The sequence below is a fragment of the Pelophylax lessonae genome (genome assembly GCF_965119305.1).
Source record: "Pelophylax lessonae genome assembly, chromosome: 7".
Classification (NCBI taxonomy): Eukaryota; Metazoa; Chordata; class Amphibia; order Anura; family Ranidae; genus Pelophylax; species Pelophylax lessonae.
Window position 1 is genome coordinate 233,319,050 of NC_138774.1, and position 121,896 is coordinate 233,440,945.

Sequence of the window (121,896 nt, forward strand, 5' to 3'; positions counted from 1 at the left end):
CCGACGGACTCAGTGTCGACTTTGGAAAATTTATCGTCCAACCAAACTCCTGCAGAGTTTGCATCGTGACAGACAGGTCCATCTCCAGACCCTGGCTGGTCGCAGACCGAACCAGAATGTCGTCCAGATACCCCAGGACAGAAATGCCCTGGGCCCTCAATAATGCCAGAACCGGTGCAAGCACCTTGGTGAAGACCCGCGGAGCCGAGGCGAGGCCAAAAGGCAACGCCACGAACTGGTAGTGATCCTCCGCAATGGCAAATCGAAGGTACCTCTGGTGACCCTCGAAAATGGGGATGTGAAGATACGCATCCTTCAAATCGATGGAGGCCATGAATTCCCCCGGAACCAGGGCAGCCACCACCGACCGCAGGGATTCCATGCGGAACTTGCGAACCCGCACAGAGCGGTTCAGAGCCTTCAAGTCCAGAATTGGACAAACCTTGCCCTCCTTTCTGGGCACGGTGAACAGATTGGAATAAAACCCCCGAAATCTGTCCCGATGAGGCACCGGAACTACCACTCCCTGAGCCCTCAGGTCCCGCACCGCCAGGTTCAGGTCCCGTAAACGCTCTGGAGACAGTTGAAGATTTGAGGGAAAAAATCTGCTCTCCGGCCGAGAGAGAAACTCGATCTTGTAACCAGATCGAACGATCTCCTGAACCCATCTGTCCCGCACGCGGGCCAACCAGGGCTGAAGAAAACCGAGCAAGCGTCCCCCCACCCCAAAACTGGGTGAGGGCGCCCCTTCAGGCCGCACTGTTATGGGCTGCGGATCCGGATTGACCGGACTTCTGTTTACCAGACCAGGGCTTCTTCTGAGAGCCTTGACCTTTGAACGGTTTGCCCTTGTAGTGCGACCGAAAGGCACGAAAGGACCCCTGAGGGGGCCGAAAATTAGCATGCTTCTTCCCAGAAGCCCCCTTAGCCTTGGGGAAATGGGGCAAGAGAGTGCTCTTACCTCCGGTGATCCCCTTAATCAACACATCCAAGGACTCCCCAAAAAGGCGAGACCCATCATAAGGTCTTACGTGAAGATTGGTCCACCGACCAACATTTCAACCAAACCAGGCGGCGAGACAACACCGCCACGCTGTGCACACGTGCAGCCAACGGGACTAGGTCCAAGTCCGCATCACACAGATACATGACACCCTGGTGGATTTGATCCACCATATCCAGGGTCGCCGGCGAGGCCGAATCGGCCACTAGGACGCGCCTAAGCATCTGCGTCCAACTTGCGACCGCCTGGGCCGCCATGAGAGAGGCAAACAGAGCCTTAAGCATAGAACCCGTAACAGAATAAGTATGACGGGCAAGAGACTCCAATCTCCTATCCGTGGCATCACGGAACACAGGGGAATCCTCTGCAGGAATCGCAGTGGATTTGTTTAAAACCGCAATTGCGTGATCCACTGGGGGTGGCACACACCACCTTTCATCAGTGGAAGGCGAGAAAGGATAACGCAGCCTGAACCTACTTAGTACAGCAAAAGGTTTGCGCAGATTGCGCCATTGTTCCTTAACAGCGCGCTGAAAATCATCATTGCAGGGAAAAACCCGCGGCGTCCTGCGTTTTCTCTGCGTCCCATAAGCCGCCAAGGCAGCGGGGGGACACACTTCATCCTGCAAACGCAGCGTTTGTTTTATGGAAGCAATCAATTCATCCATGATTGCAAGCTCTTCAGGCGAGCCAGGGGGAGAATTATCAACCCCTTCAACTTCAGCCTCCACCTCGGACCCCACTAGATCCAGGGAGGAGCGGGACCCCGATAAGGAGGCCCCCGCCATAACAGCCCCATCACCTTCACCCTCAGAATCAGAGGAAAGAGAAACTCTGGGTCTTTTAGTAGATTGAGCAGCCACCAACATCTGCACCTGAGCAGCAAGGCCAGCCACAATAGTGGCTAAATCCCCCCCTGGGGGGGAAACAGCGGTCCCCTGGCTTTCCACCAAGGCGGTAGGAAATTTGCCCTCCTGAGAATCCATTGCCCCTATTACAAATGCCGGATAATAAAGGGTTAACTGCCCCTTTACCAAGCGCGGCGAGCGCAGCCCACCGCACCACACACAAGCACAATGAGACCCCCACAGGGACAATAAAACTGACACAGGCAATGGATAAGAAGGATATAACCTGAGGAGACCCTCGCCGCTGCTGCTGCCTCGATCGGTGTTCCTGGAGAAGAGGAAGTGATGCTGCCAGGGCGCTCTATGAAAGCCTATGGGAGGCTACAAGAAAATGGCCGCCATGCATGTAGAACATGCGGCCGGAGCGAGTGTAGGCAAAATGGCACCGTTTGGCGCCGAAACCGCCGCTCCACAGTACAGTAAAGCACACATGACATCCATGTATAAAAAAACATGTCAGATCGCCGCAGCGATCGCTGTATAGTGCCCAAACATGCCACAAAACATGCCCCACAGCACACAGCTTCTCACACTGACAAGGCTGACACACACAGTGTCACACAGCTCCCCCCCCCCTTGCAGCCCACAGCATGCAGCCGAGTGATAGGGAGACAAACAGTGTGAACAGAGGCAGGTTACACAGTCCCAGACTGACACCCCCCCAGACAGACAGGTCCCCACATAGATACACTTACCTCACAATGGCGTGGGGGACCCGCACAGGCGAACAAGCCGCTGCACATGAGGCAGGGAGAGTCGCATACAAGACGCACAGAATGGGGGTTAAGAAACCGCACAGCGTCCAGTGAGGTAGCCACCTCACCAATCATCCCTGCACCGAACAGGGATGGGTCGTTCACTGTGCCAGGAGCGTTACCTGGCTGAACGCTCGATGGCAGGCTGGGAAGCCACTGACCCACGACCTGCGACCAGGGGGATCAGCCCGAGACCCAGCCCGCATGATCCTCTTCATCCGAAGAACTAACTAACGCTGACAAAAAGAACAGCTAAGTAAAGGTAGAGAGAAAACTCAAACAAAAAATCAAAAAATAAGAAAGAGTCTGGGGCACAAAGCCCTAGCACAGAGAGAGCCAGCCACTCCTGACAAGCTAGACATTGAAAACTAAGATATGGTTACAGGAAGTAGGAGGGTATTGACTGAGGGGACCACCCCTTGAGGGTGGGATATGTTAAAAGCTTTAATGTTAACATATTCTGTTGCCTAGCTACTCCTTCGGAGCAAAGTCTAATACCCCATATGTGACGAATATGAAGAGGCGGCGACTGTCGGAGGACGTAAGAGAAACTTGCTTTCCTGAGAATCCATGGCTCAAGACAAGAAAAAATTACAGTGCAAAAAAATGATGTACTGTCCCCTTAAATAGCGCTGCGGAGTGCGCAGCCCACCGCTACTGTCATAGCTATGAAGACCCCCAAAAGGAGAAAGAAAACTGAGCCAGAAGCAGTATACAGAGGAAGACTGAGAGAGATGCAGTGCAGAGCCCGCAGATCGTTGCTACCTGTGTCCTTGCTGCCTGAGAGGAAAAGGAAATGCTGCTGGAAGGGGCTGGCTGTCACACAGGCACAGACATGGGGACACACAGCAACACAGACTGCCACCCCAGACAGAGGCCCCACACAGAAAAGTACTTACCTGTACCCGATGGCATGGGGGAGCCTCTATGCACAGATAAACCTCTGTCCTCTCCTGACAGGGAGTGCCGTGAGCCAGGGACATGACGCTGCAGCAGCGCAGACGAGTCCTGTGAGGTAGCCACCTCACGGCTGCATCCCTGCAGCGAACAGGGATGGGTCGTTCATAATGCCAGGGCGAACCATAGCTGAACGCTCGATGGCGGGCTGGGGGTCCATCTGACCCTCAGTGCCCTGGAGAACCAGGGCGGCCAGTCCGAATCCCAGCACCGCAAGATCCATCTTCATCCGAAGAATAAACTAACACTAAAGCTGACAAAATAAACAGCTAGTAAAGTGAGAGAAAAAACTGAAATTTTTCAAAGAAAATCAAATAAAAGATATAGGAAGGCTGAGACTGAAGCCCCAGCACAAGGTAGCCTGACTATTCCTGAATGCTAGGCAAACTAAAACTGAGTTGGGAGTGGTGTTGCGGGGGGGGGGGGTATTGACCAGATGGTACAGCCCCCGTGGGTGTGTACATGCTAATGCCTTTTGTCTTTTAACTAAGTCTATATGCCTAGCTATTACTACGGATAGGTGGACAATACCCAATTGTGATGACTTAGAGGAGGCGGCGACTGTCGGAGGACGTAAGAGAAATACAGAATCTCAGTGCAGATTGCTAAGAATGCTGTGTCACACTTACACATCACACATGTGAAATATGTAACATACAGTATATGAATAGTTTTCTATGGTTTTAAATATCTTTATTAGAAATTTGTAATAAACACATATATTTATAAGTTCTGTGTGACCGCCTCTCCCTGGTACCAGTAAAGTTCAAGGCCGACCACTCTTTAAAGGGTTACAACCCTTGTTGGGATTTTATTTCTACAAGTAGAAGAAATTATGTTATAAGTCACAAAACAGAATATTGTGTTTATTAGTCAAAGTGTTTTGGGGGCCTTTAAATGCCCCCTTCATCAGAGTAAAAAATGCAGTAAATTTTGCAAATAGTAAAATATTCAGACATTTTATCATGTTAACAATTCTATTTTACAAAATTATTTTTTTTTAATAAATTTCATTAAAGTAGGCATCAGCTTATATGTTGAAAACAAATTATAAATATGTATCTACTAAAACTCATAGGCAGGAAGACATATTACCAGAGCTATATGCCCGATCTAGACTGGATGTAAATACATTGTACATGCTGTACTACTTGAATTATTGTAAGCTCTTGAATCTATTCTAGCATTATGTTTAAAGGAGTGCTGCCATCTTGTGGTTGAAATAAAAAGCTACAGGGAAAATGTCAATGAGCATATCATTTTACTATATACTGTACTTGCTGAAACTTGTAAATAAACTGTAATTTTAGGTTGTCAGAACTGTACCTTCTTAACCAGGAGGCAGTCACTGAAGTGCACGAGCCAGATGGAAACTTCCTTATAGTGTGCAGTAAGTCTTTTGACCTTACTGCTGCTCCCCCTCGCTGGCAATTCTTAGCTGTTAGAATAACATCTGGGGGTTGCTGTGTAAAAACAACAGCTGATGTAGGGAACAGACCTTCTGACACCGATTATAGGCACCATTCAGACACTTGGTAGATAGATACAATGTAACATTGTTACTTTGTATTTACTCTGTTTCATTCATCTGAAATTCAAAGAACGAGCTTCCGTTTACATATAATGCCACTTAAAGTTGTTGTAAGCCTTTGGCATGAAATATGAACAAAGCATATCCCTCTATAGTGTGTACTGGTCTCAATCTGGGGCCCTGTCATTTCTGTCTGCATCCTCGTTCCTCTGCTATATTCATGAGTTACTTTTGACAAGTTTAATTCACACCAAGAGAAAAAAAGGTGACAGGGGAAGGAGCTCCGGCACACAGCCTGCAATTGACAGCCTCAGCTCTGTTCCTGTTTGCTGTGTGAAGAGGGGATGCCTCTTCCCTCCAGTCAGCTCTAACTAAACTCTGCACAGTGTAACTTTAGCTCCCAGCCGCCTACTTACTGAAAGCTCAGGCAAGCTGTGTAAATTCTGCATTTTCAATGGTTGTAAAGAAGAGAAGACTGCAGTCACTTCACTGGGTATATGTAAGGGTTTATAACCACTTCAAAGAAACCTAACCGTAAAAAAAAAAAAATTCTGACAAAATGTGTTCCTGTTTATCTCTTTTCTTTATCCTTAGTTTGCCCTAATCAGTCCTGATGAACTCTTTCTTTCCCTTAAGCTAATATTTTCCTTTTGCTTTTTTGTTGTTGTTTATTTCTATTTTCCTGACCGGCTCCATAGCAGCATACATTTGGGTAGCCCGGCCCTCACTCCTATCCCATAGGACCCCATTCCCATAAATTTTCAAGCTAAGCCAGAGGCCGCCTTTCTTTTTTGTTCTCACTTACAGGACCATTTTGTAAGAGGTTTTCCTACCTGTTGGAAGTATTGGCATTGGGATTCATGCTGGGCAGCTGTGCGGACGTCGGGAGCGTCCTGTGGTGTCCATAAGTTTTCCAGGATGGGTCCGGTGGTCACCGAGTCTCCAGCTCTCAGCGGGGTGGTGTTTTGGCACATGTGCACAGAAGATCAATACCTGCCAAATAGAGGCACCAATATAATATGTCAGGCCAAGTCGGATGCCCTACTAACAGCAGGTGACCATTAACCGGTTGCCGACCGCCGCACGACTATATACTGCGGCGGTCAGCCCCGGCCAGGCAGAGTGACGTAGCGGTACGTCACTAGCCTTCGCCGCTCTGGTGCGCGCGCGCGCGCACCCGCGGTCCCGCCGATGACTCGATTGGGTTCAGAACCGATCAGTCATCAGGTCCAGGCCAATCATTTTTGGTCTGGACCTGTTGATCGGTCCTGCCCAATCAGATCTCCCTCTAAGCCTGTGAAATGTAAACACAGGCTTAGAGGAGATGTGCCCTCCCCTCCCAACGGTCTTTTTGGATCCAGCGTGAGAGGAGAGCACATCTAACTGTAAGTACAGCACCAAGCACGTACATACACAGTTAGATAGGCACATTTCACCCCCGATCGCCCCCCCAATTAACCCCTACAGCACCTGACACAACACACACTATATACAGCATATAGCATATACCTATATACCTGTATAAGTGTGATTTGTGAACAGGTGTAGCCCTTGCGACCCCCCCTTTTCCACTCAAATTACCCCCCACCCCCCCCTAATAAAGATTTAACCCACTGATCTCCCCTGACCCCCCCTGATCACCGCCGTTAACCCCTACACCCTCTGTCACATCAGCACTAATACAAACGCAATATACGGTGTTATTGTATTTTTGTATTAGTGTCATTGTGATCAGAATTAGCGCAGGCGACTAAGTTTCTGTCCCAAGAAGGTTTAGGGTCCCCGCCACCCGCCCAATAAAGATTTAAGCCCCTGACCCCCCCCTGATCACCCCTACACCCCCTGCCATAACACACACCGTATACAGTATATAGCATTTTGCTATATACCCGTATAAGTGTGATTTGTGGTCAGGTCTAGCGCTTGCGACCCCCTTTTTTCCACTTGAATTACCCGCCACCCCCCCCTAATAAAGATTTGAGCCCCTGATCTCCCCTGACCCCCCCCTGATCACCGCTAGTTAACCCCTACACCCTCTGTCACATCAGCACTAATACAAACGTAATATACTGTGTTTTTGTATTTTTGTATTAGTGTGATTGTGATCAGAATTAGCGCAGGCGACTAAGTTTGTGTCCCAAGGAGGTTTAGGGTCCCCGCCACCCGCCCAATAAAGATTTAATCCCCTGATCCCCCCCTGATCACCCCTACACCCCCTGCCACAACGCACACTGTATACAGTATATAGCATTTTCTATATACCCGTATAAGTGTGACTTGTGACCAGGTTTAGCGCTTGCCACCGTTCCTTTTATCCTTAGGATACCCGCCAGTCCCTTCCAATAAAGATTTAAACCCATGATCCCCCCCTGATCACATCCCGTTAACCCCTACACCCTCTGTCACATTAGCACTAATACACACATAATATACTGTTTTTACTGTATTTTTGTATTGGTGTCATTGTGACTTGAGGTTGCTCTAGCTAGCTAGTTTCTTTCCCAAAGGAGGTTTAGGGTCCCCGCCACCCCCCCCCAGATCCCCGGCGCATAGTTTAGAAGTAACCCCTTGATTACCACACACGCACGCACGCACATACACTTCCATTTCTAGTATAGTGTTTGAACAGATCAATATCTGATCTGATCAGAGCTATACTAGCGCCCCCATAGTTTAGGGTTCCCAAAACGCGGTGTTTGCACGATCAGCACTGATTCCGGCCAGCACCTGCGTTTAACCCTTTCACCCAGGTAAGTGTAGTAATCAATAGATTACTGTCACTTACAAAAAACACAAGACACAAAACCGCTGTGTTAGCTGAGTCAGGCCTGATCCCTGCTAGCATTAGCAGTTTTTTTGGTAGCGCTTGAAATAGTCTTCGACAACCAGGTGCTTTTATTACCTGTGAGTCGCATCACTGTACGGGTAAATTTAGTTACCAAAATGTCTAAACGTTCGTACAGTGATGAAGCTATTTACAGTATAATGACCATGTCAGGTGAGAGCGATGGGGAAGCCTCACCGGCAGAATCAGGGTCAGTATACGAACCAGATGACAGCAGCGGCTCCCTGACAGACAGCTCCGACGACAGATGGGTCCCTGTTAGACCCTGGCGTACCCGACCCCATTCTGGTGTTGTTGAAATGCAGGAATCGCAGGGTGCTCGTATGGAGCAGAGTGTGGGTACTAGTGCCGCTCATTTTTCTGGCGACCTGGCAAGCGCCAGCGGCCTAGTACAACCTGGACCTAGTACAACCAGCACTGCAGTAAGACCTGGTGACGTGGCGAGTCCCCTAAGTGCAGTTGAAGCTGGTGCGGTGGCTAGCACAAGTAGTGGCCCGCAGCCACCGCGTATTCGAAGACAGGCCCGTAGAGCCCATAGTGCCCTCCCTGATGCGCTGGCATATCCCAATTGGCAACCCACTGATTCTACAGCGCCAGTACTTCCCCCATTCACCGCCCAACCTGGAATCCACGTGGAGACAGCTGGTTTTACGCCCCTGAACTTTTTTGAGCTGTTCTTCACGGAAGATCTTTTCAGATCTATTGTGGATCAATCAAATTTATATGCTCAACAATTTATCGCCGCCAACCCAAATTCGCACCTTGCCAGACGATTCGGCTGGAATCCTATAACGGTTTCCGAATTTAAGATCTTTCTGGGCCTTTCCCTCCACATGGGCATAACTAAACAAAGTGAATTGCGGCTATATTGGTCCACTAGCCCAGCTCACCATATGCGCATGTACTCTGCCTCCATGTCCAGGGGGAGATACGAGCAAATTCTGCGATTTATGCATTTCAGCGACAATGAAATCTGTCGTCCTCGGGGAGACCCTGCATACGATCGGCTCCACAAAATTCGGCCCCTCATAGACCACTTCAATCAGCGGTTTGCAGCCTTGTTTACCCCCGAACAAGTTGTCTGCATTGACGAGTCCCTGATTAAATTTACTGGCCGTCTTGCTATCAAACAGTACCTCCCCAGCAAGCGTGCCAGATACGGGGTCAAGTTGTATAAGCTCTGTGACAGGGCCACAGGCTATACAGTTAATTTCCGTGTCTATGAGGGAAAAGATAGCACTGTGGAGCCCCCGAACTGCCCAGACTACATAGGGAGCAGCGGTAAGATTGTTTGGGACTTGGTGTCACCCTTATCCGGAAAGGGGTACCATTTGTACGTGGACAATTTTTACACAAGCGTGCCACTATTTAGTCACCTGCTTGATTTACAAATTGGCGCATGTGGCACCGTGCGACCTAATCGCCGGGGCTTCCCCCAACGGCTTGTAAATTCCCGTCTTAGTCGGGGGGCGAGAGCCTGCTTGAAAACGGACAAATTGCTTGCGGTGAAGTGGAAGGATACACGGGATGTTTATGTTCTGTCCTCCCTTCACGCAGACACGACAGTCCAAATCCCTACGGCAACTGGCGTTATGGAGAAACCCCTCTGTGTCCACGAATATAACCTTAACATGGGAGGGGTGGACCTTAACGACCAGCTTTTGGCGCCGTATTTAGTTGCCCGTAAAGCCAGACGCTGGTACAAAAAAGTGTCTGTTTACCTTTTCCAATTGGCTATGCTGAACGCCTTTGTCCTATACAGGGCGTCAGGACGAACTGGACCCTTCCGGGAATTCCAGGAAGCGGTCATCCTTGCCTACCTGTACCCAGGAGGCATGCCTGCCCAACTTCCCCTTCCAGATGCAGTGAGCCGGCTGCATGAGAGGCATTTTCCTTATGCCCTCCCGAGTACCCCTACCCAAATACGACCCCAAAGACGATGTCGTGTCTGTAGCAGGCGCGGATTTAGGCGTGACACCCGTTATTATTGTCCCAAATGTCCTGACCAACCTGGTCTCTGCATCGGGGAATGTTTTGAGCGCTACCATACACTAGTGGAGTATTAGTGTAGGGTACAGCACGACACAGTGTAGGGCACACAAACACAGGGTCTCGAAGGATGTTGGATGTCCATCAACATTTTGAGAGACCCAAGCTGGAAGAGAAGATCGCAGAAGATCGCACTCCCTCCCAAATCAAGAAATAAAGGAACAGTTAGAAAGTAAAATAAAAGGATCCAAAAACTGTTGTGGTGTCAGTAATTTTATATGTCCTTCTACTCCTTCCTACTATACTTTTTTCAATGTCCTTTGTTTGTTTTTTCATTCTTTTGTGACCTGTTTCTCTTGCAGGTAATTGTCGGCTACCACGCATTGATTTTATATATTCTGACACAAACAGCGTTTGCGCTCAGCATATATGGATACCTTTGCTGATAGCAGCTGTGGTGATTTTCTGATTTCAGCACTGCAGTTAAAATCTTATTTTGGTATACGTGGATAGCGCCGTGTATACCCATCATTAAATTCAGTGGGTGGTTGTTTGGGCGGTTAATGATGAGAATCCAAAAACTTTTGTTGTGTCAGTCATTTTATATGTCCTACTCTTCCTAATGTACTTTTTTTTAATGTACTTTGTTTGTTTTTTCATTCTTTTGTGACCTGTTTCTCTTGCAGGTACTCGTCGGCTACCACGCATTGATTTTATATATTCTGACACAAACAGTGTTTGCGCTCAGCATATATGGATACCTTTGCTGATAGCAGCTGTGGTGATTTTCTGATTTCAGCACTGCAGTTAAAATCCTATTTTGGTATACGTGGATAGTGTCGTGTATACCCATCATTAAATTCAGTGGGTGGTTGTTTGGGCGGTTAATGATGAGTAATACTACGCATTATTCCTGTGCTGATTTCTGATAGGTTCTCTTTTTTTCCGTTCAGCCCACAGGCTGCATGAAAAAAAAAAACCTATATGCCAAACAAGGACCAGCAATGTACTGGTACGTTGCTGGACTTTGAGTGGTTGTACCAGGATGATGCCTGCAGATTTTTTTTTTTAAAGGTATTTTATTGGTATTTGCATAAAATAAAAAAATAAAAACACACCAACAGTAATTCCAGACCAATGACAACGAATAACAGGCACATCAAATAATAAATGATAGCAGATACAAATCAGGAGTACATACCATCCAAACAACCATCATAATAAAACAGCAAGGAATGGAATCAACAGAAAAATAACCAACCCAAACCCACCCCCCCCCTCCCTCCCTACCCAACCCTCCGACCATATAGCACCAGAATCTAACAGTAGTACCAGCATAATAGCACATCACACAGGACTAGGCCAATGTCTGACCAACCCCCGTAACATAGGCTCTCCATGGGGACCACCCAACTACACCTCCAAGGAGCCTGAGACCGAGTTCACCCATACCAACCAAAGCTTGTTAAATTTTTTGGGGCAACCCCTAGCTAGATAGGTAAGTTTATAAAGAGGTAGAGCGCCATTGACAATAGAGACCCAAGCCTCCACAGAGGGAGGGTCAGGACTCTTCCACCGTAGCGCAATCAATTTTTTGGCATAAAAGAACAAAATTCTAGTCAGTACCCTCTGAGACTGGCCAAGGCTCTCCTCTGACAAGTTGCCCAGGAGGCACCTATCCGGAGAACAAATATTCGGAAGAGCCAATTTCTCCTCCATTAGACGACAGACCCCTTTCCAAAAGACCTGAATCATAGGGCAGGTCCACACCATATGAAAAAAGTCCCCCCTAGGGGCCCGGCATCTGGAACATGCAGCAGACGGGAGCCTACCCATACAGTGTAGTCTATGCGGAGTGTAATAAATCCTGTGCAAATAATTAAGCTGAATCACCCTATCACCTGCCGCAATAATCCCTTCAAACTGGGATTCCAGTAGTTCATCCCACACCTCCTCCTCCAACTGTGGCAAGTCCCTGCCCCACCTTTCCCTAATTTTGGCCATCCTACCGTCTCTATCCAGACTGATCAGAGCATAATATCTGGAAATAAGCTTACAGTGATCGTCAGCCAAGAGCTCCTTCTCCAGGCGGGCCACGGCCAGGTGCACCCCTCTAAGACCAAATTGTACCGCCACTGCATGCCTAAGTTGCTGGTACAGGAACCAGCAAGAAGAGGGAACCCCCAGCTCCAGCCTCAAGATTGGGAACGACTTGAACTCATGGCCTTCGAACAGTTGATGAGCATACTTCAGATCAAAGGACGCCCACCTTCGGGGATCAGATAGCTTGTACAATTCAGGGAGACCAGGGTTATACCACAGCGGAGCATTAGGCGAATTATTAAAGGAGGAACCCCCAATACGTTTGTTGCAGATCATTGTAATTTTATATGAAAGCTTCAGAATCTCCGCACCCCCCGACGGATAGGGACCCCTCCGGTATAAGGAGTTGAGAAGGGCCTCATAGGAACCCATCACCGCTGCCGCGGTCGTAACCGCAGCATTGGGGAGGTCCGGGAAGAACCAGGCATGCACATGGGTCAATTGGGCCGCCAGATAGTACGCCTGAAGGTCAGGGACCGCCAGCCCGCCAGCAGTAGCAGGGAGCGGCAGAGTCCGGAGTGATATCCTCGCCGGCTTCCCCCCCCAAATAAACGTTAGTAATAGAGACTCTATAACCCTAAAAAGAGACTTGGGTAGGTACACCGGAGCCTGCCAAAATAGATACAGAAAGCGGGGCAAGTATACCATTTTAAAAATATTGACCCTCCCCATCAAATTCAGGGGCAACTTGGTCCACGTGGACAGCGTCAGCTTAAGTCTTTGAATCAGCGGAGTAATATTATGGTCCACGTAGGAGCTGACCGGCTGTTGAACCGTCACCCCCAGATATTTAAATGAGGAGACTACCTTAAGCGGATGCGGAGTATGGATCGTAGGGACAATGGTAGGATCAAATGGAAAAATCACTGATTTGGTCCAGTTGACCCTGAACCCGGAGTATCGGCCAAAATCATTTATCACCTGTAACGCAGCTGTCAGTGAATCAGTACAATCTGCCAGATAGAGCAGCATATCATCAGCATAAAGGGAAGTTTTTTCAACCAGATCCCCTATCCTACAACCCTTTATCCTCCCATCCCCCCTTAGTAGGGATGCCAAAGGTTCAATGGCCATGGCAAACAGCAGGGGAGACAAAGGGCACCCCTGCCTAGTGCCACGGCCCACGGAAAACGAGTCAGAAACAACATTATTAACCCGAATCCGCGCCACTGGTGAGCCATATAATATCTTAACCCATCCTATAAATGTAGGGCCAAAGCCCATCCGAGCAAGGACCGCAAACAGGTAAGGCCATTCCACTGAATCAAACGCCTTATGAGTATCCAAGGACACCACCACCCTAGTGTCCACGGCCTCCGAAGGCATCTGGAGATTCGTGAAGAGTCTGCGCAAATTTATCGCCGTAGAGCGCCCGGGAATGAAGCCGGTTTGGTCCGGGTGGATAAGTTTAGAAATAACCGAGTTCACTCTACGGGACAGCACCTTGGCTAGGATCTTAACATCCACATTAATCAATGAAATAGGACGATATGACTCACAGTGTGTGGGATCCTTGCCCGGCTTTGGAATCAAGACAATAAGGGCCTCCCGGAGAGAGGGAGGGAGCTCACCCGGCTCGAAAGCCTCCCTATACATGTTCAACAGACGCGGAGTGAGGAGTTCCGAATAAGCGCGGTACCACTCAACCGGAAATCCATCAAGGCCCGGAGTTTTATTGGCAGCAAAAGAGGCAACCGCGGCCCCAATCTCTTCAGCAGAAATCGGAGCATCCAGTGCCAACCTGTCCTCCGCTTCCAATTCAGGCAGTTGTACCTGCAGCAAGTATTCGTCCAGCTCCGCCGTGGTATAGGAAACCTGAGAGGTATACAAGGACTCGAAGAAGGCCACAAAAGCCGTCTTGATATCCTCCCTAGATGTGCACAAGTGAGACTCCGCATCATACACAGCAGATATGGCCGTAACAGGGTGTTCAGAGCGGGAAAGATAAGCCAAAATTTTACTATTTTTATCCCCATATTCAAATACACGTTGTTTTTGATAGAGAAGCTTTTTCTGAGTTTTTTCAAGGAGTACCAGGTCTAGTTGTCTCGCACTGTCTCGCCAGAGGGAGTAATTAGAGGAGGAAGGGTTCCGAACATATTCTAGTTCCGCAGCCGTCACCTCCCCCTGCAGAGACTCCACCCGCCAGGCCCTATCCTCTCTCAACTGATGGATAATCCCTGCCACCGTACCCCTCATAGAAGCCTTGAAGGCATCCCAGACAATGTCCCCAGCAGCCGTCCCCGGATTAACCCGCCAGAAGTGGGCAATCTCCTTAGCCGTAGCATTAAAAAAGACCTCCTCCGTTAGCCACAAGGGGCTGAGCCGCCATGTTTGGAGGCCACGTGTCACAGAAAGACCAAATCGCAGCAACACAGGAGAATGGTCCGAAATGGCCCTAGGCAGATAGGAGACAGCCACGAGTCTGGGGAGCAAATCCGGAGACAGCAAACACATATCAATCCTAGACAGAGTTTTATGGGTGGCAGAGTAACAGGAATATTCTTTCCCAAGTGGATTCTTCCAACGCCAGCAGTCCACCAGGTTATACCTGGCTAGAGAAGCTGCTAACGATGAAGGAGGACCATCGTCTCCAGGACACCTGTCTAACCCAGGAGACAGTACAGAGTTGAGGTCCCCAGCCACTATCACTGGCCCCTCCGCCACCTGGAGGAGCTGGGACATCAAGGCGTCCCAGAAACCCATGGTAAACGGAGGGGGGACATAGACAGATACAAAGGTATACACCACCCCATTAATGAGTAACAGCAAAATTACATATCGACCATAAACATCAGTGACCACATGTTTAACCGAGCAACCCAAGGAGCGAGCAACCAAGACAGACACTCCCCTAGCATGAGTAGAAAACGTAGCATGAAAGGTGTACGCCACAAAGGCCCGTTTAAGAGCCATAGTCTTGGAGCCAGTCAAATGAGTCTCTTGCAAAAAAATTATATGCGGTTTGTATTTCTGAATATAAGTAAACACCAAAGCCCTCTTAACACGGTCATTCAGTCCCCTGACGTTCCAGGACAGGAGTGTCAGCGTCTCCTCAGCCATCCGAGCAGATGAGACAACAACAACCCCCGCCAGGGAAGGCAGCGCCCCCACGGGGACCACAGTAGGAGCTTTCCTTAAAGGCCTCCGGGAAGTCAGCCAGACAGAGAAGAAGAAAAAAAAAAGCATACTGGTATAGCACAAAAGTACATAGGTCGGATAACAGTCCCCAAAAAAGAAAGAGAACAAACCCCTCCCTCCCCCCACCCTGTTCATGACCCCAACTGTCACAAACCTACACCCCAAACCAAACCAGAGGTAGAACCGTAGGTAAAGTACATGAATACTCATAGTTCAAGTGGACCTCCGGGGCCACAACAAAGTTCACGGATATGTAGCATCCAGCTTGCAGGAGTATAGAAGCCTCAAACACAGGGGTCCATTGGTTCCAGCAGCCGAAAAAAAAAAAAAAAAAAAATTAGTAAAAATACAAGGATCAGTGCTCATTAATGTCCCAAAAACAACAAGACTGTGGAAAAGGAACCTGGGCAACAAATCTCCCGAAGCAGTAAAGCCTCCCGGCAAGGGAGGAAGCACAGCACAGTAGGTATCGCATGACATTCAGCAAGGGATTAGGCTCTACCCAACGAATCCATCCATTGGTCAGCATCAGCAGGATCCAGGAAAAAATGCACTTTGCCTCCGTGCACCACTCTTAGTTTCGCAGGATAAAGCATACTATAGGGGAGATGACGGTCCCGGAGCCTTTTCTTCACTCCCATAAAGGCCGCACGCTGTTTTTGCGTAGAAGCAGAGAAGTCAGGGAATATGGTAATAATACTGTTGTTGAATCTCAGATCAGGAAGGTCCCTGGCTCTGCGCAGGGCCGCGTCTCTATCCCTGAAGTGCAGGATACGTGCCAGTAACGGTCTGGGCCTAGCCCCGGGGACAGGGGCCCTGGAGGGGACCCGGTGCGCCCTTTCGATTGCAAAGAGCGGGGAGAAAGTGTCAGGACCCAGGGACCTACTCAGCCAGTCCATCAGGAAATCCACTGCCTGACCCCCCTCAGCCCCCTCAGGGAATCCTAAAAAGCGGAGGTTGTTACGGCGCAGGCGGTCCTCCATATCGCCCAGCTTTGCAGCCTGCGCCCTCTGCTCATGCTGTAGATCCCGGATGGCAGCGGGGAGGGGGAAGACATCATCCTCCACAGCGCTAATCCTCTGCTCCGCAGTCGTCACCCTCTGCCTAATTTTACTCACGTCTTCCTTCAGGAGTGAGAAGTCCACACGGAGGGTGTCTATCTGAGACGTCAGGGAGGCCTGGCACCCCTTAATAGCGTCCATGATCTGGCGCAACGTGGGCTCTACCGACCGTCCAGATGACTTGCCATTCGCCCCCCCCGGAAGGCCAGGGGAAGGCGACAGTGCCGGCCACTCACCCCCCTCATCCGACCACGGCAGGAGTGGGCTATTAGAGGCCTCCAGGCCCGGCGACCGCGGGTGGCCGCCATCTTGGGCCTGCTCCGGATGGTCCGAGCTGCAGCCTGCCGGGGACGGGGGCACATCCCTGCCGTATTTTACCATCTCTGCACAGGTCCGGGTGGTTCCAGGAGTAGAAGAGAGGCCGATCCAGGTAAGTATATCGGCGGATGGAGCAGGATTGCTGAAAGGATTAGTCAGTGGCAGCGGAGCTCTCTAGAAACGCTCCTCACATCCCGGAAGTCGGACACGCCCCAGGGTAAGCCGATGCCTGCAGATTTAGGCATCATCTTGGTATCGTTTTTTACAGCCAGCGGTCGGCTAACATGTAAAAGCAATCCTAGCAGGTAATTGGCCGCTAGACTGCTTTTACATGCAGTGGGAGGGGTCTCCCCCCCCCCCACCGCCGCCTTCCGCAGCCTTCCGTGGTTTTTCTCGGGCTCTCCTGTCCCACCGGTTAACCCGAGAGTGCAGCCGGTGGTTCAGTTATCTAACCATAGAGCTAATTGAAGATTAGAATGGCTCCAATCATCTCTATGGCCTAAGATGCCGGAGGCTACGAGCATTTCATGACTTCTTTTTCGCCAGAAATAAACAGGGCCATTGGGAAATTGGGAAAGTATTTTATCACACCAATTTTGGCGTGGTCAGATACATTAAGGTCAGAGGAGAGATCTAGAGTATAAAAGACCCCAATTTTTTTAAAAAAGAGTACCTGTCACTACCGATTGCTATCATAGGGGATATCTAAATTCACTGTGATAACAATAAAAATGATTTAAAAAAAAAAAATTAAAGGAAAGGTGTCAAAATAACATAAAAAAGCAAAAAAAAAAAAAAAAATTGAGCCCCCCCCCTTTCCCCCCGTGCTTGCACGCAATGGCACACGCAAGCGTTGGTCTAGTGTCATATGTAAACCGCAATTTCAGCATGCATGTGAGGTATCGCCGCGATCGCCAGATCGAGTGCAGTAATTTTTGCAGTAGACCTCCTCTGTAAGTCTAAAGTGGTAACCTGTAGAGACTTTTAAAGTTTTTAAAAATGTACGTACGTTGTTGCCGCTGCGCAGGCGTGCGCAATTTTTAAAGCATGTCATGTCAGGTGTCTATGAACTCGGCATAAGATCATCTTTTAAATTTTACCAAAAAAATTGGAATTATATAGTGTATTTGTGCAATAAATTTAAAAAAAATGTATTTTTTTCGCAAAAATTGCGTTTGGAAAATCTGTGCGCAAATACCGTGTGACAAAAAAATTTGCAACATCCCCCATTTTATTCTATAGGGCCTCTGCTTTAAAGAAATATATAATGTTTGGGGGTTCAAAGTAATTTTCTAGTAAAAAAAAAATATTTTTTCATGTAAACAAAAAGGCACAGAAAAGGCTTGGTTTTCAAGTGGTTAGAAGAGTGGGTGATGTGTGGATAAGATTGAGCATAAAATGCCGGGACAGTTCAAACACCCCCCAAATGACCCCTTTTTGAAAAGTAGACACCCAAAGCTATTTGCTGAGAGGCATGGTGAGTCCATGGAATATTTTATATTTTGCTACAAGTGTCGGGAAAATTATTATTTCTTTTTTTTTTGTTGTTTTTTTACAGAAAGTTGTCACTAAATGATATATTGCTCACACATGCCATGTGTATATGTGAAATGACACCCCAAAATACATTCTGCTGCTTCTCCTGAGTACAGGGATACCCCATGTGTGAGACTTTTTGGCAGCGTAGCTGTGTACGCGCCCCCGAAAACCAATCCACATCTTCAGGTTTTCTAATGGCGTAAATTGCTGATTTTACCCCTGACTACCTGTCACAGTTTCAGAGGCCCTGAAATTTCAAGATAGCACAAAACCCCCCCAAATGACCCCATTTTGCAAAGTAGACACTCCAAGCTATTGGCTGAGAAGCATGGTGAGTCCATGGAATAGTTTATATTTTGCCACAAGTTTCGGGAAAATAATTTTTTTTTTTTTTTTAACACAAAGTTGTCAGTAAATGATATAATGCTCACGCATGCCATGGGTATATGTGAAATGACACCCCAAAATACATTCTGCTGCTTCTCCTGAGTACAGGGATACCCCATGTGTGAGACTTTTTTGCAGTCTAGCCGAGTACAGGACCCCGAAAACCAACCTCCACTTTCAGGCTTTCCAAGGGCGTAAATTGTTGATTTCACTCCTGACTACCTATCACAGTTTCGGAGGCCCTAAAATTCCAAGATAGCACAAAACCCCCCCAAATGACCCAATTTTGCAAAGTAGACACTTGAATCTATTTGCTGAGAGGCATGGTGAGTATTTTGCAGCTCTCATTTTTTTTGGAAAATGAAGAAAAAACAGGAAAATGCATTTTTTTTCCTCTTTTTTCAATTTCCAAAACTTTGTGACAAAAAGTGAGATCTGCAAAACACTCAACATGCCTCTCTGCAAATAGCTCAGGGTGTCTACTTTCCAAAATGGGGTCATTTGGGGGGGTTTTGTGCTATCTTGGAATTTTAGGGCCTCCGAAACTGTGATAGGTAGTCAGGAGTGAAATCAACAATTTACGCCCTTGGAAAGCCTGAAAGTGGAGGTTGGTTTTCGGGGTCCTGTACTCGGCTAGACTGCAAAAAAGTCTCACACATGGGGTATCCCTGTACTCAGGAGAAGCAGCAGAATGTATTTTGGGGTGTCATTTCACATATACCCATGGCATGTGTGAGCAATATATCATTTACTGACAGCTTTGTGTAAAAAAAAAATAAATATATATATATATATTTCCCGGAACTTGTGGCAAAATATAAAATATTCCATGGACTCACCATGCCTCTCAGCAAACAGCTTGGGGTGTCTACTTTCCAAAATGGGGTCATTTGGGGGGGTTTTGTGCTATCTTGGAATTTTAGGGCCTCCGAAACTGTGATAGGTAGTCAGGAGTGAAATCAACAATTTACGCCTTTGGAAAGCCTGAAAGTGGAGGTTGGTTTTCGGGGTCCTGTACTCGGCTAGACTGCAAAAAAGTCTCACACATGGGGTATCCCTGTACTCAGGAGAAGCAGCAGAATGTATTTTGGGGTGTCATTTCACATATACACATGGCATGTGTGAGCAATATATCATTTACTGACAGCTTTGTGTAAAAAAAAAAAATATATATATATATATATATATATATATATATATATATATATATATATATATATTTCCCGGAACTTGTGGCAAAATATAAAATATTCCATGGACTCACCATGCCTCTCAGCAAACAGCTTGGGGTGTCTACTTTCCAAAATGGGGTCATTTGGGGGGGTTTTGTGCTATCTTGGAATTTTAGGGCCTCCGAAACTGTGATAGGTAGTCAGGAGTGAAATCAACAATTTACGCCTTTGGAAAGCCTGAAAGTGGAGGTTGGTTTTCGGGGTCCTGTACTCGGCTAGACTGCAAAAAAGTCTCACACATGGGGTATCCCTGTACTCAGGAGAAGCAGCAGAATGTATTTTGGGGTGTCATTTCACGTATACCCATGGCATGTGTGAGCAATATATCATTTACTGACAGCTTTGTGTAAAAAAAAAAAAATATATATATATATATATATATTTCCCGGAACTTGTGGCAAAATATAAAATATTCCATGGACTCACCATGCCTCTCAGCAAATAGCTTGGGGTGTCTACTTTCCAAAATGGGGTCATTTGGGGGGGTTTTGTGCTATCTTGGAATTTTAGGGCCTCCGAAACTGCGACAGGTAGTGCAGAGGTGACATGAACAATTTACGCCATTAGAAAACCTGAGAGTGTTGATTGGTTTTCGCGGTCCTGTACACAGCTAGGCTCCCAAAAAGTCTCACACATGGGGCATCCCCATACTCAGGAGAAGCGGCAGAATGTATTTTGGGGTGTCATTCCACATATACCCATGTCATGTGTGAGAAATTTATCTTTTAGTGACAACGTTGTGTAAAAAAAAAAAATTAAAAAAAAAAAAATGGAATTTTCCCGAAACTTGTGGCAAAATATAAAATATTCCATGGACTCACCATGCCTCTCAGCAAACAGCTTGGGGTGTCTACTTTCCAAAATGGGGTCATTTGGGGGGGTTTTGTGGTATCTTGACATTTCAGGGCCTCCTAAACCGTTATAGGTAGTGAGAAAATGCAATGAAAAATGTACGCCCTTTGAAATTCTGATGGTGGTGATTTGTTTTCCGGCTCCCGTACACAGCTACGCTCCCAAAAAGTCTCACATATGTGGTATCCCTGTACTCAGGAGAAGCAGCAGAATATATTTTGGGGTGTAATTACACATATACCCATGGCATGTGTGAGCAATATATCATTTCAATGACAACTTTGTGTAAAAAAAAAAAAAAAAATTTTTTTAGTCATTTTTCAAACACCTGTGACAGAAAAATAAAATATTCAATGAGCTCAACATGCCTCTCAGAACATTCCTTAGGATGTCTACTTTCCAAAAAGTGGTAGTTTGGGGGGGTTTTGTACTGCCCCGCCATTTTAGCACTTCATGAAATGAGATAGGCAGTCAGAAATTAAAGCTTCGTAAATTTCAGTATTTACACCATAGTTTGTAGACGCTATAACTTTTGCGCAAACCAATAAAAATACGCTCATTGATTTTTTTTTTGTCAAAGACATGTAGCTAAATATATTTTGGCCAAAAAAAATGACATAAATTGAGTATATTGGATATTTTTTAAAAGACAAAGTTGAAAATGTCATTTTTTTGCAAAATTTTCGCTCTTTTTTTATTAATATCGCAAAAAATAAAAAGCGCAGAGGTGATCAAATGCCACCAAAAGAAAGCTCTGTTTGTGGGAAAAAAAGGACGTAAATTTCGTTTAGGTACAGCATTGCATGACCGAGCAATTATCAGTTAAAGTCACGAAGTGCCAAGTTGAAAAAAGGGGTCTGGTCCTTTAGCAGCCAAATCCTCCGGGGCTTAAGTGGTTAAAGTGTGCCCAGCATGAAGGTGTGCTCTGCCGTTCCTTCTCTGGGATCCGGGTTGCCCTGCGGATACATCTATTACCCTGTGGAAGAGGTCTAGTTTACGTGAATATGTTTGGCTTGAGGTCTGCAGAAAGGACCAGACTTCGTGCAAGCTATTAGGGAGTAACTCAACGTATGTTAAAAAAAGAAATAATAATAACCAATATTAATACTTATGGAAATGACTATGCTCTGGGTGATCGATGTGCATTGGAGCATTTTATCAAAGTTTGGCGCAGTTTCCTACATTTGCCTTTCTTCTGTCCTGAGCAGATATCTGTTTCATTAATCATCTGCTGGCATCGTGCTTTAAAGTGAGAACCTGCCACGTCAGTATCCCTTTAGCAGTTGAAAGGCAGAAGGTTTTTTATTCTAATGCATTCTATGCATTAACATAAAAAGCCTTCTGTGTGCAGCAGCCCACCTCTGCCCCCCCTAATACTTACCTGAGCCCCCTCTCTATCCAGCGATGTCCACGAGTCCCTCAGCTGTCCGGGACTCTCCCTCCTGATTGGCTGAGACACAGCAGCAGTGCCATTGGCTCTGGCTTCTGTCAATAAAAGTCAGTTGGCCAATAGGAGAGAGCAGGGGTGGGGACAAACAGCAGCTCCATGTCTAAATGGACACACCAAAGTGCAGCTTAGCTCAGGTGCCCCCATAACAAGCTGCTTGCTGTGGGGGCACTCGACAGGAGGAAGGGGTGAGAAGCAGCGAAGAGGGACCTGAGGAAGAGGAGGATCTGGGCTGCTCTGTGCAAAAACCAACTGCACAGAGCAGGTAAATATAATATGCTTGTTATTTATTTTTTAACACGAGGCTATACAATCACTTTAACACCTTAAGAGTTTTTTCTCACCTAGCAAACAGGAACAACTGTTACATTGTCTTTTAGGACAGGTTAGGAAATTTCAGCACCTGTGGTATGAATTGGGAAGGTTATTTAATAAACTACTACCCAGATAGCAAGAAATTGAGCTGCAAGTTTGAAAATTAAATGCTAAGCTATCGCTAGACTTGCCAGGCTTCACAAGTTTGTTGCACAATTGCAGCAAGTCTGCATTGCATGACTCCAGATCAACTTTTTTTGCATTTACGGTGCAAGTCTTCTGCAAGTTCTTGTACAGTTAAGTTGTGCAATAGTCATCCCACCACAGGGGTCACTGTGACTTGCAGAGCTTTTGGTGTAGACTCACCACTGCAACTATGCTCTAGCCATGCATTTCCACAACTTAGAAAAGAGTCTTGTGCTTCAAGTGCTCTGCTAGTGTACAACTTGCCAGTGAAAATGTGCAGCAAGTTAACAAGACTTACAATTCAACACTGCCACAATTGTGTGGCAAGTTATCCTTGCTATATGGGTACATGGCTTGAGCCCAATTGTACATGTTATGAAAAAATGTTTTTCTTAACAATGTGGAGTTCTCCCTTAGGCCTATATTAGCTGGGACACAACACAATGTCTTCATTCAAATGCAAATCAGAGAGAACCTGAGCAAGGAACGATGGGCAGGGGCGAAGAACCACCTTATCATTGTGAACCACCAAGTAAGGTGAATGACAGGGTAACGTCGCCTATTCCGACACCTTGCAAGCAGAGGTGAAAGCCCCCAAATTGGGCCACCTTCTGGGACAGCGTAAGCAGGGGAATCTCCCAAAGATTCTCAAAAGGAGGCTTCTGGAGGACTGAGAGCACCAAATTGAGGTCCCAAGACGGCAACGGAAACCACACTGGAGGGGTTAAGTGCCTAATTCCCTGAAGAAAAGTACACATCAAGGGGTATGTGGACAAGGGCCGTTGAAAGACCGCTAAGGTCGACATCTGACCCTTGATAGTACTTTCTGCTCAACCCCCCCATTGAAGGAAGGTCAAAATCCAAGACACCGAAAAAAGAGCGAGGATGAACCCCAAGAGACTCACACCACACAATCTATGTCTTCCACGTACAATGGTAGATCCTCCTAGAAATAGATTTCCTAGCTTTTAACAACGTGGAATCACCGACTCAGAAAACCTCTATCCATCAGTACCTGGCGTTCAACAGCCAAGCTGTAAAAGCCAGCAACTATAAAGCAGGATGGAAGATTGGTCCTTGGGACAGCAAATCCTCCCTGAGAGGAAGCTTCCAAGGAACGTCGGCGACCAACCGCACCAGATCGACGTATCAAGCCTGGCGAGGCCAGTCCTGGGGCCACTAAGATGACCAGAATTTCTTCTCCCTTAATCCTGCATAGAAGTCTTGGCAGAAGCTTGAGTGGAGGGAAGGCATAAATCAGACAATACTGACCCCACAGGGCCACCAGCACATCCACGGCGTCCGCCAGAGGATGCCTTGACCGAGCTACAAACCTCTGCACCTTTCTGTTGAGCTGGTACACCAACAGATCCACCTCGGGGATGCCCCACCAAAGACACAACTTATGAAACACCTCCAGATGAAGGGTCCAACTCCTACCGACTGAGGATAATCCGTCTGCCAGTTTTCCATCCCGGTTGTGTGTACAGCGGAGAGGGCTGAAACTAACCGTTCTGCCCGCCTTAGAATGCCAGCTACCTCCAGAGGCGCCAGGACACTTCTTGTGCCCCCTTGGTGATTGACATGGCATTGTCCGATTGAATGCGCACTGGAAATCCTTGAAGACGATCCGTCCAATGTTCTAGGCACAGTCTGAGCGCGCGGAGTACCAAGACATTGATCTGTAGTCTCGACTCTTCCAGTGTCCAGACCCCCTGAATGGAAATTTTGTCGAGGACACCTCTCCAGCCGGACAGGCTGGCATCAGTGGTGATCACTGTCCAATACAAGGGGAGGAAGGATTTCCCCAGCCGAAGCGCTGAAGAATGAAGCCACCATATCAGGGACTCTTTCGTTCCCCAGCTCAGCCGGATCTGATTGTCCAGAGACTGCGGATTCTTGTCCCATTTGGCTAGACACTCTCTTGCAGGGACCTTGTATAGAACTGTGCAAACGGAATCTCCTCGAAGATAGACACCATCAGGCCCAGCACCCGCATACAAGTCCAGGGGGATTACCATCTGCTGTACAGCAGGAGATGAATTACAGCCTACAGTTTCTGGAGTTTGTCCAGAGGAAGGAGCACTCTGGCTAGGGCCGAAGCCAGAGTCAGACCCATAGTCCAGCATTGTGGATGAAACCACAGCAGACTTCTGAAAACACAGAATTCAGCCAAACCCCCCTAATCTATAGTGATTTCCAGGTTTTACACCAGAGCAGTAGGAGACTCTGCTCGCAGAAGGAGGTCATTCAAGTAGCCCAGTACCGTAATCCCCCATTGACGTAACAATGCTAGCACTGGGTCCCACACTTTCGTGAAGACCCAAGGAGCAGAAGCGAGACCAAAGGGTAATGCCACAAACTGATAATGCTCCTCTCCCACAGCAAAGCGGAGGAAGCGCTGGAGACCGACACATATTAGAATGTGAAGGTATGCCGAAGATGTATGGCTTACTTGTCGCCCCTCCTGAGGACTTTGTCTTGGCGTGGGAGGCTGACCTTGATTGTACCTTTACGCCTAATCAATGGATGGAGATCTGCACGGTGGCACTTAAGACGCCCACGTGCACGAAAATGCAAGAGACCAACTACAAGGTACTCATAAGATGGTACAGTGTGCCCTCTCTTTCTACACAAGTACTACCCTAACACCTCTAAGTTGTGCTGGAGATGTCAGGAAGCTGAGGGGACTTTGCTTCATATCTTCTGTTCTTGTCCTAGGCTGTCTGGGTTCTGGGGGGCGGTTAAGGACCTTATTGGGGAACTCACTGACCACACTCTTCCGGACACCTCAGCCTTCTTTCTCCTCCAGGTTTCTGGTAATCCGCTGCGGCGATATAAAAAGTTGATCCTTCCTCATATTCTTGGGGCAGCCAAATCATGTATTCCGATGTATTGGAAGACCTCCCACTCACCCACCATTAGTGATTGTATGGAAGAGATCAATAGAATGGAAGATTTGACTCTCACGGCCCAGCATAGACAAGTCAGATATGAGAAGATTGTTTGTCCTCTGATAGGGGGAAATCCCTGATGAGCTCACATACTTGAGCCCTAGTCCCATGCTTGAAGCCCTGGAATCTGTATACGTCCATACCCTCTACTCTACCCTGGTCTTTCCTGTGCCTTCACCCTCCCCTTTTTTTTTTTCTTCTCCCTTCTTCTCTCCTCCTTGTCTCCCTGTATCTCCTCTCTCTCATTCAAGTTTTCTCTACTCCATCTTTAATCCATCTTTAAAACTATGGTCGGGACAGTTGGAATTGCTTACGACCCGACTAGCTCGTTTATGGATGCTCAGACGCCATAAGGCCTGGCGTACACTCTATGTTATCGTGACCTGCGTGGTTTTACTGGCTTGTCCTAGACACCCAGCACCTTTCTTAACATGTTTGTAGCCATTATGTTCATATTCTGTAGTTTTAATTTATATGGCTTTCCTGGCTTGTCTTGGACCCATACTATATTTTTTCACTTTGTTTATTGCCATTGTGTTCAAGTTCCTATTTGTTGGTGTTTAAGCACTGTACGTTGATATTGTCTGCTTACTGTGTCAATGTTTTTCCGCTGTTTATGACTTTCTAAATAAAATATTTGAAAAAAACGAATGTGAAGGTAAGCGTCCTTGAGGTCGATGGATGCAAGAAAAATCTCCCTGATGCAGGGAAGCCACCACCATGTGAACGGACTCCATTCTGAACTTCTGCACCCGCACAAAGCAGTCCAGCCTTGATGTTCAGAATTGGACGCACCTTGGCTTCCTTCCTGGGGAATTTAAACAGGTTTGAGTAAAACCCCTGAAAACCTTCCAAAGTCAGAACCGGGACCTTCACCCTCTAAAGTAAAAGGTCTTGCACCACCCCAAAAAGAGCCTGTAAGCAGACCGGTTACAGTTGCACGTTGGAAGGAAGAACCTTACCGGAGGGTAAGAACGAAACTCGATCTTGTAGTCGGACAGTATGACCACGTGGACCCACTTGACTTGTACCAGGGGAGTCCACGGGTCCAGGAACCCACAGATACGGGTGAGGGCGCACCTTCATGCTGAAGGGGCCTTGTCCGCGGGTCTGGAGAAGCCCGCTCTTGACTTGCCAGACAAAGTTCGCTTGGATCCACCAGAGGAGGCCTCAAAATGCTCCGATCCCTTGTCAGTCGACTCTCTGAAAGACGAAAAAATTTCTTATGAGCCAAGAAGGGGGTCCACGTCTACGAGGAAGGTCCTTGCCCTTAGAAGCCTGTGTTAGAAATGTACTCTCCCCCCCTGTGAGACCTTTAATTATGTCATCCAGGGTAGCACCAAACAGGCAATCTCCTTGAAAGGGAAGATCAGTCAGTCCGCAGACCAGCATTTGAGCCAAAATACACGCCGAAGGACCACTGCCGAAACAGAGAACTGAGCCAATAGGGGAGCCGCATCCAAAGAGATATTACAGATAAACTGTAGCCCCTGGACCAGCTGGTCCGCCAGCTCAGCAAAGACAGGGGGGAGCTTCTCCCTCTCCAGGTCACGGCGCAAAACCTTAGCCCATTCGGTCAAGTCTACGACACCAGGGCATGATGAATATTGGCCTCAGTGCCGAACCAGCTAGGGTGTACATATTGCAGGCAAAAGCCTCCCCCTTCCTGTCAGCCCGGACCTTAAAGGCCGGGGACTCTTCAACCGAAATCATGGTTGCCTTGTTTATTCTGGAAATCAGAGGGTCCACCACCGGTGGAACAGTCCACTTTTTAAGAAGGGACTCCTGGTAGGGGTATCGCCTAGCAAAATCGCAAGGGGATGCTTTGGTTGTCCCCACTATTTGGTGACAATTCTGCCAAAATAGGAGGGGAAAGGAAGCACCTTTTCTGATCTGGATGGCTTGTGAATGCCAAATGAAACCTGCGCCTCCGCCGCAGCTTCAGCTGCATCCTCTATCTTAAAGTTCTTATGCACAGCTACAATCAATGCGTCCACCAAGGACTCCAGGACCGCAATCAGTGCATAGATGGATGGATGGGACACGGAGGGCCCCGCACCCTTAGAGAGGGGATCAGGTGGGGAGATGTGCTCCAAAGACTCCATGAGTTACCAGGGGGAAACCACAAAAAAGTGTAAAACACTGCTAAGGGACAACCCCCACCGTTCTGGCAGCCCACCAGGTTGCCAGCTACAGAGAACCAATAAATCTCTTCAGTAGAGAGGGAGAGGACCCCATCAGACTCACCACCCCCACAGAAACCAGGCACCGCAGCTACCAGGAAAATCTGCACTGCACGAACGGCGATCAGAAAATAAAAAGATTGAAGAGCCAGCCCCAGGGTATAAGGGGGGGTTTCAACCAAAAAAATCCCCGCCATTTTCAATGGCAAACCACCGGACTACACAACACGGCCGCCCTACATTAAGCAGACAGGCTACAAGAAAATGGCGGGATCCCTAGGCCCTCGGAAAACGGTACAGGCAGGAAGGGAAGGGGGGACCTTGGCAGAAGCCCCCGCCAGGTACAGCCCCCCCCCACAGCCGATCGCCAGCGGCGCAACCCCCCTGCACCCCATCGCCAGCACAGCACTCTGCCCCCATCCCAGGTGATGGACCAGGCCACCCCAAAGCCCCAACGTCAGTGAATGAGCGGGGGGGTGGATGGGGGGCAAGACCACCAGACCGATGAGGGGGGTGCCTAATGGGAAGGAGGAGAACCCAGGGGTCCGATCATCCCATCAAGGGGCCCACATCCAACCCAAAACCATCCAGGGGTAGAGGGGGGGCAGTTACTTACCATACTAGGAACCAGGCGGGCACCACTCCAGACAGAACCACCTCTCTTTCGAATTTGGGGGCTGTCAGGCAGGAGGAATGCTGCGACTCGGGGCAAGACCCGGTCGTATGCGAACTTGCGAGTCGTTTAACTTGCAGGCCAGCCCCCGTCTGGTGGGGCTATGCCGCGGCAGATCAAGTGCGGAGCTGAGGTCTGCGTGCGCTTGCTGGCCAGACTGGGGGGACCATTGGGTCTAGATTATCCAGCCGTTGCCCAGTCTGGCAGTTGATTGTAGATCTCACAGGAAAAAATCCAGGAAAAAAAGAAAAAATTGCCAGGACCAGAGATCCCAGCAAGGCAGAAAAAAACTGAGTACCGATAGCATAGAGAGGGAGTATACCCCCTGGGAGTGCCCATAGGCGTAGTCAGAAATTTTTTCTGCCTAGTGTCCTACTCCTGTAGGGGGCAGTATAACCCAATGGTTAAGAAGATCAGGAGCTGTGTCCGTCAATGAACGAAAGAGAAATAAGGTATTTAAAAGATGAATTTTAAAAAACGACATACACTATATACTACGTTATCCAAGCAGAGGGGCTGGCAGTGATTGTGAGCACTGCCTTAACAACCCCTTAACCACTTAACCCCCGGAAGATTTTACCCCCTTCCTGACCAGGACCTATTTTGCGATTCGGCACTGCGTGACTTTAACGGACAATTGCGCGGTCGTGCGACGCTGTACCTAAACAAATTTGATGTCCTTTTTTTCCCACAATCAGAGCTTTCTTTTGGTGGTATTTGATCACCTGTGCGATTTTTTGATCATGCGCTATAAACAAAAAAAGAGCGACAATTTTGCAAAAATAACAATATTTTTCTCATTTTTTATATGAAATTCCCCCCAAAAAAATGTAAAAATCAAAATTTTTTAACATTTTTGGCCAATTTGTTTTCTGCTACCTATGTTTGGTAAAAAAAAAAGCACAATAAGTGTAGTTTGATTGGTTTGCGCAAATGTTATTGTGTTTACTAACTAAGGGAAAGATTTTTGTCATTTTTGTTGTTTTTTTTTTTTTTAACGACTAATGGCGGCGATCTGCGATTTTTTTTGCGGGACTGCGACATTGCGGCAGACAGAGCGGACCCTTGACTGACATTTTTGGAGGTACCAGTGACATTACTACAGTAATCAGTGCTATACATATGCACTGTTACTGTAAAAATGACACTGGCAGGGAAGGGGTTAACTTTATTGTAGAAGGAGGGGTTAAGTGTGTCCCTAGGGGCGTGCTTCTAACTGTGCAGGGATGTGGCTGTGTGTGTAACAGCACAGATCAACGGTCCTACATAGCAGGACCGTTAGATCAGTGCTTTTACACAGGGAAGAATGACAGGCGGCTTTGTTTACATCAGCCGCCTGCCTGTCTCCCTTCACAGCGGACGATCGCGAGTGACCGGCGGACATCGGGTCCGCCGGTCACACGCACGGAGGTGTCCGTAAACGAGCCGGGGCGGGAGCGCGCCTCCGGCGGCGCACGCTCGCCCCCTATTGGCTCAAAGGCTAGTGACGTACTGGTACATCACTTTGCCTGGCCGGGGCTGACCGCCGCAGTATATGTACTTGCGGCGGTTGGCAAGCGGTTAAAGGAGTATATCTGTCTGCAGTTGCAGCCTGGGAAGCTGCCCTAATTCTTGCCTCTCTTCTAATGCAATGGAAGTTGGAATGAAAAATATTAATTCTATCCTCAAGTATATTTATGACAAGTGGGGCAATCTTGTCTGCATTGCGAGAGTCTACAGACATGATACAAGAGCTGCTCAGAGACTGCAGACATGATACAAGAGATGGTCAGAGACTGCAGACATAATACAAGAGGTGTTCAGAGACTGCAGACATGATACAAGAGAGGGTGGGAGACTGGAGACATGATACAAGAGATAGTCAGAGATTGCAGACATGATACAAGAGCTGCTTAGAGACTGCAGACACGATACAAGAGCTGCTCAGAGACTGCAGACACGATACAAGAGCTGGTCAGAGACTGCAGACATGATACAAGAGATGGACAGAGACTGCAGACATAATACAAGAGATGGACAGAGACTGTAGACATGATACAAGTGATGGTCAGAGGCTGCAGACATGATACAAGAGATAGTCAGAGATTGCAGACATAATACAAGAGATGGTCAGTGTAAGATTCTGGTACCTCTGGTACCCTTAATTTCCATTTCCTTTTAATATGCGTTCCACCTTTCTAATTAGGTGGTACGCCTACACCTTTAAGACGGATGACGTCATCGCCGAGCGCTGCTCTGAGCGGCTATTTCAACCGCCGGCGTTCTCTCTCACGTTGTTCGTTCAATGTGCCTGTGCTTATGTGCCTGTGTGTCTACATGCTTACAAGCTTGTCTCGCTGCCCGAACCTCCAGCTATTTGCTTTTACCTGGAACAGACCGGAACCTCGCTACTGATCCCTGTATCTCGCTACCGGATCACTCCCTCACTACTGGACCCCTCTACTACTAACCTTACTAGTGATAAGTACCCCACAGGGGAATCCTCCATAACCTAACTTACACTACCTACCTCTGCACATTAAGGACTGTTACTATCTATGCATACTAATTCTATCATCTGCACTGTTACATAGATTGCTAGCTCTTGAGTCTACTACCATCTATCCTTGCACTGGGTTAGCCTATCCTGTATTTGTCATCTGCTGTCCTTACCACCTGTTACCATACTCGATTACTAACCTATCTGCATTCTACCTAAATACCATCTAATACTCTCCTGAACATTTCTATCAAGTGCTTACCATCTCTGTCACTGTTCACACCTGTCCCTTCAGCACATCACCTTCATACTATCATATACATCCTATGACTCCAGGAACATCTTATTGAGTGTGTGTATATCTGTATGCTGAAGCTGACGGGCCCACAGTGATGAGTCTGGAGAGTTGGATCTGGTTATTCAACACATCTCTACATGACTACTGAGTGGAGATTCTGCAGCTGCAAATCCAGCCTACTACAAAAACGCAGGAGCGTTACAGATTGAACGAACCTAAAAAAAATGGATTCAGCAGAATTACCCACTCAAGTGACACAATTAACACAACAAGTAAATGCATTAATACTTGCTCTTACTGAAGTAAAAGAATAAAATCAAACTCTGACACAGCAGGTAACCCTTCTTTCACGGCTTACTGCTGCTCAGCCCCCTGAACCTAAAATAAACCCTCCTCCAGTGTTTACAGTTGATCAGAAAAAATTTAGTGAATTCAAAAACGCATGCCAATTGCTTTTTTTGTTAAAACCTCGTACATACCCTACTGATCAAATTAAAGTCTGTACCGTTATTTCATACTTAACAGGTGATCCACGGGCCTGGGCAGACTCTCTCTTTGAGAAAAATGATCAGCTTCTCAACTCCTATTCTTTATTCCTAGCGGAACTCGCTAGTTTATATGAAGACCCCAATAGGCAGAGTACTGCTGATATTCAATTGAGGGCTTTAAAACAAGGTAGGAGACCTGTAGAAGACTTTGTAGCAGAGTTCAAAAGATGGACCCTTGATTCAGGGTGGAATGATACATCTCTGCGAACTCAATTCAGACTCGGGTTGTCAGAAGCTGTTAAAGACGAGCTCGCCCGAGCGGATTTACCTGGCACCTTGGATGCCTTAATACAACTCAGTATCAACATCGACAGGCGACTGCGAGAAAGAAAGACTGAGAAAATGGGAATGCCATTGTCTAGTCCTTCTCGGATTTCGGCCGTTGACCCTACTCCCATGGAGGTAGGAACCATACGCCCACCTTTATCAACTACTGAACGAGCCAGAAGAAGATCCAGAAACCTCTGCATGTACTGCGCATCCCCGGATCATTTGATAAGCGTCTGTCCCCTTGTCCGCAAAAAAGAGGGTGAGTGTTCACATGTCTTGCTAGGAGGATTAACGACTTCCTTTTCTAACCCCTATCTCTTTGTTCATCTAACATTACAGTGGGACCAGACTAGGATTACCACCAAGGCTATGATCGACACAGGATCTTGTGGGAACTATATTGATACATGTTTTGTTACCTTAAATAAAATACCTATTATTTCAAAACCTAAACCTGTTTCTGTTAGTTTCATTAACGGTATTCCGCTATCTTCTGGTCCAATCACCAACCAGACACAAGCACTCCTTGTCACTGCTAACGAGTCTCATATGGAGACCACCACTTTTGATATACTACCTTCACCCCATTATCCCATTATTTTGGGACTTCCTTGGTTACACACACATCAACCAATCATAGATTGGAACCGACGGACTTTAACTTTCCCTTCTCACTATTGCGAGATTACGTGTAACCTCCCATCTTTTGGAAAGATCCTGTCTGTGGTGTCAGATGAGATTGCACCATTATGCTATCAGGATCTGTCCGAAGTATTCCTTGAGAAAAATGCTCAAGTGTTGCCTCCCCATAGGGATTATGATTGCACTATCGATCTACTCCCTAACAGCAAATTGCCTTTCGGTCATGTTTATCCTCTTTCACAGGATGAACTTTCTCATCTCAAGGAATACTTAGATGAAAATTTGAAAAAAGGGTTCATTAGACCCTCTACTTCTTCCACAGCTGCAGGACTTTTCTTTGTCCGCAATAAGGATTCAAGTCTTAGGCCTATTATCGATTATAGGCAATTAAATACGATTACGATAAAGGATCGCTATCCTTTACCGCTCATCCCTGAACTCATCGAACAAGTGCGTGGGGCTACTTACTTCTCTAAATTGGACCTAAAAGGGGCATACAACCTAATCCGAATCCGTGACGGAGATGAGTGGAAAACAGCATTCAGAACCAGATACGGATTATTCGAATATCTTGTGATGCCATTCGGGTTGTGTAATGCTCCCGCAGCTTTCCAGAGGTTCATAAACGACATCTTTAGAGACTTACTTGATGTCTGTGTTGTAGTATATCTGGACGATATACTTATCTATTCTCGATCTCTGTCTGAACATATAAAACATGTAAGACTTGTGTTATCCAGATTACTCGCACACAATCTATACGTGAAATTAAAAAAATGCCTATTTCATAAAGAAGAAATATTATTCCTAGGATACATCATATCCAAAACCGGAATTAAGATGGATATGAGCAAGATATCCTGTATTCTGGACTGGCCTATACCAACAACTCGTAAGGCATTACAGCGATTCCTTGGATTTTCAAACTTCTATAGGAAGTTCATCAAGAACTTTTCTGCTATTGTGAGACCTCTCACACAACTGACAAGTATAAAGAAACCATTCAAATGGTCAGAAGAAGCAAATCAAGCTTTCTGCTTGTTAAAATCAAGCTTTACTTCTGCTCCCATAGTACGCCATCCAGACCCATCCCTCCAATATATTCTGGAGGTAGATGCGTCAAATATGGCAGTAGGAGCAGTTCTCTCCCAACGACCAACAAATACTTCACCACTCCACCCAGTTGCTTTCTTCTCAAAATCACTAAGCAGCCCAGAGGTGAATTACCCAGTGGAAGAAAAGGAGTTGCTTGCCATAAAACTGGCACTGGAGAATTGGCGACATCTACTTGAAGGTACCCGGTTACCAATACTCATATATACAGATCACAAAAACCTTCAATACCTCCAGACTAACAAAACTCTCTCCCACCGGCAGGTACGATGGTCATTATTCTTCCTAAGATTCAACTTCCTAGTGACCTACACGCCTGCAGACAAAAATAAAAAAGCGGATGCGCTATCACGATTAACCGAAGATAACTGCGCCGAAATCCCTTCTATTCCTATAATACCCTATGAACGTATTATTGGTGTTGTTCGTTCCTTGAAGGAAGAGATTTTGCACAGTATAGGATTGGATTCACCTCCACCACAACTGAGTACTGATGCAGAAGGCTTCCTCTATTACAACGACAAACTCTACATACCCCCTACTATGCGCACCAAGATCTTGGAGTTATCACATGATGTGCCCATGGCAGGACATATGGGTATGACGAAAACCCTTAATTTGCTTACCAGGCAGTTTTGGTGGCCTGATATGAAGACGTCTGTACAAAAATTTGTTTCTTCATGTGACATCTGTGCAAGGTCCAAAATTGACACTACAAAACCATCTGGTCTACTCTGCAGTCTACCAATACCCCAGGTTCCATGGGAAGTTGTGTCCTTAGACTTTATAGTAGAACTACCACCATCTAAAGGATTTAATACCATTCTAGTGTCAGTGGACCACCTGACAAAGATGGCACATTTCATCGCTATCCGTAGACTACCTTCATCTAAACAAACAGCGGAACTACTGATGAAACATGTGTTCAAGTTACATGGAATTCCAAAGACTCTTTTATCCGTCCGTGGTTCACAGTTCATCTCCAAATTTTGGCAAGCTCTTTGTCAAATATTACGGATTGAGCGAAAGCTCACTTCACCCTACCACCCTCAGACCAACGGACAGACTGAAAGAGTCAACCAGTGTATAGAACAATATCTGCGTTGCTACACATCATACCTACAGGATGATTGGGTGGACCTTCTCCCTCTGGCGGAATTTGCTTATAACAACGCAACCCACAGTACTACTAAGCAAAGTCCGTTCTACTTGAACTATGGGTTTCATCCCACACTTCTTCCACCACGCATCCTACCATCAAGTAACCCAGTAGCCTCGGATTACCTTACCCAAATAAAAGACTCTCTGGGTTTACTTAATACCACTATCTCACACGCTCATAGTCAACAAAAAAGGTACTACGACCTTCGTAGAAGACCTTCTCCTCAGTATGCTATTGGGGACCTCGTTTGGCTATCGACAAAAAATTTAAGGTTAAAGATCCCTAGCAAAAAGCTTGGACCTTTATTTCTAGGACCCTTCCCAATTAAGAAACTTATTGGAAAAGCTGCAGTACAGCTCACCTTACCGGCAGATCTCAAGATCCATCCCATCTTCCATGTGTCGCTACTGAAACCCCATGTTCCTAACCAAGGAATAAGGCCTACCATCTTGCCTCCACCTCCAATACAAGTTGAAGGCGGAGAAGAATATGAGATTAAGGAGATTTTGGATTCTCGTATCCACAGAGGAAGACTCCAGTATCTCATAAGATGGAAGAACTATGGACCCCAAGACGACACCTGGTTGGATACCTCTGATGTTCACGCACCTAGGCTTATACGAAGGTTTCACTCGAAATACCCGGAGAAACCAGTGCTATAGGCCTTCCGGAGCCGGCCTTAAGGGGGGGGGGTACTGTAAGATTCTGGTACCTCTGGTACCCTTAATTTCCATTTCCTTTCAATATGCGTTCCACCTTTCTAATTAGGTGGTACGCATACACCTTTAAGACGGATGACGTCATCGCCGAGCGCCGCTCTGAGCGGCTATTTCAACCGCCGGCGTTCTCTCTCACGTTGTTCGTTCAATGTGCCTGTGCCTGTGCTTATGTGCCTGTGTGTCTACATGCTTACAAGCTTATCTCGCTGCCGGAACCTCCAGCTATTTGCTTTTACCTGGAACAGACCGGAACCTCGCTACTGATCCCTGTATCTCGCTACCGGATCACTCCCTCACTACTGGACCCCTCTACTACTAACCTTACTAGTGATAAGTACCCCACAGGGGAATCCTCCATAACCTAACTTACACTTCCTACCTCAGCACATTAAGGACTGTTACTATCTAGGCATACTAATTCTATCATCTGCACTGTTACATAGATTGCTAGCTCTTGAGTCTACTACCATCTATCCTTGCACTGGGTTAGCCTATCCTGTATTTGTCATCTGCTGTCCTTACCACCTGTTACCATACTTGATTACTAACCTATCTGCATTCTACCTAAATACCATCTAATACTCTCCTGAACATTTCTATCAAGTGCTTACCATCTCTGTCACTGTTCACACCTGTCCCTTCAGCACATCACCTTCATACTATCATATACATCCTATCACTCCAGGAACATCTTATTGAGTGTGTGTATATCTGTATGCTGAAGCTGACGGGCCCACAGTGATGAGTCTGGAGAGTTGGATCTGGTTATTCAACACATCTCTACATGACTACTGAGTGGAGATTATGCAGCTGCAAATCCAGCCTACTACAAAAACGCAGGAGCGTTACAGTCAGAAACTGCAGACATAATACAAGAGGTGTTCAGAAAGTGCAGACATGATACAAGAGCTGGTCAGAGACTGCAGACATGATACAAGAGCTGGTCAGAGACTGCAGACATGATACAAGAGATGGTCAGAGACTGCAGACATAATACAAGAGGTGTTCAGAAAGTGCAGACATGATACAAGAGCTGGTCAGAGACTGCAGACATGATACAAGAGAGGGTAGGAGACTAGAGACATGATACAGGAGATGGTCAGAGATAGCGGACATGATACAAGGGCGACTTACAGACTGCAGACATGATACAAGTGCTGGTCAGAGACTGCAGACATGATACAAGAGAGGGTTAGAGACTGCAGACATGATACAAGAGAGGGTCAGGACTGCAGACATGATACAAAAGATGGTCAGAGACTGCAGACATAATACAAGTTGTGTTTAGAGACTGCAGACATGATACAAGAGAGGGTCAGAGACTGCGCACATGATACAAGAGATGGTCAGAGACTGCAGACATGATACAGGAGACGGTCAGAGACTGCAGACATACTACAAAGGGATAGTTAAATACTGCAGACATAATACAGAGATGGTCAGAAGGCAAGTATTATATCTTTTATTATTTTAAAGAAAGACTAATAATACCCTTTAGTATCACTTTAACAAATCATTAATCCAAGTTGCTGCCAAAAGACTGATCGAAAACTGGTCAACAGCACTGCACAAAAAAAACAAAAAAAAACCCAAAAGGCATTCTAATCAGCAATCAGAAAGAAGTATACTGCTTGCAAATTAGTGGATGTTTCCAGAGGGGAAAGATTATAGGAAAATCTCAGGAAGGAACTAGACAGAAAAAAGGAGTGCAGCCCCCGATGTGATAGGCACTCAGTACACACAGACTGGATAGATGCAGCAGGTGGGGGATGTGCCACTTTTATACACTCACCACTCACTTACATTAAGGATGACAGGCTGGTCTCTGGTCATGTAAACCTTTGGAGCGCTCCTACCCGTCCCCCTTCCCCTCCTCGCAGCTCATTACTGAAGCAGACCTTATCCCTGTGCTCTTCCATGTAACAGATGTGTGTCACAGCGGTGCCGTGCCCGCCCATTGGGGAAGCGACAGGTGTGCAGAGCTACAAATCCAGAGCCGGGGGAGAGCGTGGGTGGGGGCGGTATGCTGATGTAATGCAGCACCCGCCTCCTGAGGCTACACCCAATTGTGGTGCAACAGGCCAGGTGCAGCCAGCCCACGGGCGCATGGTGTCAGCAGCAGGATGGGGAAGAGCCTCAACACATTGCACTGCCAGCTCCGTAATTACACTTCTGTGGGGGGAGGAGCCGGGATGACGTCATGCATAATCGTGATTCAGCTGGATTCCACATCGGTGCTGAATCGTTGAAGGCTGAATCGCGATGCATCGATGCGCCTATCATTTTCAACACCCCTAATCTAAACAGTAGCCTGCAAGGGTTTGCTTTATTTGATAGCCAAGAGTTGCGTTTTGTCTGGCCTTCTGCCTCAAAATAAAGGTCTACTGAATGAAAGAAGACTGCAGTTCAAGAATCAGTGTCTAACCCCTAAGAGGTTTGCTTCTGCAGTCCCAGCTTGGAGTCCAGAAAGAATTGAAGAGAGAGAGTCCTTAACCAAGTAGTCAGCAAAGAGCTCTACTTCTGGGGGAAAGGTTGCTTATTGATCTTTTTTATATTGTGCCACCCATACATATTTTATGGGTACCTGGTTGCTCCTCTTCTGATAGGAACATACAGTTTTGGTCTCGGACGGTTGGACCCCGGGACAAGCTCCTCAGGCCATGTTGGACAGTCACCTTCAAGCCCCTGACTGTGCCAGGAGGAATCCTTTGCTCTAGCAACAAAAGACAAGTTCTGCTAGCCAATGTTGATCTTACTTTCTTTAGGGACAGCAATTCCAATTCCAGCAGATGTGATTTTAAGAGAAGTACTTTTATTGTTCAGGGGGATGTTTATTTCCAACTCCCAGAGCAGTCTTCTGTGACATAACTCTTTTTCTACATGGTTCAAGACGTTATGCAGCATACATGTCTGCTGGTTGGGTTCTCGGCCTACTCGTTCTCTAGACAGGGATCCCTGTCAAGAATACAGAGGGTGTTCTCAGAATCCTACAAGAAATTGGCTGGCTAGTCTTTAAAAAGGTTCATGTGACTCCTATGCAAATCCTTGTGTATCTGAGAGCCTAATCCATCACGGTTAAGGAGCATACTGGTGGAAGGACGCTATACATTCCTATATTGACTTGTGCTCAATGGAAATGGGCTCCTGTCCTAAAAGGGTTTTTTCTCCAAAGTTGTTTATGCACCCAGCCATTCATGTCTCGCAAATAGGCAGATGAAGCCTTGGCTGCTGTTACAGTAATAAATCTTCTGTGAGTTATTGTCATTGGAACTCCCCTGTTGGGAAGTTGTTTTGCCAGTAGAACTACCCGGTTGGGAAATTGTTTTTAACGTTCTGGTTTTCTGGCCAGCTCTTTTATGCTCCCTTTGCCTTTTGTTCCCTGACAGCAGGCTCTTAAGTCTCCAGTAAGGCTGAACAACATCACAGTGATATCCTACATCAGAACCTGTAGGGTCAGTAAGAAGAGGTAGAGAGAACTGTGATCTGGGTGGAGTAGGATTTCTCTAGCATCTCATTTGAGTCTACATTCAGAACTTCTGGGAAGAATCTATATTCTATGGCCCAATTGGGCAATAAGTGGTTCCTCATCCAGGTTCCTCCAAGTGGATTTGATCTCTGGACAAGATGTCAGAGTTAGATCTGCTAGCATCTCCTTATGGCCGGAATACACAATAAGAATATCGTTACTGTTACAAGCTGGAAAGCTTTTCCCTAGAGACCTGGGCCAAGCCCTGGGTGTGGATGCTGTGACAGATAAGGAAAGGTCTCACAAGCAATATGCTTTCCCTCCAGTTCGATCCATAAACAGTTATTGCAGGGTCTGCCGCTAAAGACCGTGGCAACTAATCGCAGTAATTCTCCATTGGCCAAACAGGCTTTGGTTACGGCCTGTGATACCGGGTTATCGGATTGAACTCCTTTCTCTCGGATGGGATCTTCTGTCGCAGAGGAACTCCACCATTGTTCCTCTCTTCCAGTTTCTCATCCTGGAAGGAAGAGACTGATCAGGCTTGGCTGTTGTTTCTCTAAGCTAATATCTATAAATCCTACAAAAGGATTTGAATAAAGTTTGTTCAATTTGGACTACTTTGTTTTCTTTTGCTTCAGTCCTCTGGTCAGGTGCATTCTGGACTTCAACTGATCCTAAATCCATTTCATTTGATCATCCTCTAGTTGTGTTAAATTTGGCTTCTCTGGGCCACATTGAGTGTAGAGAAATTTTCTCGGGCCGCATATAAAATATATACTATAGTGAAGATATGCAAGTACTAAAATGCTGCCGTGGCCTTCCCGTGCTGCCGCGCCCCGTCACCCAGCACTAATTTAACACAACTAGAGGATGATCAAATTAAATGGAATCAGTATACAGAGGGTTACTTCTTCTGAGAGATAATAAAGGAACACTCTAACCACCATGACCACTTCAGTGATTTGAAGTGGTCATGTGGTAGGAGTCAGAAACACTGCACATGCTGGGATATTTACAGTTATGTGCTGGGGGATAGTTGCACCCCTAGCACATATGACTTAGGCAGCCAGAAAATGTCATGTCCTTATTCATACACGTATGAACAAGGACATGACATATTATGACAAAACACAACTAGTTATTAAAAAACATATTGCAACAATTTACACACACTAATGCACATACCTTTTCTTCTTATTTTGCAGACTGCTGGCAGTTACTGCTGGTGGGTAATGCTGGTGTGATTACTGCTGATGGGTACTGCTGGTCATGCAGGTACTGCTAAAGAAAGTAGTGGCTGCAGGAGAGAACAGAGCCGCTGCTTCCTGTATGGCTCCTGTCACAGGCGGAGGAGGAGTGCATTTCATATCACTTTGCCTGTGACAGAGCCAGAACTATACAGGAAGCAGAGGCTCCGTCACTGACTGCAGACACCTTAAGTCTCCCGCAGCAGCCGGGAGATCGCACGGCACTTGCAGTCTAGTGCGTGCCCATCCAATGCAGCCTGATCAGTGCCCATCCAATGCAGCCTCACCAGTGCAAGCCAATCCAATGCAGCCTCACCAGTTCAAGCCCATCCAATACAGCCTCACCAGTGCATGCCCATCCAATGCAGTCTGCAATGAAGAGAGAGGAGAGCTGCTGGATTACACAGAGCGGGGAACTCCAGCTTACCCGGCGACCGCTGTCATACAAAGTCCTGCCTCCTGGACCGGCTCCTATGATAGACTTCACCAATGTGCTGTCTATCATAGGAGCCAGTCCAGGAGGCGGGGCTTCGTAGGACAGTGGCCGTCTGGGTAATCAGGAGATCCCCGCTCTGTTTGTAATCTGGCTGCGCTTGCCTCCCCTCCAAGGCAGCCTCTGCCTACAGTTAGTTGGAAGCTGCTGTGGCGTGCCCCTGACTCCACTTCCTTCCTCCCCAGCAAAAAATAAAATAAAAAAAAATTGACAGGGGGCAGTGGGCCGCATTGCCTGCGGTTCCGGGCCGCATGTGGCCCCCGGGCTGCAGGTTGGACATGCCTGGTCTAGGGGTTCACATACTTTTTCCACCTGCACTGTGAGACACCGTTCACATTAGGTCGCTCCGACTTAGGGGGCGACCTGTGAAGTCGCGTGCAGCGCGACTTGCATGGACTTCACATAATGGAAGTCAATGCAAGTCGCCTCCAGGTCGCCCCAAAGTAGTACAGGACCCTTTTTCTAAGTCGGAGCGACTTGTGTCGTTCCTATTAGAACGGCTCCTGTACTACTCAATGGGAGCGGGAGGAACGCGACTTGTCAGGCTGAGAAGTCGCCTGACAAGTCGGATCAATGTGAATGGACACTCAATGTTTACATGGTGTGTTCAATAAAAACATGGCAACATTTCATTCTTTGTGTTATTAGTTTTGGCAGACTGTGATTGTCTATTGTTGTGACTTAAGCCCCGTACACACGTACCGATCGTCGGCCGAACGATCGGCCGTCTTTTGTCCCCGGGCTGTCGTGTCCGCTGAAAAGTGCAAAAGACTGCACACGAATTTTGTCCGCCAACAACAGCTGACTGCAGAAGTGATGTCATGTGATGGTTAACTTTTCCTGTGTTTTTTCTTTTCTGAGCATGCCCAGTCTTGCAAATCTGCTGTCTGTCGGCCAAAATCTGTACTGACTGGCGAACAATCGGCCGTTCTGGTGTCGGCATACAAAAATTTTAATGCTTGCACGACAGATTCTGTTCGACCGAAAGTGCGCTGTCGGAAGCATCATACTAACAAGCTGAAAATCGGTCGTCGGACGAATCTTTTCGGCCGACAATCTGCACGTGTGTACGGGCCTTTAGATGATGATCAGATCACATTTTATGACCAATTTGTGCAGAAATCCATATCATTCCAAAGGGTTCACATACTTTTTCTTGCAGCTGTATCTCTGCAATGGGAAACAGATGGCGTAAAAATCTGACAGGGGTTATAACCCTCCCTTCTTTACCCAAAAGAGAAAAAAAAAAAAGTTTTGCCTATAGTTCTACTTTAAACTGAATGAATTGTTTTACAAGGTGATCGTTTACAATCACTTTAACAAAATGCAGTGCAAGTCGTATTGAAGTCGAACAAAATGTAGTGCAGGCACTAGAGATCTACCGATTATCGGCAACACCGATATATAGGGGGCCGATATGCACTTTCTACGATAAATGGGAATCAGCCTTTGGATTTACCGATATTGTCTATATTTTCGTGACGTCATTGCGTGTGTTGCTCGCACACGTTCTGCCTTCTAACACCGCCTCCCACGCCTGCGTGGCCCATACATGGCGCCATTTCACCACGGGCTGCACATGTTCTCTGACTTAGGACTGCCTCCCACGCCTCAGACAGCCTCGTGTACAGCCAGCTGCAGTCTGGTCCAGTCACGGTACCAGCCATCCATCCATCCTCAACCCACAGGCCCTGGCCTCAGCCACCCAACACAGGGTGCCACCTGCCAGCCATCCAACCTACAACAACAGAACAGGCTAGGGTGAGTGAGTGACACTAAGCCAGCCACCCACATAACAGGGTGACCCCAAGCCAGCCACCCCACCACAGTGTTCCAGCAAGGCAGACATAACAGGGTGATACCAAGCCAGCCAGCCATCCACCACATCGTTCCTGCAAGCCAGCCAGCCACCACAGTGTTCCTGCAAGCCAGCCATCCATAACAGGGTGACACCAACCCAGCAAACCACCACAGTGTTCCAGCAAGCCAGCCACCCATAACAGGGTGGCACCAAGCCAGCCAGCCACCACAGTGTTCCTGCAAGCCAGCCACCCATAACAGGGTGACACCAAGCCAGCCAGCCACCACAGTGTTCCTGTAAGCCAACCACCCATAACAGGGTGACACCAACCCAGCCAGCCACCACAGTGTTCCTGCAAGTCAGCCACCCATAACAGGGTGACACCAAACCAGACAGCTAGCCACCACAGTGTTCCTGCAAGCCAGCCACCCATAACAGGGTGACACCAACCCAGCCACCCACTACAGTGTTCCTGCAAGCCAGCCACCCATAACAGGGTGACACCAACCCAGCCAGCCAGCCACCACAGTGTTACGGCAACTTGGCTAAGGCGAAACAATGGCTGACAGAAGATATTCAACAGGAGGTTCCTGCCGAAAAGACAAGTCCAGAACACTATTTTTATGAAGAGCAGCATGCAGCAAAAACAGGAAAATGTCCAAAAATAGGTAAAAAAAAAGTAGAGAATCTTCTTCATCGTCGTCGAATATATCAGGACATTTTCAGGGTTTTATTAGGGCCTCATGCGGAGGATTCAATTCCTTCTGAATCTTCAACAATGAGCCTGGATGATGAACTTTATCTCTATTTGAAAGAAGCAGTAATTGACAAAAGAAGTGATCCTCTTCAGTGGTGGAAAGAAAATGAGGCACGCTACAAAAGAAGCTTCCCATGCTAGAAGATACCTCTCTCTCTCTCTATGCTCCTCTGTCCTCCACTCCTCCTGTGCATGTTTATGAAGTGGCAGCATTGTATGAACAAAACAGAAGACCATTAACAGGTGACCATGGACATGCTGAAATGTTCTGTTTTCTGCATTATAATATTGTTCTACTTAACTGGGAGTATTGAAAAGAGTAGTGTCCACTCCACTCCAATCCACTGTCTAGCTTTTTTTCTAGCAGTTTTGCACTGACTGCTGTAGTTGCAGTGAGTGCCCTACTGCAGAGGTAGTCCACTGACTCCACTCCAATCCACTGTCTAGCTGTTGCCTAGCTTTTTTTCTAGCAGTTTTGCACTGACTGCAGTAGTTGCAGTGAGTGCCCTACTGCAAGGAGTCCAATCCAATCCAATGTCTAGCTGTTGCCTAGCTTTTTTTCTAGCAGTTTTGCACTGACTGCTGCAGTTGCAGTGAGTGCCATACTGCAGAGATAGTCCAATGACTCCAGTCCAATCAACTGTGTAGTTGTTGTCTAGCTGTTGTCTTGTCTAGCTTTTTTTTTCTAGCAGTTTTGCACTGACTGCACTGCAGTAGTGATTTATTGCAGTGAGTGAGTGCAGTACTGCAGCAGTTAAAGTGGAGTTCCACCCTATTTTTATACTTACCTCCATCTTCTCGCTCCGGGTCACCTGAAAAAGAAATGGATAATCGCATATTTTTTTTTTTTTTACTTACCTCGTAGCGAAGAAAATATACTTACCTTACTTCCTTCTTCCTCCTTCCTCGGCCGCGGCCCGTCGTCACTTCCTGGCTCTGCAATGATTCCTGGGAGCTGGACGTCATAGCTCCCAGGAATCATTGCGCCTGCACCGGCCCCGACGTCAGTTCCGGGTCGCGCGCGTCATACCCTTCTAAACAGCTTCTGGGCATGCCCAGAAGCTGTGGAGGGATGACGCGCGCGACCCGGAAGTGACGGCGGGGCCGGTGCAGTGCATCGTGGGACCAAAGAAGGAGGAAGAAGACGCCGAAGAGGACGCGCTGGCTTCAAGCTGCCCACATCTGAGATGGCAGCGCTGGACAAGACGTTTTTAAGGTAAGTATTTGTCCTAACAGGTAAGTGCAACCCGGGACAGATCAGAGGCTAGCCATTGTGGAATGCACTAGCCCTGACTGTCCCGGGGGTATTAAAAAAAAAAAAAAAAAAATCCAGGGTGGAACTCCGCTTTAATTTATCCATTAATGCACAATCAGATGATGTGAAACTGATGTCCCTGCAAGTGCAATTTTCCTATCAGTTTTCATGCAGTTAGGGTGTGAAGAATGTTAAAAATGTTATTAAATAAAGATTACCATGTTTATTAACAGTTTTTTTGTCGAAATTTGTGTTTATTTTGCAAAATTTAAAATGTGTGAAAATATCGGCCAATATCGGCCGATACCGATATGCGATCGGCAATAGATCGATATCGGTAACGAAAAACCATTATCGGTCTATCACTAGCAGGAACCTTTTTCTAAGTAGGAGCGACTTGAGTCGCACTGATTAGAACGGTTCCATTGCAGTTAATGAGGGCGCGACTTGTCTGTATCAACTTTGAACTCTCAAGTCACATGACAACTTGCGGCAGTGTGAACCGGGGGGGGGGGGGGCTTAGTGTATGTTTTACTAAACATATAGGTTTGATAAACTGATAGGGCTCTTTCACACGGGCGGTCCGATCAGATCCGCCTGTCAGTTTTTTAGGCGGATCTGATTGGATCCTCCATGCAGCTCTATGGGGCAGCGGATGTCAGCGGAGACACCTCCGCTGACACCCGTATCCGATCCTGTCCGTGAAATCTGGACGGATGGAAACCCTATTTTTCCATCCGTTCAGGTATCGGATCGGATCAGATGAGAGCGGACAGGCGGTCCGCTCTCATCCGATCCCCCATAGAGAGCAGCGGGGGCTGTGACACCTCCCTCTCCGCACTGCAAGCGGAGACGGAGCTGTCATCCGCCGGCTCAGCGGGGATCGCGGATCGATCCCCGCTGAGCAGCACGGATCCGCCTACGGAGGCGGACCGTGTGAAAGAGCCCTTACGCTAAAAATCATGTGACATGAAAAAAATCAAACTACTCAAATTGAATTCTCCAGGGTCTCTGCATTCTGAAAAATATACAATATTTGAGGCGTTTTTACTAATCTTTAGGCCTAAAATGTGCACTTGATCACGAGCAAAAAAAAAAAGGGGGGCAAAACCTGCTCTGATAGTGTAAGGGTTAAAGCCCCTTCAGGTTTTTATTAGTGTCCCTTCCCCATTTTTCCTAGCAACTGTTGTCACCGGGGCGTAAAGTGATAGGGAATACAAAGGGGCGTTATCAAAGGAACAGGAAGTGTGCGGAAATCTTCCAAAGGGGGGTGACAACTTTCTACCCTTCCTTCTCCAGAGTTTCCTCACACTTCCTTTTGTGGCTCTACAAACAGAAGTGAAGGGAAATCTCCCTGATGGGACAAGAATAATAATAAAAAAACACAACATCTGGAGTTTTACTTATTCTGCACTTATGACTGGAAAATAAAATGTCTGTCTTTAGATAAAGCTGTTAAACCAGTCACCTCATATCTCTGCCAGAAAAGTCCCATTAATGTAGAGAACATTGCTTCCTTTACGGCTGTCGCTCTTCCCTCACAGAAACCCCGCCCTACTAGAGCCAATGTTTCTCCCCTAATTTACGACTCTTCCCTTTACTGCTCTCCAGCCTCCAGACATCATGTCGCGGCGCAGTAAGTCTCTATCATAGTCTCGGTTTGTTATACTTTCGTTAAGAACTGCTGTTCACCACAATGTGTGTTTTACTCCCGCAGAACACAGAAAACCCGGGAAGGGAGCCGCGAAACCTCAGGTATTCGCATAGCTGAGAGCACGAACGGGTGCCGTGTGTGGGCAGAGCGGGGCATGCTGGGAAACGGAGTCCAAGGCGCTTTTTAAGTAAATGGGTGGGATATCAGAGGAAACTACAAACCCAGCATGCAGTGCGGCTCCATGTGGCCCTATAGAGAGCTGTGTTATGAGAATTATGGAGTGTGTGCTGCGTTTATACAGCAGGAATTCATACCATGTGTAGTGGTCTCTGTAGTTAATATATGTCTACTGTGGTTATCCAAAAGAACGCATTCAAGAAGCTTTAATCTTTATTTATACAGAACACAGTCATTTTAGTAAGGCAGCTTACATGTATACAGGACTCCCATCTAAATGAGTACCCAGAAAGTTATAACTATTATTATTATTATACAGGATTTATATAGCACCAATAGTTTATGCAGCGCTTTTCAATATCAAAGGGAGACAATACAATACAAATGAGTTAAGAGGGCCCTGCTCAGAAGAGCTTACAATCTAATATATATATTTTTTTTTGTAGTTTGGATAGAGTGGAGAGGGGTTGGAACCCCTGTAAGGTTGATATTGCAGTCTGTGCCCTCGTTAGAAAGATTCATCCTCTTTATTTGTTTTGTCTTATTAGTGAAAAAAATAAATAAAAACATTCCTAAATTTTGGGTTGTTACCAGAACAGGAATAGAGAGGAAATCTTCCAATGGGTACACTAGTTCTAGTGGCCTTGATGCCACATCAGGATTCCCTTAGTTTGGAGGGATTTCCTCTCACTTCCTGTTTTGTCCATGGGGCAGGAAGTAAGAGGAAATCTCTCCAATGGGACACAGATGGAAAAAACAAAAAAAAAACAGATGGGGATTTTAACCTGCCTTTACTCTGTCCCCCCCCCCCCCAAAAAAAAAAAACTTCTGCCTTTAGTTACATTTTATGGTCCTGTGGCATTTTTGACATGGGAAAGTTAGAGATCCCAATGTGTCTTTTTTTTTTTTTTTTTAACAACTTGACCTTTCAGAAGATTTAAGCCCCGTTCACATTGCCGCGATCCGACTTCCCGGGGCGACCTCCGAGGTCGCGGTGCGAGCAGCGCGCCGCGACCTCGGAGCGGCCGCCACGGACTTCATAACATTGAAGTCTATGACGGTCGCTCCGGGTCGCCCCAAAGAAGCTCCGGACCCACTTGTGTCGCTCCTATTAGAACGGGTCCGCAGCTTCCCTATGGAAGGGACCTGTGAGCCTCCCAGGTCACCTCACAGGTCGCCCCAGTGTGAACGGGGACAACCTTTAGTTCTCCTTTAAAGCATAGATCAACACAGAAGGAGCATCAGATCAAGATCATAAGAGTCCAAATGACTTTATTAGTTCACAATAAAACCACCAATGCATTTAGGTACACACCTACACCTTATCAGGTCTCCAAGAAAGTATATATAAAAATATAAGATACAAGAGACAATGCCTCCATGTCATTCTTAAAATAAGCGTAACCATTTTCCTTAACCTCTGAAAATAATCCATACACCTGCACTACTCAATGGCCCTGTAATGTATTATCATTAAATCCTGTTTTATTTTGTTTTTCTGTCTGCTTGTAATAGCCTCCATTTTCCCCCTGACTTCCCTTTATTTGGAACGCGCAGTGCTTGATAGTTGCAGTCATGTGCACTGCTCTATGCACACTGCACATCCCATAGTCTATCTCAAGCGGAAGCAATAGAGGGTGTTCACTAGGGATGAGCTCAGGTGTGTTTGCACACAAGTCTGAACCCGCCTGAGGTATCCTGCCAGGACCTGTAAAAGCAGGCAGCCCCACATATACAAGGTGCATATATATGTTCATCTGTGATGCTTTTAATGCCTCCTCCACCTATGATTGGCTGTCTGCTTTGACAACTTATTGGCGGCATAGCTCAGGTGGGTTCACACTTTTGTCTAACCATGCCTGAGCTCATCCCTGGTGGCTGCGTTCCTACATGGGGTCTTTTACATGTCTGGTGGCCTGTGGTGCCCTCTGAAGTGTGATTGCTTTTCAGAGGACATATGACAGGCAATGAGGAGCCATTATAATGCCTCTTCACAACCTGCTTTAACCCTATAATGCCTCACTCTTGTGCCACATTCAGTTGCGACGTGGCCCCATTCAATTTAATGGGTGAGTTTGGCAGGCAATACTGCCAGACAAACTCTGTACTCCAAGTTAAAAATTAATTTGGGGCTGTTGCTGTGGCATCCTGTGCAGCCCTGTCCAGCCTATTATGACAATGTTGGTGGGCGACCAGGGAACTGTGAAAGAGCGGCTCAGCTGCCCATTTTTACTGCCCCGGCCCCCCTGCCCATCTAAAAAAGCACATGCAGTGGGACCATGGAGAATGAACGTAACCACCCTCTAATAGGAAGTCAGATCACAGCAACAAATAAAAAAAGGGATTTGGAGGAAGCTGAGAGCGATGGGGTGGGGTGCTTTTTGAGATAATGCATACTGTAAAATAATTTTCCTTTTTTAAATAAGGGTTTAGTGTTCCTTTTAATTTTTTTATCCGAAACGAAAGCACTTACACATCAGTACATCATACCTTATTATGCTCACTGACTATTCAGCAGATTATTTTTAATAACATCCCAGGATATGAGAGGTTCACTGTCTTGTTTTTTTTCATTAGGGGAACCATCTGCAGAATCCCGGGAAAAATGTCAAGAAAGATCCTGGAATACCCAACCTAACTCACTTCAAGGAACAGGCTAAAAGAGAGGCCGAGCAGAAGAAGAAAAGGGTGAGGGTGAACACAGCTATTCCTGATATGCCAAGGCTAAGGCTTCAATGGCAGGACCAAAAGTTTACAGCTGCGGCAAGAATGTACTAGCTTCCGAGTCATGTGCTGAGAGGCCAGCATTGTGAACACAGGAGGTCGGTCCCTCAGCACAAGGCTATGCAGAGAAAGCTTTGTGTTTTCTAAATGAATGGAAAATGTTCCCTGAATGTACAATACTCGTATGATGGGATTCCTTGATATGTCCAATCAGAAAATGCTTTGCTATGCTTTCTAGCCAAGCAGCAGACCTCCAGTATTCACAGTGCATTAGGCCAGCCGTTCAGCACAGGAGAAGAAAGTGGGAGGTTACTTGAGTAGCGGAGTCTACTTTAGTGATTTTCAGTTTCCAAGGCCACTGGCAAGGTATGGTATATACAGCCCACAAACTTTCCACTTATCTGCTCACGTTTGCAAGTGGAAAATGAGGGCGTGTGTGGAGCTGCCTCAGGAGCCCTTCTCCCAGCAATCGCCCAGGGAAAGAGAGAGGAGAGGAAGTGGAAAGCCGGCTGGATAATCACAGTGTGGGGATCGCCCTGCTGTAACAGCTTTCATTTAAATTGCCTGGCACTCACCATCACACACAGCACCGCCTCCTGATGCAGCTCCTTTGATAGACAGAACACTGGTCCAATGCCGGGACATGTGACATCTATCATAGGAGCCAATCCAAGAGGTGGGACTGTGTGTGATGGCGAGCACCCGGCAATTCAAATGAAAGCTGTTACAGCGGAGCGATCCCTGCCCTGTAATTACCTGGCCGGCTTTTCTCTTCCTCTCCTCTCTCTTCCCCGGGCACAGGTGAGGCTGCATTGACGGGCACAGGTGAGGCTGCACTGATAAAGTTGTTGTTAATATTTTTTTTTTTCTGCATTAATGCAAAAATATTTAACAGTGTCATTTTATGAGATCATTTATTAGGGGTGTTTAGGGGCAGGGTAGGGGTTGGGTGGGGCAACTGGTGGCGAGTAACCCTTAAGGCCTGGCTAGTAGCTCAGGACTTGAAATTTTGAGCCCTGGTATATACATAGTTAAATTGGTCTAAGCTGGACCAATGTAACTATGTAAATATATACCATGCCTGGAATTAATCTTTAAGGTGCAGTAGCACACTGGTGAAATCATCATTCTTCTCTGTTCTTGAGGAGCAGTAGCACATTGGTGAAATTATCACTCTGCTCTGTCCTGAAAAAGAAGTAGCACACCAGTGAAATTATCAATGTCCTCTGTCCTAAAAGTGGTTATTAACCTTCAATTTTCTTTTGATAAAAATAATAAACATGCCTAAACTTACCTGCTCTGTGCAATAGTTTTGCACAGAGCAGCCCTAATCCTCCTCTTCTGGGCTTCCTCGCCACGCTCCAAGCCCCTCCTCTTCATCAGGTACTCCCATGGAAAGCCGCGTTCCTTTGGGACACCAGTGCGGGCTCGCACCCATGCGGCCCCAGCCTCTTGTCACAGGATTTGGCTCCTGCTGCTTTCAATTTGTCTAATGAGGAGAGAGACAGCGTCTGGAGCTGCAGCGCTCGTGCACATTGCTAGTTTGGGCTCGGGTAGGAAAGGGGGGGGGGCACTGCAGCACAGAACATTTTCCACCTTAAGTGCTTACCTGAGTCCCCTCTTGATTCAGCGATGTCCACGACTGTCTTAGTTGTCCGCGACTCCCCTCCTCATTGGCTAAGACACAGCCGTGGCACCATTGGCTCCTGCTGCTGACAATCAAAGTCAGTTAGTCAATGAGAGAGAGATGGCTGGGCCGAACCGCAGCTTCATGTCTGAATGGATACACAGAGCTGTGACTCGGCTTGGGTGGCCCCATAGCAAGCTGCTTGAGGGAGGGGCCAGGAAAGCCGAAGAGGGACCCGAGAAGAGGAGGATCCAGGCTGCTCTGTGCAAAACCAACTGCAAAGGGCAAGTAAGTATAGCATGTTTGTTATTTCTATTGAAAAAAAAACGAGACATTACAATCACTTTAAGGCTTTATAACCACTTTAAGGAGCAGTAGCACACCAGTGAAATCATCACTCTGCTTGGTCATTAAAGTGTTACTAAAGTCTTCTTTTTCTTCGTTAAAAAAAAGCAAAATGTCATACTTACCTGCTCTGTGCAGTAGTTTTGCACAAGCAGCCCAGATCTCCTCTTCTTGGGTCCACCTTCAGTGCTCCTGGTCGCTCCCTCCTGTTGAGTGCCCCCACAGCAAGCAGCTTATGGGGGCATCCGAGCCACAGCTCCCTGTGTGGTCCGCCCCGCCCCTTTCCTCATTGGCTCACTGACTTTGATTGACAGCAGCGGGAGCCAATGGAGTCGTACTGCTGTCTCAGTCAATGAGTAGGGGAGTCCTGGGCAGTGGACTCTCTCCTGCAACATCGCTGGATCTAGATGAACCTCCGGTAAGTATTAGGGGGGCTGCTGCACACAGAAAGCACTTAATGCATAGAATGCATAAAGATAAGTACCTTCTGCATTTACAACTACTTTAAGGAGCAGTAGCACACTGACACTTTCACTCTGCTCTGTCCTAAAAAAGCAGTAGCACACTGATGAAATTATCACTCTACTATGTCCTTAAGGAGCAGTAGCACACTGGTGAAATTATCACTCTACTCTTTTCTCAGCTTGCAATGTTAGATAGAGTAAACTGTGCCACGCTGTAGAATTTATTTGGCTTACAGTGCCCTTGCCTCTCCTAATCTGAAGGTTGCTGTGCATAGGTTTCAGTAAGGCTGATACTGCTAGAGTTTCTGGTACTCTATCTCGCTGTATGGAAAAAAAATTTAATAAATCTTTAAATAGAATAAAGTATGTTTTTATATCTCCTTAGAGCTCAGCTTTAGGTCTGTGGACATTTTTAAGGATACCATTTTGCAACTCTTGACAAAAAGCTTTGATGTGCAGGGTGCTTTGGGTCCATTAGAGTTGGATGCAGGCTGTCTGTACGTAATAAAGAAATATATTTGCTGACTAACGACTTACCTTATTTCGCAGGTGGAAGAAATGAGGGCCAAGCAAAAGGCTGCCAGGCAGAAAGAGATGGCGAAGAGGAGAAGCTTGGACAGTTTCCAGAAAGATGTGCTGAGGCGGCAACGGGAGTTCGAACAGAAGGTGGTTCTTTGGAAACCGGGGTGCTAGATCTATTATGGAGTTTCTGGTCATTGGTGACCACATGATTATAAAAGTGTGATCAAAATTACATTGATGATTTTTAAAGGGAACTGTAATGGTTGTTAGAAAATACGTTCTTTTATATTTGCGTGTATGTTTGTGGTTGCTTTAAAATTTTTCTTTTCTTTCCTTTTTTTTTTTTTTTCCCTTAATTGCTATCACAAGGGGGCTGACAAAATCTCTGTGATAGCACAAGCAGGTGACCGGTCCTCTTTATGAAGACATCAGGGGTCTGTCCTCAAATGAAGCTAATCAAGCACAGATTGTCCTTGAGTAGCCGCTGTACCACTCAGAGAATGACAGTTCTGAAACCTGAAGTGACAAAATCATTGTTGTTTTGGGGTTCTTTAGTTACATAGGAGATCACAGAATAGATGTGCCTTTGGTTTTTTTTCTGTAGCTTTGCTATCTTAGGCACAGGAGACCCCAGGAACCACCATGGGGTCTATGGGGGTGAACAGCATAGATGTACTGCATTTTTTTTTTTTGCCCTGGCATACACTTGAATTCAGATTACAGCAGAGACCTGGGTCTACCCCAGGTGAGACTTTTCTGATTCTTTATGGATCTATCCTTGACTTAGTGATGGGATTTTATTGGTAAAAAATGGGGCGGGAGTTCAGTTTCTAGGCATTTATATTTCAATTGTTTATTTTATCAGAATTCTTTTTAAATTGTTTATTTGGGATTTTTTTTTTTTTTTTTATACAACCAGGGTGGGCTTCCTGTTTGTACAGGGCATGTTATAGAGCAGGTTTAGGCAAATGTTGGCCCTCAAGCTGGTGTGAAACGATAAGTCCCATGAGGTATTGCAAGACTTTGACAGCCACACGCATGACTCCCAGAGGCAGAGGCATGATAGGACTTACACAGCAGCTGTAGGGCTGAAGTTTCCTTACCCCTGTTGTAAGGTAAAGAATTAGTGAGTATGCAGAGAGCTCAGACAGTGAGTGATGCCACATTCATACTGGTCAGGCTTAAAGCCCTTCCAAAGGTGAGGACACCTACAGTATGTGAATATTGTAAGCAAAGCAATCTGGTGCATAACTCTTTGCAGTAGTAATGTTTTTCTATTCAATTTATATGGAATATAGTGATGTTCCTGAGTCAGGTGAGCTGTTTGTTCAATGTTCAGTTGCAGAGTGATAATGTAATATTTCTGTGTGTGCAGGAAGTGGATCTAAGGAGCTTGGAGAAACATGAACAGCTGGAGAATGAGAATTCCAGGAAAGCATATTATCGTGAATTTAAAAAGGTCAGCACCGACGCTGTAATAGGTGTTTGATCTTGCAGTGCAATTCTTGCTTGTTAATGTATTGGTTGTTTAAAAAATGGACCACTCTACATTATCTAGGAGAGCAATACATGTTGACATTTTAAAGCCCCTCTTGCCAAGCTCATAATGCATATTTGCAATGGAAAAGAAGGTGGCCTTTAACGCCCACACGCTGCATGTATGCATCCATGAGCGGCACAGCTTTCTGTTCTGCTAGCGTGCTCCCTGCTCAGACATCTCTCTGTCTGTACTATTGATCAAGAGCTGGCAGGGCCGACTTCTGATAATGTGACCGCTAATCACAGTGGTCATATGATTGACTGATTCTTAATGCCTCCCCCAGACACTATTTAAGGAATGCTGGGTGGGAAGAGGTTAGTTTTTGTCATTTATCGTACTATAGCCCTTTACCCCCACATAGTATGATTTGTGACTGATTTGTGCTTGGAAAAGCTTTAAATTATCTCTTTCTCTCAGTTAAAATGCTGTTTACTGTTCTCCCACTCTACCTTTCTGCATAGCCATAGCTGAGTAACAACCATACCCTTCAGTGTCTTCACACAATTTAGTATTCCAGAGAATGGAAAAGGGTTTGTTTGACCAGTTTAGTTACCGAGTGCACTAGATCTACTTCTGTGGCCTGTTGGACCACGCCAGCCTTTTTCAAGCAGGTTTCTGTTGAACCCTAGTGTTCCTCCAGAGGTTGCTAGGGGTTCCTTGACTGACACTGACTCCAATGACCTTTCTCAGCTACAGTATCTGTAAGGAGGGAATTCCTCCCGTGGACAACAAATGTAAGAATTATTGTTCCAACTGACCATCATGTTATTTTATGATACAACTGTAGATAGTAGTAATCAGTATCAGGGATTTCTTGACAACAGAACCCTATTTGAAGGGTTCCTTCGTGAATTCAAGGTTTAGACATTCTGCACAAGTGCTGTAACAAAATTGTGACGGTAAAGCTTCCACTCCAGCACAGTCCACTAGGCCCGAAGGACAGAAAACTGAGAGAAATCCATTTTAAAGTTTGTTTTTTAAAAAAAAAAAAAACATGTTGTATTTACCTGCTCTGTGCAATAGTTTTGCACAGAGCAGTCCTTATCCTCATTTTATGGAGTCCCCCGCCAGCACTCCTGGCTCTTTCCCCCTTCTAAATGCCCCCATAGCAATGAGCTTACTATAGGGCACTTGTGTGGGCTGGATCCCGAGCTGCTCAGTGTGTGTCTATAAACAAACACAGTACAGGTCAGGCCCGCCCCCTGCACTCTGCTCACAGGAATTGATCGACCAGCAGCAGGAGACAACGGCTCTCTCTCCTGGCAGCTCTGTTGCAGATGTGCGCATTGCTGGATCGAGATCGGGCTCCGGAAAGTATTTTGGGGGCCGGGGAGGAGTGCACATGAAAAAGTTTTTTTTACCTTTAATGCAGTGATTGCATAAAGGTAAAAAAAAAATGTTTACCTTTTACAACAACTTTGAAACACAAATCATTATATGCAATGGTACAAGACTATGGTGAGAGAAGAAATATGAGACTTAAGTGTGGAATTAAAATTATAATGGAGGTTGTAAGTACCGTGTCTCTCTGAGATGTTTTTATGTATGGGTTGCGTGTGTGTGTTTGTGTGTATGGCTTTTAATCATTAATTAGGTTATAAATATTCATAGTTCTCCAGCCTAGGACTTCCCATAGTCCTAGTCTGGGCATAGTAATCAAAGCCTGATATGAGAAATTACTTTAAAGCAAACCGGTTGGCAAAAGTAATAAATCAAAGTAGTAACTGTAGTGCACAGTGGTCAGCTCATACCTAATCTGTACAGAGCCCCTACTTGTAGTGAACAGTAATTACTTTGTCCCCTTCCCCACAATAACAGTGCTGCTGCCTGTCCTGTATAGGACATGCCTATGGCCATATAAACAACACAGTGCAAAAAAACCCCAAATTATCCTTTTTTGAAAAGTAGAGACCCCTCCCAAGATGATTTAATTTTTATTTGCTGCAGATTTTTGGAAATTAAGAAACATGCTGGTATTAGGGTGATTAAAACATAGACCTTGGTAATGGTTAACTAAATACAGTGCATACAGCTCATATACAGAGTGAGGAGGTTGCTGAAGGGATTAATGTACCTGTCACATAGAGTGGAAGGATAAAGAAAAGGGGGTAGATGTGCAAGAGAAAGGAGGTAAAGGGTGTATATATATATATATATATATATATATATATATGTCACTGAAGAGATCAGTTGTGTTGGGGGGGGGGGGGGTTGTAAGGGGGTTAAAATATAAAAAACGATATGCATCTGCTGCTGTGATTGTATAGTGATCTTGAACTAATGAATGACTTGTTCATTTCCTCTTTCCGGCCCTTCCACCATCTACACTACACTGTTTACATCTGTGATTGATTTCTGTGACCAGTTGTAGTGATCCCAAAATACAGAGGCACACGGATCGGCTAAATACACTGTGTCATTGAACCGAGCCAATCGAGGACAGCTCAGTTCAGACATTAGGTCTATACCAGCTGTACTACTACATACAAGCAGTAGATGAGAGCTCCCCCCTGCCACTACGAAAAGAAGTTCTTTATCCTTTAGGACTCCAAAGTTTAAAAAGACAAAAAAACAAACAAACCAGTTTTAGTTAGAGATGAGCTGTAACAAAATGTCAGGGTATAAGATGGATCATTGCTGTACCAAATTAAGCATTCGTTCTTTTTGCAGGGGTAAGGTCATTAGGATAAATATAAAACCATCTTTATCTTCTCTACTTTTGGGTTTCCATGGTATCTTATAAAACCATATCCTCTGGTCTCTTGTCTTGTAGGTGGTTGAGGCTGCTGATGTTATCCTGGAAGTACTGGATGCCAGGGATCCTTTGGGCTGCCGATGTCCTCAGGTAGAGCAGGCTGTGGTACAGAGTGGAACACATAAGAAGCTGGTCCTGGTTCTTAATAAAATAGGTATTTGCCAGACTCGTTTATAAACCTATGAAAAGCTAACAGTACTGTAGAAGAGTTCAACGTTGGCATTGTAGTGTATAGAACACAACAGGGCATGAAAAATCTAGTGTAGGGAGAACTAGTTTGAAATAAGTCTCTTGCAGAGACGTTCACACAGATGGTAAAGTTGCCCATACATGAATTTTCTAAAAAGTTCTTCTATCCATGCTATATAGCACGGATGAAGCACCATTGTATTCCCTCTGCAGCTATTGTATTCTGACTGTCTGCACCATCGGCTGTCGGAAAAACCCGAAAAGCGGCTGCATTTGATTGGATGCAGCTACTGTTTGGCCAAAATGTTTCTGTCTTGCTCCTTTGGTTTTCTAACTATTAGTGTAAGGCCAACTTTAAAGAGACTCTTCCAACCCATGCCTGTTAAGATAAACATTTATTTACCCACTGTCAGCTGACATCACAAAGCCATTCCAGGCTCTTAAACGATCCTGACTATATGATCAGGATCTACCCTGTTGCCTGAAAGACAGTTAGCTTTAATTCTCAGCTGAGAACTTGAGCAATCTGCACTCGCCCCTTCCCAGCCCAGTGCACCAGTGAGCGCTGGAGGGGCAGAGTGGAGGGTGGTGACTGACAGTCACTGTTCTCCGCTCCAAGAACGAAGTATTCAGCGGTCATGTGATCACTCAGTTCTCAGGCTTAGAGCTGGCGGGGCACAGCTGCAGTATTGCTGCACCATGGTGGTAATTACATTTGTTTATTTTTTTGTCCAGCTTCTCACTTTACTTCTCAATACAATTTACATTTTTAGATGTGTCCTTTTAACCACTTCCGGCCCGCCCACCGCAGTTTTACGATGGTACTTTGACGTTAAATACCGGTGTTATGGCAGCAGATAGCTGCTATAACCCAGAAATTTCGTACAGGGAGGGCGGTCCTCTTTCATATAAAATTGGTCCCAGTGGCAGATTAGCTGGGGGATCACTTTTTTGCGCAACGGCAGAGGTGCCCCCTTACACCGCTTCCTGGTCATTTTCCCTGCTTATTGGAGCCATTGGTAGTGGGGGAAACGATCCAGTCCGTCCATGTCCCAGGCAGGAGTTCGAGGGATGGCCCCCACTTGACTCCTATGGCCTTGGAGGACTAGAGCGACGTCATACATCGCTTCCTCCCAACGGCCTTAAGGGCCCTTTTTTTTTTTTTTTTCATGCTGGGAAGTTTTTTTTTGCTTTTTAGTGTAGATGTGAGATCTGAGGTCTTTTTGACCCCAGATCTCACATTAAGTGTCGGTTCACACTGATCCGACCCGACTTTGGGCGACTAATGCCGTCTCCCGTGCACCGCGACTTCGGTGCGGCTTGCAACGACTTCACATAATGGAAGTTAATGCAAGTCGCTCCGACTTTGCAAAAAAAGGTGCAGGAATCTTTTTCTAAGTCGGAGCGACTTGAGTTGCTCCTATTAGAACGGTTCCATTGCACAGCATGGACCGCTACTTGTCAGGCGACCAAGTCGCCTGACAAGTCGGAACAGTGTGAACCGGCAGTAAAGAGGAACTGTCCTGCTTATTTCTATTACAAGGGATGTTTACATTAAAGGGACAGTGTAAAAATAAAAGGTAAAATAAATAAGAAAAAAAACTTTAAAGCGCCCTGTCTCTCCGAGCTCTCGCACAGAAGCGAATGCATACACAAGTCGTACCCACAAATGTGAACGGTGCTCAAACCACAAATACGAGGTATCGCCGCAATCGTTAGAGCGAGAGCAATAATTCTAGCCCTAGACCTTCTCTGTAACTCTAAAGTGGCGACCTGTAGAAATTCTTAAATCGTCGCCTATAGAGATTTTTAAGTACCAATATTTGTTGCCATTCCACAAGCGTATGCAATTTTAAAGCATTACATGTTGGGTATCTTTTTACTCCGCGTAACCTCATCTTTCACATTAAAATTGACTAACTTTGTTTTCTTATTTCTAAATTTTTTGGATATAAAATAATTTCTCTTTTGTTCATTGACGGACACAGCTCCTGATTCTTCTTAACCATTGGGTTATCCTCTCCTCTACAGGAGTAGGACACTAGGCAGGAAAAAGCTTTATTACGTCTATGGGCAGGGGGTATACACCCACACACAGCTATAGGTACTCAGTTTTTTTTCTGCCTAGGCAGGAGTAAGGACCTAGTTCCTTGTTGGGATCTCTGGTCCTGGCATTTTTTTTTTCCCTTTTTTTAAATGGATTTTCTTTTTATCTTTTTTTTTTTTTCTGTGAGAATCTACTATCCACTGCCGGACTGGGCGACGGACTGGATAATCTAGATCCAGAAGGTCCCCCCATTCTGGCCAGCAAGATCGCACAGGCCTCAGCTCCGCGCTAGGTGGCCTGTAACATAGCCCCACTGGGCGGGGGCTGGCCTGCAAGTTTAAACGTCTTAGGAGGGCGCATATGACTTGGCCTCGACCTGAGTCGTAACGTTCCTCCTGGCCAACAGCCACCCACATCCTTATTGAGCGGTGGTCTGTTAGGAACGGTGCCCACCCTTTTCCTGGTATGGTAAGTAGCTGTCCCCCCTCTAACCCTAGAGGGTTTTGAGGGTGGACGTGGGCCCCTCCTCGGGACGGTGAAGCCCCCTCCCCCCCAGCCCTCTTAATATTCGGTGGTTACTGTGGGTCTTCAGGCCTCTGTTGGGGGGGGGGGGCGGCCCCATGAGCCTGGCTGAGATGAGTGCACTTGCGGCTGGGCCTCCACACAAATTGAGGCCGCGGTTTGCAGCCTACTAGGCCATGCGGCCAGCCTGGCACCTCCCTTTGAAGGGGTGGCACTGTGGGGGCAGTTTAATTTTTGATGGCAACCATGCCGCCATTACTGTGGAGGGCACCTACCCCTTTTAGTGCTGCGGGACCATCAAGATACCCAGCCTGTACGTCCGCGCCACGGCGGGCTGCCCCCTTTTATAGGGGCTATTTCCTATTGTGTGGGCCTCTATGGAGGGGCTCGGAGGGCAACTTCCCCCCCCCCCCTTGTTTTTTGTGGGGTCCAGTATGTGGTTCATTCGGGGACCCTGGGTCAGCATCCCCCTTTCGGGATCACAGTCAGCCTTAGTATATAGCATCCACTGCCCTCCCCTGCTTCATCTATCCATCGGATCCAGAATGTGTTTCGGCATCCGCAGGCGCAAGTCACCCTACTGGGTCTACGTCCACGCACCTTGAGTGCTCAGACAGTGAGGATGTTTCCTCTGCTCCTCTAGCCATGCATAAAAAAGTGCTGGTGGATGCACTGATTGTGTCAGAGCGTGAAATTTTAAACATGGCGGAGATGCTACGTATGAGGCGCTAGTCCCTTTTTGGCACCACAGGTCCTCCACTGTGGCGGGGGTGTTCCCCCTTCCCGCCTACTTTGACAACATTGTTACATAACAGTGGGGTTATCCAAAACGCACTCTTGTGGTCCCTAAAGTGTTTTGCTACGCGGTATCCTTATAAGGATTCCCTGCCTAAAAAGTGGACATCCCACCTCTAGTGGACTCGCCGGTTTGCAGGTTAAATAAAGCTACCCTCATTTCGGTTGAGGAGTCCTTTGCCAGTTAATGGGAGAGTGGAGGCTCTGGCCCGCCATATGATTCACTAGGCTTAGGCCAGTATTTACTATTGCCCTGGTGTCGCAAACTCTGATGAGTGGGCTAAACTTTTAATGCTGGGACATGCAGGGGAACGGCCTCCCCCTGCCTTTGCGGAGCTGGCGGATCAGTTGATCTAGGGGCTACAGTTTATCTGTGATGCCTCTTTGTAAGCAGCTCCGTTTGATTTTAGGCTGTTTGTATCAGCAGTGGTCCTTCAGCGTCTGTAATGGTGCTGGTGGCTGAGCCTGACGTGCAGAGGTAGCCTCAAGGGATCTGGTACAACAGGAACACGGACGGGTCACACTGGTGGTAGACACGGGCTAGTCTGAGGTGCGGAGTCTAAGTGCTAGCTGGTTTTCACTAGAGCCCCTGGTGGTGGGGATAGACTGCGCTGCAAGCTAACACCAGGTCGCGGTCCCCAGGGTTGCCCCACCAGGAGGTGAACACGTCCAGAATCAGAAGCAGATAAGCCGACAAGGATAAGGCAGGAGAGTGGTCACAGGAACGAGCCAAGGTCAGGGCGGGCAGCAAGCAGACGAAGTAGTGGACAAGCCGGGAGGTCGATCAGGAAGTCAACAGGAAACAGCAGGTTCAGGATCAGGAAGTACAGGTAAAGCTGCAGACAAGACAGCAATGGCTCAGTGCTGCTGTGGTGTTTAAATAGGCCAGCCTTTTGCCAATTAGTGCAATTAGTCTGCACTAAGTTAACTCTTAACTGGCAGATTCATGACAGCACTTCAGTGTACACAGGGAGTGTTCCTAACAGCGTCTTATCTTGCTGACAATGCTGGTATGCGGACCAGACTTCTAAGAAGGCCTTATGTGATCTCCCCTATGTGGGGTATCGCCTGTTTCAAGCTTCCTTGGATGACATCATTAAGGGTCTCACAGGGGGGAAGAGTACTCTTCTTCCACATGCTACCGAGGGCAAGGAGCCCCGTCATAGATGTGGGCCATTCTTCTCGTCTCAAGAGGCCTTTTTCCTTCAGGACCTCCCCCCGGAAGTTCCCAAGAGGACCTGGTCTGGCAAGCCACCTATGTGGGGTATCGCCTGTTTGGAGCTTCCTTGGATGACATCATTAAGGGTCTCACAGAGGGGAAGAGTACTCTTCTTCCGCATGCTACTGAGGGCAAGGAGCCCCGTCATAGATGTGGGCCATTCTTCTCGTCTCAAGAGACCTTTTTCCTTCAGGACCTCCCCCCGGAGGTTCCCAAGAGGACCTGGTCTGGCAAGCCACGGGGGGCTCTTCCAGATCTGCAGACAAGGCTTCCTCTGCATGAAGGGGCGCCCTCACCCGTATTTGGGGTGGGGGGATCTTCGCTGATTTCCAGATCTGTGGACCTCTCTGGTACAGGTCAAGTGTGTCCCACAAAGTCATTCGGTCCTGCTACAAGATCGAGTTTCGGGTCTTTTTCTCTGGAAAGGTTCTTCTCTTCCAACCTTCACTTATCCCCAGATCGCTTACGGGCTTCTGTTGTCCAGCAGACGGTCATCCCTCCGGGCTTGCATGCGGGTGCTGGGCCCAATGGTGTCTATCTTCAAGGCAGTTCCATTTGCACAGTTCCACACACGAGATCTCTGCAAAAAGAGATTCTGGTGAAATGGGACAAGAATCCACAGTCTCTAGAGGTGACTTTGTTCTCCAGCACTTCGACAGGGAAATCGTTCTCCCCCTGTACTGGGTGGTTGTCACCATGGATGCCAGCCTGTCCGGGTGGGGAGGCGTCCTTGGCACAGCTTGTGCTCAGTGGGTCTGGACCCGGGAAGGGTCCAGACTGCCGATCAATGTACTGGAACTCTGAGTGATCAGACTTTGTCTGGATCATTGGACAATTCGTCTTCAGGGTTGTCTGGTACGAATTCAATAGGACAATGCCATAGGCCGTGGCCTATGTCAATAACCATGGAGGCACAAGACGTGTCCTGGCGGATCGGGATGAGCTGGCATTCTAAGGTGAGCAGAACCATCGTTCCAGCCCTCTCTGCTGTACACATTCCATGGATGGTGCAGAGGTTTGTGGCATGGTCTCAGGATCCTCTGGCCGATGCCGCAGACGCATTAGTGGCTCTTTGGCATCAGTATCATCTGATTTATGCCTTTTCCCCTCTCTAACTTCTGCCAAGACTTCTGTGCAGGATCGAGACAGCAAAGGATTCCGGTCTTTCTGGTGGCTCCAGACTGGCCTCTCTGGTCTGGCTGGTCGCCGATGCTCCTTGGAGACTTCCTCTCAGGGAAGATCTGCTTTCTCAATGACCAATGTTGCATCCTGCTTTACAGTCGCTGTTTTTTTTTTTGAAAATTCTTTTTATTGGTTTTGAAAACAGAACAACATACAAAACGGAGCCTCTGGGCATACCCCGGCTCGACAACAACAAAACAGAAAACGAAAGAAATAAATTAAAAACACACAGCAACAAAAAAATAGAAAAAACAACCCCAGACAGGGCTGCACCCAGCTGCTACTACATGAAGGAAGTGCACAAATCACAAGGATCCCGAGGGCAGGAACAAGCCATTCACTGCGGTGAAGTCCAGGAACCTAGGAGGATGTCGAGAGTCCACAGTCCACTGCACATGGGTGAGGCAATTGGCCACCTCAATCAGGGTCCCTGGGCGGGCCCAGCGGAGACCTCCGCATCATTAGTAGTTTCACTAGAGTCCACCCAAATGTCCCATACCTTTGAGAATTTTTGCGGGCAGCCCCTGTTAGCATAGGTCGCTTTGTAGAGCGGTATAACTGAGTTAACTAGGGACTTCCATGAGGAGAGGGTGGGTGCTACGGGCTTCCGCCAGTGGAAAATCACCAATTTCCTAGCATAGAACAACAAAAGACCTAAAAGCGTGCGGGTCGCCACTGAGTGGGCCAGATCATTAACAAGTCCCAGGATGCAACATTCCAGCTTTAGGGGTACACGGATGGTGGTCACTCGAGCAATGAAGTCCAGGATCCGAGTCAAATACGCCACCAAGGGCAAACAATGCCAAAGCATGTGCGTATAGGTGGGATCCTGTGCACCGCAGCGCCAGCAGGTCACAGGTGTGTCAGGAAAGGCCCTATGCAGCCTGGTCGGGGTCAGATGAAACCTATGGAGGATTTTAAACTGCACAAGGCGGTCCCTGGTGGCCACCAAGTGATGGAACGGGTAGTCCCAGACATCCTCCCAATCCTCCGCATCCAGGCCCGGAGCCTCGGCCACCCAAAAGGCCTGCAGAGCCTCCAGTCCAGAATGTACACTAGGGAGTAGGGTGCTATATATGGTGGAGAGGGGCTTCTTCAACGTGTCATTCCGAAGGATGGCTTCCAAATCGGCCAGCGTAAAGTCGCAGGGAGAGTCACCAACTGTTTACGGAAGGCATGGCGAAGCTGTAGGTACCTGGAAAAAGTGGGAATTGGGCAAGGAAAAGTCTGCTTTCAGTTGGTCAAATGTCGCAAGCGTTTCCCCTCTACAAATATGGGATAGATACAATATGCCCCTGGAGGCCCACACAGTGGGATCCGGAATGGAGAAAAACTCCGGCAGCTCCGGGTTCATCCACAGTGGGGAATTCGGGGAGCGGCGTCCAGGTCCCGTCCGGACATAGGGAGACTGCAGCTTTCAAGCTCTGATCACCGTCACCATCGAGACAGTGAGAGGGTACGGAGCTTTCGGTCCACGGAGCAGCAAGTTGCGCAAGGCCTCATAGGAGCCCAACAGGGCCGCCTCCAGGGCCACCGCAGCATTGGAGGTATCCGAGATCAGCCAGTTGTGTGCATGTGTCAAAAGTCCCACCACGAACTACCGGAAAAAGTCAGGGCACGCCAATCCCCCCCGAGTCCAGGGTCGCTGCAATACCGTAAGGCGAAGTCTAGGAGGGCGAGAACCCCAGAGAAAAGAAAGGATGCGAGAATGTAGCCGGCGAAAAACGGCCTTCGGTATCCAGACTGGAGAATGGCGAAGCACGTATAGGAGAGGGGGCAACAACTTCATCTTGACCAGGTTGATACGGCCAATCAGGGTCAGGGGGAGATTAGCCCAGGAGCGCAGTTTGGTCCCGAATTTCGACAGAAGGGGGGTCAAATTTAGGTCGCAAAAGTCCCGAATGTTAGGGGAAATCACTATGCCCAGATATTTAAGCCTATCGGTCCAACACAGGGGCAGGGACGGGTCCGCGTGGGCCCGGGCCCCCACGTCTATTGGGAGAATAAGCGACTTGTCCCAGTTCACTCGCAAGCCAGACAGATTGCAGAAGGCCGCCAGCAGATCCAGGGCCGAACGGAGCGACCGGCCGGGGTCCTGGAGGAACAGGATAATGTCATCAGCATAAAGTGCTAACTTTTCCTCCAAGGACCCCACCCGGATCCCCCCGACCGCCCCGGAACCGCGAACAGCCGCCGCCAGGGGCTCAACAGCCAAGGAAAACAAAGCAGGCGAGAGCGGGCACCCCTGACGAGTGCCCCGCGCGATCGAAACGGGACACGACAGCCTCCCCCCCAACTTAATTTGAGCACAGGGGTGGGCGTATAGCATGGCAACCCATTTACGGAAGACGGGACCGAAGCCAAACGTCTCCAGCACCATCATCATATAGGACCAGTCTACTGAGTCAAACACCTTTTCTAGATCAAGCGCCACTATCACTCGTGTACCCTGAGCCTCCGCCGGGACCTGCAGATGTGTATACACTCTACGTATGTTGATATCAGTGGATTTGCCTGGCATAAAACCAGTCTGATCTATATTGATCAAGTAGGGAAGGACCTTCATCAACCTGGTAGCTAGTAGCTTTGTAAGTATTTTTAGGTCATAATTCAGAAGGGAGATGGGCCTGTAGGCTGAGCACAGGGTGGGGTCTTTCCCGGGTTTGAGGATCAAGACTATGTGTGCAAGAGACATAGACTCCGGAGAGAGCCCCCGCTTCTAGGCAGGAAGCGTAGGTCTTCAAAAGCCTAGGAGCTAGTTCAGAAATGTACATTCTATACCAATCCCCCGGCAGGCCGTCAGGACCAGGGGTCTTCCCGGGGGGGAGGGAGCGAATAGCCTGCTCAACCTCCTCCAACGTGAACCCTGCCTCCAGGAGAGCGGCGTCCTCCAGAGCCAGAGTAGGCAGGGCCAATTCCCCAAGAGACCCTAAGTCCCTGCCCCCCGGCGGGGGAGGGTCCGCCCCATATACACGTTCATAGAAATTGCGGAATTCCAAGAGAATATCGGCAGGATCCCAAAGGACACTGCCATCAGCAGATTGTATAACCGGGACCACCGTTTGGAACCTAGAGTCCGCAGACAGATTGGCCAAAAGTCTGCCATTTTTGTCCCCGGACTCAAATATTCTGGCCCGTAGCGAACTCCCCTCCGCCTCAGCAGCCGATGATACATGCAAGTGTAGGGCTCTCCGAGCCTGCGCCATGGAGGAGTATGCCTCAGAGGAGGGATCCGAGGCAAACTCAGCCTCGGACTCCGTCACCGCCGCCTCCAATTCCGTCCTCACCGAGGCGCACTCTGCTGCACTCCACCCGCGCAGACTTAATAGCAGAAATATAGTCGCCACGGACCGTGGCCTTGAATGCATCCCAACACACCAAGGCGGAGGCAGTGAGGTCGTTGACCTCCCAGTATTGGGTAATCTTACCAGACATCCCCTCCATCACCCGTTGGTTCTGAAGCCCCCCACAGCCCAACCTCCAGCCGCCCCGCTCCCCCGGGTCCCCCAACCGCAATTGAATCTCAAGCGGCGAGTGATCCGAGAGACCGGAGGGCAGGTAGCTAGCCGATTGCACAAACGGCAGGACTGAGGAAGAGCAGAACGCTAAATCAATACGGGAGCCAGAGCGATGCGACGAGGACATGTGGGAATATAACCGGTCCTGCGGGTGTTTCCACCTCCACAGTTCCGTGAGCTGTAAGGTCGAGGCCCAAGTGTGCAGCTCCGAGCAGGATTGACTGTTCAGATTCAAGGTGTGCAAGTCACTATCCAGGATGTTGTTAAAATCCCCAGCCACAAAGATGCGCTGGGTCGAGAATTCGGCCAAACGATCATAGATGTGGTATACCACAGCACTAGAAAAAGGCGGGGGGACATACACATTGACAAATATAAACAATTTACCCGCAATCTCAAGGGCCAGAATAACATATTGACCCTTGGGGTCCGTGATGACCCTCTCAACACAACAGGGCAAGGCCCTATGCACCAAAATCGAGACCCCCCTTGCATAATTGGAGTAGGTGGCGTGGAAGGCCTGACACACCCAGTGCCTGCGGAGGGCCAGTATAGCACTCCCCGTCAGATGGGTCTCCTGGAGGAAGACCACCTGCGGCTTAGATGACTGGAGATATTAAAATAAAAGAGCACGTTTAAATTTACTATTGAGGCCACGCACATTCCAAGACAGTACTTTAATGCGGTCAGCCATGGCACAGAGAGGAGCAATCAGGCAGGGGGAATAGGCTCACCAGGAGGGGAGCCAGGGGCCAGGTGAGAAACCAACCACGCCACCCCTCAGTATCAGGAGTAGGGAAGCAGACAGCCCGGACTGCGACCCACAGTGAAACAGCATCACACAGTGAATTAGCACATAAAAAACGTCATAACATAGCACAAGTATGCAGCCAAAAACAAAAAAATAGATAAAAACGAAAAAAAAACAAGAACACACATAAACCCCTGTCGACCAGAGAGCAACCGTGCAGCAGGCCGGCTTCATCCCAAAAACAAGAAAAAACAGCACACTATTGACTAGGAAAAAAGCCTAGACAATAGTCATCCGGCACTAGGCCAGGAAAAAGGTGTCCGGGGGGCTAACCAGAGGCAAGGTCAGCCGACGGCCTCAGCAGTCCCGAGAACCAGTTACAGCAGTCCTGTGGCAAAAAGGGGCCATCGCCAGCCCCAGCTCCAGGGACACATGGACATGAAGGAAAACGGCAAAATAAGGAAAGAAAAAATAAAACAACCCAGGAGTATAGGAGTGGAGGAGAGTCAGAAACCATCCAGGAATGGGGGGTCTCCGTTGTTCATAGTCCAACCGAACAACTCAAAGGGGGGACAAATTGAAGAACAGGGAGTCTAGCAAGCACGAGGCCAACAGTGCCAAGGTGGAAGGCCTCATCGCAGGCTGAGCAACCAGGCATCCGCATCGTCAGGGGAATCAAAAAACTTGACAGATCCGGCATGTTGCACACGGAGTCGGCTGGGATAGAGCATGGAATATTTAATTTCCTTCTCCCGGAGCCTCCGCCGCACATCATTGAAGGTCTTCCTCTTTTTCTGCAGCTCCGCAGGGAAGTCAGGGTAGAGACCAAGGTGGACCAAGGTGTTTTCATACGGCAATGTGTCATGCTTGCGGGCTTCACTTAGTATGCGGTCCCTGTCACGGTAGTTTAGGAACCGGACCAAGAAGGGGCGGGGGGGGGGATTATGCGGCCCGTGGGGACTCTATGGGCCCGCTCAACAACATAGGTGGGCGCCAGGTCGGTGAGCTTAAGGAGGGTCTTGAAAAACAGTTCAGCAAATTCAGCAGGCCTATCCCCCTCAGCCCCCTGAGGCAGGCCCAGCACCCGCACATTATTCCGCCTCTGGCGGTTCTCAGCATCATCCGCTTTCGCTAACAGCATCTGAACCGTGTGTTGCAGGGAGGACAGGGAAGCAGAATGCTGGACAGTGAGGTCCTCAGCCGAGGAGATACGCTGCTCAGTGTCCGTGAGTCTCCCCCGGATCTTATCGAAGTCCGCCCGGATAAAATTACACTCCTCCGCCAAATGGTCAATCCTGGCCAGTAAGGAGGTCTTGCTCTGCTCAATAGCAGATAAGATCGTAGCTGTGTCACTTGCCTGGCCCGGGATGGATGTAGATGGAACTGCAGCCGAGTCCGCCGGGAGCTCCATGCTGGTGAGCAGAGCGCGCAGGCCTTCCAAGATGGCGTCCGGAGGCACCGCCGGCGGGGGAGCCGGCTTCTGCTTCGCAGCGGCGGCCGCAGATTTGGACTTTCCAGGCATTTCAGATGCAGCCCACAGACATCCCGACCCTCCTCCAGTCCGGTACGGGCAGGAGAAAACGGAGTTCAGGATGTGGAATTAGAAGGATTAATCAGGGTCCCCGGAGCTCCAGGCAGGCACGTCTGGTCCGCTTCACATCCGGTCACGCCCCCCACAGTCGCTGGTTTTTAACAGCTTGCCTGTTGAAAGCCAGGTGCTGAAGGATAGAGGTTTGTCTGAATCGGTGATTCCTACCCTGTTAAAGGTTAGAAAATCTTTCTCTAGGAAGATCTTCCATTGTATTTGGAAGACGTACGTTGCGTAGTATGAGTCTTTTGGGGTTCTCCCTCGCTCTTTCGGTGGCTTGGATCTTGGCTTTCCTCCAACGGGGGGTTGAGCAGCATCTGGCCTTGAGTACCAGCAAGGGCCAGGTTTCGGCCTTGGCGGTTTTCTTTCAATGTCCATTGGCCACACTTTTCTTAGTGCGTAACTACATCCAGGGATCTCGACACTTGGTTCCTCCACTGCGGTCTCCATTACCGCAGTGGGTCCTCAAATTAGTGTTGGTTATCCAGTAATCTCCCTTCGAAAACATCGGGAGGTTCCCCTGCTTACGTTGTCCCAGGTGGTGGCCTTTTTGGTGGCCATTACTGCTGCGTGCAGGGTGTCGGAGCTGGCAGTGTCTTGTCGTTTACCTTACCTGTTGGTTTACAGAGCTAAGCTGGTTCTTCGTCCCTGTCCGTTGTTCCTTCCAAAGGTCATCTCTGATTTCTATTTGAATGAAGACATTGTGTTGCCTACCCTTTGTCTCGAGCCTAAACATCCTAAGGAAATTGTTCTGCATTCCCTGGATGTGGTTCGGACAATCAGGGTATACCTGGCAGCTACGGAGTCTTTTAGGAAGTCAGACTTAATTTTGTACTCATGGTTGGACCTCGAAAAGGGTTGGCTGTTTCTGCTGCGACCTTTTCCAGGTGGATCAGACAGACAGTGATTCAGAGGTAAAAGTAATTACCACGCTTAATGTCCAAACAGCAGCTGCACAACACTTGAACTAGTGCAAATAAAAAACCATGTAAAAAAAATGTGCAGCGCTAAACATGAATAACGTATATTAAATTTGATAAACTTAAATGAAATGACGAAGATAAACTGAGTAAATAGTGAAAAGTATATAAATGTGATACACAATGGATGAAAAATGTCCAAAGAATGTTCTTATTGCCACAGTGACCATAAAACCATAATTCTTTAAATTTTGTGCTGCAAATGGTGAATATAGACATAAATTGTTGTAACACAATCCACCACCAATCGTATGAAGAAGCTTACTAGAGTGAGTGGACCCAGTTTGGCATACGCTTATTGGATCGACTCACGTGTTGGTGTGTGTACACCTGGTGTGCCGAGGACGATTTTGAAAGGCAGCTGACATCAGTGTCAATCCCGGTTCCTTATATCTAATGGAGTGTGTAGAATGGATATAGGTTCTCCCACAATAGATCAAAAATGTTACGATAAGGAAACAAAAATGCTCCACATAGTGTAAAACCATAAGGCAACGGTATTATTTATTAAAAAGTTCAGAACGCTTACAGTCAGGTAGAATAAAAGTGCTTCCCCTAATTTATCTGTCTACAGCTTCAGTCTGCAGTAGCATGGATGGGAATCGATCGGACGCGTTTCGTCTAATGAGACAGTGATTCAGGCCTATTCAATTAGGGGTCAGATTCCTCCGTTCCCTGATGTCCCACCCCTCATGTTTAACCACCTCCCACCCGCCCACTGCACATATACAGCCGGGTGGGAGTCGCTTCCTTCTGATCGGACGTTCCGGAACGTCCTTCAGAAGGAGCGAGATCCCGCCGCCGCGGGCACGCACCGCGGCGCGATCTCGATGTGCCTGTGTCCCTCGGACACAGAGCAACAAGTTGCGGCAGGAGGGCCCTGTGATTGGCCCTCCTGATCACATGACGGCTGTGTCCAATCACAGCCGTCATGTAATGTAAATACAGCCGTTGTAACGGCTTTGATCTCCTCTTCTCCTCACACAGATCCTGTCAGTGAGGAGAAGATGATGATCTGTGCTGCAGCCAGGGGGATCAGGGAGTTTTTCTAATTACTCACTGATCACAGGGGGGGTCTGTGCTGGTAATCAGAACATTGATTACCAGTGCAGCCCTGGGGGGGCGGGTGCCACTAGAGCCACCAGGGATGCCCACCCATGACCACCAGGGATGCCCACCATGGCCACCAGGGATGGCAATCGGGGCTCAGAGAGCCTGCCAATGGTGCCCTCCCTATCAGTGCTGCCCACCAATGCCACCCACCAGTGCCCATTATTGCCCACCAGTGCTGCCTATCGGTGCCCATCAGCGCTGCCTATCAGTGCCCACCAATGCTGCATATCAGTGCTACCTATCAGTGCCACCTATCAATGCCCATCAGTGCCTGTCAGTGCGGCGTCATCAGTGCAGGAAAAAACGTATCTATTTACAAAATTTTATAACCTAAACAAAAAATTTTTTTTTTTTTTTTTTTCTCAAACTTTTCGGTCTTTTTTTATTTGTGCCCAAAAAAAGAAAAAACCTTGCGGTGATCCAATACCACCAAAAGAAAGCTCTATTTGTGGGGAAAAAATTACACATATTTGGTTTAGGTACAGTGTTGCATGACCACGCAATTGTCATTCAAAATGCAACAGCGCTAAAAGCTGAAAATTGGTCTGGGAAGGAAGGGGGTTTAAGTGCCCAATATTGAGGTAGTTAACACTGCTTTGGGACGTCTCAATGGTTAGGAAGAATCAGGAGCTGTGTCCGTCAATGAACGAAAGAGAAAATGGGATTTTTGACGTACTGTAAAATCCATTTCTCTGATGTTCATTGACGGGCACAGCACCCGCCCCTCTGTGGAGTTGGCTTTCTTCTGACACTGCTTGCAACAAAACTGAGTGCCTATAGCTGAGAATGGGTGTATATCCCCTGGGACTGCCCATAGGCATAAAGTTTTTTCCTGCCTAGTGTCTCACTCCTTTAGAGGGCAGTATAACCCAATCGTTAAGAAGAATCAGGAGCAGTGTCTGTCAATTAACATCAGAGAAATGGATTTTACAGTAAGTCAAAAATCCCATATTTTTCTAGTATTCACTAAAGTTGTATTCTTGGTACAGAGCCAATGGCCACAGTTTTACATGATGCATCTTAGCCTCTTTTCAGCCAGTCTGCTCACGTCAGCTCAATAATGACAACTTGCAGCACATGCTCAGTTTTGGGCAGTGATGTTTATGAATAAAGTAAAATTTTAATTTAATTGGTAAATGGAATATAGTCTCTAGAATGTAAAGTCTTGGGTATGTACATGTAACAAATGCTTTTATCTTTGTCACAGATTTGGTTTCCAAATCCATAGTGGAGAAATGGCTGAAGTATTTGAGGAATGAGTTCCCTACTGTGGCTTTTAAGGCTTCTACACAGCAGCAAAATAAGAACTTGGTAATAATAGTTTGTGTTTTGAGTTTTTAAATTGTTCTCAATTTTTAAGCTAGCACTCGAGGGAGCTATTAACAATAAAATATAGAACTTTTTTTTAGAGATCCTAAAACCTATATAAAAAAAAAATAAACAAACATACCTACCTGCTGCAGCATTGGTCCAGCTGTCCCCCGCTGTCTTTAAGCCTGAGAACTAAGTGATCCTGTGATCGCTGATTGCTCAGTTCTCAAGTCCGCTCTGAGCACAGAGTGGTGACCACCGCTCTGGTGCTTTGCCTCTCCAGCACTCACTTGAGTGCCAGACAGGAGAAGGGGCAGAAGTGGTTGGCTCAGGCACTCAGTTGCACACTAAAAGGCTGAGCCTATTGCCTGTAAGGAATCTGGATGGATCCTGACATTGTCAGTATACATGCAGATTAGTATACATCCATCTCTGTAACGTTAGCCATCAGCAGGCTTTTTGGATAGAATAAGGGAGAGTTTTAGCCCTCATCAGTGTTTTTGTTGTTTTACCATCCAAGTCCCATTGGGGTATTTTTCTTCACTTTCTGTTCCATTGTCAAAACCCCTCCAAAGTGAGAGGATCCTGATAGGTCACCAGGGTCACCGGAACTAGTATCCCCATTGGAAGATTTCCTCTTAGTGTTTTGATGTCAACCCAAAATGTAGGATTTTGTTTTAGTTCTAAGGCACACAGTGTGTTTTTACAGATGCTTTTAGGAGCGTCAGGCTTTTTTTTTTTTTGCAGCTTAAAAACGCCCCTCTATGTTGTTCTATGGCTTCATGCACACACAGGCTTTTAGGAGCTGTAAGTGGCATTGGTGTTTTTAGGCTGTAAAAAAAACCCAGGGCCAGCGTGTTCTGAAGCAGCAGTGTTGAGCTGTAAAATCTCCTGACACTGTGTTAAAGGCTGCATACAGTGTTAGGCCGCGGCATACGTTTTTAAGCTGTAGTAGTTGGAAAATATAAGAGGGCAGAAAAAGGTTGCCTAACGCTGCTAAACGTGTCTAAAACATGCATGAACGCCAATAAAAAAACTTTTCCAAAAGCACATTTTTACAGCTGATTTTTCCTGGCGTCAGAACGGGCTTTGCAGCTCGTTTTTTCAAATGCCCTGTTGTGTGCATGAGACCTTACTTTTACTCTTGGTGATGACAATGAACAGGAGAATAATGGGTGAGATAATGGGGGCACAGACAACAAAAAAACTGACAGCTGTTCTAATCCCTCTCCACTTTATCCAAAACTTAAAAAAAAAGTGCCTTTAGTTACGTTTTAAGGAAAAATGTCTTAAGCGATGTACAGTATGTATTTGATTTTTTTCGTGTGTCTTCTGTAATGTAACGTGTAACACTTTTGTCTCTGCAGCAACAAAGCAGGGTGCCGGTCACCCAGGCATCTGAGGATCTCCTGAGCTCTGGTGCCTGTGTTGGTGCTGACTGCCTAATGAAACTTCTTGGAAACTACTGCAGAAACCTGGACATTAAGACTGCCATAACAGTAGGAGTTGTAGGTAAAATATCTTATAAGCCACTAACCTGAAAGAAGAATTCCTCTATAAGGCCCCATACAATGGTATATCAAAACAGGAAATTTCTATTGCCTATTGTTTGTGACTTGATTTGCATGGTCTTACAGCTTGTTGCTTTTGACCTTGATCTGGGTATTCATCTAAAACTTGTAAAAAGAAACCACTAACCTTTTTAAACAAGTATCAACATTTTAATTTAAGTTAAAATTATTCACAAATCAAGTGGATTTGTTTACATATTTTATCTCCAACAAAGGAGTGCCTTCAAGCCGTCATTGATGGTAAAGGGGGGAAATACACGGTATTAAGAACTGGGGTATGTAAACTTTTGATCAGGGTCATTTCGGTAGTTTCTGTTGTCATGATTTAAATAGATTAAACACGGTTGATTCATAATAATTGGCTTCAGCCAAACACTAACCATGAGTTAAGAAAAGTTTTTGTGTTATCATATTCTCTGAAAAATGACAAAGAAATCATAAATTCTGCCAGGGTATGTAAACTTATGAGCACAATTGTAAGTCCTTGACTTTTTGTGTTTAAAGTACCATGCCCTCTACCTCAGAATCTTTAGTTAGCAGCTAAAGCATAAAGGGATTCAAAGGCTCATTTTATTTTATTTTTTTTTTTTATAAAAAACATGTTATACTTGCCACCTCTGTGCAATGTATTTTGCACAGAGCAGCCAAAATCCTCCCATCCACCAAATACCCCCATAGCAAGCCACTTGTCATGGAGATAGTGTTATATCAATCTGCTTGTAGGTGGTTTTAAAGTGTATGTATACCCTAGTGCTGGGTTCACACGGGCCAAATATCGGCCTGTTCTTGCTGAACATTTAGTCAGTGTGTACAGTTGTCTTACCAACAGAAGACGGTCTAATGACTGGCTTTTGTTGAAGGGATATGCTTGAAAACCAGCATCTGATCAGCCAATGGCTGCAAAAGCTGATCAGTGGTGGAGCAGTCCCCCTGTCAGAACACAAAGGCACAGCGGGGGAGATTTCTCCACCAACATCACTTGTGTTGGTACCGCAATGTCATTTTTCTTTTTTTTTTTTTTTTTTTTTTTTTCACTCAGCCCACTGAGTTGAACGAAAAAAAAACTTTAAGTGCGTACTAGGTTACATAGTAGGTGAGTTTGACTAAAGACAATAGTCCATCTAGTTCAACCTGTGTAGGTGTATGTGGCCCTAATCCTCTCTCATAGGTTGTACAATGAACTTCTCTTATGTGATCATTTTTGGTCTGGTAAATAGACAATTAAAGGTGCCCTTAGTGTCCTCCTTTTTCTGTAATATTTCTATTGTAGATCCTTGATTTACACCATAGGTGCTCAACCTGTCACCCTCCAGCTGTTGCAGAACTACAAGTCACCTGAGGCATTGCAAGGCTGACAGTTACAAGCATGACTCGCAAAGGCATGATGAGTGTTGGAGTTTCACATGTTGTGCACTCATGGTTTACACCTTCTAACATTGCCAGGATTACTCTATGGTTAATGTTTGTTTATTCTGTTTTTATTATCATTTTCATATAAGAGAGAGACCAAGTGCAGTCCACAGATCAATAAAGACAATTGTTGCATATCAATAGATTCAAAAACCAGTCAAAAGGTATAATTGATATTTAATTATGACCTGTAACTGTAGAATTAAAAAAAGTACTGAAGAAACCAGCAGTAATGCATATATGGGGACTAAGTATATAAACCCAGAACATATTTCCGAGTAATCAGTAGCCTAAAGGATTGAGCCTATGGTTGATGTTTAGCTACATTTCTGATTTCTGAAATCTTCTTTCCGCTCTGTTCTGTTCTATAAAATGAATTACAATAAGTTATATTTAAAAGAACTTCTATAAGAAGCATTATCTATATTGTGTGCTCGTCTGTAACATACTGAGCGAGCCATTAAACAGTACATTTGACTGCAGAAATCTAAGCAGTTTGAATGCTTTACTGTTCTATTTAGAATTAAATTAGCTGCTCGTTAATTTAGGAAATAAAGTAGATGATCCACATCTTGTTTCACTTTGTACTTAACGTGGACTTTTACAAAATATCAAAGCAGCATTCTTTAAAAGTTTAGGTGTTGTACTTGTGAATAAAACATTTTGTATGTGTTCACTCACCCCCCTCAGCTAGTAAACCACGGTTCCCTTCTACACTGCCTGGCTTTCCACTGTGCCTGATGGTGTTTTACTTTATATTTTTCTCCTCGCAGCTGTGCTCCGGTGTGTAGGTGCAACTACAAACTTCAAAGAGATTAAAGTGGTTCTAAAGTCCTCCGCCTGCACTCTCTGCCCCTGCTTTTCCCCAAATTACCCCCTTGCAAGCCCTGTGCAGTGCTCCCGAGCCAGGCTGTGTGCCTCACGCCCCCTCCTCACTGGATTTGATTGAAAGCAGCAAGAGCCAATGGCTCCCGCTGCTGCCTCTGTGTCATGTGGGAAGAGGAAGAGAGTAAAGCTGGATACACACTATACAACTTTTTGTTGTTAGATTTCCTTCAGATTTACTATATAGTAGAAGGGCCTGCCAGATTGCATACAAATTGAAAGTGTTTAGGTTTGACTTCATATTGTATGGTTTTGGTAAATCTAAAGGAAAAAGTCTAAAGACAATCCTATAGTGTATATGGCCCATAACACTGTTGTAGACGGGTACAGCGCTTGATCGAGAGAGGACTTCGGTAAATGTGTAATGCAGGGCATGCATTAGGGTAAAAAATATTTTGACTTTAGAACCATTTTAATGACTGGCTCATCATAGCAATGAAAGGGAGCCCAACTCAGGAGCTAAAGCCTCGTACACACGCACCGATTGTTGGCCGACCGATCGGCCGTCTTTTGTCCAGTGTTGGTTGAAATGTGCTCTAGACTGCACACGAATTTTGTCAGCCAACAACAACCAACTGCAGAAGTGATGTCATGTTCTGGTTTACTTTCCATGTGTTTTTTCTTCTCTGAGCATGCCCAGTCTTGCTCATCACATTTTTGTCTGCCGAAATCTGTACTGACTGAAGAACAATCGGCCGTTCTGGTGACGGCCAACAAAAATTTTATAGCATGCACACCAGATTTTGTTCGGCCGAAAAGTCACAGTCGGTTGTCGGAAGCATCATACTAACAAGCCAACAATCGGCTGATCGGACGTTGGCCGAAAATTCATGGCCAACAATCGTTGCGTGTGTACGAGGCTTAAGGGTAAGTAGAGACACCAGAGGGTGCCTAAGGCAGGCTGGGGGTGATTTTGAGATTTTGGTAAAGACAAGTTAAATACATAAACTCCCTAAACTGAAAAAATACCACACACACACACACATGCACACCTCCACAGGTGCTTACTTGCTACCTAATGATAGTGCCAGGTGTACATCTTATAGACTTAAATGGAACATTTCTCCTGTAGTATGGATATCTCTCATTCAAGTCTAAACAGTAATTAAAGTCCACCCTAACACTAAAATCCCTGCATCTACAGACATCCATGATCTAACCTATCTAGCCTTGTAAAGAAAAAATCAATTTACATACCTTTTTTGAAGCCAATCCAACCCAATCTCACACGGAGCTGTCACCTGCGGCTTGGATGTGGAGGCGGGTGCAGAGGACACAACCGGCAAAGGAAGACCCATAGTAAGTTTATGGGTGATGTCACTTCCCATTCATTTCACAGCCGTTGTTGGCTGTGTCCTCTGCAGCGCATCCTCTGCTGGAGACCGGATCGGCTTCAAAAAAGGTATGTATACTGATTTCTTCTTTACAGGGCTAGATAGGTTAGTGTTAGATTGTGGATATCGATATATGCAGCGATTTTAGTGTCCATTAAATTACACTTTAATTGCAAAACTATGCAAATTACAAACCTATAATTTAGTACACACTTGGACATACAGTACCTCAATTTGTGATTTACTTTCCAGGTTTTCCAAATGTGGGAAAGAGCAGTTTAATCAACAGTTTGAAGAGGGCACGTGCCTGTAATGTAGGAGCTACACCTGGGGTGACTAAGTAAGTAGAGTATCATCAGTACAAAGCCTTTAACACTAAGGCCTCCTTCACATGTCTGTATAGTGCAGGACAGTGGTTTACTGTGGCAAGAATCAGTGGATTCATGCAGTTGGAATTGCAGGTTTGTGGGAACATCTGTGGCTGCCTGCTGCTGTTTACTTGTATCCAGTGTTGGGGGTAACAAGTTACAAAGTAACGGATTACAGTAACTACATTACTTTTTTTGGTAACGCAGTAACGTAACTAGTTACAATACTAATATTGGTAACTACACTACTTTACTAGGCTATAGGAGGTAACTACACTACTTTACTAGGCTATAGGAGGTATCTACACTACTTTACTAGGCTATAGGAAGGCGCTTTCCTGCGTTACCCAAGCCGTGCGATACAATCGTTATTTTGAAGAATAGAGAGGGATGAAGTTTATGACTTTTTGTTGCACTTTATTTTTTATTCTGTTTTTTTATGGTTTTGTTCTCATGTTTCCCAAAGCCTGTGTTTATACAATAAACTCTATGCAGAAAGAGTGTCATGTATCTTCTTCTACATGGTCAATTAAGAAAGAGGAAAGTAAAGTAATAAGTAGTGAAGTTACTTTTCAAATGCAGTAACTAGTAAAGTAATCTCGTTACAATTTACAGAAGTAACTAGTAACTAGTTATATTTTTTGAGTAACTACCCCAACACTGCTTGTATCCCCACATCCAACTGTCTGTGTCTTAAGACTGGTCTGTCACTAGCTGAAGGTAACTGCTGGATGTTGGGATACACGCGAACAGCAGAGGGTAGCCATGGCTTCTGTCAGCATGTCATTGCTTTGTACAGGCTGAGTGGCTACAGCTGTTCCCACACACCTGTTCCAGGAATCTGCTGTTCTGTCCTATACGAACATATGAATGGCCTAAGCAGATCAGCTGTAATTTCTGTGATACTGTAACTGTGCTTTTACACTCAGATGCCTGCAAGAGGTCCATCTGGACAAACACATCAAACTTTTGGACTGTCCAGGTATTGTCATGGCAACATCCACATCTGATGCCGCTATGATACTACGGAACTGTGTAAAAATTGAGCAGCTTGTGGACCCTGTAGGACCAGTGGAAGCCATTTTGAGACGTTGCAATAAAGAACAGGTAATAGACACGAGGCAAGGCCAGTTTACAGATATTTATAATTGTACCTGGAGTGCAGATAAATCTGAAAAGTAGCAATAAGAGTATGCAAAAGGCTTAGTCTGCACACATTCGTTTTTTTTTTCATTAACACTTATTAACCGCTTTTTTCTCTATTTTTGAAGTTGATCTCTGTTCATAAGCAAACCCACATACATATAACTGTCCATGGGGTGATAAAATATTTAAGATCTAAAAAAAATTATCTTTAAAAAAAAAATAATCTGAGATTGGTCCAGAGCACTGTTTTATGACCAGCACTTTAGCTTGGCAGTCTCTTACCAATGCTTCCAAAAGATCCTCTGACAGGGACCCCATGAATAATCTCCTACAATCCAAGCTATTGATATTCAAGTAATTATAGTCTTCAAAGCAGTAAATCCGCTTTAAAACATCACTGTCTTTTCTAGTTGCAGGCATTGTGGATCAGCTTATTCTTACAACTCTGCCCCTCCCAGGGGGAAACATAAGCACAGCCTCACTAAGAGTTGACTTTCTACTTTCACAATCCTTTTCCCTCTGTGGCCTATAGTCCACTTGCTTATAGCAGTCCATTTCATCAATGCACAATGAAATGTTGTTGTAATGCAAGATTGTTGCCTGTAGCAGTAGTCTCCAAACTGTGACCCAAGGGCCAGATGCGGCCCTTTGCTAACATTTGTCTTGCCCTTGAGGCACTGACACCATCCATGGGGCACCATTCCGCCCACTGACACCCTAACGATGGGGCACCATTCTTCCTCCTACTGACCACAGGCACTATGTAACTGAACACCACACAAGGTATTGTTTACTCACTGATGACAGGCCTGGGACATTTTCTACCCCCACTGGCCACAATCCAGCCCCCCAAAAGTCTGAAGTACAGTAAACTGGCCCTTTTGTTTGGAAAGTTTGGAGATCCTTGCCATATAGGAATAAGTAATTTTTGGAAATGTTCCCTTCTCATCCAGATTTTGCAGCACTACAAGGTGACCGACTTCAGGGATACGTTGGAATTCCTGGCCATGCTTGCTAAGCGGCAGGGGAAATTGAAGAAAGGAGGCATGCCAGACCATGAAAAGGCGGCTAAATCTGTTTTAACAGACTGGGTTAGGTGATTAAGTTGTGTTTTTATTTTCCATGCTTGCACCTTGGCAGGCCCTAAATTAGTGTAAAATATATAACAATCCAAAAGTGAAGTTTTTCTTTAAAGCTAGGGTTGCCATCTCATCCCTTTAAACCCAAACACACATTAATTACACAGGTTCTGTGGCTGATTAAGGTGGTAATTAAAACTCCCTTAGTGCCTAAATTAGCATCAGAACCAGTGTAATTAATATATGCTCGGTTTAATTAATCTATGCTCGGGTTAAAAGGGATGAGGTGGCAACCCTAAGCTAAAGTCTAATCTATGCATATTCCCTTTAATGCCCCTCCTCCCCACTCTAATAGATTTAATCCAGCAACTGATCACCACATTGTAATCAAATAACTGATCACCAGATTTCACAGCTAAAGTCTGCAGTACCAAGTGGCCATTGGCATTTCATCTGTGAATATGTAGATGTTCAGCTTGCCTCATTTGCATGTCTTTATTAAAATTTCTTTCTTGTACTTTCTGTAGTGGTAAAATCAGTTATTTTACGCATCCACCAGAAACGCACACGCTTCCCACACACATCAGCGCAGAGATTGTAACAGAAATGGGGAAGGCCTTTGACTTTGAAGCACTGGAGATGGATAATCATGAGTCTTTGTCAAGTAAGTGAAGGCAAGAATAGGTGTTGATGGCTACACAAAACAGAGGACAGCCTGCTTAGAATTTGTCAAACTGATAATATAAACATTTGTCTTGGACATTTCTATTATTCTTTGGCAGGATTTTTGTTCAAGTTTAACTTTTGGTTCTATCTGTCAAAGATTTGTAATTCTATTCAGCCTACCTTGTAATACGCGTACATCTCCTACACTGCATAGCCAACTATATAAGAAACAGGGCATGACACCAATGGCTTGAGAGTCCAAAGCAATGTTTTAGGATTGGTAGAAAGGCAATGCATTTTAGAGGCTCTGACTATCCCTCTTCATCAGGGCTTGTGTATTGTAAAATGTAACATATGGTTCTTCGTTTATAATGGGGAGCTCTGGTGCTGAATCAGCAGGGGGCATGTCAGACCTCTGTAAAAAGATAACTTCTTCCTCCAAGGTTTATACTCTAGTATGCTGGCAGAGGACAGGCATTTCTACTTAGGCTGTTGCTGCATTAAATGAAAAAGAAACTAATATTTTTTACACATTTTTTGTTTTGATCCACCTGTAATGTAGTTAGTTTACTTAAAGCCCAATTTAACATTCTGTTTATCTTCCACGGAAACACTCTTGTTCTCTTTACAACTCCAGCTAATTTCAGAAAAACTTTATAACCTGTGTTCTTTATTATGCGCTGACAATGATTAATTTAGTTTTGGTTGTGTGTATAAAGAAATCCAGTCAGCTCCTCTGGGCATTGCTATGGAGGCTTCAGACCTGACTGCTGGAGCTGGACAGGAAGTAGAGAATGTTGAGCTGGAAGACTCCGAAGAAGAAGCAGACACACAAGCTGATGCAATGGAAGAGGACAGAGATAACGAGGTTAGAGCTGTACAAGATTGATGTCATATGGGTGTTTATTACTTGAAATTTTGTGTTTAAAATAGAGAAATCTTAATTACGGTCCATGCACACTGGCTTAATCACTTGCGAACCGGCTAACTGGAAATTTACGTCATTACTTTGACGATAAATACCGGGGTTATGGTTGCAGTTAGATGCCATAACCCCGGTATCATTTGTTTCCCTTAGGTGGCTGGCTTTCCGATAAAAATGGTCCCTGCATTGGATTCGCCACGGGCTCACGAACCTGGTGGTTCCTTGGCTTACATTACCAATCGGCGAGCCCGGGAACAATCCGGTGCTGGCAGTGTCTTCACACAGAGAAAAGCGATGGCAAGATGGCCTTGGAGGACCTGAGCATTGTCATGATGTCATTTCTGGCCATGTAAGCACGTTTTGTTTTTTTTAAATCAAAACATTCAATTTTTTTCTTTTTCATCAACAGACGCAGCTCCATCTAGTCAGAGACTATAGGGTTATGCTCCTCCTATCAGGAATAGGCACACCTATGGGGGCTGTCCCTGTAGGCATAGCCCCACACACACTGCTATCAAACAGTTTAGTTGCAAGCAGTGTTTAGAATAGGAAAAACCTCAGTCACTCAGAATTAGAAGGGGGCAGGTGCTGCGTCTGTCGATTGAACTTCAGAGAAATCCAATTTTTTTTTTTTTTTTGCTTTTAAAAATAAAGGAGAGATTAGGTGTCTTTTAGACCCCAGATCTCTCCATAAAGAAGACCTGTCATGCTGTATTGTTATGGTCACGCCCACATGTGTAAATGACATATGTAGCAAACATCTTAGCAATAGCAATCATTTTAGCACTAGACCTCCTCTGTAACTGTTCACTGATAACCTGTAGAAATTATTAAAACGTTGGCGCTAATGCACGAGCGCACGCAATTTTAAAGCATGACATGGGTATGTATTTAGTTGGCATAACATCATCTTTCATTCTTTACAAAATAATTGGGGTATATAATATGTTTTGGTTTTTTAAAATTTATTAAAGCGTCATTTTTTTTTAAAAAAAATTGCATTTGAAAAACCGCTGCGCAAAAACCGTGTGACATAAACAATTGCCACCATTATATTCTCTAGGGTCTCTGCAAAAAAAAAAATAATAATGTTTGGGGGTTCTAAATTATTTTTCTAGCAAAAAATAAAGATTTTTACTTGTAAATAACAAATGTTAAAAAAGGGCAGGGCCCTTAAGTGGTTAAAGAACGTTGCTTCTACAGGAGATTTGTAACTTGCCTTTGGAAGCAGCTCAATGTTATCCTATGTGTCCATGTACATTAGGACGTTTAGAGGCAGGAGAAAAACCCCTTTATGGTTTGCGTTTTTAAATTGAGTTTTCTGGCAGAAAAAATGCTAAACGCAAAGCTCTCCTAAACTCCTGTACAAAAATGCACTAAATGAGCTTTTTTTTTTTCTCTGCCAAGGGAACTGTGTGTGCATGAAGCTTTAATAAGATGTTGGGGGGAAAAAAATGCACACACAAAAACACTAGTCCTAGATGTTAACAGATGAGAAACACACACTTTCATTTGCCTCTGGTCTACCAACAACACTTCACCAGGACCTTGTATAATACTCATCAGATGCTATTGAACATGTTCAATTTCATGTAAGCACTTTACCCCTTGGAATCAGCGCTTCTCTGGGTTTTTAGATGCTGGGAGGCATGGCGGGGTTTATGATTATGTGACCGCTGTGATTGGCCGTCACAGTGGTTACTTGATCGGAAAGCTCTCGATCACAAGAAACGATTGGGAGCTTTCTGTTAGCCTCCGATAAGCGTGCCAGGAGTGTGCAGGGCGAGTGCTCTCGCCACAGCTGTATCTGCATATTGGTATGCAGATATGTGGCCCAGCAAGAGGCCACATATTTGTGTACTATCAGTGCCTAAGGGTTAAACACCAAAGGCTTAGTAGTGTAACACACAGAGCAGTGTAAATGCCATGCTAATTACAGAATGCTGCTAGATACAATCTGTAATATCCAAGCAAATTACCATATGAAAATATCAAGCCTTTTTTTTTTTTTTTTTTTTCCATCTTGGAAGTTTCCCATCTGAGCAATGATAGCCTAATACTGGCACAACTTCTCATGCAAATCGATTTGTATTTACTGTGCTGATATACAAACTGGCTTTGTTATTCCTATTTACAAGGAGAAAACATTACAGCAATTACTATAAATTATTAAAACAAAACATGTCCCAGACCTGGAGATACTGGATTAACATAAACATCTAAGTTAAGGACTTTCAGGTGGCGCCAGAAATTTTTACTACAATATGTTTGTACAGATATATTGCATGGTCGAGTATATTGCTCTTTTTTTTGTCTCAATCAGGAGCTTTTTTGAAATCGCTTGGCAACTATAAGGGGGATCATACATAAATACTGTTGCATATTAGATTAAAGGTGTTGGCTCTAATAACTGGCCCAATCCCTTTCTAGCGCATTTCAGAATTCCTTGTAGTTGCTTTCTTGTTAACCTCTTGCCACCCATGTAACATACAGTATATGTGTAGCCACAAAGAGGGTGAGCTTTAATGCCCACCTGCTGCATATATGTGTCCACAGGCAGCTGAGGTTTCTGTGCTCCCAAAATAGTGACAAAACTGTCAGACAGCTTCTGGACTCTAGTATTGATTGGGCATGATTGGTCCACTGACAGCAAATTACAGTGATCACATGATCTGTTGGGCAATCTGAACCACCCCCCCCTTCCCGTTTCCCTAGATGTAAAGACTCTACTCTGTTAAAAGGGACACCGGGGCTGGGCAGGAAGGGTATGAAGAAAATGTTGTCACTTTGCACATTCAGAGTAAAAGACAGGTTCTCTTGAAAGCCTTTGCCATTTTTCCTCGTTGATTCATTCATCTTTTAGAGCGGCATTTCATGTATGGGGAGCACGTGACCAATATTCTTCCTTCCATAATACGGTGTTCAGGCTTGAGCAGGGGGAAACTCACATGCAACCCCATACACAAAAGCATCAGGGGTTTCCTGGGGCTCCAGCAAATGGTTGAAATGGCAGGGAAATTTAGCTGGAATAGGGAGGTGTACTGTGTAAGTGCTCCTGTCTTCTTCACTAAATGGGCTATCTGGCAAATTCTCTTCAATGTGTGTGGTATTGAAGCAGAGCACAGCCCAAAAGGGGAGGCCTCGCTTGTTGGCTCTCTTTCCCCCCCCCCCCCCCCCTCGCTGCCACATTTGCCACCTTTCTAGTGGTTACCTGTTGTTGACAGGTTACAGTCCCTATTTCCGGATGATCGCCGTAAGTTTACTGCCGGTTTCCCTTACAAGGAATGGTGGCCACAGCCACCGAGAGCCGATTAAAAAATCAACTGGGGTGCCCAGACCGCGGGATCCCTGGACAGGTGAATGTCCTAATATTAAAAGTCAGCAGCTACAGTATTTTTAGCTGCTGACTTTAAATTTTTCGGTTGGGGAGGGGGGGGGGGGGGGTTGGAGCTCCATTTTAATGTAAAACAGTATATATGAGGGACCATGGTAAGGTTCTTTAATTTTATATATGTTCATGCTTTATTTTCTGACAGTTTGGGCCTATGACTGTTGAAATTAAAACCGTAAAAAGCAAAGTGCAACCAGAAACAGAGAAGGTTCCCAGAGCACCCAGCCTGAAGGAAATTCAAGCAGTAGATCCTCTGCATCAAGGCCAGGCATTACAGGCAGCCAGCAAGAGGAGGAAGAAGTTGCAGAAGAGAGCAGGTAAGAAACAACAATAATTAAAAGGGTTGTCTTATCACACCTTCAAAGAGAAGTATGGCCAAAACTTATTTGACCATACTTCTTTTGTAGGTCACAGGAGTGCACTTACTTTCATTCTTCTGTGACCCAGAGTAAGCTGATAGCGGGCTATTGCCCGCTATCAGCTAAAGAGGCAGAGCCATGCCAGGCTCTGGGAACCACCCTGCTGCCTGGCCTACAGCTTTTGATGTGCGACTATGAACCAGAGCTGGATCAAACCCCACCTACCCTCTCCCCAGCCCAGTGCTCCAGTGAGCATTGGGGAGAAGAGTGGAGAGAAGTGAGGACAGTCACTGCTCTCTGCTCAGAAGCAGACCAGGAACTGAGTGATCAGCAGTCGTGAGCGCTCAGTTTTCGATCTCAGAGTCAGCGTTGGACAACTGCATCTCCACACTGATGCTGCAGCATGGAGGAGAGTATAAAGGTTTGTTTATTTCAGATCCCATACTTCTCTTTTAACCACTTCAATACCGGGCACTTTTTCTTCCTTTTCGGCCCTGGCCAATTTTCAGCTGTCACACTTTAATCAATAATTGCGCAGTCATGCAACACTGTACCTAAACTAAATTGTTATAATTTTGTTCACACAACTAGAGCTTTCTTTTGGTGTAATCACCACTGGGTTTTTTTTTTTTTTTTTTGCTTAATAAACAATAGATTGAAAATTTTGAAAAAAACACACATTTATGTTTCTCTATCGCTCATTGACAGACGTAGTCTTCTTGATTCTCAAGAGCTGGGTTATGTTGTCTCCGCAGGAGTAGGACTAGGCAGAATGACAAAACGTTCTGGCTCCACCCTAGGGGGCAGTCCCTGAGGGTATATCCTCCCTCTCTCTGCTACAGGGAATCAGTTTTTTTCTGTCTAGTCAGGAGTAAGGACCTAAGTTCCTTGCTGGGATCTTTTGGTCCTGGCAAGACTTTTTTTCTTTAAGAAAAGACATTTTTTAGGTAGTTTTCTCCAGTGTTTTTTTCCTGTGAGATCTTCAAGCAAAAATGCCGGACTGGGCGACACTTGTGGTCACCCCAGCCGGCCTACGAGCGCGTGCAGACCATGGCATTGCGCTTGGTCGGCCGCGACATATTCAAGTAAGTATGCGGGGCCGGGCGACGGGCTGGATGTTGAGATCCAGTGGTCACCCCGGTTTCTGCCTAAAAGCGCGTGCAGACCAGTGCGCTGAGTCGGCCGCGACGGAGTCCCAGTAAAGGGACTGACTTTGCGAGTTAAAAGCTCGCTTGGACGCCAGGACCAGAGAGTCGAGGCGTCCACAAACCCCCACCCCGGTGGAGAGGGTATTGTGAAGAGAGGGTGCCTGTCGGTTCGGTATGGTGAGTAAACGTTCCCTTTTTTCCTCATTTATGAGGCAGTATATATTATGGGCCCCTCCATATATGGTCAGTATATATCTGATACTTACAAGTCCCCCTTGTAATACAGCATGTGTTTGTGGGAAGTGGACTTGGTTCTAGAGCTAACACTCTACCCAGCAGACTGTAACATTACAGCAGACATAGGAGGTATAATCCTACCTTATGTGCAGTGTATCTCTGTAGATCCATATGTCACCTCTCAGCAGAGTGCAGGTGGATATGCTGGGAAGACGATATCGGCGGTCCGCCGCCATTTTGCCGTAGACCGAATGCATATATGTCCTCAGGTCACGCCGGCCGCCATGTTTTTGGAGTCTTATGTCTCTTCTATGGGGGCGGCCATGTTTTGTGAGCCCAGCTTCCTCGTGGAGGGCTGGGAACGCCGGAAGGCGTACACAGGGGGCGGAGCCACGCCTTCTGCCCGGGAAAAAGCAAACAGCTCCTTCCAGTCTGTGTAAGACAGACGCTGGCTGCAGTTTGTTGGAAACTACACTGCATCGGTTGGTGAGCCTTGGGGGTCCCTCTCTCTCTCTCTCTGGGATCGAGAAGCAGGTACTCTGAGGGGCGCTATTGCGCTAGGGGGAGACACACAAAAAAAAAAAAAAAAAAGTTTTTTTGTTTTTGCTGGCAAAGGTGTCCTGTATTAACATGGACCCTGCCACTCATGTATCTCCTCCGGATCCCCTCGAGGGGTCTGCGGGATCCTCCAGCACCCCATTGACAATAGAATCTTTGTCAGCTATTATGGAAACTTTTGTGTCCCGGGTGGAAGTGGCTTGTCAGGGACAGGGCGCAAGAAAGCGACCCCCGCCTAACCCCTTATTATCTGAAACTTCGGATTCAGACTCTGAGCCTATTTCTGCAGTTGCAGGTACTTCATCTGGTATTGGTGTCTCGGGTCCTGTCTCTTCAGACAGTGAGGAGGATGTTTCGGCATCAGCCATAGCCCGAGAGGAAGCGTTGGTAAACGCACTCATTGTATCTGTTCAGGAGACTTTAAGGTTACAGGGTATTCCATCAGAAATAGCTGAAACTGAGATCCCCTTTGGGACTAAAAAGCGCATCAAAGTAGCAAAGGTTTTTCCATTGCCCAAATGTTTTGGCAATCCAATCGATGAAGTATGGCGTCTGCCAAAACGCACTTTTAATATTTCTAAACGCATTGACAGGCGTTATCCGTTTGAGGAAACCCTTATTAAGAAATGGACAGAACCACCTGTGGTGGATTCACCAATTGCTAGATTGAATAAAGCCACGGTTATTCCTTTAGAAGACGCTCCGTCTTTTAAAGATCCAGTGGATCGCAAGATAGAAGCTATGTCTCGCACCATGTTTTCCTTGATTGGATCAGCTTTCAGGCCAATAATTGCTATTGGTCTGGTTTCGCGGGCTGTAACTGAATGGACCAAGTGGTTACGCCGGGACTTAGAAGAAGTCCCTCAGGCGGTATCAGATTTGTTGGAACAAATGATACAGGGGTTACAGTTTGTATGTGATGCGGCGTTAGACGCCACTCCATTAATGGCGCGAGCATCAGTCTCAGCAGTGGTTCTCAGGCGTACACTGTGGCTAAAAGGTTGGATAGCCGACCAAGGTTCCAAAAAAGCATTGGCTAATATCCCCTTTTCAGGAGAACGTCTATTTGGAGCCAACTTAGATGAGATCATTAAGGATCTCACCGGTGGAAAAAGCACCTTTTTACCGCAAAATTTTAAAGGTAGAGGAACTCGTCAAAGACGAGGGCCTTCTTTTTCTGCTCACAAGAGGTTTTTTCGCCCAGCGGGTGAAAAAACTAAGTCCTCCAAAGCTCCTGCAGGAGGCGTCAGGGGTCGTTGGTCGGGCAAGCAAAAGCCCGCCCCCTCCAGACCTGAAGATAAACCATCCAAAGCCTGAAGGTGCGCCCCCACCCATAACTGGGGTGGGGGGACGTCTTCGCCGGTTCCCGGATCCATGGCTTTCCAGAATCCCGGACAAATGGGTTTGCGAAGTCATAAAGTCAGGGTACAAGATCGAGTTTCGATCTCTCCCACCGGCGCGATTCTTCCCTTCCAATATCCGACTATCTCCGGATCGTCTAGAAGATCTGCGGAGAGCAGTCACAGATCTACTACAACAAGGAGTGGTAGTCCACGTTCCTTGGACAGAACGGTTTCAAGGGTTTTATTCAAACCTGTTTACAATACCCAGGAAAGAGGGCAAAGTGCGTCCAATTCTGGACTTAAGAGCGCTCAATTCTTTCGTCTACATAAGAAGATTCAGAATGGAGTCCATTCGCACAGTAGCAGCCTTCCTGCATCCAGGGGATGTCCTAGCGTCCATAGACATCAAGGACGCCTATCTTCACATTCCCATTTTCGCAGGACATCAGCGTTTTCTACGCTTTTCCGTAGAGGAGAACCACTATCAGTTTGTGGCGTTACCTTTCGGTCTCGCCACGGCTCCGCGGGTCTTCACAAAGGTGTTGGCCCCTATGTTGGCACTTCTGCGCCAAAGAGGTATATCGATTCTAGGTTACCTAGACGATCTTCTGCTTCATGCAGAATCTCCTCAGACCTTGCTACAAAACATAGAAATTACTATGATTTCTTTACAGGAATTCGGGTGGCTGGTGAACCAGCAAAAGTCATTTCTGGTTCCCACCCAGAGGCTCGAATATCTGGGTCTAATTCTAGACACAGTCAGGACGAGAGTTTTCCTTCCGGTAGGGAAACTTCGAAAGATTCAATCAGCAGTCCAGTTGTTACTGTCCAACAGCTGGTCTTCCCTTCGGACGTGCATGAGGGTTCTGGGGTTGATGGTGGCTTCATTCGAAGCAGTCCCATTTGCCCAGTCCCATACCCGAATTCTTCAGCAAGAGATTCTTCTCAGATGGAATCGGAATCCGGAATCCCTGGACAATCAGATACGATTGAGCAAACAGACCAGAGAGTCTCTGGTTTGGTGGCTTCGGTCTCCAATGCTCAGCCAGGGAAAGTCATTTCTGCCAATATATTGGACGATAGTGACCACGGATGCCAGTCTATCCGGATGGGGAGGAATTCTTGGTCAGTTATCTGTCCAGGGACTTTGGTCCCCGGAAGCATCCAGATTACCGATAAATGTATTGGAACTGAGAGCGATCAGACTTTGTCTGATTCACTGGACCGAGCAGCTTCAGGGCAGCCCGGTTCGGATCCAGTCGGACAATGCCACGGCCGTGGCTTATGTCAATCATCAGGGGGGCACCAAGAGTGTCCGAGCGGCCAAAGAAGTGGCTTGCATTCTTCGCTGGGCGGAACGATTTGTTCCAGCAATCTCTGCGGTGTTCATTCCGGGGGTGGAGAATTGGCAGGCAGATTATCTCAGCCGTCAGACCCTGGATCAGGGGGAATGGTCCCTCCATCCAGACGTTTTCCACCAGTTGTGCCTACGGTGGGGCACCCCGGATGTGGATCTGTTGGCATCACGATTCAACAGGAAAGTTCAGAGATTCGTGGCTCGCTCCCGCGATCCTCTAGCAGAAACTGCAGACGCACTGATCGCCCCGTGGGGGCAATACCAGCTAATATATGCCTTCCCTCCTCTCGCGTTACTGCCAAGACTTCTTCGCAGGGTAGAGGAGGAAGGAATCCCAGTAATCCTGGTAGCTCCGGACTGGCCTCGTCGAGCTTGGTACGCCGACATGGTCAGACTGGTGGCGGACGTCCCATGGAGACTTCCTCTCAGAGAGAATCTACTGTCTCAGGGACCGATCTTCCATCCTGCTTTACGATCGCTGGCTTTAACGGCCTGGCTATTGAGACCCAGGTGCTGAAGGACAAAGGTTTGTCAGCTTCAGTTATTCCTACTCTAGTTGAAGCAAGGAAAGCGACTTCCAGAAAGATTTATCATCGCACATGGAAGTCCTACATTGCATGGTGTGAACCTTTGGGGTTCCGTCCTCGGTCTTATTCGATTAGTCGAATATTGGCTTTTCTGCAACAAGGGGTTGAGCAGAAACTGGCCTTGAGTACTATCAAGGGTCAGGTCTCAGCATTAGCCATCTTCTTTCAGAAGCCTTTGGCTACTCATTCCTTGGTGCGGAATTTCATCCAGGGGGTGCGACATCTGGCTCCGCCAGTGCACGCGCCGTTACCCCCCTGGGATCTTAATTTAGTGTTGTCGGTTCTTCAGAAACCTCCCTTTGAAGATATTAGGGAGATTCCTCTACCCACGTTGTCCCAGAAGGTGGCCTTCTTGGTGGCTATTACTTCTGCACGCAGGGTGTCAGAACTGGCCGCATTATCTTGTCGTTCACCATATCTGGTGGTTCATAGAGATAAGGTGGTTCTTCGTCCGAATCCATCCTTCCTACCAAAAGTGGTTTCAGAATTTCATCTGAATGAAGAAATTGTATTACCTTCCCTGTGTCCTAAGCCCAGTCATCCTCGGGAATTTGCTTTGCACTCCTTGGATGTGGTCCGGGCGATCAGGGTATACTTGAAAACGACAGACTCGTTTCGCAAGACGGATCCACTTTTTGTGATCCCAGATGGACCCAAAAAGGGGTTGCCTGCATCTGCCGCGACCATTTCCAGATGGATCAGACAGACGGTAGTGCAGGCTTATTCTATTAAGGGTCGGGAGCCCCCGTTCCCTGTTAAGGCGCACTCCACTCGGGCACTTAGTGCGTCATGGGCCTTTCGCCATCAGGCGTCAGTGGTCCAGGTGTGCAAGGCGGCTACCTGGTCGTCGGTGCATACCTTCTCTAAACATTATAAAGTTGATGTAATGGCATCGTCTGATGCCTCGTTTGGCCGCAAGGTTTTGCAGGCCGCAATTTGAGGAGACCAGTGGTCTACCTCGAGGGTTTTTTCCGTTGGAAAATTTTTCTTTAGTCTCATTCTTTGTTTATAATGAGCCTTTAAAACTTCTAGTTTGGCACCGGTTGGGCCTTCTAGATTGGATTTGATTTTGTCAATCCCACCCCTCATTTGTGGCACTGCTTCTGGATGTCCCAGCTCTTGAGAATCAAGAAGACTACGTCTGTCAATGAGCGATAGAGAAAAATTGATTTTTGTAAGAACTTACCGTAAAATCCTTTTCTCTTAAGCTCATTGACAGACGTAGTACCCGCCCCTCTATCATTGAGTTGGGTTGGGTTAAATTCTCTGTACTGCTTTAAACAGAACTGATTCCCTGTAGCAGAGAGAGGGAGGATATACCCTCAGGGACTGCCCCCTAGGGTGGAGCCAGAACGTTTTGTCATTCTGCCTAGTCCTACTCCTGCGGAGACAACATAACCCAGCTCTTGAGAATCAAGAAGACTACGTCTGTCAATGAGCTTAAGAGAAAAGGATTTTACGGTAAGTTCTTACAAAAATCCATTTTTTTGTTTCTGTTCTAAAATTTTGCAAATAAATCTTTTTTCATAACTTTAGGGCAAAATGTATTCTGCTACATTTCTTTGGTGAAAATAACGCACATCAGTGTATAATATTTAGTCTGTAGGAAAGTTAAAGCGTCCACAAACTATGGTATATATCTGAAAATTGATAAATCCTGATTTACATACTGATGGCCTATCTCATTTTTGATGCCTAAAAATATTCCCCAAACGACCCCTGTTTGGAAAGTAGACAGTCCAAGGTATTTAGTAAGAGGCATGGTGAGTTTTTTGAAGTTGTAATTTTATTGTCATAATATTTTGCAAAATAAAGAAATTAGAAAAAAAAAAAAAACATTTTCTCTTTTGTTTTTTACGTACTGTCATATAAAAGTGCAGTATAGCACCATTATATAACTGGTGTGGTGGTGATCAGAGACACTGACTGGTTGACGGTATGGGAAAAAATTTTTATATATATATATATATATATATATATATATATATATATATATATATATATATATATATATATATATATATATATATATATATATTATTTATTTATGTATTTTTTTATTCAATTTTTTTTTTTTTTTTTTTTTAACACATTGAGACCAGGGCAATATAAAGTTACTATAGTAACATTTGTACTATGGGGAAGTGATCAGGATTTTTTTACACATTACTTATAGCAGTGAATTACATTGCTATAAGCAAGCATTTTACTGAACGAAACTAATTCATTGTTTTTGTTACGATTAGCTGTGAATGGCCAGAGCTAATCACATGGTACAGATGGGATGTGCCCTGACTGTACCATGTGATCACATTGACAAATCACAGCTAGCAACACAATTGTACAAAATGGATGCCATTACAACTGTCCCATGGTTCTGGCAACGAGCCGATACACTGATTAGTAATCGGCTGTGTCTGATGGACACAGCTGGTGACCGATTGTACGCAGTAGTCGGGAGGACGTCATATGACATCCACCCGGATCGACAAAAGGCCCGCCCAGCTGTCATTTTGTTATAGGCCGGGGGGAACTTGTTAAATTCTACTCACAATTTGGAGGAAACTAGATACTGGAAAAAATTGAAGGATAGGAAATGTAGACACTAGCATTGCATTTTTCCAGTGTGTAAGTTTATGAATGTATCAGGAAAAGGTGATACTAAACCCACCTTTCATACTGTCAAAGGAAACCAATCAATATTGTTATTCCAACCCAGTCACCCATTCCAAGCCTGGAAGTTGGTATTGCCTGATTCTTGGTGCTAGCTGTGGGGCATGTGAGCAGTGGTATACAATGCTACCAATGGGATCTCTGCCTTAAAACTGGCAGCACTTCTTAAACAGGCAGCTGTAGACTCTCTTGCTGAAGAAGAGCCTTGGCTTTGATTGGTAACAGTTATGTTTGATTTCCAAAGTACCATGCACTTTACTTAGGCATGCTGTTACAGAAGCTCCAAAGAGCTGTTACCAGTGCTGCCATGGAAGTGGGGAAAATGAATAGAATACAGCTATGTGGAGTTCAAGTTATCAGCCATGAAGAGTTCAAGCAATAAAAGTGTTTGATGTCACTCTAATATGCAGAATTAAACTTAAGCTCACCCCAACCGTTGCTGCCATGGAAACAGGCAAACCATAGAACTACACAGGTACATAATCCTCTAATGTTCCTGAAAGTGTATTTAAATCACTGCAGTAGCCAAGGATCAGGACAACCACCCACGCATGACATCATGTTGACTACTAAATTGTTAGTATACGCTTAAATGAACATTCACTCCCCTGAGTGACTTGGGGTCCCTGTACTCCTCACTCTCCTCACCCCCCCCCCCCCCCATATAAGGCAGTCTTTTTATTTATTTTTTATATACCTTCTTTATTGTCAGTATTTAAATTTTTTTGCCTATGCGAGAATGACGTTTCACTGCTCCATATCCTTCTGGGATTGCCCCATTACATATCCCAGGAGGCTGCTGGAGCGACACAGTGGCAGTGGGTGGAGCCAGCACATATAATCGCAGACTGACTGCCTGAACGCAGCTAGTAAAGGAGTACCAAGATGGCAGTGTGCAACACGGCTGTGACACCTGAGCTGTGGGTCACAGCTGGATGATGGATTTGCTGGGCAGGTGGATTTGTGAATTGGGGACAGTTCTGCACAACTGGTAAGGGAAGGGATAAATGAAAAATGAAGGAGGTAGTGAAGTTAATCTTAAACGAGGTAACTGTCGCTGTCCAGAGCAGAGTAAAGCAGTTAACCAACCTTCCCATGTGTTCCCTACCATTGGTTATGGTAAAAGTATTGACCTATGACCAAGCACAAGGGATAAATGGGAAAGTGCTTGAGCTAGCTCAATTCTGCTTCCTTGCACGACTCACGAATGCATATGTGAAGGATAGCGAGGATGCCCTGACCCTGAAACCTGTATCTGGGTCCAGGCCTATGCCTGCTATGCCACTATCAGTCTATTGGGTTTTTTTCCCCACAGACCTCCTGCTTTTCCTGTGTTCATGTTGAAAATTTTTGCTGATAAAGAATCCCCATATCTAAATGGAGTTAGGTTCGCCTCAGTTCATTCCTATGATAAATTCAGCTTGGAGAAGGCAGGAATAATTCTTGCAGCTTGAACACATACAAAATACATTATAAAGATGATTGTACAGTTGGTAAATTACCAGCTGTAAAGATGGCCATATGCATACATATAGTCTGATTGTACAATATCTCTTTTAGATCTACCAACCGCTATGTAGTGCAAGGAACTGTCTGACTGGATACATATTGAAAGCAATGTTTAGATTTGTCTTCATATGAAATAGTTTTGGTAAATCCAAAGGAGATTATACAGATTATATGGTGTATAACCAGCCTAAGACTTTGCACACCTCTTGTTTTGCTGTACTGAAACTTATTTAGAGGTTTTAAACTAAAAGTCTTTTATAAAGTTAAAGTGTTAGTAAACTATTTTTCTCTGTCGCTCATTGACAGACGCAGTCCTCTTGATTAATATCAAATTGGGTTATACTGCCCTCTACAGGAGTAGGACACTAGGCAGAAGTAAAACGTTCTGGCCACACCTTAGGGGCTGTCCCAGAGGGTATATCCTCTCTCCCTCTGCTACAGGATGTCGGTTTTTTTCTGTCTAGTCAGGAGTAAGGACCTAAGTTCCTTGCTGGGATCTTTGGTCCTGGCAAGATTTTTTTAGAAAATTTTTTTTTTTTTTTTTTTAGGCAGCTTTTTTTCTCCAGTTGTTCCTGTGAGATCTTCAAGCAATGATGCTGGAGCTGGGCGACGGGCTGGATGTTGAGATCCAGTGGTCACCCCAGTCAGCCTACAAACGCGTGCAGGCCCTAGCTCCGCACTGGGTCGGCGGCGACATAGTCCCACTGGACGGGGACTGACCCTGCCAGTTAAACGTCTCGCTGGGACGCCGACGACCAGTTGGAAACTGAGTCGCGGCGTCCGTATTGGTCGACAGCTCCCCCACCTCGGTGGAGAGGGGTTCTGTCAGGAGTGGCGCCCGCCTGTTCCGGTATGGTGAGTAAAATGTTCCCCCTCTCCCCCTGACGGGTTTGTGGGTGGACGCGGGCCCCTCCCTGGGATGATCGGACCCTCATGATCCTGGGTCCCCCCTCTATCCTATAACAGGTGTCACAGATCCCCCTCTTGAGGGTGATTTGGTGAATAAGAACCAGGAGGCTTGGTTTGGGAGCTGACTATCGGTAGTCACTGTATGAGTGGGCACTGTAAAGGGACCATGACTGAAGTCAGTGGCTGGCATTACTGTTAGGATGGCCATGTAAGAGGGTGATATGATCCTACCTTTATATATAAGGTTGCAATGCCTGGACTACCGCCATCCGCAGGCCGCCATCCTCCCGCAGGCCGCCATCCTCCCGCAGGCCGCACAGGCCGATGCTTGCATTCCACAGGCCGCCGCCATCTTTCCACAGGGGCCGCCGCCATCTTCCCGCAGGTTGCGCGGGGCCGCCATCTTGGCGTAGCCTCGTGTCTCCGGCATGGGGGCGGCCATTTTGGAGATGACCAGCTACCTCGAGGAGTAGCATGGGAGGCGCCGGAAGGCGTGTAGAGGGGCGGAGCCGCCTCCTTTACCTGGGAAAACGATCCAAAAGACTTCCTGTCAGAGACAGCGCTGAGAGCAGGTTGATAGAAGCTTCTGTGCATCAGCTGGTGAGCCCTTGGGGTCTTTCTCTCTCTCTCTCTGTGGGGTCCAAAGCAGGTAACACTGAGGGGCGCTGTTGCGCCGAGGGATTACAAAAAAAAAAAAAAAAAAGTTTTTTTCTTTGCAATTATTTTTTGTTTGCTGGCAAGTGTCTGGGATTAATCATGGACCCTGCCACACATGTATCCCCACCTGATCCCCTCAAGGTGGCCGCAGGACCCTCCAGTGCCCGAAACAAACCCCTGCTATTTCCAAACACATTGCTAGGCGCTATCCGTTTGAGGAATCCCTCCTTAAAAAATGGACGGTACCACCAGTGGTGGACCCACCGATTTCCAGACTAAATAAAGCCACTGTTATCCCGTTGGAGGACGCTCCGTCCTTTAGGGATCCGGTGGATCGAAAAGTGGAAGCAGAATCCCGCTCCATTTTTTCCCTGATAGGGTCAACATTTAGGCCAGTGGTGGCCATTGGTTTAGTTTCACAAACATTGACAGAATGGACCAAATTGTTACGCCGTGACATAAAGGGGAGAAGTATCCCCCCGGCAGTATCAGATTTGCTGGAGCAGATTATACAAGGGCTACAGTTCATCTGTGACGCCGCCCTGGATGCCACTCCCTTGCTAGGGCGTGCATCGGTTTCAGCAGTGGTCCTCAGACACGTGTTGTGGTTAAAGTGCTGGTCGGCGGATCAGGGTTCCAAAAAAGCTTTGGCTAATCTCCCCTTTCAAGGGGATCGCCTGTTTGGGGCCACCTTGGATGAGATTATAAAGGATCTCACTGGGGGCAAGAGCACTTTTTTGCCACAGACTGCTAAGGGTAAAGGACCTCGTAACAGGCGAGGACCTTCCTTTTCCGCTCATAAAAAGTTTGTTCGTTCCGCTGGGGCGGGCGATAAGGCAAAGCCCTCCAAAGCCCCTACAGGGGGTTTCAAAGGGCGCTGGTCGGGTAAACAAAGGTCCGGCTCAGCCAAACCTGAAGATAAGACCAATACAGCCTGAAGGTGCGCCCCCAAACATATCTGGTTTCCAGGTTCCATGGCTTTCCAGAATCCCGGACAAAGGGGTTCGCGAGGTCATACGGTCGGGATACAAGATCGAGTTTCGATCGCTTCTACCGGTGCGATTCTTCCCTTCCAACATTCGACTATCCCCGGATCGCTTAAAAGCTTTGCGGGGGGCAGTAATGGACTTGATGCAACAGGGAGCGGTAGTTCCCGTTCCTTGAGCAGAATGTTTTCTTCACTTTTCCCAAAGATCATTCCTAGTTCCCACCAGGAGCCGGAAGATTCAGTGAACAATTAGGATGTTACTGTCCGTCAACTGGTCTTCCCTTCGGACTTGCATGAGGATCCTGGGACTGATGGTGGCCTTCTTAGAGGCAGTACCGTATGCCCAGTCTCATGCCCGAATTTTCCAAAAGGAGATTCTTTTCAAATAGAATCGGAATCCCGATTCTCTGGACAATCGGATCCGGTTGAGCGAGCGGACCAGGGAGTCTCTGGTCTGGTGGCTTCGGTTTCCGATGCTCAGCCAGGGGAAGTCATTTCTTCCGATAGAATCCAGGTTACCGATAAATGTATTGGAACTGAGAGCGATCAGACTTTGTCTGATTTACTGGACCGAGCAGCTCCAGGGCAGCCCGGTTCGGATCCAGTCGGACAATGCCACGGCCGTGGCTTAGGTCAATCACCAAGGGGGCACCTAGAGTGTCCTGGCGGCCATCGAAGTGGCCAGCATCCTTCGTTGGACGGAACAATTTGTTCCGGCTTTCTCTGCGGTATTCACTCCGGGGGTGGAAAATTGGCAGGCAGATTATCTCAGCCGTCAGATTCTGGATCAAGGGGTATGGCCTCTTCATCCAGAGGTATTTCACCAGCTGTGCCTTCATTGGGGCACCCCGGATGTGGATCTGTTGGCAGCTCGGCTCAAAAGGAAGGTGCGGAGGTTTGTAGCCCGCTCCCGAGATCCTCGAGCGGACGCAGCAGACGCGCCGGTCGCCCCGTGGGGACAGTATCAGCTACTGTATGTCTTCCCTCCTCTCAAGTTGCTGCCGAAACTTCTTCGCAGGATAGAGGTGGAGGGAATTCCAGTTATCCTGGTAGCTCCGGACTGGCCTCGTCGACCCGGGTACGCCGACTTGGTCAGACTGGTCACGGACGCTCCTTGGAGACTTCCTCTCAGGGGGGATCTGCGGTCTCGGGGACCGATCTTCCATCCTGCTTTACAATCGCTGGCTTTAACGGCCTGGCTATTGAGACTCAGGTGCTGAAGGACAAGGGATTGTCAACTTCAGTTATTCCCACTTTAATGAAAGCAAGGGAAGTGACTTCCAGAAAAGTCTATCATCGCACATGGAGGTCTTATGTTGCGTGGTGTGAATCCCTGGGATTTCCTCCACGTGCCTATTCAGTAACCCGAATCTTGGCTTTTCTGCAACAGGGGGTTGAGCAGAAGCTGGCCTTGAGTACTGTCAAGGGTCAGGTTTCAGCGTTAGCTATTTTCTTTCAGAAACCGCTGGCTACTCATTCCTTGGTGCGGAATTTCATCCAGGGGGTGCGGCACTTGGCTCCGCCAGTGCGCGCGCCCTTACTGCCTTGGGATCTTAATTTTGGTGTTGTCGGTTCTTCAGAAACCTCCCTTTGAAAATATCAGGGAGATTCACTTGCTTACGTTATCCCAGAAGGTGGCCTTCTTGGTGGCCATTACTTCTGCACGCAGGGTGTCAGAACTGGCCGCATTATCTTGTCGTTCCCCATATCTGGTGGTTCATAGGGATAAGGTGGTTCTTCGTCCGAATCCATCCTTCCTTCCTAAGGTGGTTTCAGAGTTTCATCTGAATGAGGACATAGTATTGCCTTCCCTGTGTCCTAAGCCCAGTCATCCTCGGGAGTTTGCGTTGCATTCCTTGGATGTGGTTCGGGCAATCAAGGTATACTTGAAAACTACCGACTCATTTCGTAAGACGGATTCACTTTTTGTGATCACGGATGGCCCCAAAAAGGGGTTGCCTGCATTTGCCGCGACTATCTCCAGATGGATCAGACAGACGGTGGTACAGGCTTATTCTATTAAGGGTCGGAATCCTCCGTTCCCTGTTCAGGCGCACTCCACTCAGGCGCTTAGTGCTTCCTGGGCCTTCCGCCATCACGTGTCAGTGGTCCAGGTTTGCAAGGCGGCTACCTGGTCGTCGGTTCATACCTTTACAAAATTTTATAAAGTTGATGTGATGGCATCGTCGGATGCCTCTTTTGGCCGCAAGGTTTTGCAGGCCGCAATTTGAGGAGACCGTTGGTCTACCGCGAGGGTTTTTTTCTGTTGGGTTTTCAGTTGAGTCTCATCCTTTTGTCTGATGAGCATTTAAAACTTCTAGTTGGCACCGGTTGGGCCTTCTAGATTGGATTTTGATTTCTGTTATCCCACCCCTCATTTGTGGCACTGCTTTGGGACGTCCCAATTTGATATTAATCAAGAGGACTGCGTCTGTCAATGAGCGACAGAGAAAAATGGATTTTGTAAAATCTTACCGTAAAATCCTTTTCTCTTTAAGCTCCTTGACAGACGCAGTACCCGCCCCTCTACTATTGAGTTGGGTTGGGTTAAATTCTCTGACACTGCTTTGTGACATAACTGACATCCTGTAGCAGAGGGAGAGAGGATATACCCTCTGGGACTGCCCCTAAGGTGTGGCCAGAACGTTTTCTTCTGCCTAGTGTCCTACTCCTGTAGAGGGCAGTATAACCCAATTTGATATTAATCAAGAGGACTGCGTCTGTCAATGAGCTTAAGAGAAAAGGATTTTACGGTAAGATTTTACAAAAATCCATTTTTTTTTTAACTTGTACCTGCAAGTAAGCCTGATTAGGTACAGTAAATATCTCCTTACCCAGCACTGTTTAAGTGATTTCACTGGTGCATACACACTGAAGGGATGACATACTAGTGCCGTCCCTTCAGAGCTCTGTGCCATGGTCTGTGACTCCAGCGCGGGAGTGAGGTCTTTGCTGCTCGGTCAATCAGATGGCCAGAGCACACAAATCCGGAAATAAAACCGAGTGAAGATAGAAGCCCTGTCAGCAGTAATAGTGCACCACTGGAGGGCTTAGTTCTAAGGTAAGTATTTCATAATGTGCTAGTATGCAATGCATACTAGCACATTATGCCATTGTCTTGCAGGGTTTAAAATAAAAAAAAGTGCCGTTTACTACGGCTTTAAAGTGTGTCTATTCCTTTTTTTTAATTGTGAATAGATTGTAGAAGGGTTAGAACAATTATCATTGTTACCAGAACCAAAACAAGGGAAAAATCCCCAAAACTTTGGGTTGCCAACAAATACACTTGTTGACAACTGTCTAAAGCCAGGTTCACATATGTGCGAATTGGATGTGGGCTTTCCCGCATCCAATTCACAGGACATGCAAATGTGACCGGCTCTCAATTGAGTCGGTTCACACAGGTCCGGGGCAGCCGCGGACCGCATTTCAAAAGGGTCCTGTGGGTGTTTGGGTCCGTATCAGGAGGAAATTCAGGCAACAATTTGGACTGGTTTCGCACCTGAATCGGTGAACAGGAACGCACTGGACCTCATGCTGTGAACCCAGCCTTAGAGGGCATTCCCCTCACTTAGAAAACATTTTCTCACTTCCTGTTCTGTTTATAGAATGGAAATAAAGCAAATGATCCCCAATGGGAAACAGCTGGCAGGAAAAAATGTAACAATGGTTTTAACCTTACCCTACTCTTGCCAAAGTTTTGACTTGAGATTTGAACATTATAGAGCAGACACCACAAGATGACTTCTATTTGTTAAATAATCCTTCCTCTCCTGTTAAACTTCATGTTCATGTGCATAAATCACTCTTATAACCTATACCTGATGCTGCCTTTGGATTCCCTATTGCTGGAGTCCCAGAGTCAGTTGCAGCACAGAGAGAGATCTGTGTGCTGGAAAAACAGCCGATTTGCTGCAAAAGCAGCGGCCTGATGTAACCCCAGATCCGGAGGAAGCTCAAATCTGCCTTAATGTATTCAAGGGAGTTAGATTGGGCAAACGAGTTCTTATATTAGAAACCCTCGTCAACCACCTTCAAATACCTACCTTCAATTCCTCCTTTAATGTCAAAGGAGCCCTTCCCCAGTGTGATTTCACTATATTATCATACAGGTGTGTCTCAGAAAATTAGAATACCTTCAAAAAGTTAATCTATTTCAGTAATTCAATTCAAAAACTGAATCTCCTTTTTTTATATAGATGTGTTACCCACAGAGTTATAGATTTCAAAGCATTTCTTTATTTTAATTTTGATGATTATGGCTTGCAGCTATTGAAAACCCAAAATTCAGTATCTCAGAAAATGGGATTATTACAAAAGACCAATAAAAAAATATAATACAGGAATGTTGGCTTACTGAAAAGTATGTCTATGTACAGTATAGTATAGTATGCACTTAATACTTGGTCGGGGCTCCTTTTACATGAATTACTGCATCAATGCGGTGTGGCATGGAAGGGATCAGCCTGTGGCACTGCTGAGGTGTTATTAAAGCCAGGTTACTTTTGATAGTGGCCTTCAGCTCGTCTGCATGGTTGGGTCTGGTGACTCATCTTCCCCTTGACAGTACACCACAGATTCTCTATGGGGTTTAGGTCACGTGTGTTTGCTGGCCAATTAGGCACAGTGATACTATGGGTGGATGATGTGAAGGCACTTTGTTCTTAGGGGATTTTTTTGGATTGTAGAACCTGCTGCCCTTTTAATTGCAAGATGCAATACAAGCTAGATAAAAATGGTAAAAAGGCTCTGGTATCCCTGAATATAAAATAGATATCAATGGTGCACCAATTTTCTGAAAATAATATAAATGTGTAAAATACAAATATCTGTGACCAATTAATGTTATAAAATTAAAAAATGAATATAAGGTGCAATGCCTGGTGTTTGTCTGTGACAAGGAATCAATTAAGTTAAATAGTAACTTATTCTTAAAAAACGGTAAATATGTAGGTTAAATTTTATAACCACTAATCATATATACCATCATAAACCTTTTTGTAAAGTGCTAGTGCCACAGAATATATTGTGCAAACCCAATAAAGTGCTAAAAGGTGCTATAAAGAACCAATAAAGTGCTAGTGATCACTTAAAGCGGAGTTCCGGGCACAAAATCGATATTTTTTTTTTGTGCCCGTCCGCTTCTACACCTTCACCTGAAAAGGAATTGGATAGTTAGGTTTTTTTTTTTTTTTTTTTATTTACCTACCTTGTAATTGAAGATCGAAGATACTCACCTAGTCTTCACTTCCTCCCTCTGTGCTGAGGCTCAGTCGTCTCTTCCGGGCTTGCACTGATTCCTGGGAGCTGAACGTCATCGCTCCCAGGAATCAATGCGACGGCACCGGTCCCGCTCGTCCCTTCCGGGTGACGCCGCATTCCCCTGCTAAACAGCTTCTGGGCATGCCCAGAAGCTGTGGAGGAATGCGGCGCCGCACTGGAAGTGACGAGAGGGGCCGGTGCAGGCGCATTCTGGGAGAAGAAGACGCGGAAGAAGACACCGAAGAGGACCGCGCCGGCTTCAGCTGCCCACAAGAGAAAAGGAAACGCTGTGGAAGAAATTTTATAAGTGAGTATTTCTTCTAAAAGGTAAGTGCGAACCGGGACAGATCAGAGGCTATCCATTGTGGAATGTACTAGCCCTGACTGTCCCGGGGGTATGTTTGTTGAAAAATGACTTCTGTGCCAGGAACTCCGCTTTAATAACCTTCTAATTAGAAAACGTATGTGAACAAAAACGCATATACAAAAAAATATATGAATTAAATTGGAAATTGGTTCCACATATACAAAATAAGGTGCATTTCTAAGGTGCTCAAAGGGTTAAAGCAGTGATCCAACAAAGACAGTTCGTGCAAGGTAGTGAATGATATTGCTTGAATGTCAGGTGCTCCAGTGCATAAAGATGATACTCTTTGCCTCTTAAGCCCCGTACACACGTACCAATCGTCGGCCGACCGATCGGCCGTCTTTTGTCCCCGGGCTGTCGTGTCCGCTGAAAAGTGCAAAAGACTGCACACGAATTTTGTCCGCCGACTGCAGAAGTGATGTCATGTGATGGTTAACTTTCCCTGTGTTTTTTCTTTTCTGAGCATTCCCAGTCTTGCAAATCTGCTGTCTGTCAGCCGAATCCTGTACTGACTGGCGAACAATCGGCCGTTCTGGTGTCGGCATACAAAAATTTTAATGCTTGCACAACAGATTCTGTTCGGCCGAAAGTGCGCTGTCGGAAGCATCATACTAACAAGCCGAAAGTCGGCCGATTCTTTTCGGCCGACAATCTGCACGTGTGTACGGGCCTATACCGGATACAGGTGGGTCACACAGACCACACAAGCCTGTGATCCCTTTATCCTTTGGTGGATCAAACCATAGGAACACCTCCTCTCCTCTTGGATATTAGTTGAATGACTCCAAAAAGATAATTAGCTCCTTCTCCTCACTCCTCCAAATAATTACCTCTCACAGGTGTTTTTTAAAGCCCATGTGCAGGGAGACAAATAGAAAGCCAAAAATAGTGTAATACTGCAACTTTATTAACAAATATACATCTATTTAAAAAGTGGCTGCTTACTATTAGTTGTGCCCACCCGACACAGGGCAATAGGCATTGGTTGCTATAGGTCGCTGGATGGGGACAGGATCTGCAGACTCCTGCTGTTTATCCCTCTGTGTTGCTCCCTGTAGCGTGCAGCGGTGCCAATAGGTGATCCGATCTGTGTACCAGTGCCTGTGGTTAGGAGGTAGCTTCTTCTTTACTTCCGGGTTATTTCAGAGACCACAATGCATTTCGCTCTCCTAGCGTCGTCGTCGTCTTTACTGCACCTTTTAGCACCTTATTGGGTTTGCACAATATATTCTGTGGCACTAGCACTTTACAAAAAGGTTTATGATGGTATATATCAGGCATTACTAAATGGCGGACCGCGGTCCGGATGTGGACCCAGTTAATGTCTCATCTGGACCCCTGTGGTCCCACCTTTTTAGAGTCATTCTGCTCACAGCCATCACCACTGCCAGTCTCACAGAGCCAACAGGTGGAGGCAGGACAGCTATAGACAAAGGGTGGGGGCTACCCAAGTTAACAAGCAGGTGATTGGTTGCGAGGATACAGGGCGGTCATCGCACAAACATGCAATTTGGACCTCTGCTGAAAGAATATTTTACTGACTTGACCTTTTGTAAATTTTAATTCACTACCCCTAGTATATATGATTAGTGGTTATAAAATTTAACCTACATATTTTTTTACCATTTTTTAAGAATAAGTTACTATTTACCTTAATTTATTCCTTGTTACAGACAAACACCAGGCATTGCACCTTATATTATTTTTATAATTTTATAACATTAATTAATTGGTCACAGATATTTGTATTTTACACATTTATATTATTTTCAGAAAATTGGTGCACCATTGATATCTATTTTATATTCAGGGATACCAGCGCCTTTTTACCATTTTTATCTACAGTGATACTATGATCAATAAACCAAGTATTGGTACTTTTGGCAGTGTGGGCAGGTGCCAAGTTCTGCTGGAAAAAAAAATGGATTTTTTAATACAGACTTGCCTGTAAAATCCATTTCTTGAGGTACATCACGGGACACAGAGCCATAAAACATATGTACAGTGGGTACGGAAAGTATTCAGACCCCCTTAAATTTTTCACTCTTTGTTATATTGCAGCCATTTGCTAAAATCATTTAAGTTCATTCTTCTTCCTCATGAATGTACACATAGCACCCCATACTGACAGAAAAACACAGAATTGTTGTCATTGTTGCAGATTTATTAAAAAAGAAAAACTGAAATATCACATGGTCCTAAGTATTCAGACCCTTTGCTGTGACACTCATATATTTAACTCAGGTGCTTTCCATTTCTTCTTATCATCCTTGAGATGGTTCTACACCTTCATTTGAGTCCAGCTGTGTTTGATTATACTGATTGGACTTGATTAGGAAAGCCACACACCTGTCTATATAAGACCTTCCAGATCACAATGCATGTCAGAGCAAATGAGAATCATGAGTTCAAAGGAACTGCCTGAAGAGCTCAGAGACAGAATTGTGGCAAGGCACAGATCTGGCCAAGGTTACAAAAAGATTTCTGCTGCACTTAAGGTTCCTAAGAGCACAGTGGCCTCCATAATCCTCAAATGGAAGACGTTTGGGACGACCAGAACCCTTCCTAGAGCTGGCCGTCCGGCCAAACTGAGCTATCGGGGGAGAAGAGCCTTGGTGAGAGAGGTAAAGAAGAACCCAAAGATCACTGTGGCTGAGCTCCAGAGATGCAGTCAGGAGATGGGAGAAAGTTGTAGAAAGTCAACCATCACTGCAGCCCTCCACCAGTCGGGGCTTTATGGCCGAGTGGCCCGACAGAAGCCTCTCCTCAGTGTAAGACACATGAAAGCCCGCATGGAGTTTGCTAAAAAACACCTGAAGGACTCCAAGATGGTGAGAAATAAGATTCTCTGGTCTGATGAGACCAAAATAGAACTTTTTGGCCTTAATTCTAAGCGGTATGTGTGGAGAAAACCAGGCACTGCTCATCACCTGTCCAATACACTCCCAACAGTGAAGCATGGTGGTGGCAGCATCATGCTGTGGGGGTGTTTTTCAGCTGCAGGGACAGGACGACTGGTTGCAATCGAGGGAAAGATGAATGCGGCCAAGTACAGGGATATCCTGGACAAAAACCTTCTCCAGAGTGCTCTGGACCTCAGACTGGGCCGAAGGTTTACCTTCCAACAAGACAATGACCCTAAGCACACAGCTAAAATAACGAAGGAGTGGCTTCACAACAACTCCGTGACTGTTCTTGAATGGCCCAGCCAGAGCCCTGACTTAAACCCAATTGTGCATCTCTGGAGAGACCTAAAAATGGCTGTCCACCAACGTTTACCATCCAACCTGACAGAACTGGAGAGGATCTGCAAGGAGGAATGGCAGAGGATCCCCAAATCCAGGTGTGAAAGACTTGTTGCATCTTTCCCAAAAAGACTCCTGGCTGTATTAGATCAAAAGGGGGCTTCTACTAAATACTGAGAAAAGGGTCTGAATACTTAGGACCATGTGATATTTCAGTTTTTCTTTTTTAATAAATCTGCAACAATGTCAATTTGTGTTTTTCTGTCAGTATGGGGTGCTATGTGTACATTCATGAGGAAGAAGAATGAACTTAAATGATTTTAGCAAATGGCTGCAATATAACAAAGAGTGAAAAATTTAAGGGGGTCTGAATACTTTCCGTACCTACTGTATTATATAGCCACCTACAGGTGAAGGACACTGGCAATCAATCAGAAAGGATGCCTCCCTATATAACCCCTCCCACACAGGAAGTACCTCAGTTTTGTAGCAAGCAATAAAGACCCCCATAGAAGAGGGGAGGTACTTCTGTGTCTCATGATGTACTTCAAGAAATGGATTTTACAGGTAAGTCTGTATTAAAAAAATAAATTTTTATTTTCGTACATCACGGGACACAGAGCCATAAATCCTAACATATGGAATGTCCCAAAGCAATGAGAGGAGGGGGACACCAAAAAAATACCGCCACCAGACCATAAAAAGGATTACGCCGTTGCCTGCAGAACACTGTGGCCAAATGCAAATTCCTCCTGGGTCCCAACATCCACTCGATAAAAACGAGTGAACGTATGCACAGTCGACCAGGTCGCAGCCTTACAAATCTGACCCATAGAGGCTTGTTGGCGATGTACCCAAGAGGCACCTACTCCACTGATAGAATGTGCCTTTACAGGAAAAGGTGGAATCTTCCATTCTAAATCATAAGCCTGGGTAATAACCTGGAAAATCCAATGAGAAATTGTAGACTTAGATGCTGCCAACCCCTTGCTGTGCCCTTCTGGCAGCACGAACAAGCTCTGTCTTACAAATCCGAGCTGATCTCTCCAAGTAAAACTTAAGTGCACGCATTACATCAAGAGAATGTAATAACTTTTCCCCCTCTGACTGAAGATCTGGAAAAGGGAAGGTAGTATAATGTCCTGATTCAAATGAAAGGCGGACACCACCATGGGCAAAAACCCTGGGTGTGGATCTAGAATCACCCTATCTTGATCAAAAATCAAGAATGGCTCTTTACAAGAAAAAGCTGCTAGTACCGATGCCCTTCTAGCCCAAGGTATGGCAATCAAAAAGACCAGTTTCTTGGTCAGAAGAAAGAGGGGAACCTGTCCCATGGGCTCAAAAGGCTGTTTTTGTGAAACTGCCAGCACCAAATTTAAATCCCAAGGACATAATGGTGGCTTCACAGGTGGAAGCAAACGTAACATTCCCCGGATGAAGGTCTGAACCAATGAAAGGGAAGCAATTGGTTCTTGGAAGAAAACCGATAAGGCTAAAATTTGCCCTTTTTAATAGTGCTCAAGGCTAATTTCATATACACCCCTGCTTGAAGGAAAGCTAGAACTCTCCCGATGATATATTTGTGGAGATACCATTTCCTGGCTTCACACCAAGTATTGTTGGATTTCCAGAGCCTGTAATAAATGTTTCTAGAGACTGGTTTCCGAGCATTTATCAGGGTATAAACTACAGGCCAAATCCTTCAAGATTAAGGCTTCAATAGCCAACCTGTGAAATTTAGGGACTGTACAGCAGGGTGGAATATCGGACCTTGAGCGAGTAGGTCCGGACGCAGTGGAAGGGCCCAAGGCCTTGTCACTGTCCTCAGCCATGCCGGAGCTATCATGATTACTGGTTTCACCTCAAGCTGGATCCTGCGCAACAGACGCGATATCAGCTGCACAGGAGGAAAGGCATAAATCAGGGAATACTCCTCCCAATGAGTTACTAAAGCAACCACCCGGACTGCGAGTGGATCCCTGGTCCTGGACACAAATCTCTTCAACTTGTAGTTAAACCTGGATGCCAACAGATCTATGTCTGGAACACCCCCCCCCCCCCCAGCGTAGGCAAATTGATTGAAAAATCTTGGGATGTAAGGACCATTTCCTCTGAAACATCTGTTGACGGCTCAGAAAATCTGCCTGCCATTTTTGCAATTTTTCTATTCCTGGAATAAAAACTGCTGTCAGGCATTGCACAAACATCTCTGCCTAGGATAATGATATCCACCTCCTTTCTGGGCTTATTGACTCCTTGTGCCTCCTTGATGGTTGATATAAGCCACGGCCGTGGCATTTTCAGACTGCACCCTGACAGGGTGACCCTGAAGTCTGGACGTCCAGTATTTCAAAGCCCGACTGACTACTCAGATTTCCAGAATGTTGAGGGGGAGACTGCTCTCTATCTAAGACCATTTCCCCTGGAAAGTGACTTCCTTCGGGGCCGCTCCCCAGCCAGAGAGAATGGCATCTGTAGTCCCCACCTTCCAGGTTACTGGAAGAAAGGATTTCACCTTCTCCAGATTTCTGGTCATCAACCACCAAATTAGACTCTGATGTCCCCTTGGTTCCAGAGACATGGACTAGTCCAGAGACTGAACCCTTCCGGTTCATGTAGACAGAATGTGTTGTTCTGTAAGGGTCTGGTATGGATTTGAGCATAGGGAATTGCCTCGAATCCAGACACCATCTTCCCCAATATTATAATTCAAAGACGTATAAAAGGATATTTCAGCCTTACTAAGGACGGAACCAGATCCTTAAGGTATATGACCTTTCTTGTTGGCAAGAAAATCTTTGCCTGTACCGTGTCTACCAGGAGACCCAGATATTCCAGATGCTGGATCAGCTGTAATGCTGATTTTGCCAAGTTCAGTATCCAACCCAGACTTTCTAGGAATTGTACTGTCAGGAGGACATTTAGGCTTGGAGCCAAAGCATCTATAAGTAATAGATCATCCAGATATCCCTTGGGACCTTAGAACAGCCAATGCTGGACCTAGGATCTTTGTGAACACTCTTGGAGCTGTGGCTAACCCGAAAGGGCAGGGCCACAAACTTTTCTATTGAAAAACGTAGAAACCTTTGATGAGTCTGAAATATAGGCACATGAAGATAATCATCCTTGATAGGCCTTTGAATGCTAGACATTTCTCTCCCTGCAGGGAGGCTATGACTGAACGAATTGACTCTATACAGAAAATACAAACGTTAAGAAACTGGTTTAGAGCTTTGCGATCCAGAATGTTTCACATCCCCGCTTGGTTTGGGGATTATGAACAGGTTTAAGTAAAAACCTTTGAACCTTTCCTTCTCCGGAACCTCCATTATCACTCTTTGGGCCCTCAGCTGGTCTAACGCCAGAAAGAGAGACCTTTTTTTTTTTTTAGGGGATCTGTCGGTACACTTGACTTATAAACTGAGGATGCGGGAATACTCTAAATTCCAGTTTATACTCCTGTGAAATGGTGAACCTCATCAGCTGTCTAGGATCGTTTCCACCTAAAACTTTGAGAACCGAAGCAGCCTTCCCCCCCCACCCAAGTAAGTGAGGGTGCCACTTCACAGAGTAGGCTTAGAGGAAGACTTGGCTGATCTCTGGGCCCAGGGCTTTTCTGACCCTGCCCTGAAGTCTTGGTTCTTGACCCAGATAGCTGAGGTTGTCGCCACCGTCTGCAATTAGAAGCACTGGTAGTATGAGTATCTTTAAAAGAAAGACATTTGCTCTTCCTTTTTACAGGTAGCAACGTACTCCCCCCCCCCCCCCCCCCTCTGGGTTTGAGAAGCTGACAGACTCCTCTGACCCGGACTCCCCATAAGTTGAAACCTCAGCTACTACCTCTGCCCAATCCTGAACATAATTCTGGGGGTGGCTCAGGTAAGGGGGATCTATCATGTTTCCTCACTCCTTGTAATGCTGCAATCATGGCAGCAATTTTACCCTCAAGGCTGGCTAATGTCGATGCTAAATTGTCCTTAGTGATGTAGGTTGTGGTAGAAGCACCTGGAGTAACTACTATGCCTGGCAACCATAATGGCTCAGATTGCCAGTCACCTCTGGCTCTCCAGGGGGAGTGTGGACAGAGGAAGCATGGCCAGGACCTTAAAGGCCTGACGGTGGCATCACAGTGGCCCTTCCAACTGTGCCGACCCCCCCAGCCCTGCTCGGGGCAGACATTGCTTTATAGCAAAACAAATTTTGAGGTACTAACTTCAGTGTACCCAAGGCTTGTGCCAAGCATATACAGCTTATCGCACACAGCACTGATTATCCCAAGATACAGGTCCGGTTTGTGCCAGTAACATACACCCACAGTGACTCACGCAACCCAGCTGCTGCTGCTCTGTGTCCCCTTCAGCCTCAGTAGAGGCTAGCGCATTGGAAACCGTTCCTTCTAAATCACGCCCATTTATGCTGTATTGCGCATGTGTGGTGTCCACATGCATGCCAATTGCGTTCAAACATGCCTTCCATGCGGCGTATGCCTGTATTATAAGACGAAAATTCTCGCGCGTGAATAGGCCTTCGCCACAGACATGCTATTAAGGGAGGAGACGAACATGCAGTCGCTTATGCGCCAAGGCGAAAACCGCAACCACATGGGGTGAGAGCAGCTTAGGCTGAATTTTGTTTGTCACAGCTGATACCTTTTCAGGTGTTCAGCCCAGGGCAAAAAAACAGTGTGATAACAATAGGCAAAGATATAATGTTTAAACAAACTTTGCATCAATCCCACAACTGCACAAGCTCATATAATCACAATTGATACAATTGGCACATTTTAATCCCTGAGGAAAGGCCAGAGCTTTCAACAAGATGTATTTTACATAGCTTAACATCCATTGTCTCATGCACACATAGGTTTGTCACAGCTGATATCACTCAGGCGATCAGCACAAGGTGAACACAGTGTGTCAGAAAACAAGCAAAGAAATAATGCTTAACAAGATGTATTATGCCTAGACTTAACATCCATAGTCTTATGCGGTGACTCACATGGCACTCGGTCTCGGTTATCTCAAAGGCAACAGTGCATAAAATATTTACAATCTGCATTAATGCCAGCAATTTTAGCCTTCACGGCTTGCTGTATGTGTAAATATTTTAAATTGGACTTACCAGTCCTGCCGCAGGATTCTGTTTGAACAGGAATCCAATCTTCAACCAACACGGCGAGCTTTGTCTTGGTGACCTTCAAGGAATGGGTCCCCTTATTTTAGAGGGGCCTCAGCCTTGGACCTGTAGAGCACCCTGCACGGAGCGCTTTGGAGTTTGGTATTCCAAGGGACCAGATCCCAGGGTCCAGCTCCTAAAAAGGACAGCATTAAAGACAAAACCTCATTGACTTCCCGAGGCTCAGGTACATTCTTTAGTCCATTGACTGTTTTAGATGGATCTGATAAGCTAATCTCTTCAATTCAGTGATCTTTGATTTAGTGTCACGATCAGGGGTCAGGCTCGAAGACCAGTAGCTATAGCAGTGGTAGCTCACACACCGGAACCTGCAGGATAGAAACACAGGCAGGTCACCCAGGCAAATTACGCAGGCTCACCTGAGGTGTGGAATCGAAGTACTAACTGGTGTTCACCAGAGCTCTTGATGTTGGAGATAGATTTTGCTGCATGTTAGCACCAGGTCGCGGTTCTCAGGATCGTCCCACCGGGAGATGACCAAACCAGGGTCCAATAGACGATATAGCAGGTAGGGATCAAGCCAAAGCGTAATCGAGGAATAGCCAAGGTCGGTAACGAGTAGTTGTAGGTTGGGATTAAGCAAAGTCGAGGAACAATCCAAATGTCGATAATTAATGGTAGCCAAGACGGCAGCAGGAGAGACAAGTGAGATATTGACTGGGAAGGCACAGTATTCTGGCAACCAGGAAGTGCAGAGACATGGCTTAAATCAGGAAGTTTATGGGAGGAGCAAAGGGTTCAAGGTAATAGAGATTCACAGCAGGATCATTCAGGGATTTGTCCAGAAAACTGTCCAGCATTCCAGGTGGCTCAGCAAGCAGAGTCATTGCCAGACACCGTGGAGGTCCCAGGTTCAAGCCTGGGTCCTGACATTGGGGTATATAGTAGGGATAGACAGATATGCTTTTTTCAGGGCCGATACTGATATTTTGGTCACAATGTATTCGTATTGGCTGATATTTTGTACATTTAAAGTTTTGAAAAGTAATACAATTTTTCACACAAATCTGGTACTGAACATGTTAATTTTTGTTTAATGCTTAATGGATGGCTTGCTGGCACTCTGTGGTGGGTGGCTGGCTGGCACCCGGTGATGGGTGGCTGGCACAGGGGCTGTGGATGTGGGTGGGTGGCTGGCTGTCACCGGGCTGCTGTGGGTGGGTGATACACTCCTGCGAGACTAGTCCTGACTCCAGATGAGGCTGTCCAAGGTGAGGGAGGCGGCCTAAGTAGGCAGAATGACATCACAAAAATATCGTCCAGTTCCCGGGGCTGATACCGATACATCGGGGAAAGTGCTTATTGACCCCCGATATATTGGCCTATCTCTAGTATATAGCATATCTTCATTGTTCCTTGAAGAAAAATGTGGAGAGACTCTCCACCTTGACTATCACCTTTAAACACTGGTGAAAAAACTGAGGTACTTCTGGTGTGGGAAGGGTTATACAGGGGGGGCGGCATCCTTTCCGATTGGTTGCCAGTGTATTTCACCTGTGGGTGGCGAAATAAACCCATATATTATGATTCATGGCTCTGTGTCGCGTGATGAACGAAAATAAATGAAACCAGCATCTCCATAAAGCTGGTCAGCAGAGGGAAGCATGAAGTGCTCTAGAATTCCATGGTGGAGGGCTGCACTAACTTTGGACTTCATAAAACACACTGGACCAATGCCAGCAGATGACGTGGCTCCCCAAATCATCACTGACTGTGCAAACTTCACACTGGACCTCATGTAACTTTGCTTCTGTGCCTCTTCACTCTTCCTCCAGACACTGGAAACTTGATTTCAAAATGAAATGCAAATTTTTCCACATGATGAATTTCCTTTTTTTGATGATATTCTAATTTTATGGGATGCATCTGTGTGTGTGTGTGTGTGTGTGTGTGTGTGTGTGTGTGTGTATATATATATATATATAATATATATATATATATATATATATATATATATATAGTGGATCTCAATAGCTTACACATGGTTTACGTCGTTGACAGTGTTCAGGCATGATTAGGGGTACTTCATGCTGCTCCACCATACCCAGGAGAGGGTATTGATTAAAGGGTCATATTCTTGCCAAAGGTCCTTTTAGGAAGGTACTTGAGCTGCAAGTTATTCTTATTCTGATTTCTGTTGGGCCTATTAGCATTGTTTTCCTGTGTTGCACACCCCTCCTTTACACTGCTTTCGGATGTTCGGAAGGTGAAACACTTCCTGTGTCCCTTTATTGGGCAAGAAAGAAAAATCTGATTTTAAACTTACCGTAAAATCCATTCTCTAATGTTCATTGACGGACACGCTTCTTAACCACAGGGTTATACTGCCCCACTACAGGAGTAGGACACTAGGCAGAAAAAAAAAAAAAAAGTCTGGCTATGCCTATGGGCTGTTCCAGGAGATATACTCCCGCTCTCTGCTATAGGTTCTCAAGTTTTGTTACAAGCAGTGTGTGGGAGATTAGCTCAGTGGCGGGTATGGATGACCCCTTGGGGGGGTGCGTTTACACAGGGAAATAGCCGAGAAGTGGTTGCAAACAACAGTTTGGTTTATTCTTGCAATTTACTTCACACAAGTGCAAGCCTCAAAAACATCAAAATAAAAATAAAACGTAAAATAAATCCTTGCCACTGTGGGCGGCTACCTTCTCACATACAGGAACCTACCTACGGAGTCTGCCTCCAACCTACTGTTGGGCAAACTTTGCTGATCCTACAGCAGACACTCCATAGTCCATGTTTTTTCTTCACACAACAAATGTCCATTGATCATGTCCCTTTTCCTCTTCACATTGAACATGTCCCTTTGCTTTTCTCTTCACATAGAACACATTCCTTTGTTTGTCTCTTCACATAGCAAACAGTGCATTTATTTCTTTCCACATAGAAATAGTCCAAGACCTTACCTTGAGTAGTCTTCAATCTTAATTATTTCCCCTTCACACAGGAAATGTCCATTGGTTTCTTTTCACATAGAAACGATCCAAGACCTCACCTCGAGTAGTCTTCACACTTGTTACCCTCCTCAGCGCACATCGCTTCAGGAGGTCTTCCCCATGCTCACACAGCTTTCAGGGGGCACACATCTGACTGTCCTCCTCTCCCCATGCCCACACAGCATCAGGAGGCAGCAATCCTTAGACTTCCTTTGGACAAATTATAGAGGCCTTAACTTCCTCATTCCGAACAGCTGAAGGCCTTTCAACTTCCTTAAGCCAGTTCTGGCTACCTTTGCAGCCGACACCCTATAGTAATTGGTGAATTTTCTAAACCAGGTGGAAATGTATCTCCTGTCTGACTACATCCACAGATTTACCTGACTTCCTGTCACAAGTGTCAGAAGAACACAACTGTACAGAGGGGTGGGTGCTGTGTCTGTCAATGAACATCAGATTAATAGATTTTACAGTCAAAAATCCAATTTTTTTCTGTCCAGTGATGGACACAGCTCCTGATTTTCTTAACCATTGGGACATCCCAAAGCAGTGTTAAACATGAGGGGTGGGAACATCAAAAAATAAATTCCCAAGGCTAACTAAAACCAACCAGGTAAACCGGAGCTCAACCAAAACAACTAGAGCTGATGTGAAAAAAAAAATACACCCTCAAAGAGGACCAGATCCTCTAAACAGAAGCCTGCAAAACCTTGCGGTCAAAGGAAGCATCCGCAGATGTCAACACATCCACTTGATGGAACTTTGTGAAAGTTTGCACTGACGACCAGGTGGCTGCCTTGTAAACCTGCATCACTGATGCCTGATGACTGAAGGCCCAGGAGGCACTGAGCGCCTGAATAGAGTGCGCCTTGACCGGGAAAGGAGGAACCTGACCGTTGATGGGATAGGCCTGAATCACTGTCAGCCTGATCCATCAGAAAATAGTTGCCGAGAAAGTGGACAACCCTTTCCGAGGTCCATCCGTAAGCACAAAGAGTGAGTCTGACTTCCTTAAAGACTCTGTAGCTGCCAGGTACACCCCGATTGCCCGGACCACATCCAAGGCATGCAAAGCAATTTCCTTCTGATGTTTTGGCCTGGGGCACAGGGAAGGTAGCACAATGTCTTCATTCAAATGAAAATCAGAGACAACCTTTGGAAGAAACTACGGCCAGGGGCGAAAAAACACCTTTTCCCTGTGACCTCAAGTAAGGTGAACGACAGGATAACGCCGCCAATTCCGACACCCTGCGCGCAGAAGTGATAGCCACAGAGAAGGCCACCTTGTGGGACAGTGTAAGCAGGGGAATCTCCCTTAGATTCTCAAAAGGAGGCTTCTGAAAGACTTGAGAGCACCAAATTGAGGCCCCAAGGTGACAAATGAGACCGCACTGGAGGGGCCAAGTGCCTAACTCCCGGAAGAAAAGTATGCACCAGGAAGTGTGTGACCAAGGGCCATTGAAAGAAGACCGCTAAGGCCGACAGCTGACTCTTGATAGTACTCAAGGCCAGTTTCTGCTCAACCCCCTCATTGAAGGAAGGTCAAGATCCGAGCCACCGAGAAAGCACGAGGATGAACCCCAAGAGACTCACACCACGCAATGTGCGACTTCCAAGTACGATGGTAGATCTTCCTAGAAGTAGATTTCCTAGCTTTTAACAGCGTTGAAATCACTGATGCAGACAAACCTCTATCCATCAGCACCTGGCGTTCAACAGCCAAGCTGTCAAAGCAAATATACAGGTATATCAGCGAGCGCTGCTCCTTCTACAATATGTAAGTCAGGGCTATTACCAATAAATGTGCAAAAAATTTATAAATGTATAACATCCTAACATTAGCGTCTGTGTATAAAATTTGTAATTAACCCTTCAAGTGATAACGGAATAAGTGCCTAAAGTGCAATAGTATGCAAATAAATTATAAAATAGCGGTTGTCATCTCTCAATCCCCACTATTATACAAAACCAATATTAAACATTAATGATAACATACAGGTATCTAAAGTGCCAAGTGATGTTACAGCGATACTCTCAAATAAATAAAGCCTATATAGTCCATAAATAAAGTGACCAGTGCTAGTGCAAAAAAGTTCATACAAATCCTCTTCACTATATCAGGTACTTCTCATGCTGAGTAAATCCTGTATAGTCCATAAATAAAGTGAAAGGTGCTCAAGTGCAAGGGAAATAACACTAGTGCTCTTCACTGTGTTAGGTGCTGCACTTGGTGCTCCCCTCTCTCATCCGAGTGCAGCGCCTAACACAGTGAAGAGCACTAGTGTTATTTCCCTTGCACTTGAGCACCTTTCACTTTATTTATGGACTATACAGGATTTACTCGGAAAGAGAAGTACCTGATATAGTGAAAAGGATTTGTATGAACTTTTTTGCACTAGCCCTGGCCACTTTATTTATGGACTATATAGGCTTTATTTATTTGAGAGTATCACTGTAACATCACTTCACACTTTAGATACGTGAATGTTATCATTAACGTTTAATATTGGTTTTGTAAAATAGTGGGGATTGAGAGATGACAACCGCTATTTATAATTTGCATACTATTGCACCATAGGCACTTATTCCGTTATCAGTTGAAGGGTTAATTATTTTATACACGGACACTGTTAGAATGTTATATATTTATTATTATTTTTTTCACATTTATTGGTAATGGCCCTTATTTACATATGGTAGAAGGAGCAGCGCTGATATACATGTATATTTGATTTATCAAGAAAATTTTCCTTTTTTATCAGCAGCAGCCCAAAATTGTAATTTGGTTGTTCGTACACAGAGAGAATAAATAGATCTTTTCCTAAGTGCAGGTAAATTTTTTTCTTTGAAGCCTTCAAAGATACTGTGAAGCAGGATGGAAGATTGGTCCTTGGGACAGCAGATCCTTCCTAAGAGAATCTTTCAAGGAACACCAGCGACCAGCCACACCAGATCGGCGTACCAAGCTCGGCGAGGTCAGTCCGGGGCCACTGAGATGACGGAAATCCCTTCTGCCTTGATCTTGCGTAGAAGTCTTGGCAGAAGCTTGAGAGAAGGGAACATGTAAATCAGACTACTCCCCTTGGTCCAATGCCTGCCGACTGAGATGATCCGCCTGCCAGTTTTCCACCTGAGAGGCCTCGAACAAACCGTTCTGCCCCCCTTAGAATGCTGGCTACCTCCAAAGCCGCCAGGACACTTCTTGTGCCCTCCTGGTGATTGACATGAGCCACGGCATTGTCCGATTGAATGCGCACTGGACATCCTTGAAGACGATCCGTCCAATGTTCCAGGCACAGTCTGATTGCTTGGAGTTCCAAAACATTGATCGGTAGGTCTGGACTCTTCCAGTGTCTAGAGCTCCTGAGCAGAATTTTTGCAGAAGACACCTCCCCAGCCGGAAAGGCTGGCATCCCTGGTAACTACTGTCTCCATCCTGAATTTCTGCACCCGCACAAAGCAGTTCAGCCCCTTGAGGTCCATGCAACTTGCCTTCCTTCCTGGGAACTGTAAACCAGTTTGAGTAAAAACCCTGAAAACGTTCCAAAATCGGAATCCGGACAATCACCCCTTGAAGCAACAGGTTTTTATACCGCCCCAAACAGACCCTGTAAATGGTCTGGGGACAGGCGCGGGTTAGAAGGAAATAACCTTGCCAGGGGACAAGAGCGAAACTCGATCTTGTAGCTGGACCAAATTACATTTTGGACCCACTTGTCTTGTACCAGGGAAGTCCAGGGGTCTGGAAACCAGGAAAGACATCCCCCACCCCCAATACAGGTGTGTGCACACCTTCATGCTAAAGGAGCCTTGTCCGTGGGTCTGGCGAAGCCCCCTCTCGGCTTGCCAGACCAGGTTCATTTGAATCCTCCAGAGAAGGCCCTGAAATATTTTGGTGCCCTTATCAGTCGACCCTGAGGGACGAAAAAACTTCTTATGAGCCGAGGAGGGCCCATGTCTACAAGGGTCCTTGCCCTTAGCCTGTGGAAAAAATTTACTCTTTCCCCCTGTGAGACCTTTAATGATGTCATCCAGGGTAGCTCCAAACAGGCCATCTCTTTGAAAGGGGAGATCAGTCGAGGCCTTTTTAGAAGTCTGGTCCACAGACCAGCATTTGAGCCAAAGGACCACTGCCGAAACTGAGCCGAGCTACTAGGGGAGCCGCATCCAAAGAGGCATTACAGAAACTGCAGCCCATGAACCAGCTGGTCTGCCAGCTCAGCAAAGACAGCTGTTCTCCCTCCAGGTCACCCCGTAAAAGCTTAGCCCACTCAGAGATTGCAACACCAGGGCAATGGTGAATACTGGCTCCAGTGCCAAACCAGCCAGTGTACATATTGCGGGCCACAGCCTTCCTGTCAGCCGGATCCTTAAAGACTGGGGACTGTTCAACCGGATCCAGCACTTTTCTATTTATTCTTTTATGCTGAGTCACTATTCTGTGTACTCAGAGGATTCTCACTAGAGTCATAACCATTTTTTGGGTATTCTTTACCAATATCTGCGGCTATTTGTTGCCACTGTTTATACCTGTCACCTCAACACCATTATGTTTCAGCTTTTTGCACCTTATGTGTCTTGATCCGTTTATACCTATTTTTCACTTTATCCTATTCTACTATTTTTATTATTTAATTGATCATTGTTAGATCAATTTTTCACCATCACCCAGCACTTTGAACTACTTTGCTATCTACTACTAGTATTTTTAATTTTATATATATTTATCACTTGTCACTTTATTGCACGATATATATGATATTCACTGACATAACACAGGCAGCGCCAATCAGTTCATACACTTCTTTACACCTATATCATATATCCCTTTTAAGGTTATATCTTGAAGTGGGCTGCAGCCAATTTTTCTAATTTTATTCCTTAGCGCAGATTCCCCCCTCCCTTCCTCATTATAAACCGGAATCATGGTTGCCTTCTTCGATCTGGAAACCGGAGGGTCCACCACAGGTGGAACAGTCCACATCTTAATAAGAAACTCCTCATAGGGGTATCGCCTAGCAAATCGCTTAGGGACCCCAAGGGGACACTTTGGTCATCCCCACTCTTTAGCGACATTTCTGTCAAAATAGGCGGGGAAAGGAAACACCTTTGCTGCTCTGAATGGCTTGTGAGTGCCAAAGAGAACCTGCACCTCTATCGCAGCTGTGTTTTTAAAGCGGTAGTATCCCGCTTTTTGACACTTTTACCTACAGGTAAGCCTATAATAAGGCTTACCTGTAGGTACAAATAATATCTCCTAAACCGGCACGGTTTAGGAGATATTTGCAGTGCATGCAGCCGCTCGCGCGAGCGGCGCATGCGCTCTGAAGGTCCGGGGGGACCTTCAATTATGTTTGCCGGGAGCATGCGCGGGAGTGACATCGCGGCTCCGGCCAATCATCGCGCCGGAGCCGTCTCTTCCGGCCAATCACCGCGCCGGAGCCGCCGAACCCGGAAGAGACGGCAAGGGATCATGGCAGCGCCCGCAGCGATGTCCGGGGGTCCGTTTCGGGGCTTCGTTCTAAGGTAAGTTACACATAATGGGCTAGTATGCGATGCATACTAGCTCATTATGCCTATGTCTTGCAGGTTTTTTTTTTTTTAGGGTTTACAACCGCTTTAAAGTCTCACGCACAGTGCTTCCACCAGCGCCTTTTCATGTGCGGTTGCAGATGTGGAGGAATCATCCTCACTAGCTGAGGATTCTGGGTGCTGGGTCACAGATCCAGCAGGGAGACCCAAGTCCACGGCAGCCAAATCAGATTCAGGATCTGATGAGGCAGGGGCAGGTTGGGGGGCGCTTTTTGCTAGCCCGACACCCAAAAACCACCTCCACACAGGACACAAAGGTACCGCTGTCAGTGCATCGATGGATAGTTGGGATCCGGTGGGCCCTGCAGTCTCAGAGAGGGGGGATCAGGTGGGGAGATCAGGTGGGGAGATGTTCTCTAAAGACTCCATGAGTCACCAGGGGGACCCCACAAAAAGTGTAAAACACTGTAAAGGGACAATCCCCACTGCGCTGGCAGCACCACCGGGTCGCCAGGCACAATGCACCAAGCGATCCTCAGCAGAGGGAGAGTACCCCACCAGACTCACCACCCAGCAGAAACAGGCACCTGCAGCCACCAGAATAATCTGCACTCCACGTGCGGCAATCACACCAGGGAATGGGGGAGAGGGGGGTCCCACCGCCAAATTCACCACCCACACGGCTCCATATAGTCATGGTCGACGTTATTTTCAATGACAAACCACTGCAAAATGGGCACTGGACTACACAAACATGGCCACCATGCATTGAGCACTCAGACTACAACAAAATGGCGGCACCACGAGGCTCCCAGGAGGGATCCCTAGGCCTCAAGGACAGGCCTTTGTCTGGCGGGGCTATGTCGCGGCCAACCTACCACGGAGCTGAATTCTGCACGCGCCGGCCAGACTGGGGTGACTACTGAATCTAGATTATCCAGCTCAGCAGTTGATTGTAGATCTCACAGGAAAAAAATAGGAGAAAAAATGTTATCTAAATAGAAAAAATTGCCAGGACCCAGAGATCCCAGCAAGGAACTAGGTCCTTACTCCTGACTAGGCAGAAAAAAAAAAACTGAGTACCTATAGCTGAGTGGGAATATATCCCCTGGGACTGCCCATAGGCATAGCCAGACTTTTGCCTAGTGTCCTCCTCCTGTAGGGGGGGGGGGGGGGGGGAAGTATAACGCAATGGCTAGGAAGATCAGGACCTGTGTCTCTCAATGAACGAAAGAGTAATAGGATTTTTGTATTTACTAAAAAAATCAATTTTTAGAAACACTGTTCCCACCCCTTTGGTGGTCATGTTTTGCTACAAAGTTAAGGCATGTTGGTAGCAGGAGGGATTATCCTGGACAGGCCTACAGTTTTGTTTGACAGTGTACAATCCCCCTGTAGGCAACATTATAACACAAAGGTGAAAGAATTCTTGTGCCCTTAATAAAGTGAAAAGAAATTTACAGTGAGTGCAAATATTATAGTTTATATAGAGTTTAAGTCTTATATAGAATTGGTATATTTTGTAGTGGTGCACCGAACTTAAAATTCCAGATGCACTTGGCCGAAACTGAAATTGACAGCTTTTAAAAATAAACATATATTTTTTTTTTTTTTTATAAATAATTGTGTTATATTCTATTTTTTAATTTATATCATAAATTTAAATGAATATGAATTTATTGTTGGCACCTTTTTGAAGAGGTGTTTAAAATCCTGTTTGGTGCATTTTTGATACGTATTTGGTCAGCATCTCCCCATTGAAAATGCAGCAAGAACACATCAGAAATTCACCTGTGCTGCGTTTTTAATGCATTTTTTTGAGGCATATGACCTATGAAATCACACACCATAAGCACAGTAAAATCGCACGCATTATTGGCCCCTTTTTTTGCTTTCAACAATGCTGTAAACCCTATTTTTGTCCAATAATTTTCTGGGGCCAAAATTTCGGTGCATCACTAATTTGCTTACCGTCTCAATACACATTAGGGCTTAGTAAAGCATTTACTCAAAGACAGGCTCTCTTATTCCATGTGGAAGCCCTACACAGCTTAATCCTAGCCTAATTACTATAAAGCAGTGTTTGAATCTGCACAAATTTAGTTTGAATATAGTTTTATGTAGAACCAGCTTCAGAGATGTGAAAGATAACAGCCTCTGTAACAGCCCTTTCTCTCCCTTTCTCCACAGATAAGCTTGCCACTAAGTTATCGGACACGTTAACACAAGCTATGAATTTTGGAATGAGTGACTGAATAGAGAGAATAAAGTTGAAGACTTTTGCCTTCTGATCCTGGGATTGGTCATCTTGCATCCTACACTTGCTCAGGAAACATGAATACAGACTGTACTGTGTACGGCTAAAAATATTTATCAGCCTTTGTCTAATAAAGACACTTTATACCAAAGAACTATTTTAATTCTATTATAAAATACATTTAAAAAAAGTATGTTCTTATGAACTCAAAATATTCTTGTCCATTCTGCTGAACTGTGTTCAAACAGCATCATGAGGTTAGGGGCTGTTTGATTCATAGCTTAAAATGGCCTCCTGCCCTTCATTCATATACAATGTCCAGATGGCAGTTGGGTAAACAGCG

The 121,896-nt window shown here is 46.2% G+C and overlaps 1 protein-coding gene across 1 annotated transcript; it reads left to right on the forward strand.

Annotated features, from left to right (window-relative positions):
- Positions 1–49,044: 49,044 nt before the first annotated feature.
- Positions 49,045–121,688, forward strand: GNL3L (G protein nucleolar 3 like). The gene is made up of 13 exons (XM_082263672.1): positions 49,045–49,151; positions 52,173–52,289; positions 53,521–53,604; positions 56,459–56,594; positions 71,552–71,655; positions 73,023–73,167; positions 77,108–77,195; positions 78,153–78,330; positions 79,323–79,465; positions 79,976–80,112; positions 80,834–80,982; positions 84,576–84,747; positions 121,487–121,688. The coding sequence occupies exons 2-13, from the start codon at positions 52,182–52,184 to the stop codon at positions 121,549–121,551; spliced, it is 1,509 nt and encodes a 502-aa protein (XP_082119798.1). The 5' UTR covers positions 49,045–49,151; positions 52,173–52,181; the 3' UTR covers positions 121,552–121,688.
- Positions 121,689–121,896: the final 208 nt, after the last annotated feature.

Excerpts from the sequence above, each read along its gene's own strand:
- GNL3L (XM_082263672.1), top strand. The coding sequence starts at position 52,182 with ATGAGGGCCAAGCAAAAGGCTGCCAGGCAGAAAGAGATGGCGAAGAGG. Across the intron at positions 56,595-71,551 it reads CCTGGTTCTTAATAAAATAG|ATTTGGTTTCCAAATCCATA; the intron begins GTATTTGCCAGA and ends TCTTTGTCACAG. Across the intron at positions 77,196-78,152 it reads GCTACACCTGGGGTGACTAA|ATGCCTGCAAGAGGTCCATC; the intron begins GTAAGTAGAGTA and ends TTTTACACTCAG.